The sequence below is a fragment of the Chiroxiphia lanceolata genome, chromosome 3 (genome assembly GCF_009829145.1).
Source record: "Chiroxiphia lanceolata isolate bChiLan1 chromosome 3, bChiLan1.pri, whole genome shotgun sequence".
In the NCBI taxonomy this organism is placed as follows: Eukaryota; Metazoa; Chordata; class Aves; order Passeriformes; family Pipridae; genus Chiroxiphia; species Chiroxiphia lanceolata.
In genome coordinates this window covers 31,496,404-31,635,449 of record NC_045639.1, presented here as the reverse complement: position 1 = coordinate 31,635,449, position 139,046 = coordinate 31,496,404, and the positions used below count along the sequence as shown (strand labels likewise).

Below are 139,046 nucleotides of genomic sequence, written 5' to 3'. Positions count from 1 at the left end.
GGCCCTCACAGCCATGGGGTGGTTGGGCAGCCCGGAGTCCCACAATCCAAGGAGAGGTTTTATTTCCAGCCGGCCCCTTCACAGTCAGAACAGAAGTGAGAGCACAATGGAGGTAGAGGCAAGAGGGAATTTCCAGTCTCCTCCGCCAACCTGTTGCACTTCCGGGCCCCCTGGCACCAGGCATCCTCCCACCACAGGGCAGCCCCTTTGGGCTGACCCTAGCCATGGTGGGCAGCAGCAAGGAGCAGGCAACAGCTCCCACTCTGAAGAGCACGGCAGGCATGAGCTGAGCCTCCTGCCACCTCCTCACCGCTATGCTGGGGGCCCTGGGTAGCCTGTCTCTGGCAGGAATCAGCTCCAAACTAAAGGCTGGGCTCTAAGCAGCTTTGTTTGAGGCAGGCAGGGCCAAGGGATGGAGGGTGAGAGCTGTGCCAGTCTTGGCAAGACAGTCTGCCTGCTGGACAGCCCAGCTTTGGGATGCTACCTGCGTTGTGGGGGACAGAGAGCATCCCTCTATAGACAGGAGAGCAACACCTTAACATTGCAGAAAAAAAGAAGGGTTGGGGCTGGCTTCTCTCCAGTTGCAATGAGGCAACTGATTGTGCTGAGAAGCTCAGAGGCCAGTCCCCAAAAATGTCCTTTATTCACCTCCTTCCAAGTGCTGCCCAAAGGCCAAGCCAGCACCTGGAACCCCAGGGACCTTCAGCTGAGCCCCAGTTTTGACGGCAAAACAAGTTTCTCTCCACCTTGCTGCCAGGAGAGAGGCTGTATCCAACAGGAGAGGCTTTGTCCCCGGGGAAGCCCCAGGTCATGCTGCAGCAGGGAATTCCCCACTGGAAGGAGAGGCCACCCATCCACATTTGCCTCTGCACAGCCATGGGGTGCCCCCTCACCAGCAGCACTCCCAGGGCAGGGGAGGGGGCTTCGAGCAGGGGCCATGCAGCCCCACAGACAAAGTCTGACCACCCTCGGGGGACTGTGGGGCAGAGGCACAGCCAAGGGGCCCAGGCCAGGAGCAAGGGGACCAGCTGCAAGAATACTCCTCCCCTCATCAGGCTTTCACTGACCCTAGCCTGGGTATGATCCAACAGGGAGATTCCCTGCTTGGTTTTGCATCAGGTCCTCAGTCCCTCTGGCAGCACCTGTGCTGAGTGTCCTTTGCCCACTTGCAGGGACAGCCCCTGTTTCTCCAAACCCGCTCCCAGGCACCACACGCAGAAGGAGGCCACAGGATCTGCCTTTTACAGGTATGGCAGAGATAAGACTGCTCAGGCAGGGGACTTTCCGAGGCAATTCAGCTTGAACTTTAAACCGCTGCTGCTTTCACTTTCCAGAGCTACTCTGGGCTCCCAGGGGAGAGAGCAGTGCCCAGGGTTGTGTCCCACAGCAGCCAGCCCTTGTACCCCAGGAATCCCCCCAGCCCCTCTGCCACTACCCACGCCACACCACACTGTCACGTGGGGACAAGTGGGGCAGTCACCCTGGGGAGGTGGTGGAAACCCCCAGCAGCCCTCTGTCACTGCCGGCACCTCACTCTTCCCAGCTTGGATGCCTCCGCAGCTCAACAAGGCGGTGCAGTCGTTCGGGTCTGAGCTGACACTGAGCAAGTTTGGGCATCCATGGTGCAGAGGTGATGGGGGTGACCATCCCCACCTGGCCAGAACTCAAGCTTTCACCTTGCAGCTGAGATGTGCCTGCTTTGAAGGATTGTTTTCTCCCCTCCCCCGTCCTTCTCCAGCCGGGTGCAGCCTCCTCCTGCACTCTCATTTCTGCATTCGTTCCCGCCTTTCCTCATTGCCAGCCCTCAACTTCCTGAAATGGCTGCAAGAACCTTGAGCTACCCGGATTAATCATGGCAAGGCCAGCGGGCTGGGATGAGCCCACCAAGAGCACGTGTGTACTGAGGCACCCTGTGCCATGGGCTGTGATGCCAACCAGCAATTGGGATTGTCTCCTGCTAACCCAGGAAACCTGAGGAGGCCTGAGGCACAGGCATCGTGCCAGTCTCCATTTCTTCTGGTCAAGGCAACAAGGACAACTCTCTGTGCCACAGCAGCCACTGACAGGCTGCTGCTCTGTGCTGGCCCAGAGTGTGCACAGCTGAGCCCCAGAGCCACGGCGTGGCGATGGAGATACCCGCTCGCTGCCAGACACCGCTCCTCACCTAGCCACGGCCGCATCCTTTTGCCAGAACAAGCCCTACACCCTGCCATGCTCAGACCCTCGCCCTTCCCTGGCCTGCCTGCACGCCTCTCCTCTGCCTCCCTCTGTTCCCTCCCTCCCCACGCTCCTCCCTGCAGTTCTCCTGGCTGCAGCTAGGGGGGTGGGTGCCCAGCGGGAACTTTCAGGAAGGGCAACAGGGAGTTTTAGAAACGGCAAGGGATGAAGGAGCTGTGGGCAGGGGAAACGTGGCAGCAGTACAGACTGCTGGGTTCATTCTCAGCTTTCCCACTTGCTCACCAGCTCCATCCTGGCACAAAAGGATTCAGCACTCTGAATCACAAAGGTCCCATGGGCACAGGACATTCCTGGCACAAAGTGATCTAGCTGTCATCAGAGAGATAACAACCCTGGAGCAGAGGGCTATCCCTGGGGATGTCCCTTGGTCTGAACACACCACGCCCAAACTGGTCCTAGTTTAGCCATAGGAGAGCATCCATTTCCACAGTGCTGTCCATCTCCAGCTTCTGAGTGATCTCAAGTGTCGGGCAGGAAAGTTTCCACAGGAGGACTGGAGGCAGGAGAACAGGGTAAGGGTGATACCCAGCTCTGACACAGAAGCAGAACTGATAAAGTCCCACCAGTTCTCTGACTGTCCTTTTCCATCTCTCTAGAAAAGTGTCTGACAATGCAGATCCCCCCATCTGTAGAGTAAGACACCTCATTCTCAAAGCAGCCTCTCCCTTCACCATCTCACTCCAGAACCACCTAAGACACAGGATCCAGTATTCAGTTGAATTTGCTTTGACAAATTTTTCTCCCTCTCTAGATAAGGTCCTGGTCTGCAGGAACTGTTTGCTCCCAGCTCCTTATTTTGGCTGAGTGGAGCATTAGGAAACCATGCAAACAATTCACACACGAGAAACTTGTTCAGTAGAGGAAATGGCCCCAGCAGCAATAGAGGGGAGGAAAACAGCAGGGGAATTCCATGCTTACCCTGCTCTCCTGTTCCAGGCCTGTAACCTGCACTGCTAACCGCTTCCTCAGCCATCAGCATGAACCTCTGCCAGCAGGCTCAGCAAGCACAGCTCCATCCTGCCCTGCAGCCCTGAGCCAGCCCAGCCTGGCTCCCTTCCTCTCCACATACCTAAAGTGATGCTGCCCTGCTCCATCTGCCCTCTGGCAGCTCCAAAGGACCAGTGGATCCCAGCTGGCTGTGGACTCATCGGCATATCCTGTGTTCCTGCCCTGGGTCTCTAGTTCTGCAGGTTTCTTCTCCCCTTCTCTGGGAAGGGCACACCTTGAATTTGAGGGGGGAGGGGGATGGGATGGGACTGGAAGGAGGTTGTGGCTAGTGGGATGCAAAGCCCCTTCAGCCACAGTGGGTTCAGCATTCCTGATCTTCAATCTGGGCAGCAGCTGCTTCCCAGATTGCTGCTCCTGGGGCCAGAGGGAGAGGTGAGCAGAGGAGACATCCTCACCTTCCCTGGGGTGCTCTGCAGAGGGTTTGGTCCGGGTGCTTGCAGATGAAGGGTGCTGGAGGCTGACTGGCAGGAGAGGCATTGTGAGAGGGCTGTGAGCACCTCATTTTTCAGTGAGGTGGGGAGGAAAGAGAGGAAGATGGGGAGATGAAGGTGCCCCAACAGCACTCCTGGCCTCACACCCTCTAGACTCCGTACATTTGAGAATTTTGCTCCATTTCTGAGCAAATGGTGGGTCTGGGATTGCAGAAGCACTAAACATCAGATGCATGTGGACTGTTCCCTTCAAAACAAGGGGTCTGTCCCACACTACCATCAGTGCATGGATGGGCCAAGCCAGAAAGCAGGTCAGCTCATACTAGCAGGGGCCAGTCAAGGTCCAAGAAGCAAGATCAACAATTGTAATGAAAGCAGCAAACATCCCAAAAGGTCCATTGACCATGGTAAATCCATTTCAAATGGAACAAACTCCCACTCTCACTCATTAGGAGGCAAATACGTTCTACAGTTTCTGTATACACACAGATATCTTGAGGTCAGAACAGCCTCTTACAAGAGGACAGTGCCTGGACTTTGCCAGAGCCTGTACAACACACCCTAGCAATCATTTACAGCCCTGCACGTATCCTTATTGCCTCAGGATTTTCTCTTAATGAGGCATGAGCCGGGAGTCTAGGATACCTCAGAGCTCCCCTTCAGCCCTGTATCTGCCCCAGTCAGAGGGGCTTCCCAACTCTATGACACAGAGAGCATCCCACGCAGCTCACTGAGAGACACCCTGTAACCACTCTCACAGCTCGGACCCCACAGCCTCTCCTCCTACACAGTCATATCTCACTCCTCGTTTATCCACATTTTACTAAAAAAAACCCCAAACCCAAGCCAACAAAAAAAAATGAAAATTTCTTTGTTAATTTAGCTAAGCTCAACCCTTTCCCAACAGTAGCCAAGCTGCCTCCAAAGTGTAAGGACTTGAAGTCCTTCCCACCTCGGCTGATCTGTTACAGCCAGGCATCAGGCTTCTGCATCCCAGGACATGGAAATTTCCAGCCATTCTTTCCCTTCCCCTGTGCTGTGTCTCCCCTTAGCTCCAAGGCAAACCTAGGGAGGTGGAAAGTCTGAAGAAACTTCCTCCAGGCCAGGCTGAAGTCATCCAAACAGAGAAAAAACTCTTCTTGCATGCACAGTCTCAGAAGGCTGCCAGGACTTACCCACTTTATGCCAAGGCTGTATGTGTGTGACCCCTGTGGCAGCCAGCAACTTCTGGGGCATCCTGTGGGATGCTCCAGAGCTTTATGCCCTTGCTTGGAGGGACATCAAGCCCTCCCCTGTTTACCAAACTCCTGAGCACACACAGAGGAAGAGCCAAGAATCCAGGGACAGGGAGCTTGACACAGGAAGTTCTCTTCTCCCTCCTGCCAGACCCATGTTAGGACTCACTTTCTTCTCTGCTCCACAATGGTAGCATGCTAGGAAGCAACTTGGGATGGACTTGAATCCTGACGATCAAGGAAGGAGCTTTCTTTCCAAAGCCCCTCTGGTAAAACCAAGAGCATCTCCACTTCCCATTAACTATGGCCACCTCACTGCTGGGCAGCCAGCAACAGCCCAGCCCAGACAAGCAGGGGGACTCCCAGCCTGACCAGCAACCAGGTGCGCTCTCTGCATTGGACTTCTTTAATTCTGAGTCTCTCCAGTCCTCTGCTTCTTTTTCCTTCTTTCACGGTAATTGCCCCTTGCTGTCACACACTGAGCGTTCCCCCACTTACACACACTGGGATCCAGGGCTACAGGGGTTCAGCAACAACACTGCTCAGCAGGGGAAGCACCGAGCAAGCAGCCACACTGGAGCAGACAGCCTGAGTGGGGACAACCTCTATTCCCCTGCTCAGGGAAGGTCTCTGGCACAGGGCTCCATGAGTTGGGAGGGTTAAGACTGGCACACGCTGGTGTATGGTTAGAAGTGGCCCCTCAAGATGAGCCTTCGTGCTCAATGGCTACCCAAGCAGGCAAGGGCTCAGCAGAGAAGGCCCCTTCGCTACCATCTTATGGAGAAGAGCTCAGAACATCACCTCCCACGGGGCCCCAATTTTACTCGATTAACCGTCCCCAAGCCCTTGTTAAGGCATCTGAGCCCACGAGTCACTGGCACGTGATTTCTTATCAGCAGACAGAGCAGCACTTGTCTCTGGTGGAAGAAGGAAGTCAAGCTTCCTCTGCTCCCCTCCCTCCAAGAAACATGCGCCTGATCAAAACCACTCGGTCCCATTTTCCATCTGAAGGAGGCTCTGGTCTCTCTCCTGTGACTGAGCTGGGGTCCCCCAACCTTCACCCCCACAGAGGTACTGCGCTGCTTTGCATACAGAGCCCCGTGCAGAAGATAGTCACCCTCCTGTGGGGGCGCAGCCCCCAGCCTTTCCATCACCACGGCATCAGGTACCAATGGCATAAATTGGCGTGTGGCCCAAGGACCAGCATGGGCACCAAGGAAAACACATTTTTAAGGCAGTCCTATAGAGAGGAAACTCCGTTTAATTTCACACACCGATGAATCAACTCTGCCTCTCCAGAGGTGGCAGAGGCTGACATAAGCCCAAGCAACCAGGGAGGTTTTCCCTTGTGCTGGAACACAACAGGTGATCCCATCACACCCCATTTCACCTTGAAGGTGCTGGTCCCACAGGCAGCCCTTTCCCAGGATGCTGGACTTCTGCATCTGCCTGTTCAGGCTGGGAAAGAGGGTGTTTCCTTAGTGAATCCTAAAAAAGGTTGAGGTGGTTCAGAGGTTGGAGCTGCCTGAAGCCTGCTCAGAGCTAGCCATGTCTACAGCTGGAAAGCCCCTCTCTTCACTTCCATGTAGAGCAGTCCCATTGGGACTCAATTCAGCAGAAAAAGAGCTTGTTTACATGAAAGAGTTGGATACTTGGAGGAGTATTGGGTCACAAGGAAAAGACAGATGCTTGGAGGAGACCATTTGAGCTTGAGTGTACAGGGTTTGTTCTCTATCTGGTCACGGAATAAGCAAGATACATATCACTGCCCTAAGTGCTCCCACCATCTTCTGCCTGCCATCTTCTGCCCCATTCCTCATCCTTGACCTCTGCTGCCCTGTCAGCTCAGCCACTCTCTCGAGGACTGATGGCTCTGTGACTGATCGCTGCAGCTCTGACTTCCCGGAGGTGGAGGGGCTGCCAGTGGTACTGAGGAGTCATGGGGGGGACAACATCTGGGCAAATAATTCTTGGAAGACAGCACCCACATATTTCACTGGCCATCACACCCCCCTCTTCCCTCTTGGCCACTTCCTTCTTGCCAAAGCTAGACTCCTAATTCTGAGCACAGAAAGAGCCAGTTTTAGGCTCATTGCTTCATCCCATCTAAGTTGACGCTCCTCTCCCATGAAGGCGGGCAGGGAGGCAGCCAGGGAGGATCCTGCTGACGCTCCAACCACCCAAGCACACGCTCCTCGCCTCTGCTTCCACCTCCTGTACTTCCCCCACAAGGGCCAGACAGACAAACACAGGCACACCTCGGGATGGCACAGATGGGTGAGCCTGAGTGAGCTATGGATAGTGAAGATTTTTGTCAGATGGAGAGCCAAGACTTTTGCCAGCTCCCTTTGTGCAAGCCCAGTGCTCCTCTCCCCTTGGTACCAGCCAGGGCATCTGGGGAACAGGAACTACTTAGCCAAAACCCTGAACTTTTTGTATTTCAGAATTACAATTACAGTAAAGTGTTGTTGCCTAAGTCTTCTGAAATATAATGACAGTATGATTTTAATTCTCTGCCTGGAGCTGTTTTGTGGCAGACATTAAAAAAAAGCACACAAGGAAATGTGCTGCTGACAGAGATGAAAAGAAGAAAAGAAGTCGATGGGTTTGTCTGGCCAGATGAAAGGGATGTAACCCGTGCCCATCTGATCCCTTCTCTCTGGGGACCTTCTGTCACTGGATGAGCAATTGCTCCACAGACTTTACTATCAGCCCTGACTGTTTTCACATACAAGAACAGCGGCAGTTCAATGAGTCGCTGGGTGCTCACAGTTCCCAGTTGCATCGACCTGAGTTGAGGATGTTCAGCACTTCTAAATATAAATGCCACCTACCTATACCACAGGGTCAGAAGGAGAGACAAGAATAGCAGAGCTTCACCACAGCCTCACTATTCTAACCACAAGAATAGGTTTGGTTTTTTCCCCAGTAGTGGAAGCAGATCCCAGGAAAGCAATCTCCTGTGTGGACACGGCCAGTCCAGAGCTGTATGAGCTGTACCACCAGCAGATGTTTTGCTCCCACCCTCACTTTTTACAGATTTCCTGTTCTGAACTGCGCTGTGAGTGAGAGAAAACAGAAGAGTAACGGCAACTGTTTGGGGACCTCTCCGAGAGCCTCTCCTGCCTACAGAAACCAAGACACCACTGATTAATGTTTCCCTAGTTAATAAGATGTTTGCATTAGGTCTCTCCAAGCAAGTCTGACAGGCAAAGGGCTCAGCTCCCAAACAAGATAGCCCCAAGCAGTAAAAGCATCTCCATGTGCATTGCAGCTGCATCTATGGGGCTCACTAAAAAAAAACAGTGAGTGAGGAGCCCTGGGCACACCATGATAGACAAGCCTGGGGGGCTTTCTGAAGCCTTACTTCCACAGCTCTGATGAAAAGACCCCTGACTCTCTCAGTGGGCACCTTAGCTCTAGCGTTAGAGCTGGGAAAACTAGTGCAGCTGCTCTATGCTGAGGAGCCCCAGAACGAGCCCATAGATAGGACAGGACTAGAAAGTCTGGCTGGGGAATGTGGGAGGTTGGGTTTAGTCTAACCTTGCATGTCATGAGACTTCCAGCCAATCCTCAGAACAGATCCCACAGTAAGCACTAATGAACTAATTAGCAAAAGCACAGACTCCTTCCTAACTGTGAAGTAAACACACAGGCTGTCTCCCAGCCCATCTTCAGCTTCACTCCAGATGTGCTCTGCCAGGCAAGGACAGAGCCTTCTTGCTGCCACTACTGAAGACATTTCCTTGCTCATATCAGTGCCTCTTAGTTTCTCTTCCTCTTGCACCATTACTCAGTATTAAAGTCCAGCCTGGGTTTGGGGCAAAGCTTTGCCCTCAACTGTGAGAACTTTCACTCATACTCTGTGTGTACACTCATGATGACAACCTTCCGTCGAGGGAATGTACAATGGGAAAAAACGCTGTGTTTAGGTGAAGGCAATTACCAGAAGCCAAACCAAATAACTCTGGCATGATGCCTTTGCGCTTGAGAGGGCATTACGGATATGGGAAGCCCCCCCTCATTAAGAGAAACTCTTGTCTCCGTCACAGAGGCTTACGAGGGCAGCCCCATACTGGGATGTGCATCTCAACTGTGCCAAAAGCCGAGGCTCTGGCATCAGGTTGGCAAAGCAAGGCAATTCCCACCTGAGAACAAACTGTTCTTGGGTTGCTGGGTTGAGCAGCATCTAACACAGCCATCCCAAGGTCTTGCCTTGCATAGCCAACCTTGTTTTAGATCTCGCTTACATGCCATCTCATGCAGCCAAGCCTTACCGGGGAGGAAACATTGAATTCTCTGGGTAAGAGACAGTGAGGGGCTTGATTTGTTCCCTCTGCTCTTCTAATTGCCAGCAGCCCCATAGCAAGCAGAAGCTAGCTTCCTAAGGTGGGTCTATTCTGTGCCATGTAACCTGGGGTACATCTTTCTTTGCTCACTCTGTAGGACCCGGCTCAGATGCCCCTCAGGCGGGTGAGAGGGTCACAAACGCAAACCTACAGCGGGGTGCCAAGCATCCATGCACAGGAAGGCAAGGCAGGAGGCTCTTAGGACAGGGATTTGGGGAGTCACTCACAGCCCGACTGAACGGATGCTCCTCGGGGGAGGGATGAGGACCACGGCAGACTCTGCCTGGCTTATCTCTAGGCACCGGCTCCCCGCCGCCAGCCGGCTGCGAGGGGCCAGGCCCCGGGGCTGGGGGGGGGGCCCGGCGCTCGTAGCTCCCCCGGAGGTCACTCACGTGTCTCCGTCCTCCGAAAGGTAGGTGAGCGCGTCCAGCTGCTGCCGGCTGAGCCCCTCGGCCGGCGGCGACGGCTCCTCGGGACGGCTCTCCGGAACGCCCGGCAGCCCGGGCAGAGCCTCAGGAAGGGCGCCGGAGCCGTAGCTGGAGTCCAGCCGCTCCTCGGCGACGGCGGTGGTCTCGGCGAGGGTCTCGGCGAGGGTCTCAGGGGCGGCCTCGGAGGCGGCGGGGGTCTCCTTGCCGCCCGGCAGCGAGCGCAGCGACTCGATGCCCGAGTCGCACTGCCCGTCCTCTCCCTACCAGGCCGCCGCTTCCTTGCGGCACTCGCCGCCCGCCGCCCGCGACATGCTCAGTGCCGCCGTCCGCCTGCCCGGCCCGGGTCCCGGTCCCGGCCCCGCTCCCGGCGCCGGGGGCTCATGGCCGGAAAACCATCGAGTGGCGGCCGGCACACAGGTCAAGGCGCTGTAGCTCCGCCTCCTCCTCCTCATTCTCCTCCTCCTTCCCTGCCCGCACTGACTCAGCCGCGCCCGGCCCCGCCTGCCCGGGATTCCCCTCGCCGCCGCCCCGCCGCGCTGCCCCGGCACCTCCCGGCACAACGAGGGGCTGTCTCGCCCCGCCCGCTTTGTCCAGAGAGGGCGCAGAGGCAGCAGGAGGGAGAAGCCCACCCGTGGACACGGAAGGGCGGGCCGGGGCGCGCAGGAGAGGGAGGTGGCCACGCTGCACTTCCCGAAGCCGGGCAGTACGTGCCGGTGTGTCCTGGGCCTGCCTCCTCCCCTGCCCTGTTGGCTTGGGTTCTTTAAGTAGCAGGCAGGTTTGCCAGGGGTGGAAGAGGGACCTTGTCAACTAGGCGGTGTGTGGGTGAGGATGCTCTTGCATGTGCAGGGCTGACTGAAGCCGCAGGCTCCTGTGGGAAACGATATGGTGGATGTCACTACTGGTAGCAGAGATAAGTGTGAACAAGAAGTTTGCTTTTCCCACGTGCATGGATTAAACCGTTTCACCCACCAAGACACATTCTCATCTGTCCTGCCTGTAGAGGCAAAGGGAGGTCACTGCAGTGGCTATAAAAACCTCTTGGTCCAGCCCCTTCCCACCACCTTTCTGTTTTGCAAATAGAAAGCCCAAAGCCCCAGAATGGCTGCCAGGGCTCACGCAAGAGCAGCCAAGACACAGAAATAGAAAATAGAAGTCAAATGAAGGCCCAGCTCACTGCCTGTGAATGGTTGACCAGCCTGCATTTCAGTGCTGTCCTTCCAAAGCCAAAACTATCCAGTGGTGTTCCTCATGGATCTGCACAGACATCATCTAGTTACTTTCCATGTGTCCCAAGCAGTGGGCTTTCCTCATAGGACAACCTAGATAGCTCTGAACATACCTGATACTTAAATCAATTTCACTTTTTACTTTTATTGTTTGAGGTGACTTTTCCATCTCTGCAGGGTGCCATCTTTCCAGTTCATCCCAGCAGGAGGGGAAGGATCTCCTGCAGGGAAGCTCACCTGGGAAGAACTTGGTGATGGGTATGGTTGGGCTCGCACAAAACACATGCAAAGCACCAATGATTTCCCTTTCCCACACTGCAACTGCTGCTTTGGGTTTGCGTCATTACCCCATGGCTGCTGGGCCTGTGAGCACAGCCTGCTTGCAGGAGAGCTGTCCATGAAAAGTGCCTCTGACCAGGCAGGGAGAAAGGTTTTGGGGTGTGCGGACAGCCGGAAAGAGGCAGGTATGTCTCTTTTGGCTCAATAACTTCCAGTCATAAGTTTTTCCTCCCACGCTCAGGATCTGTTTCACTGTCTCCAGTTGTGTCCCTGGCACTGCCTAGCTGCAAGACTACAATTACTAAGGGAAAGAGCTTCTCCCACATCTATCTGTCCAATGCAGGGTGGGGTTCTGGCCATATATCCATGCCACTCCCTCTCACACCCTGGTGATGGCTGCATCCCAGCTCTACTGTCGCTGTGTTCCCTGACACCCACACAGAATCTCTGTTCTCCACCCTTCCATATCCAACTGCTCTAGGTTACCCATCAACTATCTTCTAAAATGCCTTTGTCATTTTCTCTAATAACATACTAGATGTTGTTAGAGATGCAGCTCCATCATGGTTCCTTGTACACTTTGTATGGGTAAAATGAGGCCTTAGGAGAAATCCACTTTAGTCAATCAGCACAAACCTGTGTGGTGATGCACAAAGATTTCGTTCTCTGTGAATAGTTTCTGCTTACTTTGAATCAAGTGGCAGTCACACTGTTTATCTAGCGATGTCGTGTTCCAGTTGGGGCATAGGTGTGGATCCTGATTCCAGGGCTAGAACATGTCCAGAAGTGATTCAGCCAAAGCCAAAGCACAGAGCCTGAACTAATAACACTGGACCAGCTCTACAGGGAGGCAATTCAAGATACACCACTGCGGACTCTACAGTCCAGTCCACTGCCAAACTTTCTTCACCTCTGGCTACCAAGCAACCCTTGGAAGTGGCCTTCCTCTGCTGCTGATGTGAGTTCAGCTGGAGGTAGTGATCTTGCAGCTTCCTTAAGGGGAGCCTTGACCTTTCTTGAGCTGGCTAGTGCTCTCCTGGGACTATGTTGCAATTGTCTCCTGCAGCTGAGCTGTGAAGACCAGGCACTCCTCATTTACATCAGTTATGCCACCCAGGCATCTATGGCCAGCCACTCTCTACTCTTTCAACTACACCCACTAATACCCAGCTCAGGTACCATCTCCTCTGGCTGGGCATGCTTCTATTAACCCTTCAGACAATTTGACTGGAAAGCCTGAAAGAGGAATTTGGCAACTTTGCCCTATTATTTGCCTTCTGTCTCTCATTCAGCAAGGCTTGGGCTCATTTTCATGGTGTCTTCCTAACAAAGAGCTTTTCTGCCTGGCCATGTGGGTTCTGGACTTTCATTATTTTCAGAGGCTTTAAATACAGAAAGATATACATCTACAAATGCACATGCGTATTTATAATATCTATATATAATGTATTGGCAGCAAATAGTAGTGGGATAAAAATATTTAAATAAAATATGAGGCCAATCTTGATGTTCTGATTTGCTTTTGAGGGTTTTAAAGCCGAAACTCTAATTCTGGGCTGTCTCCAGTCCCCCTTAAGATGTGTCACGTAAAATGGTTAAAACTGCAGGGAAAAACTAAAGAGAAGGGGATCTATTCCCACTAGAGGTCAGTGTCAACACACACTGCTCAAGGCACCCAGTGCTACTCAAAATAACCTCTCTGGCAAGCAACTCGGCTCAGAAAGGCTTTCCCATCACACTGCACTGCCAAGAGCCTGGATATGGGAAGGAACCACCAGGCAACCTGGTACTGTCCCTAATAATGTCCTGTTCCCAAGCACAGCCCTCTGATTTATGAAGTGAAACCCAGGTCTCTGCACTTGGCTTCATGACTCCAGGCTCTGCCCACCTCAATAGCAGCCTGGCCTGGCACCAGCATCTTCTCTGTTCTTTGAGCTGTTAACTGGGTGAGGTGAAATGCAGCTGCAAGAGATGGAGAAAGGGAGGTTATGCCCAGTCTGCTCTGAGGGAAAATAATACTTAATTTTCAGCTGTGGTCCTCTGTCACGTTTAAGCAACATAGGTTACTTGAAATTGTTAGCAGTTCTTGCCACAATAATGTACACCAGGTAACATGACTGGTGCTACTGGTGCTGTCCACTGCTCAGCTTTGGCCCCATGTGAGCACTGGGCTGCCGTGTTCTCTGAGGATGCAGGCCTTTTCCCTTGTCCCCAGAATCAGAAATGCTGAGCCCATAAGAACTGTGCTAGATCCTCATCTGAGGAAGCTCCCAATGCGCTCTTCCACACCAGAGATGTCACGGGACACCCTAAGCAGCAACCTGGACCTCTGCCCTGGGCTCCGGCTCCAGCTGAGAGGGCTCAGTCCTGAAAGCTGGGCTCTTCAATGGAAGCAGAGGCTTCCTGCAGTGAAGCTGCAGGAAAGACAACAGACTCTTCTGCTCTGACTGTGGTTCCATACATCTGGCAGCAAATCAGCTCTGTAGTGCACCAAACTGGGTCACTTCACTTTCTGGCCTAACAATGGGGGAACATGACTTATATAGATTAAATGCCCAGAAGCGAGACCAAGCTTTCCAACAGAGCAGTGCAAAGCAGGTCCTCCTCAGGTACTCATTTGCTGGGGTAGTCAGTCCAGAAAGAGCTGGCTGCCCCTCTTCTGGTAAGTCTGGCTGAAGTCACAGGGTCACTTTGAATCTCTCCAGGGATGTTGCTCCAGGCACCTGGTTGCTTCAGTAAGGGATTATTTTCTCCTTGCAGTCCACGTAGGATGCCTCTTGTCCTTCTGCTGTGCACTCCTGTAAGGTATTGAAGCCATTGTGTCAATATGGTGACACAACCCAGAGCAGATCAGGTTTGTCTGCATATGGTGGGTGGTTGGCAAGTTGCCCAGCTAATGCCCTTCCAGGAAGATTCCCACTGTTGCTCAGAGTCCCACAGCAGACAGGGTAGTTTCTACCTCCTTCTGTTTTGTGTATATGTGTGTATGATGTGTAGGACGTCAAGAGGATAGACAAGGAAGATTAATTAATTCTTTGAATGGAGATCACACTGAACTCACTCTGCTCTCAGTAACAGCATTCACTTCCACAAACAGAATGTGACTGATATAAAGATGCACTAAAAATCCTTGACCTTACAAAACCCCCAGATATTTAACAAAACTTCATTCTAAAATATATCCCTCTTGTGTAACTCCTATCAGCTCGGCGGCTGCAGCAGCAATGCTCTGTGCTTGCATCTGGGCAAATGCATGGCTGATAAGGCCTTGCTATGTATTTATGTGTGTGTTTGCGCTCAGAGCTCTCCCAAAGGACATGGCAGATGTAGTTGTGAATGGGAAGGGGATGGCAGATGGTCTTGGAGAACTGTTAATAAAACCACGCTTAAATAGATGGTGAAACTGTGCCCTAGGTGAGAAATCTTGTCACCTGGGGCTCTCTTTATAGCTAGCAAAGAGACAGACTCGCTTCCAGAAGCTCTGATAACCTCTGTCTGGCCACACCACTTTAACGAAGAATGCTCCTCCCTCCCCATGGAATAGCCATGGAAGGCAGTGCTCCATTGCTGGGCTATCATTTATTCATGACTCTCTAAGCACACTTCATCTGGCAGAGACTATCCAAGACAAAACACAAACCTCAACTCACTCAACCATCCCTCAGCTCACCTTGCCAGAGAGCATAGGACAGATGCTGCCAATGCTGCATCCTGGGCTTCAGCATCGACACACTGGACCTGATGGCCACGAGAAGGGAGGATAGGTTAACTTTCATTTTTGAACTGATTCTGCTCGAGTTGCTTCCTGCTTCACCTCAGCCCCTCATGACAGCCCTGCACCCCCACTAGCCTAGTCCTTGCTTCCTAACAGTGCTCCAACTCTGCTGGTCCCTAGCAAGCTGCACGATGCTGCCAGAGGTATTACTCATGCAAGCTTGGCTCTGCTCTCGGGAGAGTTAAACCTCCTGGCTGCCAGACTGAATTAGAGCTTGTGTCTCTCCACACTTGCATCAGAGTGATTGGGAACAGGCCTGGTGAAGCCACACTACTGAAAGCAAGTGAGGAGCCAGGCAGGAGCTAGGAGAGAGGAGTGAGCAGGGTGGCTGGCTCAGGTGGCAGAGAGGGGAGGGAGGGTGAGCAAGCTGTTTGAAATATTCAGGTGCTGAGCAGAGCAGGTGGCCGCCCCATGGACAGAGAAGCTCTGACATCATGAATAAGTGATGAACAAATCTGTGTTGCCAGGTGATGAGCACACAGAAAATGGGATTGCAGCCACTCCCCAGGACCTTGGCCTCACCAACAGACCCGGCCGAAGCAAGGGCCCTTAAGCAATGCAGACAGTCATGCATTGGGCTTTTAGCCCCTTCCCTAGGACAGCCTCATCTCCCCTGTCTGCCTAGGCCATGGGAGAGCTGGATGGAGAAGGAATGCTTCTCCAGATCAGGGTATGTCAACTCCAACTGCTCAGTGTGGAGAAGTGAATTGCAAGAGAAACCTGCTTTCTGCTTTTAGGTAGGTGACTCCCAGCCTGTAACTAGGGATAGACTAAATTCTCTGAGCCACTAGTTTCTGTGGTTCACTCCTTTCTGGGGGTAATGGACCAAAAATCTAAGAACAAAACATTTACCAGGAGAGGATTTGGTTCAGTTTCCAGGAACTTGGGCTGGTTACTGCTGCTCTGGAGTTATATTGGACAAAATGTCCTGAGGACTGTCAAATAGCATCTGGGCAGCATTGAATCTGCTTTTCATTTCTAGGGGGAATGTGAAGGAGGGCCCTGGGTATCCTGCTGGGCTACTGCAGAGAGGAAAGTGATTTAACCTGACCCAGAAACCTCTGCAGAGCCTCACAAATAATTGTGATGATGACAAAATAGACTCTCATGGGGCTGGATGGAAAATAAGGAAACTGCACACAGGCAGCCTGTTGGAACAGGAAGAATCAGAGCAGAGATCAAAGAGTTTTCAATGACAGCAATTGTATGCTGTGAAATGCACCTCAGAGCAGCAGCTATAAACCCACCTACTTCATGAGGCTTAAGACTTTGAGTGTTTGTGGACCACAGTCGTGATGTGTACCCCTGTTAGTGATGTAAACAGAAACTAGTTCCCCAGTCACAAATTAGTGACCCTTGCGGGTTTCCTTCCCACAACAAAAAAGACACACCTGGATCTCCTCCCAGCAGACATGAAGTCTGAGTGTAGCAGACGAAAACATAACTAATGGTACATATTTTCTTGAGGACAAAGATTGCAGAGGTGGATGGCACCCACACAGTCAACACCACTGACCAGAAGTGGCAAAGGGATGTTAACTGGAGCAAGAAGCATGTTCATTCATCAACACTCACCTTGTTGCATTAATAAGAAGCAATTTAACTGGAGTGACACATTCTGGAAGGCTCAGGCAGCCAGTGCAAAGTATCCATGAAATTTTTAAATCAAACAGGCATTAGAAAATCCTGCATCCTAACACAAGGGGATTCTCTGCAACATATCTTCCTAAGAGACAAAAAGCAGCATGCCACTAGGAATCATTGATTGCTTTGGAACAAAAGACTGAGTTTTTGATCACTCTTGGCCTATTGGACAAAATAAAGCTAAATACAATATATATGATGCTGCAAAATCCATTTTTATATTTCAGCTACAAATACCAGCATAAGATGGTCTTGGGCCATCTGGTTTAAAATGCAGCCTCTGTCAAAATTTTTCTAGAAATTAAATGCAAATTTGCTTCATGGGTACAAACTAATAACATATTTAAGCTGGAAAAGCTGGAACTAAAAGGATATTTTCTGTAGCTACCAGAGACGGAAGAGTGAGACCTTTTCTGGTTTGATGCATTATGGAAAGTGAACAAATACTGCTAATATGACGTCATGCTTATGTCTGCTTGGAACAGATATGAATGTCTCTGCAGGGTGGTAGTTACAGGGTATCTGGAGAACAAACCTATTGATATTGTGGTAAGGGCACCACCTCTACTTCAGTTGCTGTGTCTTCTTAAAAGGCTCCACGCTTCTTTCAAAACCATTTTGTTACATCAGAAATGCCTCCCTCTCAGAATGTCCCACTCTCCAACATGATTTTCCAGTAGAGCATCTTGAACCCTACAGGAATAACTGGAGAGAAATCTCCCTTATTTTCTCTCTTGCCCCAAGAGAAGGAGGGTTGAATGGATAGGGCAGTGTGTTGCAATTAGGACTGCTGGGTTCTCCCTGTGCTGGTAACACAGAACACAAATTTGGATGTTGGCCGTCTTGTTTCAGTTTCCCAAAGGCCTAAGCATCATGTAGCCTTATTTCTCCCATTCCTGGGGGGTTTTGTGCCCTTTGTAACACATTATCAGCCATACCTTTGGGTTCCTATATGAGGGTTGAAACCTGCCTGTTTCCCATAGAAAGTGGCTGAAGTGGCTTGTACAACTTCAGATAGAGCAGGGCACACGACCTCTTCGTGACACCTCAGCTCAAAAATAGCATAGCTGGTGATGTGCTTGACAGTGTTGTCTCCAAGACATGCTGCCCGGATCAGTATCAAAGATGCCTGATACAAAAAACTCTACCTCTGAATAACCGGTAGCCACTGACTCCACCAGTGGAGGACAAATTGCAGGGCTCTGTGTGTGTGGCTCCATAAGGGTGGCAGCAGCCCACTTCCCAACGGTTAATCCTAGTGGATAACAAGCACACCAAAGGAAGCTGCTCCTTGAGTCTGGGTGTGCTGTGATATTCCTTGCCACTGAATGCATGGAGCATCTACAAGCCTAAAATCAAACAGATTCAAAAGTGAATAGATGAATTCCCTGAAGAAAAAGACACCATGGACTATTAAAAGCAAAGACATAAACTCATATTACCTTTTCTCCCCCTCAACCTCCTGCTTTGCTCTTTTGTGCATATTCACATCTTTGAGAGAAAATCTGTGCTGTTCCTGGAGGGTGATCATCCCCCAGGCGCCTTTTAGTCTAGTTGAGGTCACATGCTACAGGAGTCCCTAGCACTATAAAAAGCAGAAATGCATATAGGAATGCATATTATTTACAACTGTCTATTAGTGTGCGTGGAATAGCATTCAGTGCTGCTACAGGAACCTTGACAGCTCTGGGCTTGTGCCTGTTTGCTTTGCACTGCCACAACACAAACGCACCGGTGAGCTCTCCTTGGAGGCATGGGATCCATCACGTGAGGATGGGTCTGAAAACCTCCAGAGCCAAAGTCTGCTGGGAAGGTTGGGCAGGGGGTGTCTGAGCGGTAGGCAGTGAAATTCCAAACAAGCTGCTCCTGCTTGCTGCTGTTCCCATGGAAACAGGGGAAAGGCGAGAGGAAATGCATCCCCAGCCTCTTTTGAAGATGAGCTCCTTCAGCAGCACCCCCGGCCATCACACCTATTCCATAAGAAGCAGGGTTTGGCAATTCCCCTCAGATGCATCTCCTTGAGTGAGACTATCAAGCCTATGGACTGTTCCTTCCTCACCCCAGACAACAGTGGGCAAGAGCATGCCAATCATCTCATTGCCAGAGCTCAGAAAAAGTGAAGCAGTTTCCAGCAAATTCTGCAGCTTATGCTTCTCCCCAGTTTGGAACTAGGGAAGCACTGGCAGAGACACCTATTTCCTGACTGTCAAGGAAGCTGGACTCTACTTGCGATATCTGGACTTGAACATGTCGGAACCCTTCCCGAGCTCTGCGTGTGTGTCCCCTGTGTGTTTAGACTGAAGGTCTAAAGGGACTTTTGCAGTCATCCCTGCAACCAAGCCAGTCAGCTCTGTGTGAGAAATGCACTGCAGTTGGCTCTGCAATAGCTAGCTGAGTATCCTTGGGCCCGATGGAGATCATAGCAGTGAAGATGTTGCCCAACCTGTTTTCCCTGAGTGCTAGCATTAGCACTGATGGTCACCCCTACCCCCCCTCCGCCGACTAGCTGGGATGCCCATATATTAGAAAAACAGACGGAGTTCACGCAAAGTGCTCTTGCTTCTCCTGCTTCGTCCCGAGGGGAGGAAAACCCACGGGACCCCTCACCTCCCCATCAGCAGCCCGGCTGGGACCGAAGCCCGCCTGGACCGCCTGACGCCCCCTCGGCAGGGGTGGGAGGGGGAGCCCTCCCCGGCCGCGCCGGGCGGCGGCTCCACTCTCGGTGACGCTCGGGAGGGGAGGCTGCGCTGGGCTCCCTCCCTACCTGCCTGCTCCTTGCCTGCCTCCCTGCCTGCCTCCCTCTCTGCTGCCGGCCGGCGCCTCAAGGTCATCCGCCGCCACGCTCGGGCGGGCGCGGGTCCCGCCGCGCCCCGATCCCATCCCATCCCATCCCATCCCATCCCATCCCATCCCATCCCATCCCATCCCATCCCATCCCATCCCATCCCATCCCATCCCATCCCATCCTCATCCGGCCCCCCCGCCTCCGCCGCGGCCCTCCCACCGCGGCTCTGCCCGCCCTCCGCCGCGTGTAGCGGCGCTGCGCTGCAGCGGGGCCGGGGCCGGCGGGCGGCCAGCGCTGCCGCCGAGCCGCGGCGGGGGGGCGATGCCGCCGCGCCGCCCGCCCGCCGCGCCGCCCCGCCGCCCGCCCGGCGACCGGCGAGGCAGCGCCCGGCGGCGGGCGGGATAATGCGGCTGCCCAGCCCGCAGGCACCGCCAGCGGGGCGCCCCCGCCGCCATGTCCCCCCCGGCCTCGGCGGCCGCCGCCAGCGAGGGAGGCAGCAGCACGCCGGTCCTCCGGAGGAGGAGGCGGAGGGGGCCCGAGAGGAGGTGAGGAGAGCGGCCGCCCCCCGCCGGGGCTGACCCCAACACCCTCTCTCCCCGCCCGCTTTGCATGGCGCGTTCATTGACCGCTCCGCCGCGGGCCGGGCCGGGCTTTGCCCGCACAGGTACGGACTCCCTCTCCGGGAGCCCTCGCCCCGCTCCGGCCCCGGGCTGCGGTGCGGGCCGGCGGGGGGGGCGGTGGGTAGGCCAGGAAACCCACCCGTCGGTCCCCGCCGCCCGTGGACTGCCCTGGCGCTTCGCTTCTCCATCGCTCGCCTGTCACCTGGGGATCGCCGCGGAGCCGCCGGGGCTGGAAGGGACGCAGCAGCCAACGCCGCCCGCAGCGGGGGCCGGAGCCGGAGTGGCCAGGGTGGAGGAGGAAGGGAGAAAGTCACAGAAGAGAGGCGCGGGGCGCCGCTTGGTCTTACTGCCACGGGCAGAGGTTGTTATGCCTGGGAGGAATGGAAGCGGAGACCCCCCACCTTGCTGCGCTCTGGCTTCTGGGGCATCCAGGAGATGGCACAGCTGCCTAGGTCACTGCGAGGGAAGACGCGGTGGATAGCACGGGAGAGGGCTTGGGGACCCAGCGCCAGGGACTGTTGCTGGTCGCTGCTCCCAGCTGGAGGTTGGCTGAGGAGAGTGGAAGGTGCAGACTGGGGCAGGCCAGGTACCACCACAGCTTTACCTCCACGTGTACTGCAGTCTTCCCTTTTTGGAGAGGCTTTTCTGGAGTCCAGGCAGCAGATGCCAGAAATACTGAAGAGCAGGTGCCCTATGCCTAGGGAGCAGTACCGTAGGCAGGTGTGCCAGCCCCTTTGTCTGCCTCCACAGATCCTGCTTGCAGCTTGGGATTCCCAAGAGGAGAGAAGGCAACTGCACCGATTAGTGAGAAGCACCTTATGCCATGGGACTGGTGACCCATGGAAGTCAACTGGGCAGTGTAGGAAGGACAGCGTTCTCTTTGTGTGGTGGGTTGTCCTCTCTGGTGAGACCACAGCTCAAAGGGCAGCTTGTGGGGTGCTCAGGAGCTGTGCATCACTTGTCCTCTGCTGCTGAGGAGCTGCAGTTAGTGAGTGCTGCATAATCCTGGTATTCTCTGTCTCCTTGGCTTAGGCAGAACATGCATGCTCATGCACTGTTATTCTATATATACAGCTTATATTTAGATATAAATAATTGCAGGAGAGGAATGCTGAGTTCAAGGACTGGGAAGCTGTACAAATACTGTGTACTCTGCTCTGTGTCTGTTCCTCTCTTCCTGCTTCCATTAAACAACTCCTGATGCCCTCAGCCCAGCTCTCCAAACAGATCCGACCAAGGTAGCTAAACTTTGAGGTCCCTTTTTAGCATGAGGACATGCTTGTGCCATGCTGTGACATGGTCTCTTACTGCCAGTGCTCTTCCAGTGCTGGTGCTACTTTCAAGACAGCACAGTGGCTTTTCAGAGGTGCCAGTTCAAGAGCCACTTTGAATGAAATAAGTGTTGCAGGGGCAGCATCCAGGTGAGTTTCCCTCACCTGTGGTGTCCTCTTGTTCGCAGGGATTACAAGAAGATTGTCTTGGCTTCGATTGCTCTACTGTGGCTACCAACTAGGGTGTCAGTGTAATCTTACACCATGAGAGTAGGCAGAAGGGGTACAGTCCGTGACCTGCACTTTTTAGGCTAAGGGCATCCTTCCTGTGGCCAGAAGCTGTCACAGACTTGCATGAAGCAGCTGGTGCAGGACAGGAAAGCTGCAGTCTCTCCTGATGGTGCCGTGCTTACTGGTGTCTTGTGATGCAATGAATCACTTTAGTGGGAAGGGGAGCCTGGATTCGTGGACTGACCTAGGGCAATCCTCTTGTCTTCAGAAATATTGGGGAGGGGAAGAAGGACAGGCTGTAGTGATGTCCTCATTTCCATCAGAACCAACTGTTGGTGCCAATATCGCTGAGCATCCAGCAATGTGGCTGAATCCCACATGTCAGGGTCTGTTGGCCAGGGCAGGTGGGGAGCCAGAGGAGATTGTCTGGGGATTGGAAAATGGGAATGTGCTCTGTCCTCTTGAAGGTACCTCGTGTTAACCTATCTCAGGTTGCTGTGTCTAGAAGCCAGGCAGGGCTTCAGGTGCTTCTCTGTCCCAGAAAGGCAAGTAGCAAGAACTACTGGCCAGAGCTGACTGAGCCCATGTTTCCCTCTTGGCATTACATGCCTACACATACACATAATGGTGGTTAGCTGAATTTCATCAGCAACGCATACTTGGAGGGTAGGGAATACCAAGGGAAAAGCTCTTCAGCCTGAGAACAAGCAAAAAAATGTCCTCATCCTGCTGCTCGGTGGGATCTGATGGAAGGGACCAGTCCTCCTCCAAGTTGCTGTGTAAAATGGAGAACTTGGTATCGCTGCAGGATCTGACTGCTGGCAGAGTTCACTGGCTCCTAGATGCTCAGCCGTCCTCTTTCCTCTGCAGCTGGCAATGCTGCCAGCCTCATCTTAAGCCACCTCAGGTAGCTCCTGAATCGGGCTGTAGGCCCCATCACACACAGGGTGTTGATGTGGGTGTTGCTTGGACCATCCTGGCCAGGAGTTGCCAATGTCTGTCCAGGCCTGGGAAGACAGTGGCAATTCCTAGAAATGACTGGCTTTTCCCTGCCTCCCTTATTCCTGGGGATTTGAAGTCAAGGGATCTTATTAATTTCTTGCATGACATAAGTGAATGGTAGGGAAGAGCCATGGAAACTGATGCTCAAGAGTCACACTGCAGTCACCTGCAAGCTGCTGCCACTGCCTGGCACTCAGGAGCTACCTGGCCTTCAGGCTGCTGCTCTGGGGCTTTTTTGATTGTTTTTTTTCAGTCCTGTAGAGGGCCGTCTCTAGAACGCCTAACCCTCTGAACCCCTGGGGTCTTGTAAAGTGACAGTTTAGCTCTGGAGGTGAATCAGAGATTTAAGGCAGGTCTTGCAGGGAGGAGACAGGTAAGAGGACGGGAAGGTGATGACATGAAAACACTGTTAAACAGGGGGACAGTGGATGGGGCCAGGGCTGAACTGTTACAGAGAGGAGCTTGAAGAACTTGAAGGATTATGAAGTGTGTTTAGTGTTCAAAGTTGCAGGGTCAAGGTTGCAGGTGATTAAGGTTTTTTGGCCCATGTGCTTAGCCCTGGGGTGCTGGGCATGTTTGTCTCCTCAAGGCTTTTTTTAGAAGAGGATCCCTCCCCCCCCACTTTCTATTGCCTCTGCCCTGTACATTGTGGGAATCCTCCTTTTGTTTCATCACGGCTGAGTTGTAAGTCATTCCCCTCCATCCCTCCCCATGCATCCCAGAGCAGCAACGCAGCTGTGGGACTCCATCTCTGTTCATCTCAGGGACAATGTCAGGGAGACATGCCACTCAGAGACAAATGCCATGTACGAGGCAGGGGAGGCTGTAGCAGGCAGCCCACTCTTGGCCTTTTCAGTGTTGTTACAGTCAGCACCCAGGTGCCTGGTAAGAGTTGCCTTGTCTGTTCTGTGTGGTGAACTGAGACACTGGGATCCATCCAGAGGGGTCAGCCAAGCCTTGGCCGGACCAGTTCTGCCCTATAGCACTGCAGAGATGTTTCTGTGCACCTGCAATAGCGGATTTGCTTATCGTTCTCCAGTGCTTGAGCCTGAGCCGTGAGGGAGGCTCCTGGTGATGGAGGGAAAACCCTGTTTGCCAGTGAAGTAGGGCAAGTATTTTGCCTCATTCCATCAGACTTGCGGCGGGCAGATGACGATGGCATTTAATCAGAGACTCCTCTCCTCCCAGTGACACTGTTCTGGGACAGATTTCCCTTTCCCCAGCTTTTCATCTGCTTGTTGCCTATGCTGGACTCATCCAAGGCTGGTTAATAGCTCAACGAGACAACCTTATTCAGCTACTTCTGCGGGGGGAAGCCGTGGAGCCGGTTGTTTGCTCCTGTGAGCCTTTTGCAGCCTGGGAGAGGAGCAGGGATGCTGCAGTTCCTACTGGGATTAGACTCTGCAGCTGGCTCCTCCTCCGTCTCTGCTGTGGTTGTATCCCGTCATAGGCATTTGATCAGCTTTCGGAAACCCCACCAGTGCTGCTGAGGTGTATGTGTTTTACCTCAAAAGCCTAAGACAAAACTGGGTTGTAAACAGTTACAGCAGGGGTTACTGTGACCCTGTAAAAGCGCTGCAGTATCTAAATGCTGCGTAGTCCTAGGAGGAGACTAATGCATGGACTAGAGCCCTGCTAACACAGTTCCTGGAACCAAGCCTGGGCTGCATCGTGCTCCCTGCCCTGGATAGGTAACCGCAGGGGGCTTGCCGGCATCTCCTCAGGGTGACAGCCAGCATCTCCCTTCTCCTGCGACACAGGCAGTGCAGAATATGAAGGTCTGGGGAGTGACTGGGAGGTGAAATTTGCTTTTCTGAGGCAGACATCTCCAAAGACTTTTTGTTTACGCCCATTCCCCAGCTTGGCAAATGAGTGAGCTGGATGCTTTGCTTTTTCCCTGTGCTCTGTTTGCAGATCGGCCTCCTGAACAAGGTGCTGTTTCTCAGCCTTCTTACCCCACAGACACCCTGGGTTTAGTATGTACCTTGCATCTCCCCAAGGCTCCTGTTCAGACCCTCACCATGCTCCTCCTTTGGCTGAGCAGCTCCCTTAGATCCTCACAATCATTGCTGCTGCTGCCAGGGAGATCTGCAACATGGAAGGCAGCAGTGAGAGAGGAAACCTTCATCTGCCTGGGTAGTGGTACAGCATTCCAGCATGGAGAGTCATACTGCAGCTGAGCAAAGACAGAGGGATCTGAGCAGGCTCTTATAACTGCAGTGTGGACCTCAGGAGGGAGGGCACAGCTCAGGAGGCAATGGCTCCCCCTTCTCTCCTCACTCCCTTTCTCTTACCTGGGTTCCCTTCTTGTCCCATGACCATGAGGCTGCTGCAATGTTGGGTTGCAATGTGAAGACTTGGCTGCACATGTGTCCGTGCTGGCGCTGCCGAGCAGAGCCACCTGCACCTTCCGTGTTGCCTGAAGGCTGCACTGCCCCACCTGCCCAGCCCTGGCTCGATGTCTGTCTCCAGCTCTTGCTGTCAGCCGGTGACTCCAGAGAGGGGAGCTCGTCCTGCTGATGCTTGGGAACTGCCAGTGGGATGTACCACCATTCCCCTTGCCACCAGTGGTCCCTCTGGATGTGCAGGGCTGGCTGCTGGGTGGGCAGGCAGGGAAGCTCCCTGCTTCTGGGGAGAGAACCTCTGTTGGAGATTTGGGCTGAGAATCCAGCCTGCTGAGTGCGGTGGCAGAAGACCCACTGGCAATGGGGTGGACCAGGGTTTGACAAGGTGTAGGGGAGGGAAAGATAAGCCTCTGGGACTCTAGGGGGCCGAGCCAGCACTGAAGGACTCTTTGGGAGAGCATGACACATTTCTTAAAGGAAAGAAGAGGTTGCAAATCTGTCCCTAGACCTGCCAGTGGTCTTGTGATCTCTGGGTTTTTGCTTTAATTTTCCTTTCATACCAGAGTGGAAGTGCCCCTCCTGCTTTCTAGCTCTTTGAGATCCCTGGGTGAGAAACCTGTCCAGCCCAGTGTGCTCAGAAATGGAGAAGAATGGAGCCAGGCTTGGACTTCAGTGCCATGAATGGTGTCATTACAGCTGGCATTAGCCTCTGCCATGGCAGAGGTGAGCTCAGAGCCATGCTCCGTGCGGGGGGAGGGAGAACAAAGCTGGAAGCCTCTTAGTGAGTTTCATGGCATCTGCACAGTGATAGGTTCTTGCCTCCCTCTCTCAGGTTGCACATTGAAGACTGCTGGATGAAGTGTAAGAAAGCAAATAATCTTTCTTTGGGTAGGATAATGTTAGGTCTCACAGACCAAGGTGGATCAATACTTGAGACTGCAGAGTGTTGCAGAGTGACAGAAGTTTCCTTAACCAGGGTTTTTTTCATGGATCTGTGTGAAACCCTGCACTGTTCCTCTGCTAAAAGCACCAATGCAGTCCCTTTAAAAAGTCCTTTTTCTGAAGTTCTGCCCTTCCTCACCATGAAAGACCTGAGAGCAGTTTTTTCTGGAAGTGTGGGCCGTCACAGCTGAATCCCAGTGCAAGCAGGGACATTTGCTAGCAGCCATGAGTGGCTCTTGCCCTCCCTGCTGCTGCAGATTGGTGGGATGCTCTTCCAGCCTGAACACTTTTTAGGATGTTATTCCATATTTTGCTTTCTCTCCTGCCAGAGGTGGCTGCATTTCAGTTGTGGAAAAGTACTTTCCCGTTTGTGATTATATCTTGAAAAGCACTTCAGAGCCCCTTAGGCTGCCAAGTGTTGTGATGGGAATTGCCATGCCATTACCAGAGACATTCCCAGCTGCAGAAGGTCTGTTTCTCCACCTTACAGGCATCCTAAGCAGCTTGTGCTGCCCTGGTGGGAGAAATTGGAATATTGCTGGTACTCGTTACTTGGAAGAGGGGAGCAACTGATGTGTGAGCAGTGAGAGGTGCACTGGGATGAGCTGTGGGGAGGGGTTTCAGGTGGGGCGACCCATCAGTTAGAGCTGCCTGCACTGGTGGGGTGGGTGCAGAAGCTGAGGTATGTGGGGGGAGCCACCAGTCTCTGTCTTATTCTGCTTCATTAGCCCTCCCCAAGATGTGGCAGTGGTAGGGATTACTCTCCCCTGAAGAAGGAGGAATGCTCAGGGTGCGGCTGGCAGAGTTGTCCTCTGCCACTCTTCTTCACATCCAGCTAGGAGTCTCCTAAGGAGGGGCAGGCACCGTGAAGAGAAGTGGGGTGACAGTTGCCCGCACTGTGTGATTGTCATCCTGGGAGAGATCCCGGCCTCTGGCCTGCCTGCTGAGGCTGGGAGCCTCAGGCATCTACTGTTTTGTCTCCACAGAGCTATAGGTGCTACCATAGCACCCTTCTGCCTTCTCCCTTCCCTCTACTCCTGCAGTCTACTGACTCCTCTCTTGTTTTCTCTCCCCTTCTTCCCGGTCGCCGAGCAGCAGCGGCCAGTGAAGCAGTCTCTCAGCAAGTCTCTGTGCCGAGAGTCCCACTGGAAATGCCTGCTGCTGTCCCTCCTCATGTACGGCTGCATGGGAGCCATGACATGGTGTCATGTCACCAAGGTGACCCGGCTGACCTTTGACAGCGCTTACAAAGGCAAGTCCATGATGTACCACGACAGCCCCTGTTCCAACGGCTACGTCTACATCCCGTTGGCTTTCCTGGTGATGCTCTACGTGGTGTACCTGGTGGAGTGCTGGCACTGCTACACCCGCAACGAGCTGCAATACAAAGTAGACGTGGAGAGTGTGCACGAGCGTGTGCAGCGGATGCAGCAGGCGACTCCCTGCATCTGGTGGAAGGCCATCAGCTACCACTATGTCCGCAGGACCCGGCAGGTTACCCGCTACCGCAACGGGGATGCCTACACCACCACCCAAGTGTATCATGAGCGGGTCAACACCCACGTGGCAGAGGCTGAATTTGATTATTCCAATTGTGGAGTTAAGGATATCTCCAAGGACCTCATTGACCTGGAGAGCTACCCCGCCACGCGGCTCCGCTTCACCAAGTGTTTCAGCTTTGCCAATGTGGAGTCAGAGAACTCCTATCTGACCCAGCGGGCCCGCTTCTTCACGGAGAATGAGGGCCTAGATGACTACATGGAGGCCAGGGAGGGGATGCACCTCAAAAATGTGGACTTCAAGGAATACATGGTGGCCTTTTCCGACCCAGACAACCTGCCTTGGTATGTATCTCACTATGTCTTCTGGGTGGCAGCTCTGCTGACCCTGTCCTGGCCCCTGAGGGTGCTAAATGAGTACCGCACCTCCTATGTCCATTACCACGTGGAGAAACTCTTTGGGTTCGACTACGTGGCAGTGACACCGGCCGAGGAGCGCACCTTCTGCCGGAGGATGCCCCGCGTCAACACGGTGGACAGCACTGAGCTGGAGTGGCACATACGATCCAACCAGCAGCTGGTGCCCAGCTATTCAGAAGCGGTCCTGATGGACTTGGTGGGGCTCTCCGGCTGCAACAGCTACTCTGCTTGCCGGTATGGGGGCTACCGGCAGAACTGCGAGCGATGCCACATGACTATAAGCAGCTCCTCATCTTCTCCCGCAGTGCTCTGAGCATCTGCAATGGCAGTCCCAGGATTCCCTTCAGCAGCAGCCGCTTTTCTCTGGGCCGCCTGTATGGCTCACGACGCAGCTGCCTCTGGCAGAGCCGGAGTGGGAGCCTGAACGAGCAGAGCTGCCCCACTGAGCAGACACGCCTCTCCAGCCAGGGTGACTGTGGAGGAGGAAGACCCCCCTCCTTACCAGGATGCCCTCTACTTCCCCTTCTTTGTACACCGCAATGAAGGCTGCCTGAACCACGACCACCGTCACCTCCATCGCAACGGGTCCTGTGTGGAGACCTCACTGTGAAAGCAGAGGGCGGTGAGATCTCATTGTCTGTTGCCTGGCCCAAGCCAGCACAGGATTTGGGGAGAGGAGCACAGGGAGGACAGCCTAAGAGGACATCAGGATGGAGTGGACATGGCATCTTGCTCCATCAGCCAGCGAAAGCTCCCCACAGTGTGTCTCTGACCTCCCAGAGGGGTGGGTGCTGATGCTCCCCTGACATGGCACAGAACTCTAGACCAACCACCACATGCAAAAAAAGAATAAATAATTCAACCAAACCAACCCCAAAACCGTAATTCATGGCATCAAGATCCAAAGGGGAAAAAAAATAGCCCTGATGCAGGGAGGGGTGGTTTTTGGCTCCCGGCCCTGGCTCCAGGCTGGCTCATGCTCCAAGGAACCAGCAGCCATCAGAAAGCACCTTGCTGCACCTCTGCCCACTCTGCTTCCCATGCTGGAGCAAGACCCCTTGCAGTGTGGAGGGGAATGGGCCCCTTGGGAGCAGGTGTAACTGCCTGTAACGGAAGGTCTGGGGCGTCCAGGCACGTGGATGGAGCGGCAGGTTAAAGCAAAGGCTGAAAGCCATGAATCCAGCTCTTCCCCTTCCCCCCAACTGTTCCCCACCCTCCCCATTTTTTTTTTTTAGACCACGCTCCGACTGTTACTCTGTTCTCACTGCTGGGAATGGCATCACCTCCAGAGGATCCCAGGCTCCTCAGGAAGGTTCGGCATATCAGCTCTGAGTCAGCATCCCTTAGGTAAAGGGTTTTCTGTTTGGGCACGCAGCACCGGGGGAGGGATGAATGTGCAAACCCAGATGGAGCAGAGATCTGCAGCGCTACTGATGTGTTTGCTTGAGGAGGGCTCAGCTGGAAAGAGAAAACGGTAGGCCCCTGGTGAGCTGAGGAAGGGGAAGAGTGGCACTGGGACAGGCATCATGGTATCAGGTGGCACGTCAAGTAGCTGGGGACCCTTCCTGGCTTTGAATTGAGTCCTAATTGGTTCAGACAAGCATCAAGGAAGGCTCTGGTAGGTTCAGCTGCAGTTTACCTATTGATAATGAGCAGCAGGTTGGTGCATCGCTGCATGAGTGAATTTTGCATGAGATCCAGCTGGGCTCTGCCTGTGGACTCTGAGCTGCAGGATCCTGACAGCCTGGTTTTGGGAGAGAGCTCTGAGGGGCTAGGAGAGAGAAATGCAAAAGCATGCAGGAGCATTGAGAACCTGGGCTGGGGAAATGAGGAGCAAAAGGATTCCCTTTCTGTGGGACCCCACTATGGGTGCAGGACCCATGCAGGAGGCATCTTCCATGAGAGATGCTTTCTGGAACAGAGGCAAGGGATGTGTTAGAGGGGAACCTGCTTAAAACTGAGCAGTATGGGTGCAGGACCCATGCAGGAGGCATCTTCCATGAGAGATGCTTTCTGGAACAGAGGCAAGGGATGTTTAGAGGGAACCTGCTTAAAACTGGCATTTGCACTACAGAGGTTTTGCAGGAGGTGTCAGGCTGTGAGAAGTGAGGTGACTTCTGTGTAGCCCATTAGCCCCTGGTTCTTCTGCCTTGCTCTTGTCAGCGCAGGTTGCTCTGAGCTTTGTGCTGCCCCTTCCATCCTGTCGGAAGGGATCTTGGTGACGTTGGGCAAGGAGCCTTCATGTTACTGAAGCTTCATCAGTGGCTGCAGCATGCAGACGCCCAGCTTTTCCTCAGAAAAGCTGTCTCCTTTTCAGTCAGTTCTTTGGGGGAAGGCATGCCAAATCAGCCAGCGATTTCTCCAAACAGCACTGCTTTTCAGCCTCACCACACTTCCTTCATCAGCTGGGCAAACAGCTAAAAGCAGCAGGTCTTGGGTGACAAAGGTAAGTCCTTTAGCACCTGGGCATGTGAGCTTGATGTCTGCCTCCACATCCATTGCAGAAAGGCGAGATGTAACAGCAAACAGTGAAGCATCATATTTAGTCCAGCCTATCTTCCTTCTGCCAGCTATTAATGAGGGCTCTGCTTCTCTCATCACGCTGCTGTATTACTTCGCCTCCCAGGTCTTGAGGAGGCTGCAAATGCACCCATGCATCACATCAGTCCTCTTGAAAATCATCTCTTGCTGGCAAGCCTGGAACAGTCAGCACTGCGGGTGTTGTAGGGCTCTGCTTGTCTTTTCCCCCAGAGCAGTCTGTTCTGCTCTTTGTGTGCCCTGTGTATCCTGGTCAGTGTCTCTTGCCCTTCAAGTCAGCTCATCCTCCTTGATCCCAAGTGCTAGACTCCAGACAGGAGTTTGGAGAACAGTGGTTTGAACAGAAAGTCCTATAAAATCTCACTCTGTTATGATTCTGTCTTGTCATCCGCCCTTTCTTGCCCTAGACTTAGATGTTGGCTAAAAGAGGGTCCCTGGGAGGCCAGAGAAGCATAAGATCTCTGTGTGGGCACATCCCTCTCTGCGTTTTGTTCTCATCATTTTTGGCACAGTTTCAGACCAGGTGAAAGCAACCCTGGGATTTCCTTGCTCAGTAATGACATTTGGCTTGCTGTGCATTTGTACTTCTCTCTCCAAGGGCTTAATGTAAGCCAAGGCCAGCGTTGAGTGTCCACGTGACTCTGGGGAGATAATTGTGTGTTCTTGTATGTCCCAGTGAATTGAGACAGTGGAGCTGCAATGGGTCATTAGTGAGGAATGTGGTCACCTTGTCCTTGCTGACATATTCTCTTTGAAATCTCCTACACATTGCTTTAATTAGGCTGTGATGGCTCCTCTTTCTATCTCCAGCATCCAAGGTGCCTTGGACAGATGGATTTATCTAAGATTTGGCAGGCCTTTTAGCTCCCTGGGGCAAAGACAGTCTTCAGAATAGGGACAGATTAGCAGGGTCTCTGGGCTCCCCTTCCTCTAGCACCTGCAGCAGAGTTGCAGGCACCGTATCCTTGGCTCTTTCTGGGGCTTTCCATGAGAATGCCTCATCTTGTTCTTCTGCCCCATTTTCTCCTGTGAAATCTTATTCTGGAGGTGATCTGTCCAGGTGAACATGGATCTTCGAGGCATGGCTGCTGCTCTGACCAGCAGGATCCATACAGTCTTCCTGTTGCTGAACACCTTCCCCATTGTACCTGGTGCCAGCTGCAGCCAGGTCCCAGGCATAGTCCCAGTGCCACTGTCTGTGGCTGTCCCAGACCCTCAGTACCCTGAGAAGTGGGACCTCTCTAGGTGGTGCTTCCTGCTGGACACCAGGATTTCTTGGAGATCCCCTTGCTCATATTCTTGGCCCTGCTACCCCACTACTCCTGGTGGAACTGCCCCTCTGGTCCAACTACTCCATTCTTGCAAGGGTAGAGATATTCGTGCCCTGCCTCAGGCTCAGGAAAGGGGGATGACACACATGGACATGGTAAGGGAGCAGGACTGGGCAGGAACAGGAGCCGCCTGCTGGCTTGGCAGAGAGGTGGTGGAGCTGAAGAGGACAGACTGAAACTGGGGTTCTTCCTGGCATGTCTAGCTAGGCAGGGAAGTTCAGAGCAGAAAACTGGGCTCTCCCTTCCCTCTCCTGGCATTGGGACACCACCAGCAAAGTTTGTGTGTAAGTTTCCTCCTGAGTGTTGGTGAGGAACTGTAGTGCCCTCGGCAAAAGCAATTCTTACAACACAGGTTACTAGCACAGATACCCAGAGATGGTCTGTCCCTGCTCTGGCAGCACACCCTCTCCATAGTGGAGTCGTCCTATCTCCCCGGCACACAGACACCCACCTACCACGGCTCCGGGCTGAGCAGCAGTCAGGCATCTGCTCCTCCTGCAGACTTGTGTCTGCTCTCTGCCGTGTCTCTGTTGGTGATGACGATTCCTTTGGCAGCTCATTCGATGGCCCAGTCTGCTCCTCTCGTGATAGCCTTCTCCCTTCTAACCTGAATTCTTCCTGCTGTATCTTAATCCCATTACTTCTCCTTCATTGACTGGTGAGTCTAATTGGCTCTGCTCCTTTTCCCCATGGCCCTCCCGACACAAGCAGGCGTTATCTAGTCTCTATAGCTTTCCCTTCACCAATCCTAGGGTCTTGATCTCACTTGCCAAACTCTGGTTTGAGTGGTGGTGCAGAAGTTTTCTCTGTGTAGTGAGTATGTCACTCCTGCTCTGAGCCCAGCCTGGGCAAGAGGAGAGGGCCAAAGGTGCAAGCAATGCCTTGGTCTGTCAGGGAGGCTTTGTCCTCACTTGCAGAGCAGATCTCTTCAAAGTGAGTGGAGTACACAGAGCTGCTGGCCCCTTACTCAAGGAAAGCCAGATAGTGCACATCACCCTCTGGGAAGGTGAAAGCTGTGTGCTTGTCAGTATGGTGAGGGCAATAACTAAAGGATCTCCACAGTCAGATGGCTTAGGTTTTCTCCATACATCGTTCACCCATTGCAGCTTTCCATGGGCTGAGAGTCAGGCTCAACATTGCACTTATCAGCAAGCTTTCCTCACATACTAGAAGGAGTGAGACAGGAATGCTACCAGCTCCTCTTCCTGGCCCTTCATGGTGCTAATGCATCCCAGAAGGGGGCTAGTCCTTACTGCTGCAAAGCTGGACAATAAGTTTGGGCTATTTGATGTTTGCTGTTGCTGTCAGTATACTTGTCAGATACTTAAGAAGCTCTGAATTAGCTGATCTTCCAGACACATGGCCACCCATTTATCTATCTTTCAGCACACTGGAAGCTTCCCAGATAGCACCTGGCACTTTGCTTGGGCAGAACTGGTTGGCAACACCAGCCAGCCTGGTAGTACTTCCTGAGCCCACTGCATGTTGTGTCTCACTCTACACCAAGGAAGGAGGTTTCAGAGAGGGCTGTCAGAGTGAGCAGCTGTAGGGGCATTTGTTAGGATGGGGAGAGGGAATATCAACTTATGGCGAAACCCAGGCCTTCCAGAATCACACACCAGGCAAATGTGCAGTATTAGGGCTGGGGAAGTTGCTATACATCCCCCTCCCTTTCTGCTCCCCATAAAATGCACCTTAGAGATCCAGCCAGTCCCTGCTCTCTTTGTTGTCTTTTCACTCAAAAGGCTGGAGAGATGTTTAATAACTGATGGATGCCCGTGGGGAGAGGACTGCAGGAAAAGGTTTATTTAGTGGAAGTTGGAGAGAGTTAGGTAGCATCCGATGTCAGTGGAACAGTGCCTGCTGATTAGCCAGTGGGACAAATAGCACCTTTTAAGCTCTTCTTCCAGCCTTTCCAACCACAGCTTAAGTACAGCTGTCTAATATCACCAGGATGCTGCCTTACATGAGCAGGGTACAACCTTGCTGCAATGTGCTCCTACTCTGCCACCGTAGCTCTAGGGTCTGAGTCTGAAATACTGTACCACCACCAAGATGTTGTGTTACCAAAGAGCTGTAAGTCTCAAGTTGGGATATGTGCTTCTGATCATGTTTCATTCATGTTCATATTAGAATAAGGTCTGTGTGAATATGATCTGTATCCAGGTGATCTCAGAAGTGAGACATGGTTTAAGTGTAGCTCTGTTTGGTGCTGCTGCCTCCAGTGATGCACTTGGGCCTAGAGTCTCCACCGAGCCAGGTATACGTGGGGGCCAAAGGCTGGTTCATAGGACCTGGGAGCCCAGTGAGGAATTGGGGCTGAGCCCACCTAGGGCTGTTTCCCCTGTGGGCATTCTGGAAAAAGTGGAAACGAGCATAGTCACTTTTCAGGTAGAAATTAATGGGCTATGCTCATTCCTAGTGTAATTTTATTGAAGCCAGTGGTACCGTACTAATGTGAGCTTGGCTTAGCAACTCCTCAGAGGGGGTCTGTCTTTGAGTCCAGACAAATTGATCTGTCACAGTGTTGCTTTGATGTATAGAATTTGTGTTGGGACTTGACCAACATAAATGAATGTTGAATATCTACTGTTTCTGCAAGCAGTGGGTTGAATTGTTTTGCTCTACTGCCTCCATCACAGCTGTTCCACCAAGGGGAACGTTATGCCCATGGATGTGATCTGTCAACTCTCTCAAAAGCAAGCTAACAAGCAAACTGACCTCCACAGCACTGGGAGAGGAGCCTTCTCCCACAGGACCATAGCCTTTCTGCACCTGAGGGAAAAGAGGTCCCAAGGACAGAAATGAACTGGCAAGACCCATGGCCTCGTGGCCTGCCCTCCCTCCTTCCCTCCTTACCTCATATATCTGTCTTGGGGGAGGGACAGTTTCCCTGTGGAGTTCAGCAAGCTCCTCTTCCTCATACACAGGCTCATACACAGGCTCTACCACAAGTATATCATCCACCTATGCAACTCTTCCAGAAGCTGCCAAGTTTTCAGGAGCTCATTACAATGTGCAGCATGGCCATCTGAGAATAAGCACAGAGGCTGCTGGAAAGCTAAGTGGGTTTTATTCCTCCCCCCATTCCCAAGGACGACTGTTTTTGTTGTGCCATTTTGTTCGTTCCGTTTTTGTAAACTTCATTTGGGGGAAATGAAGCTTGTGAGAAATTGGTGCCCATCCTGAACCCTCCCCAGTCTTTTGAACTTCGTGAATGGATGGATCACCTACTGTGATTATAATTTAACGGATTTTGTAGAACAAAATAACTTCACACACAGACACATGAGGTTCTTTCACTCTCCATCAGCACAAGCTGCTTCTGCGATCTTAGCTACTCACATTAGTGGAAGAAAAAGCCTAGCTAGAATGTGGTGAGATGACGTAGTACTTTGTATCAGTCCCATGGTCCCAATGTCCATTAGCAGCGCTGTCGGCTGCTGTGCCATGAATTCGGACTTTGGATGGCAGCCCATGAACCAGTCAGGGTAAAAGTTTGGAAAAACACAAGCCTGAGTCTAGTGCGTCTCCAGAAGCAGATGCAGTGGGAGGAGCAGCTGAAAGCAGGCATCACCTCCGTCGGCTGTGCCAGGAGCTGGTGGGCTCTGTGCTGCACCTGTCCCCCAGGAAGAGCCTGCCCCCAGGGGCCAAGCAGAGGAGAATGAAGTAGTGACATGTCTGATGGAGCAAAATGCACAGCACAGCTCAGCCAATGGGAAACAGCAGTGACAACTAGACCCCAAAATAACAGGATTTCGCTTTGGAAATGCCAACTTTTTTGAACTGAAATGAGACTAGGAGGCCTTAACAGTTGTGAGAAGTGTTTCATGTTGCTGTTCCTTGCTTAAAAAAAAATAATTTTTGGTGATGAAGTGTGTTTAAACTCTCCACTCGTTCCAGCCCTTGTTGTGGTGTGGAGAAGAAATGCAAGGCAGATTGGGATGGTGGTCCTGTGGCTTCGCAGTGGGGTAGGCTGGAACAGAGGCTGGAGTTTAAAGTCTTCCTTTGAGGTGTGACCTGGCCATCCACCTACACATGCACACATGGTAGGCTGGGCTTCTGCATGCTTGTGTGCACAGCTGGGACCCGTGGCCCTGCAGAGGGTTGGTGTGTTTGTGGCTCTGGGCTGGTGACATCCATCTACCTTTGCGGCAAGGGCTTTTCAGGGTGACAGCCTTGCTTGTTCCTTGTGAGAGGAAAATCCTGACCTGGTTTCTGTGAGAAGATGGTGTGAAGTGTCACATTTGCTGCAGTGAGTGCCAAGGAGGGATAAAAGCATGGAGCAAGCTGTGTTAAGAACAAGCTAATCCATTGCTGGCTGCCTGAAACAGGAGAGCTGCTGGATCTGCTCCTTGGACAATGTTTTCCGTCTCTTCCCACCCTCTCCAAACCTGATAGGAAAACTGTCATTCCTATGAGGTAGCCAAAGGACCCCTCTCCCCTGAACTCCTCTGAGGCTGTGTGTTCACATCATTTGGGTCCTGTCTCTGCTGGGTGTTGTGGGCCAGCCATGAAATGCCAGCAGACACATGATGACCGCAGGCGTGCTTGTGGGCAGAACTCACAATACCCTGCTGGTGCACAGTATTCCAGCAGTGCTCCCTGGCATGCCTCCTCCTTGCTTGGTGGAGAGAACCGCGCTCATCCTGGCATCACCTTGTGCTTTTCCAGAGAATTTCACAGCACTTGTCTGAGCCTCGTAATCAGGTAAGTTAAACGACCAAAGTTAGAAACAGAAGGCCTTGATATGTTTGTGTGGTCGGTCCCCAAATCTTGGTGCTGCGCTGGGGAGGAGGCAAGTCGGCTGTTGTGGCAGTGTGGGGGCAGGGAACAGCATCGTAGTGAAAGCAGCATGTCTGCTGGAGTCTCCAAACGTGTGCTCTGTGCTTCTCTTCTGGGGCTGAGCAGCTTTGCTGTGGGCTGCACAAAGTGCCTGATGGAGGGCAGAATAGCATGTGAATGCTCAGCAAGATGTGGAGAGGAAGGTTGGTAGGAGAACCTGTAAAAGGTTTGCAGGTGCGGTGGTTTTTATAGGAGACAGAAGACAGACGAGGCAGGAGCTGTGGTGCTGGAGCAGTGGTGCTGCAAGGCGAGGGGGGGAACAGAGGAAGCAGGGCGTTTGATGGAGAAGCTTGGGAACAGAGTGGGCTTTCAAAGCAGTCCGTGCATGCTCCGCTGAGAAACAGGCAGGAGGTATTCCCAAGCTGAAGTGCCCAGGCCATGTCTCGCTGCACTTGTGGAACAGTGGTGTTGCCTCTAAGCCCAGCGCTGACAGCTTGAGCACGTGTCACCAACCGTGATGGCTAATGCAGCCACAAGGTGTAAGTGTCACTAATGAATAAATTGCCCTGTGCCTTGGAGGGCTAATCTATCATGGCCAGAGACAGGGATCTGACAGGCTTGGCTATTTCAGGCATACCCTGTGGGGAGGAGGAATGCTTCTTTTCTGAGCCATCCCCTCCACCTAGGGAAACCAGTGCAGGGTTTGGCTCTGTGCCACCCCTCAGCTTCCCAGTCGCATAAGCTCAGGCTTCATCCCTTTTCACTGCAACTGAAGGAAGAAGCAGTAAGGGATCTAGGTTAGCCAAAAGTTCCCTGTCAGCAGGGTGGTGCATAGGGGCTAGCTGGTAAAGGAGTTTGGAGGGAGACTGCTGCACAGAGGACAGGGTGATGTAGGGGCTGGTGGCATAAATTGGTGGGCCCCCAGCAATCAGAAGAGCTTCTGTGAGTTGTCTGGGTTGTAGAGTTGCATGGGCTGGACTGTGCATTTCAAGCCAGTAGTGCTTGGTGCCATGTTTTATAAGCATGCTGTTTCCTCCCCAGTTCAGTTTCATAGTTTGCCTCTGTAAGAGGCAACCTGGAAATTCTCTGAGCCTGCCCCAGCCCAAGTTCTCCCCCCATCCAGAGATGGCTTCACTGTGCTGTCCCAGAGGCAATGCACAGGACACCCATTTTCCTCCCTGCTGCTGAACCTCAGCCACCAGCACTTCGTCTTAACTGTGCAGAGGGCCGGCAGGTACCCAAGCAGGCAGGGACAGAAGCTCAGTGTGGACAAATCCAGCTCCATGGGAGCAAAGGGAGGCTGAACAGCAACCATTTCAATGCACAGCCTCTGCCCATCGCCCTGGCAGTCTGCTTCTCCTCCCCCAGTCGGTGCTCAAAATCAGCCTGCCATCCTGTTGCGACATATGCCAGTGTGACACCTTGCAAATCAACGCCTGGGTCGCTGTGAGCAAAAGCCGCCAGGCTTGGGAAGCTGGCCACCGTCTCCTGCTGCCACGTGCACTCTGCTCAGAGCAGTGGAAGCCGGGCTCACCATCTGCTCCATGAGGGAGTGAGCTGGGCACCCCTGCTCCGCCCTGATGGGGCACCCGCTAGCATAGCCCAAGTGTAAGCCCTTGTGTCATTCCCCCTCTTTTACTTTCCGGCCACCCTCATCTCTCCCCATCTCCTGGCACAGATCCATGGGCGGGGGGATGTTCCCAGCTTGGCTGGGGTTCCTCTGCTGCTGAGTGCCACTCATGCAGCATTGGTGGGTGGTGGTGGTGCTGGAGGTCATTCCCTCCTTCAGACAGAGGCCCACAGATGACCCTCCTCCTCAAAGCCTGACAGTACTCCTTGGGGACAGATCTCAAAGGAGAGCTAAGGGTCTGTCCTGGCCCTGTGCTGGCACATTCCTTTCCCAGCACAGAGTGATCAGCTAGTTACCACTCTGGAAGGCAGTCCCACCGTATTGTAAGTGGACCTGGAGCTGACAAGTGGAAATGTTTACATTCATACAATCTGCTGTTGCTGGCAGACCTTTAATTTTTAGCCAACATACGTGGTGTTTGACATGGTTACAGCCCTTGCAGACTGGCAGATAGTTGATTGTTAGTCTTGCATGTGGGCAAGTGGTGCAGGCAGCTTGGTGGACTTTGCTCTTTGGCCAAGATTGATGGGAGGGTGGGCAAAGGGTTCTCCAGGCAACACCTAACTGTCTAGGCATTCCTGCCTGTGGTAGCCCAGGAGTGGGTTTGAGGGGTACTTAGGTGGTGTTAACAGTCTCAGGACTGTTTGCAGGAAAAGGAGCAGTGAATATCCTGGAAACCAAGTCAACAGTTTTTCTGGTGATGACATGTTTTCCCAAGCTTTTTCTTTCCTTCCTTCGTCCTCACTGGCTCTGGCAGTCAATTCCTCCTCGTGTGTCTGCTAGCATGTCTGCAGGATCTCATCGCTGCCCTCCCAGCATGAGCTTTCATTGCACAACTGGCTGACCAGCTGCAGCCCTGTCCTTGGAGCTAGAGGCAAGCTTGCCCAGGACCAGGCCACTCCCATTAAGCCAACCCCTCGCTGCTGGAGCTGTTGCTTCATCCCTGATGCTGATCTGGGTCTTTTCTGCTGTTTCTGAACATGAGTTCTCATCTCATTGAGGTTTGGTCATCCAGTGGAATATTTTGTAAATGCAAATAATAAATAAGTATATTCAATACCTCGGTCTCGAGGATGGGAAACAAGTAGTGGGAGATGCCCAGATAGGGAGGTTTCACAGCTGCTGGTTCTGGTTAGGAATTCTTGTAGATGTAGCCCCTGAAGCTTCCATCAATAGTTGGGAAGGGAGCTACGCAAATTTGTGAGGGTTTGGGGCTGAGCCTTGTCAGCGCCCCTTGTGTGTCCAGCACCACCGGGGACAACCTCACACTCCATCCTTCTGATCTGTACGGGTGTGACACGGTGCAGGTAAAGGTCCCGTCGGCCGGGGGCTGGCGGCACCACAGCTGTCTGTATCCATCAGGCAGGGCAAGGCAGAAGCGGGTACGTGGTGGATTAATTCTTTTGTGAACACTGGGAAACAGTTTTTACTTTTCAACTCTGTCAATATGATCTAGCTCTGTCTGTCTCTCTATATATGTACAAACAGTATATCACAATGTTGCCTTTTTTGTTGGAAATATCAAAGTACAAAGATTGTAAACCAAATCGGTGTAATAAAAGTTTCAGATGATTCACTGAGGTGGTTGCCAGCGGTGGGTCTGTGAGTACTGGTGCTGGGCAGGTTTAGAGGAATGTGAAGCCCCCTCACCATTGCTCAGAGGGCAAGAGGGGATGGAAGTCAGCCCACTTGCTGAATTCCCTGATGACATCTCCTGAGCAGGGTGGTCAAAGGACCAAGGCAGTCAAGTATGTGCCCTGTCCTTTCCTCAGGTGGCCACAGCTTGTTGAGCAAAAGGAAGCTGCTCCATTTTGCTTCAACCCCAAAGAAACTCCTCCATTTTCAACATTATGGACTGTGTGGGCTAGCAGTCCTGCAGGGACCCCTCTAGCTTGAAGTTTTGCAAAATACAGAATTTTTTTTTTGTACAGATTTGCACACTACTAGGCAAGGTGAGCATCTGGTTATAAAGAATTCACCTGTTTGCAAAGCAGGCTAGCACTGATCAAAGGCATAGCAACCTAAAGCAGGAAACCACAGTGGCGAGACCTATGATTTATTAAATTTATTTCTTAGTGCTTTTCACCATCCATATCAGACTCCAGACAGATTTTGCTATAAATACAGATAAATTCTTGAGTAGAGCAGTATCCAGAAAAAGCTGCCAAGGAACTAGAAACAACATTCCCTCAATCCCCTATGCATCTCACATCCTCCTCAGCAAAATGCTTAAAAAAGCTGCCTGCCCTGAAAGTTAGCTCTGGACTAAACTATTTAGATGGCAGAGGCTTCACCTTAGCTGCTTTACAGGTGGAACAATTACCTGAACTCAGCTTACTGCTGGGGCACTTTAGAAGCACCACAGGAGGTGGAATATAGTCTGGTGTGCAATGACAGAGAGGGGGCTCAAGAGGCAGATTGCTCTGTGGTGCCACTACAGTCCCTTCAGGTCTAACGACTGTCTCCTATTAAGCCACAGGTTGGATGATGGGGGTCTGGGAAAGGCTGCAATGACAGCCACAAGATAAGTGTTTCTCAGAAATACAAATAAAACCAAGACTCTGAAGAAAAGTATCTCCAACGCTGTACCTCCCAAGCTCGTTGTGCTGGAGCATTTTATTCAGGGGGGCTTGGCGATGGGGTGCTGCAGCCTCACTGCTTCCCTATTGGCCCACACAATTTGGTGAATGAAGTACTCAGCCTCCTGGTCCACCTCTGCCCGGCGGAGGTCAAGCTCAGTCAAAGTCTTGTTGTCTGCCAGCCCTGCAAGCAGCTGCTTCCCACCATCCTGCAAAAGGATGAAAAGGAATGGTTAAGGGAGGAGATCCAAAAGGGAGGTATATTGCTCCTTTTCTCTCCTCCCCAGGGCAACTTCTGCTGCTGGCAATGGAAAGTCCGTGAGATGGTGCCACAAGGGATGAAGGCCTTCACCCAAGCCTGAAATGTTGCTCACAGGAGAAGTGCAGGGAAGGAGTGTAACCTTATGCAGCTCTCAGTGATATGACACATGCTAATGACTCCCTCTGGGTACCATGTCAGGAGTTCTCAAGCTCAGACTGGTTAATAACACGTCTGTCTGGCAGTGATAACCTGAGAGGAGTCTGCTCCCCCCTGTCCCCCAGTCCCCAGCTCACTGCTGGCTGGGGACAAATGGCAGTGTAATTAGTGTACTGCTCCTCATTCTGCTCCTCCTCTCATCAGTGGTGTGAGCCCCAGTACTGGCAGTTTCCTGCCTGGATGCCATTTCCCAGACTGGGTTGGCTTTCCTGAGGGGAACATCTCACACAGCTGAAGTCCAGCCTGCTTTCGACAGAAAATGTGATGTAGATAGCCTTAGGGAGGCAACTCACTCTGGGGCATTTCCCTTTGTTACCCAAAGCACTGTATTTAGGCATGTGACAAATTGAACTTTTTACCATCTTAGCTATTCTCTTTCAGGTACCAAATACACCTCCTGCCCCATCTCCTCCATCCAGATGGCCCTCTCATCCCACTACCCTCTCTCTTAGCCCTTTTGCCAAAAAGGGCAGAGCAAAAAGAACTGGGAAGAAGTCTCTTTTTTAATGAGGCACAGAGGTCAGAATTTAGTGCATCTGTAGCAAAACCCCCAATTTCCCCAAAGGTAATATCACCAGCTGAGTTTTGGGCTGCTCTGAGGCTTCACAAATGGGTAACAGGAGAGCTCAACAGAAGGAAGATGCTAAGCATAGAGATTATTATTTACTAAACAAAAATCCTTCTTTCCAATCTTTGCCCACTTGTATCATTAAACTCAAATGGTTTTCCACATCCGGGACCATAAAACTCAGAACTCACAAAAGGTTTTCTGCCATCAAATCCTTTTAAAACCGTTGTCAAACACATTGATGCCAATATTCCTGCCAGCAGGGACAGCTGGTCTTGCTGTCTCTTTATTTGACAGAGAGAATAATTGAGGCAGTGCAGAAAGTTTAAAAGCCAGCATGATTGCTTTTGGCTGCCTAGTTTCGGATTTCTAAAGCTCTTTTTAATCAGCAGTGGAGAAGCGGTCTGGTTTGTGGGCATGTTGCATACTGCAGCTCTTTGGGATGTCGTAAGATCTGTGGATGCTCTTCTGTCTAGAAAATGTAAGCCTGTGTTTTAGGAGCCACTTATAAGCACCCAGATGTGACACTTCTGACCCAGAGCACTGCTCCAGGGCTGCAGAGTGAGTTAAAGAAGCTCAGCAACTGAGCCAATTTTCTAACAGTCTCCTCTGAGCATGTGATGGATGGGAGAAATTCTGGGAAGGGTGAGACTATCTGTGTGCTGTTGAGTGACAGATGGCACAGCAGATCCAAAGCACAGAAGATATGCATGAGGCCCTCATCTCACGTCACCTATCATTATTAACTATTCTCACATGTGCAAAGTGACTGTGATTTTTCCCAGACATGTTCCCTGGTGTTCAGTTTCCTGGGAGTGGGAATCCCTCCCTGCCCAAAAGCCCAAAGCCTCAAAGCCAGATTCAGCCCTGTGAATGGAGCTAGATGTAACAAGTGAGATAAATATGTGCATGCACAGAAGGCGTCCTTCTTCTTCCTGCCCTCTGCTAGAGTATCTTTCCTGCTCACAACTGATTGTTATCACAGAGAGATTCCAAAATGAGGGATTCATTTGCCTTTGTGGCTTTGAGGGAGGGCGGGCTCAGCATCTGCTTTTCAAATCAACCACACAGGCTCACAGACTGCAGGGAGAAGTGGGTTTTCTTACCAGCCCCAGGTGGTTGCATGAAAGTTGATGCTCCTCAGGGTGGTGTTCTGAGCCAGGACCTGGGAGAACAGTGTAGCAGTTGGCTCTGACAGGTTATTACTTCCCAGATGGATGGACTTCAGGGTGGTGTTGGTCAACAGGGCATGGCCAATTGCCTCCCCGCCCTTGTCCTCCACGCAGTTGAGGCGCAGATTCAGTGAGGTCAGGGTGGACTTCTCAGCCAGGGCTTGAGCAAGAGCCTGAGCCCCTAGGTGATGGATCTGGTTGTTACACAGATCAAGGATTTCTAATCTGCTGCGACTGATCAGCTTGCCAAGAGCTTGTGCCCCCTTGTCCCTGATGAGATTATGGGACAAATTCAGCTCCACCAAGCAGGGGTGATCCAGCAAGTTACGGGCCAGCAGCTTGGTTTTTTCATCATCCACATTGCTTCGTGTCAGCTTGAAAACCTGTGGGGATAAAAACCAAGGTCACTAAAACAGCCAGTGCTTTGGACTGAGCTTTGTACAAGATCTCAGGGGAGTTAAGCCTATGGTCCTCCAGACAGGTTTCATCTCCCTTCACTTCTAATACCTTTAGCCAGTAGGTTTGAGTAGTTGCTTTCATAGTGGGCAGATACTTCCAGCAGGCAGGGCATGCCACTGGTGTCCCATGCCTATTCTAGGGAAACATGGTTTGTCTTCTGGAAATTCCTGTTCCTCTCCTCTGACTGCACAAGGTTTTTAACTGGAGGCTAAATTTAAGCAAGATAAAGCTGTCCAAACGTCTGCAGCAAGTGACAGCAGAGCCCACCTCAGATCACAGTCCAACATTGTCTGAATGAACATGCACACCATTGGTAACCACAATGCAATGTCCTGTGCTGCTAAGGCACCTTAACAGCCACAAGAGAGGTCATTTCTCTTTTGGAAGCCAAGTAGACAAATATTTCCCAAAGCATGCTGATCTATGGGGAGAGTGTTCAGCCAGCTTGCCCTGTCTCTGCTATAGATAGCAATGCTTACTGATGTTTTGGAGGGGCTATCTCCACTGCAGTTACCAAAACTGAAGATGCTCCTAATGCCCAGGAGGAAAACCCTTCATCATTCTAAGAGAAGTGCGAGTATTTCTCCATGCTCTTCTTGAGTGTCTTTGCTCCTCTGGGGCAGGTTGACATGTATTTACTCAGCATAACTACTAAAACTCCTTACGAAAAACTCTCTCTGGACTTCTCCTTCCCTCCCAGAACTGTGTGAGGAGTTGAAACAGGAGTGCTGTCCTGTCCCTTATGCTACAGGCAACATGTTTTGTGGGAGCAAGTATTTTTCTCACTGATCCTCTGACAACCCGTTCTAACAAGGACATTGCAGAATGAGATACTCAGCACTAGGCCAGCAAGTTACATCACTGCACTCTGCCAGACTCTGTAACCTGCAAAAGGAAGGGTGCTGCCAGCAAGCAAAAACTGGTCCCTGCACTTCTATCCCCAGGTGATTTGAAGATCTATCTGAGGAAGGGGAAGGTTCAGTTTGGGGTACATTACTTTCAGGTTGTGGCACATCTTGATGGCAGCAGCCAAATTGCAGCAGTCCTGGTTGGTGAAGTTAAAGAGGTTCCACTCAAAGTTCATGCCACAGTCCTTCACGCCATAAGTGAGATGAAGCTCTTCAAGGTGAGGGAGAGCAGTAATGAGATCTTTCAGGTCGTAATGTTGCACGGAGACCTCACCAGATTCAACGTCACTCCCTGTATCAGAGAGGTCATCCCTCTCCTCTTTTTGATCCACCTTCACTGGTGGCAGGAACTGATCGATCTCCAGTTTCCGCACATAGCCTTTGCAGAGCGGGATGAGCTCTAGGACCTGGTTGGGGTCTGTGCTGTTAGGGATGAAACATTTCAGGATGTTCTCCAGGTGACGTTCAAAGAACATCCGTTTCCAGCTGTCTCCATAGTTGGAGACATCACACAGTTGCCACCGCTCAGTACAGCACCTCTTCCAGTACTCCTCATCGCTTACTAGGTTGGCAGTCACAGCGAGTGGAAGGCCAGTGGGGAGCCTGTCCAGTACCTTCCTTTGGTGTTCAGGCAGAAGATAGTTCAAAATAGGGTTCTCTGGAAGGAATAAAAAGAAAGAGAGGTTGGTCTGGGCTGTAAGAACCAGGGCTAGCTCTACAGTTCTGCCCAGCCCCGCAGCTGTGTGCCCAGGCCCTCCCTTCTACTGATACTGCCTCTCTTCTCGGTTGCCAGAGGCTGGTGCACATAGCTAAGCTGGCAGAAAATATGAAGGATTCACTTCCTACATTTCTGTGTAGGATTTCTAACTTTTACAATAAATATCAGTGTAATTGGATTTACTCTCATAATATTTGAGAACTGCATCAGAAACTTAGCTCCCCATTTAAATTTAGTTTGAATGGAGTTTATATTCAGAGCAGGAATTCTGCTCCCAAGAGAGCTAATTCAGCCTTACAGCGATGGGAGAGCTTGGCTTGCCATTTGCTGAACTTTCTCCCTTTTGGTTTCTAAGCATATTGAAGAACAGTATTTGAGAACGACTGTCTTGTGTGTGCTCTACATGCAGGTCCTTGTGCCTATTCATCTTAAGTCAAGTGTCTGTCTTGCCCCAAACTGATTTCCTCTTTTGCACTGAGACACACTCCTAGCTTTTAGGTCCACATTGTTTAAATAAAAGTTTGGTTTTTTCCAGGAACTCTCTCCCTTCAGTCTCTTTCCCAGTTCTCACCCTAGGCCTGAGCTGGCTTTTGTCTGGTGAAAGTTCTTTGTGGCAGGAAATGCCAGAGAAAAGTCATGTGTACTCACATCATGACTGTTTGGTGACATGTAGAGTCGTGTTGAGTAACAGAAATCATCAGTGGAGAGACCTATCTGCACATGGGAAGCCAGATTTTGAGTGGGGTTAGCTTTATATTTCCTCTGTTGCTGTGGCATTTCCTTCGTAAGGACACCCAGAGTTTTACCACAGTCTCTTCCGGAGTCTGTTTTCCAGTGTCCTACAGCTGACACTGCAGTGACCTTCTCTGCTAAGTCCCACAGCACAAGCAGAGGTGGGACACAATGTGAGCAGGACTGGGATAGTTTCACTTGGGTTCACTCAGGACACAGCAGTGGGCAAGGTGCAGTTGCACAGCTCAAGTAATGGCATGAGGGTCCCCATGACACCAAGCACACTGTTTTTATGCCCACACAGTGTAGGCCCAATTCATTTGGCATCAAATCCTACTGGCTGGTAGGACTGCAAGGATGTCCCAGCTCAGACCCTCAAGTACCATCAGCTCCTGGCATAAGGGCACTGAGCTCCTCTGTACTGTCTTACAGTCCCAATGTCGAGATAGCCTTAGAGCTATCTTTAGTCTTTGCTGCCACTTCACTGAGTCAGCCAAAAGGACAGGTAGGCCCTTCTTTTCCCCCTCCCAGTCAGTTCTAAGATGAAGCATACTTTTTCTGTTTTGCTGTTTCCTCAGTCCACCTGCTTCAAAAGCACATTCTCTGCCCAAGGATATACCTTGTCACATCACCACCAAAAGCCATGGAGGACGGCTGAGTCTGTGAGTACAGCACGTTCTGAGATGGCAGCTCCTCAGGCAGGGAGCAATTCTCCATCTCCTTGTACAGCACTCAGTATAACATATATGAATCAAGAGGAGGAAACAGCAACTCTACAGCCCCAGCTATGGTTGAGGTGAGTCCAGAAGAGCGTGGATGAAGGAGATATGATTGAACAAGGTCAGGGCAGAGTCACATCCTGGACAGCAGCCCAGAGGACTACAGCCATCCCTGGAGTGTACAGGTACATACTTAGCAACTAAACAGTTTGTTTAACTGGCTACACAAAGGGATATTTCTCTCCATCTGTCCCTTTGGCAGGGTTGGGTACCACACTCTGCCTTTCAGCATGCATCTGCCTGCCTTGTTGACCCTCTGCTCCCTGGGACTGAGCTCTCTCTCCCTGTGCCCCAGGGTAAATGCACTCCCACTTACTTTCAAAATTGCGAACAATGTGCTGGAGGCAGAGCTCAGTGAGGTGCGGGACAGTGACAAGGGACCAGTTGGGGTCCTCAGTGATGCAGCGGCGTGCATAGTATGAGCCAGCATCAAAGCTGGTCTGAGATGGACCTGGTGAGGGAATGGCTGTGCTTCTATCACCAGTCGCTGGCTGCTGCATCCTGCTCAGGACCCACTTCGCCCTCAGGAGAAGTGCTTAAGAGTCAGCACCACATTTTCCAGCTGGACTGCCTGCAAAAGAAAGAGGCAACTTCAGAAAGAGGCCAGTGTATAGAATGGTCTGCTCACACTGCTCTCCCGTATGCATGTGGCCCCTGCCCTTTGCCTGCCTCCTCTGCTTTGGACTGGAAGCACTGCAGCCAAACAACTATTACTCAGCCTTATCTTTATATCCTGCCCTGTGCAAAGAGGTCTCTAGGCGCTACATGTAATAAGCAGATAATAATGTGGTGTTAATTCAGAGTGCTGTTGAAGAGGATGGACGGGAATTGATTGTTTACTGTCTTTTCCAATAAAAGGAACAGGCAAAGCTGACAAGAGCTGGGTTTAAAGCAAAGGGAAATGATGGTTCTTTACATGGTCTGCAGTTGAACTGGGGAATTCCTTGCCATGGGATGTTGTGGATGCTAAGAGACTGTGCAGGTTCCAGGACAAGTCCATGGAAGAGAAACTCCTTGAGAATGATTAAATGCACAGAAATCATGTGGCTCAGTGTGAGCGGAACACAGCTGGAGGTGGGGAGGCTGCTGGAGGAAAGAAGAACATATACTTGCATTGTTTTTCTACTGTTCTTCAAGTGTCTGCTTCTAGTCACTGTCAGAGATGGGTTGTTGGGCCAGCTATCCCCCGATTTGATCCAGTATGCCTGTTCTTATGACTCTTTAAAGAGAGATGCTTTACAGATGAATACATTATAAGTGGGGGTTTTTTCCTGCGTTTCTCAATTACTGTCCAGCTGAACTCCTTCCAAACATCCATTAACAGATGAGATGAGTGAGACCTGTTCAGATTGCACTGAGCCTAAGCAAATATGAACTAAAAACCCAGCCTGGAACAGGAGGAAGTATGCCCAATCCTATTAGCTCTGCAGAGCTCTCCCAGAGCAAAGTTTTCCATTTGCTGTTTCCTACCCCAACCTCAGGGCCAGTGCTTTATGCCATCAGAATCCCACATGTATGGTTATTGCCTGGAAGTCCTAATGGCTCTCTTACCAGCACTACCAGTCTGAAAGAGGCAGAGAAGACACCAGGAAAGAATCTTCCACTTGAGTTCTGGGTTCAACGAGAAAGCAGGAGGATGAAGCTATATTTCCTGGGAGGCATTGGTGTACAGATGGCAAAGACAAAGGCTGTAGAAAAAGGGAGCCTGGTCTGAAGAAGGGTGGATGTGGAAGAAGGAATGAGCGATAGGCAGCTATGAGGATGGACTGGGAGTTGTTTTCTTGCAAAGCTTCTCAACCCAAAAAGAAGGTGCTATGATGGTGGGCCACCTTTCAGGGGGAAGAGAAGAGGCCTGGTTCTCCACAGCATACTTACCCTGCTGAAATCCAGCTCTTGGTGCTTGATGGGCTTCAGCAGAAGGGCAAAGCACAGCTGGAAGGCAGTGAGGTGGCATTAATAGAAGAGAAGTGACTGGGAAAAATGTTTTCTCCCTGCTAAATCCTTTGTCCTATTCAAAAACCATCTGTATCACTCTGTCCCCCAGGCCAGTCACAGCTCATTGGAGCTTCTGATGGCTTTCCTGACCTTTTGGAAGGAATCATTAAAGGCCAGCTGTTGGGGAGAGCCAGTGCAGCATTGGTGGCCTAGGATTATTTCCTGTCTGTGTTCCAGCAAATGATCCAACTGCCAGTTTACCAACGGCAGATTGCTTTTTGAAGGGTAGGTAAACCATGGCACATGCAGGACTGCTGGAGAGGAAGCAGGAGACACAGGCAGAGCTGAAACCCATCTCTAGAAACAGTGCAGCTGCCTCCACGCACTGGATGAAGCTCTCTGAGCGACGCACGCCTGCAGTGAGAGGTCGGTCATTGTGCAGTGCTCAGCTGTGGGCCAGCCCCAATGTCAGGTGGGCACAAAGGAGAGGCAGACAGCTTGAGGTGTCTGTGTCTGGGCTGCTAAGAAGCAGCTTGAGTAAGTAGCTCAGTTGACTCCGCCATCCCCACTTGTCACTCACTATGAAGCCAACAAGAGCAAGGCCGCAAGGCCTCCAAATCAACCCCAGTGCCAGGTCTCATGCTGAGTCACCACTCGCAATTCCATTCCCACCATGCCAACACATTGAGCATACCCTGCCAGGTGTGCTTACCACCAGAGGAAGGACCTCGTTCAGCCCACATCCCCTCTGACTTGGCTGCAGAAGTCTCACCCATCCAGAGCTGACATGCCAAGCCAGTTTCCATACCTGGTTTTGTTAAGCGTGTATTTAAAAATGGAGAAGCATTGTAATTCACTATCAATAAACCAAGTCAACAGCATTAATGCACGCTCCTTAGGACACACTCTACATGCACAGCAGTCACCTATGCTAAAAAGGCTTTATTAAATGATATGTAATGAATGGGGTCATGTAGTAAACTCCCACTGTGTCATTTAACACCCAGGTTAGACTGAAAGGTAAATAATGCTGAAATTCTTAAAAAAAAAATAAAAAAAAAAATCACACTTCCCTTCCCAGGAGGAAGCTGACAGAAGTCTACTACACAGCCAACTTATGCTGTTACTAACGTGCCTATCAAAGCTTCTCCAGTTGAGCCTGTTTTTATCTGGAAATAAAAATTTTTGCTCTTCTGATTCACACCAAAGCCCATAGAGAACAAAAAAGAAAAGCTGTTTGGAAACTGGTGACCTTTGGCTGATGCTTCTTACCAGCATTATGGAGATCCAAGATATGGAACAATTGCAAACACTGCATTTACTGGAAAGTTTGCAAGTGCAGGAGAAATTCTTTCTGGTTATGCCCCAGCCAAGATCACATTCACATTGAATCTCTGTCTATCCACGAATCAAGGAAGCTCTTACACCACTGCAGCGGTACGCCAGTTATTCTGCACATGTCCTGACCTTTGTGCTGTTGCCTGTAGTCCAGGCAGGCAATCCCAAGTGCTGGCTAACACTGCTGATCCTGCTGCCACATGCGAGGACTTGCCACACTCCCTTGCGCTTCCAAAGGCTGATGCTAAGTGTGCATTAAGACAGGCTAATCAAGACGCTCAGTGTCTGCAATAGGCTTTAAGAGAGTTTAAAAAAAAAAAAAAAAAAAGGCGTGTCAAATGAGGAATCTATTTAGCTTCAGATATAATGAAATTTGTCTGTAATGGAAGACTGGGCAGAACGAGGCCAGCCGGCCTTTTGGGAATATGGTTAATGTCACCACTGTAATCTAGGCGGTGTGAAGGGCCAACACTATGGTCCTGGACCTCTGCCGGCATGACCCGGAAAGGGCCTCTGCCCCAAAGGGATGTCAGAAACACGAAAGCCCTTTCGGACCTGAGCATCGCACACCGCAGCCCGGGCGCTGCGCGCAGCTGGCTCTGCCGTGCCAGCCCCCAGACACTCGGAGAGGGGTCCCTTCCCCAGGGGCAAGGAGAACGCCTGGCTGCTGCTGAACTCCGCGGCCCCCGCCAGCCCAGCTCCATGAGGTGCGGGCGGCACGGCCTTGCGCTAACCCCCTCCCGGCCAAGCTCCTCTCCAGAGACCCCGAGAGGGAAGAAAAGTCATTAGCCCGGCCGCTTCGTTAAGAATCAGACCTGCAAACTGCAGGAGGGTGGAAGTGTCCGGTCACGCCCGGTGGACGCTCCCGGCCCCCGCAGCGCCGCGGGCGCGCCCGGGCGTGAAACGCGCGGGGTCCCTCAAGGCCCCTCGGCCCGGGGGGCTCCGGCTGCCGCTGCGTCCCTTGCTGCGGGGCGGGGGGGCAGGAACCACCCGGCCGCCGCCCCGGCCCCGCCGCCCTCGCCCGCCGCCGCTGTCGCTGCGGACGCGGCCGTTGCCGGGCGGGGCCCTCGCGGGGCGGGAGGGACACCCGGGAGGGACACCCGGCCGGGCACGCGTGCGGCTCCAGGGGCAGCTGGTCCCGCATCACGCCGAGGAGTTCGCGGTGAATGGGAGCCCCCTCTTCGAGCACGGAGGAAATGTGTGAGCTCACCACCATGTCCCTCACGGGGATGCTCCAGGGGTGCTGGAGTGGGGCGGGAGGGGCCGAGGTCCCGGACACTCCTACAGCGACAGCTGCTGTGGCATCACGGCATCGTGGAAAGAATAGAGCAAGGCTTGTGAATGGTTCAGTACCAGTATTCAAAGGGCGAATGCTTTGCAGTCCTCAAGATACCTCTTTCTTATTGCGTGTTTGTAATGCTAAAAGTACGCTGTCAGTGCGTGAAACAGGCTTGCTTCAAGGTCATATTTTGGGGCCGTTACCCCTGAACGGCAGATCACAGGCAGGTCCGAGGGGGGGGGTGGAAAGCAAACTTGAGAACTCCACTGAAGGCAAGATCTTGTTCCGTCTGCTGTGTGCCCATCTCTCATCCTTGATTTGCTCTGTTTTCATTCTGCTGTTAAGCATCCTCTGTAGAGGAGGGGAAAGACCAGAATTCTCATCAAGGCAGTGACTACACACACATAATGCTGTGGAATATAAAGAGTAAACAAAGGGATAAAAACATTCACTTCCTCTTTTCATTCCTCAGATCTAAGCATTTCAGTATTTCCCAGGGGATTTTCAGACTGAAATGTGTCTTTCTTTCTCTTCATCAGAATGCTGATACACTCAGTAGTGGGCACATGAGGAACACAGCCAGCCTGTGCCCTGTGGGAGCATACATAACACTGGTGCCAGCTCTCATGATTGTCCTGCAAGTCCCATAATAGCTGGCATTTTTAGGAAGCTGTGCTGACTTTCGTATAAAATATACCTCCTGGTCGTGAAAAAGATGTTACAAGCATGATCTGAGAATACCCAAAAGGCCCAGCAACATAACAATAAATGCAAAGAGGCATAGATTAAAAAAGGGATCAAGATTTTGAGGCCTCCTTTGTGAGTTTCAAAGATGGGAAGTTAGGCTTTGGCAGCAATGTACTTCTTTTTCGAGGTGTGGCCTGATTCTGTCACTCAACTCTGCAGAAGACAGTGACACTGCCTGTGAGTCAAGCTGGTGTTTAACACAGTGGGGGTGTCATAAGCCTTGCAAAGCCCTTCAAAAACACTGACCCCACACTGACCATGTTATTCCCGGGAACACATCTTTAGGGCTTTTGAGACCTTGAAAAGGAGAAATGAGAGCAATATAAGACCAGAAATATTTTCTCTTGCACTGATTCCCATGCATGCATTCAGTCAGACTCCTGAATAGCAAAGGAGATAGCCAAACGGGAACCAAAGAGATAGCCTTCCTTAGTTGCCTCCACAACAGTGATCAATTTCTGAGCTGAGCCTTCAACAAGCCATCAACTGACATTTTTAGCCCACCTCATGGCTAGCATAATGCAAATGTCATATTTTGGACTTCACGGTCCCATGGAGTCCAGCTGTGTCTGTCCAGTCATTGATTCCCAGAGAAACGGTGCCCAAGTATTGCAGTCAGTTGTTGAACTGGATGCAATCAGGTGTTGAATCATATGCTGAAAACAAGGAGTGGTAGTCAAAGAAATGTCTGTGTTAACTCTTTATCTGCCTTAGCATTTATTTCCATCTGTGTAGGCGTCAGCACCTGTTCCCAGTGGGGTGTGCAGTGGCAGTTCTTCCTCAAGTGCTGTGGAGTAGCTGACTGTGCAGGGTAAAATACCCATATCCATTCCCATTCTCTCTGTTCACATCTGAGGGTGAGGATGACAGAAGGTGCTGCTTCCTGGCCTTAGTGACTAGAGCATTGTCCTACCAGCAGACCACAGATGCCTTCTGTATCCCTGCAGCTGCCAGGTCTCAGATTTCTCCCAGACAGCACCTGTGTCGGCGTTGTGCATTATCAGCTCTGCCAGCTTTGCCTGGAGTTGGAGGACAGCGTAACAGTAGTCAAAACTCATATCACAACAAATAAATAGGACAGGAGCCAGGTCCTGCAATGCCTTGTGTGGGAGGAACATATCCCACAAGGCATCTTCTGCTGCTAATATGAAGATTCAGGTGCTGTTCTGGAAACAGAGATATGGCTGTGGGTGACAACATTTTTTAGTGTCCTAGGCATGATGGAAAAGTAACATGTTATCCTCCCTGGCTTTGCTCAGCCACCAAGACACCTTGCAGCCAAGCAGCTTCCCTCCTTTCCCCTCCCATCCCCTCCCCTCCTCTCTCCTCTTTCCTCTCCTCTACTCTGGTGCCAGGACCAGCTGTCTCCTCGGGGACTGCAGGAACACATCTGGTGAGGCTTCTGCCCATGGCAAGTGGAAAGCTGTTTGTTTGCTCTGGCAGCTGAAGGTAGCAGGAGAGGAAAAGAAAACCCCTCTGTGCAGGTGTCCTCCTATTCAACTCTGCTGGTGCATATTCTGCAGCCCCCTGCGTCCTCATACCCCACCATGACAGACAGAAGTCCTCTTGTGATGCCAGAAGTCACCATACCAGTCCATGATATCATTTATTTGAGTCCTTTACTCCATGTGGGGCAGCTTCTCTAGCTGCTGCCCAGAGCAAGGCTACACCCATCTGTCAGATGTTGTTCATCTCTCCATGGGGAAGAACCACAGGAACAGCTGAAGGTCAGGTTTGAGAGGAGGCTGTTGGTGTTTGATTTCTGCCTGACACTAAAGGGATTTGTTAGGGCAGGAGCCAGCAAGGTTTGTCCTTGGCACTGGTGGAGTCCTCTTTCATGAATGGCTTCTACCCTTTCAATGAAGAGCACAGAAAATTGCCAAAACTGGGAGGGACTCAGCAAATTGAGGATACTGAGGAGCAGGGACTGGCTCCAAAGCCCTGTCTCCAGGCCCTTCTCTGCTGGCTCCCTGCAGCTCTTGCTGGAAAACACTGCTTACAAGCAGCCAGCAGCTCCTGGAGTCCTGGGGGAAGCAGCAAAACAAATGACATCCTGGAAGGAGGAAAAGGGCCCCTGCACAGCCAGTGCTCAAGGAATGGGGAGCAGAATGCTCTCTGTGCTGTCACTCTCCCAAAGCTTTCTGGTCTCCCTAGGTCCCAGCAGGAACCATGCAGCTGCTGACAGCTATTAATAGATGGGGAGAATGTGGGCTCTTTTTCCTACTGCTTCCTGGGATGAATGGTAATTACCCTTAATGAGACTGGTTCTGCCTCCTACCTTCCAGCCCCCTTGCCTGCTCTGGCAGGGAGAGACCAGCTCATCTGCTGCCTGTGCTGGCTCTGTGGGGAGCAGGGCTTGGCAGCAGGAGTGGAGGCTTATCTCCCCAGGACATCCTGCAGGCCTTGCCCATGGATGATGGGCACAGGGGCAGAGGCAGAGCCTGCCAGATGACAGGCTGCAGCAGCTCATCTCAGCCTGGTCTTTCCAATGGCACACAGGAGCCCTGTGGGGAGGCAGATAAATGATTCCATCTAACCCTGAGGGTGTGGGTGTGCTCTCTCTTTGAGATTAATTAAAAAAACAAAACAGGGGAAGAAATAATCAGGGAATCTGACCTGTCGTTATGGTTGGCATCCCCATCATAATGAATTGCACCAAGGTCTGTGAAATGGGGCATCCTTCCTCCACTGCTGGTGCAAAACAGCAAAATACACCTGGACTTGGCCCCAATCTCCCCCAGGGCACAGCCTAGATGCCATGGGGTTAGTCAGGATATGACCTGCCCAAGGGAGGGATGCTTTTGATCTTATGCCACTGCACCTCTGGCCTGAACTCTGAAGTAGGAAGATTTCGTTCATTCGGTTTACTTCAAAAATACTGCAAAAATAGTGCATGAGGTTTTCTTCATCCGCTGAGACTATGCCTCCCAGGAATCACATCCCAAGAAGATGGAGGAAAATGTGGATGGCTTTTAAATCTTTCGTGAACATCCCAGACTCTGGCTCTGGGGCAGGACACCCTCTCCACCAGTGTTTGCCCAAGATGCTTAGTAAGGTTGCACTTCACTAACCCCACTCAGTCCACCTGAACAGCCACAATGTCTTAATGAATCCTCACTGTTCCCCAAAACTTGGCCTTTTCCCTGCTTGGTTCAGCTTAATAGCTAGTAACACCTTCCACCACAGGAACCCCTTGCTGTCACTGATCCTTGCTGCTTGCAGCAGGATGAGAGCAAAAGGGTGGACATACTATCCCATCCTACCAAGCTGAACCTTCCTAGGCAAGGCAGTTTATTTGCCTCCTCTTAGTTTTTAATTTCTTTTTTCCCCAGATCATATGTTTTCTTAACTGATTCTAGAAAACCTTCTTCTGGGCAGGATCTGTGCCCAGGGACCTCCTGGCTCCTGTTTGAAAAACCCCTGTCTCCTTGCTGCTGGAGTCTTCTCTCTTTCCCTCTCGCCAGGATCTCTCCAACGTCAGACCAGAAGATTCAGGTCCCTCTACTGACTCCCACTCAGCCCCTTGTGTTGCATCCAAGTGCCAGATGGCACTCTAGGCTCGGGAAGGAGCTGTGCCAGGCTCCCCTCCCTTTCTCTCCACCCTTCAATCTACAGAAAACAGACAGAGAACCAGCACTGCCAGATTTCAGGCTACCATGTTTGTGCCAGCTTCCCCAGTCTTCAGCTCCAGTTGCAGTGGGATTGAATGGGAGGTACTGAAAGTACCCCAGACCAAGGGGTGCCAAGGAAGAGAGGAGCAACTCTGAAGCTCTCCCCTGTGCCCAGCTCTCTGCTATAATTAACAAGCAATGCTGAGGACACAACCGCAGCCACTGCTTCCTCCATGCTTCCCCGGCCCTGCTTCCTTCCTTACTTGTTGGAAAATTTCTTGTTCATCCAGGGTTGCTCACCAACACTGGGTAGCTACCTGCAAAGGTAGTTACAGGTCAGAAGATCTGAAGGCTTAGAAAGCTTCTCTTGTGTAGGACAAGTGCCAAGGTCCCCTATATTGAAAAAAGGAGGAGGGGATAAGCAGAGCTACTGTCATACCAGACAGTGGGTTGCAGAGGCTGTGGGCAGCAGAAACATCCTATTTGTGAGCCCTGCTGGGAGCATGGGGCTGTGTTTGGACAGCAAAAGGAACCCGGGGAGGATGTGGTCAGATACTTCCAGCCTTTGTGTTTCAGACAGCTGCGTTAGCACAATGCCTGCTGCTTTTGGCTCAGAACTGGCCCCTTGAGCAATCCCTCCTTTCCTGTAGGGATTCTGGCACTTTTTGCCAGCTCTTCTTGATACTCAGGGAGGGGCATCTCCATTAGCACTGCTTGAGCTCTAGGGTCTCAGCTGTCACTACTATGTTACAGCAATCCCCACAGATCCCATCCCCAGAGCATGTGTCCCCTCACTGCCAGGTTGCTGTCACTCAGCTCCTCGGAGGGGATCAAGAAGGCATCTCCTTTAGTAGAGTCCAGGAAGAGACATGCACAGAAACAGGGCTAGCTGCAGCAGTCTGGGTCATGAAGGAGGTATTTGATACAGAAACCCTGGTCACTAAGGTTTTGCTAGCCCTCCTCCTCTCCACCTCAGCTCCTGGGGAATGGGGTGCTGCTGTGTCCTTGCTGAGGATGCCAGCTGTGGCCAGCTCTCTCAGCTGTGCTGGTCACACTCCGCCTTCCCGGTACACCTGGCTGCTGGCTGCAGGGCTCTGCAAGTGGACGGCATCATCTCACTCGACAAACCTGGCAGTGGATGTGTGAGCCAAGCTGGGGTGCCATGTGGGAGAGGAGAGCTGGCTGCATATTTGGTTGGAGGAGGGAAAGCATCTAGTTAGTGACTTCTATTCCTGTCTGGGCTTGTTGCAGACTTCACGACATTCAGAGCAGGTGTGAAGCTTTTCCCTTCCCAGGCTGGGGATGAGCGTTAGTGGGAGGCTGTTTTCCAGCACTCTCATGGCGATGATCCACTGGTTTTGCATAGTCTCTTTTTTCTGTAGGGTGGTCCATGCTTTGCATTTTAACTTGTGACTCTTGTGTCATTCCCTTCACTGCCCCCATTTCCACCTATCCCTGTCGTACCGTGTTTTGATAAACCGAAGTGCGTGCAACAGGATAAGTGCTCTAGAGAGATGTGAAACGGGATCAGATCCTACAGCACAGGCAGCGCACAGGGAGATTTTGAAAATCCTGGGGCAGGCAGTGCAGCATCTTTCCTTCATGCAGGCACCCGAAAGCAGCTCAGAGGTCCATGTCCTTGTTATATTTGAAATGAGGGCATCATCCGTGCTTGCCTTATTTACCTTCAAGGTCAGCTTGGCTATGATAACCCTCGCAGAGGGACACCTGATACCCCTTGCACGGGGACACCCCTTCCCTTGAAGGCTGGGGATGCTCCTTGGAGACTGACTGATAAAAGAAGGAGAGGAGTGGGAAGGGGTGAGCTCTTCCAGCATCCCTGGGTCAGCTGGCCTGCATGGGCTGGGGACATGGGGGTACCTGAGGAAGGAGGCACCTTTTCTGTCTCTCAGACCCTTGGTGTCCCACAGCAGCAGCTCCATATATCTTGTATCAGTAGTTGCAGGGTCTGGTGTAGGGCAACTTGTGGAGGCTGAAGGCGGGCCCTGTCCACCCTGTCACAGCAAGGACAATGTTGGGGCGGTCGCTGTGGTGGGAGTCGGACGCTGATGGGATAGGACAGCCTGGGAGATTGCGCGCCAAGGGCTGCTGAGTTGACACTGTCCTTTGGTGCCCTCTCCCCAAACCAGCGGAGCCCAGCACCGGTAGAGCTCAGGAGCTGCCAGCTGCCATCACTGTCCCTCCAGAGCCATGTTCTGTGACAGATCTGCTTCTCACTGCTGCAACACCCAGCTCCCAGGCACTCTCTGGCCTCACAGCAGGGTGTGGGGGCCATGGCAGAGGAACGGGGGCCACAGTAGAGCCACAGTCCCCTTTGTGTTCACTTTCAGGGCTCAGCTGGTGGAGCAGGGGATCCCAAAGCATCACGCCGTGTGCTGGAGGGAGTTGGGTGCACACTGCCGAATGCCTCTGGCTGCAGCTATTTGCCACTGCTTCCTGAATGTCTGCCATGTCCGGCAGCATCGCAGGCCAGCTCAGGGAGAACCACTGGGCTTCCCTCTTTTGCCCCATCACCACATTGGGATTGCACTGGTAAAGGGAGCTGGGCTCAGCCCTGGCATGCTGCAGGCTCTGCTTGCAGCTGCTGAGCCAGGCTGTCTGGAAAACCCACACTTTTTTTGTCTAAGGGTCAGAAATTGCCTGATGCCTGCAGGGTGCTTTTGAACCCACAAGGAGCAACCTGGAGGATTCCCAAGGACTTCTGTACTGCCAGCAATGTGCCAAGGCCAGCTGCTGCCTCTGTGCCTGGTCTACCCCTGGCTTATGCCCTGTGGTGCATCCTCTGGACCAGTGTAAAGCTTTCCATTTCTGATTTCTAAATCCAGCTGTACCCCTCTACAGTAAGGCCTCCAGTTCTGCCTGATAGGGCCAACTTATCCTGCTCAACTGTGCTTTTTGGTTGCACTGCTTGCTGGGTCTCTCCTTCCATGTCCCTGGCTAGATGCCCAGGACTGGGTGCCCAGGGTGATGCTGCTCCCCCAGGGCTGGGAAGCCCTACTGCAGAGCCCACACTTGCTGTTTTTTCCACAAAAAGAAAGCTACTGTGGGAGCTGACTGGCCCTCAGATGTGGACAAAGGGGTCTCTTCTCCCAGAGCCTGACTCTGGTAGGGAGCAGTGGTGCCCATAGCAGGGACACCCTACACATCCTAGCTCATGCTGCTGCTGCAGGGCCGTGAGAACCGGCAACTCCTGGGTCACTCTCGGGGCGACAAGCTCCAGCAGGAACTCTCCTGGCTCTCCAAACCTCTGGTCTGTTCCAGGTGGGTGATTCCTGTGTTTCTAATAAGGCAGGGGAAGAAAATTAAAAGCCCACGTGAACAAAGCAGCCAGGCTGAGCCACGAAACATCAGAAATGCCTCTGTCAACACTGCAGCCGAGGCAAGCAGGCAGGCAGGCAGCTTTTTAATTATTGATGGTGCTTATAAATAAATGCTGGGGCAGGGAGGAGGTTACAGCAGAGCAGAGGAGCCACTTCTGGGTGGGGGAGGGAGCCTGAGAACTCTCTTGTTTTAAAGGTCATTTAGTTTTGTTTCTCTTTCCCCCTTTTTCTGTAAAACTCGGTGATATTTGAGTTGATGGATTGTCTTCCTTGTGCATCTTCTTCTTGCAGCTGCCTAACCTGGCCAGCCAGGAGGACGGAGAAAAGACACCCACAAGTGAGGGCAGTGAGAGAAGGAAGGGGGAGGGAGGGAGGAAACACTGTGTGGAATGTGGGACAAACAGGCAAACGAGGAGACAACAAAATTAGTAGAGCAGCAAATCCCAACCCGAGTGTAAATAATTCTTCACCATGTGAAAAGAAGGTCTATGTAGGCTCAGATTTATCTCCCTGTTCCTGGAGCTCAAGCCCAGGCAACCTCTGATGCAAAGCAAGAGGAAAGTGCGTGACACAAGGCTGGGCAAGGACTAGGAGATGCAGGGATCTTGGTTGGGGACTGGAATAGTAACCCAGTGTCTGCATAGCCTCAGGAACTTCTGCAGCAGGCTCAGGGTGGAGTGTCTCAGAAAAACCAGACTATCTGATGGCAATAGCTTTGGCATAGGGATCCCACAGCCAGCTGAAAACATAGGAAGAGTTTTGAACTGGAGTTGCAGCAGTACTTTGAGGCTGACAGCCCCCATGGGAGTCTTAAGTGATTGTGGATGGTAGGACTTCACAACTTAGTCTGAAGCCCTCCAGCTTGCAAAAGTGACAGACAGGCACTGTGTGCAATATGGACTCAGATGAGATGAGTCTATGCCAGTCTACACCACAGCAGACCCTACAGGGCAGGGTCACCTTCCATTCCTCCTTCAGCCTCAAGGGAGCCATTATAGGTGGTGGGCAGCAGCACCCCAATGCCTGGGGCTGGTCATGAGCATAGCTTTGCTCATCTTCCCACGAGGGCCTGCCATGTTTGCACAATTGCAGGATGAGCAGCTCTGCAGTGCACGGCCGATGCAGCAGCATGCAGCTCTCTGGATGATGGATCTGGATGCATCCCCGGTAACACCAAAACGGCCTCACTGCATACCCTCTGTGTTGACATCCTGGGACCCCACAGCCATCCTCCAATAGACTGAGACCCAGAATGACATCAATAAATCAAAATTCATCCCTCCATGGAAATGAAGTGTGCCCTTTCAGAAGGGTGGGCTCAGCAGGAGGGTGCTCCTGACAGCAGTTGGGATGGCGGTGGGGAAGACGTAGGGGGAAGCGGAACCCTTTTCCTAGCCCTGTGGGTTTTCCTGGTGCTTTCTAGAGGAGAGAGGATCTTTGGGTTGTAGCTGAGCAAATCATGCCTCTGGGCAAGCAGCACAGAAATGCCAGCTGCAATCCAATCTGAGGAGCTGACTGCAAGGCGCCAGCGCTCTCGCGCAGGGAACTGGCTGGCCATGAAGGGCATGCAGCAAAGGCGAGCTGTTGGGATTCCCCACAAAATGCCTCTCCTGCCTCCTCAGGCTCTCAGCGTGCTGCTGTGGGCAGTGTTCTGCTGCAGTGGAAACTTCTCTTTTCCAGGAATGCTCCCCAGAAGCTGAGGGCCCAAGACCGGAGGGGTGATTTGGCCATGGGGCTTTCCTGCCCTGCCCACATGCCCTAACATGCTGCCTGTCCCTCAGCTGAATGCCTCTAGCACAGAGCCATCTGCTCCTTTCTCAGGCATCTAGGACAGAGAAGGTGAGCAGCAGCACCAGCTCGTGGTGGCTCTGAGCCGCTCCTGAGGGATGGGAAGTCCCACCTTGTCGCCAGTGCTCTGGGTCCATGGTTCACCACTGCAGCCTCGTCCATGCTGTGCAGCAGCTGCTCATGTGTTGGCTGCTGCAGGAGCAGGGAGCCCACAACACAGGGCACTGTGATGAAGAAAGCCTGCAAGGGTAACTCAGAAACCCACAGATAGGTGGATGTGTGGGTTCCTGGATGACATGTGTGTACATGTGTGATATGACTACCTCGGTGCACACTATCACTATGCACGTAGAATCACAGAATAGTTTGGGTTGGGAAGGACCTTTAAAGGTCACCTCCGATTCCCCACCACTGAGCTGCTTTTCCTCCCTGCAGGGCTTAGCTTGGACATGCTGCATTATGTTCAGTGTCTCTGGGAGATGTTCAGTTCCAGCTGTAAGGGACCAAGCCTCACAGCTTTTGAGCCTGTGGCTCAGCATGCATATGGTATCCTCTGCATGGCTCAGCTCTGCTACCACTACAATCCCAGTACATTCCTGAAATGAGTCCCTCAGGACCCAAGGTGCAGCACCTCAAGTCCCTACAGAAGCCTGCCCCAGGGACCAGGTGGCAGGGGTGCCTAGGGAAAGTGAGCTTCTTGCAGGCACTGCCTCTCATGCTGCAGCCCAGGATACAGAGAGTGAAGCTCCTGGAGCAAAGTGGGTCAGAAGAGACACCCAAGTACTTTCTGCTCCCCTTTTGCTGATGTCAGGTAGTTGCTTGGGGATGAGGCCAGCAAGCCCTTGCATTGCAGGTGCCCTTAAGGGACCTCAGGGTCCATCTGGCCTTACTGAGGTGTTGCCAACCTGACAGCACCTGATCACAGCAAAAACGCTTTTGTCTTTCAATTAGTTTCCCACTTCCTGCTGTCCCTTCTGTGCATGTGTTCAGAGTTGCAAATGTTTGCCCAGGATACTGCTTGCACTTTAGATCCCTGATGGCTGTAAGGGAACGCAGGCTGCTATTTGGGCCAAAGAACTGTATTTCAAACTTGTGTTTCATTCCCTGAAGCCCTCCCACCTGATCATTGCTTGCCCTGCTGCTGACATGCAGGGCATGCCAGGCAAAAATGTGGTAACTACTGCAGCTGCAGCATGGGATGTGAATGCCTTGTCCCTGTGCGGCAGGGAAAAAAGGAGGGCAGGAAGTAAGTATGGGCGCTGGGGGCTCAACAGAACAGGAAATGCTCTCTCATGAATCAGTGGTGGCCTGGCATGGTTGCAGCACAAATCCCAGCATTTCTACTGCAGCAACCCACTTTACCAGCTTGAGGTGATAGGGGCACCACAGGTGCCTCCACAGAACCACTATTTGGTAGGGTAAGATCCTTTTTCTTCTTTGATTACAGAGCAGTTTTAGTGCAACTGAGCTTATAAGATCTAGTAAGATCATGACTTGGTTATGCTGTGACTTCATTGATCCTTGCAGGCTCAAAAAGGGGAAGGTAAATACAAATTTCATGTTCATAAAAGCCAAGAGCAGCAAAGGAGGAGAAAGAAAATGGGCTCCCCAAGACTGCCCCAGCTGAGGCAGAAGAGCCAGTGCCTTTGCAGCAGGCTGCAGCCCTGCTTGCTGACTAGGTGGTTTTTAAGGTTTATAGGAAGGTGGTGCAGGAGATGCAGCAGCCCTCGGTGCAGTGGGTACTGGAGCTGCTGCAAATACCATAAGAACAGGAAGCCACTTTTCTCATGGGACACAGGAGGGGACAAACAGAGCTGGAGTGCCAAGGCATCAGGCCTTGGCTGCTCACTCTTCACACAGTGCTGAGAGTCAAACAGTTCCTACAGGCGACATGGACCTCCTTCCAACAGCCCCAAGAGCCACTGCTCCACGGTCCCTCTGTAGCAGCAGCCCTTGGCCCTCCAGGGGAATGACAACAACGGATCAACTTCCCCATCAGTAAAGGCATTACCTTGAAGGTCAGCACCCAGACCTCTGCCCCTTAAGGGGCTGGACAAAAATCTACGAGGGGTCAGTGGTTTTTAAGCTAACAGCCAAGCCAAAGAGGGTTAATTACATAAGGCTGCTGCTGCTGGCAGCTCTGCTTTTGGAGCATCACGCAGGAGCAGCTCAACCCAGCATTCCTTTCCTCCTCCTCACACCTACTCTCCAATACGGAAAGGAGACATCATCTCCTGTAGCAGTTATTAATACAGTAACACAAAATCACCCTGGGAAAGTGCTTTCCCTGTAAGACAGAGCACCCCTTCCACTTCCCACACCTGGTACTGCTGTGGCCCAAGTGAAACACAGGGGCTGTGCGACACTGAGCACTGATGCTGCTTTCAACTGATGGTACAAACCATTCCCTAGGATTCCACACACACTCTCCAGCACCTTACCAGCCTTGTCACAAGGTCCCCAAAGCCCCGGGCTAGATGTTCCAGCTCTTTCCAGGGCGCAGGTTCCTTGGAGAGATGTTATGAGCATCAAAAGTACCTCTGCATTCAGAAGCGGAAAGAAATTTGAGAAAGCACCAAGCTGCTCTGCTACAGCACAGAGGAAAGCAGACAGGGTCTGGGGTGAACAGCAACCTGCCCAACTGGCAGGGTGATGAGAGAAAGGGGCCTATGCACCCCTCTGATGGCTGAAATCGTGGCAGCAAGGGCAGATGTCCAGAGACCTTGGCTCACAGACCCCTTTGCCACAAGCTCTGCTTTAAGCTCCCTGGCTGGAAGCAGCATTTACTGAACCAAAGGCTTAAGGTCTGCACTCTTGCTGCAGTTGTCAGTGCTTTGGGGGAGCAGGGGAGGACAGTGGGAGCACCACTAGCCCCTAAAGGGCTTCCTTCTTCTTCCGAGTCCTCACATTTATATCTGGCACTTATCCAATGCAAACAACAGCTGCTGGCACTTTGAGAAGATGAGTAGGAGCCACATTAAGCCCCATATGAGATTTTGGGCTGGAGAGCCCAAACCTCTGAGAAAGGGAAGAAAACCCCTTGTCTGCTAGTGAGGCCCCTTAAGTCCACATTCCCTCCCCCTCCTGAGATGAGCTGTTCATTGAAGAGAGAAGGGAAATGAGGCTCTGCTCACAGCAGCTATTCACCCTCCCTCCCTGAGGCAGATAGCTAAGTGGGAAGTCTCTCATTAGGACACTGGGCCATTCCCCTCTACATCCTCTTCACCAACCCTTATCTGTGTGACAGCCATTGCCTGCTACCCATCCATCAGCATCACATGCTTCTAACCCTACCTCCTCTCCCCAAAAGTAGGCAGCTACTGCCTCCTCCACCTCCCTTCACAGTGCCAGGCAACCCTACCTGCTGGTGAAATTCATCCCTGTTAGGCTGCTCTTACAGTGAAACCTGCTTGTATCACTATCCCATTGCACCTTTGCCTCAGCTACCATTTGTGATCTCTATTTAGGTCAAAACTGTATCTCAAATAATGTGCTTTGGCCAGGAGCTCTAGACATCACTCTAACAATGAAGTCTGAAATGTCTTTATGAATTGAATTTGCTGGGTTTGCTACTGCTTGTGAAAAATGATCAGTTTATGAGAGAGACCTGCTCACCTCAAGACTAGGTGTCCTGCTGCAGGGACTTACATGCTGTGACACAGGACAGTTCTCATTCACACAATTCACCAGATCAGTGGTGATTTTTAGGTAGGAGCTGGTAAGAAACCAGAAGGAAGGAGTTACAAGGAAGAAACAGGGATAGGAACATTCATCCAAAACAAAGAGGTGGAGACTGGGATGATTCTGTTCCCTCCGTGCTGAGGACTGGCTTCAGCACTACGCACTGCATAGCCTAACAAGCCTGAGCCCACAAGCAAGGTGGGATTTCTCTTCCCATTTCTAAATTACAGTAGCATTTTTAATCAGAGGGGTGTCCTGAGTTCTGCAGTAGGATTGGACTTCTTAGACACAAGTGTGTGCTGATTTCCAGAGCTACAGAGGACCCCTCTGCCAGAAGAGAAAAAAACAGTGCGCTAACAAGAAACATCAGGGGATCAGACACTCTCTACCCTTTAATAGCTTTAGGATAACACTGTGCCATCTCCCCATGTTCTCACAGAGTCTCCGTGCTGGTCTTGTGGCAAGAACTGCACTGTTCCAAGAGAAGGACCTGCTGTTGCAACTAGAGCTTTCCAAGGCTCTATCCCCATATGCTCATGCTGAAGAACAAGCAGCATCATTCTGTCAGTGGGATCAGGAGTAGGGTCTCTGCTGACCCTGGATGGTCAGAAGTCAAGTGCTCCAATACAGTGGTAGCAGCAATGTTCAGTGTGGGAGCTGTTAAACTTTTCAGACCAGCAGAAGTACATGCTCAATATCGAGTGTACACATAGCTTGCAGCTGGGTGCATACAGCTGTCCTGGCACTAAAGCATCACAGTTTACTGTGAGCGAACTCCAGTGCAGTAGTCAGGGCTCCCTGCATGCCTTTGGCATTTCCACTGCCCTTAGCAACGATGGGAGAGCCTCCCGCCTTGCCTTCCATCTGTGTACACACAGCCATGGCCCAGTCAGCAGCGGAGAACGCAGGGAGGCAGTTCTGGGGAAGAGACACAGAAAAGTCATTTGGACTGTGGAGCACTCTGAAGTGTGAATAAAGAAAGTTAAAAACATCTTCTCCTCACCCAGCCTGGGCACTCACTGTCCTGAGGCAGTCATGACTGTGAGGATGACAAAGGCTGAGCTTACATGTTAATGCTGTGTCTTGCCCTTGGGCAAACATGACCCGGAGGATCCAGGGATATCTGTGCCCAGCAGAGACTTAAAGCACATCTGGTCCCAGTAGGGTCATCTCAGGTCCTTCCTCTGTGTGATTAACCACTTACTCTGGGAAGAATCCCAGGAAAAGCCTCAAGCAGGACCTGCAGACCAATAGGTCCAATGCCCCTTTGCAGGCAGGTTCCCCGTGTCTCTACCAGGGTTCTGCTTACCTTGGACACCTGACAGGCACAGAGCACCTCACCAGAAGCCTGAGGGCTGAGCAGCAGGACCGATGTGCCAGGAGACTTGTCACACAGCTGATTCACTACCTTCATTAGGATCTAGGAGAGACAGGGAGAAGGGGGGTCAGGCTACAGCAAAGGAGACTGGCATCCAGCAGAAAATGTGCCCAGCAATTCCTTCTTACTGTTTGCGGCATCTGAGGTACTGCTGGGCCAACAAGGAATGTGGATTACTCACAGAGAGGGAATCAGCTGGGACAGTATCAATGATGACAGGTTGATTGCAATGTTTTGCTAGCAGGCTTTGTGCCTTCTTTTCAGCCTGGAGGGAGAAATACACAGCATTTTGAAAGGCTACAGGTGGCACAGGGTGGGCTGGATAGGGATATATGAATGCAACAGATATAAAAAGGGAATGCAGGTGCTGCTCTGTGGGACAGAAGGGAGCTGTATGATAGCAGAAATCAGACTGGCAGACTGAAATCTTCATGTGGAGACCTGTACAGCCCTCCTTCCTTGAAAGCAAGCAGAGATGAACCCCCAGCAAAAGTGGAATAGACAGTGACCCATTCAGTCCCCAGTCTCTCCTGGACCTATACACCACCACAGATCTCAGGAAGGCTTCTTTGGCAAGATGCTTCTACTTGTAAGAAAGGGACAGTTCTTGCTGAAATCTCTTAAGTCACCAACAAGCATTTCCAAAGGGCCTTCAATGTAAATTGACAGAATACAAACACATGTGGGAAGCCACAGCAATATTCACATAGCTGGGAGAAAGGTTCTGTCCTGCCACTGTCTTAGTGTACGACCTTGTTAAGCCCACTGTGACAACCATCTCATCTTCTCCACGTATAAACAAGGAGATGATGCCTAACTGCCTGTTGGTGTTGGCCAAAAGTGCTGGTATGGGGCTCTCCATCCTCACAGGTAGAGATGTGGGAATTCTGCAGCTGCTAAAAGCCCAGCCAGTCATTCACTGCATTTTAAGCAACAGCACCAGACAACGCCAGTGAAATCAACCCAACACAGGGCTTGTGTGGCACTGTGTGTGACTGTACCTGCCGCCTTCTGCTTTCTAGTGGGACCTACTGACTGAGTGGTTGTGAAGTGTGACAGAGACACCAGGTCCACTGGTGTGTGCCACACAGTGCTATCAGCTGGCTGCAAGTCAGTGTGCTGTTGCCACAGTACCTGCTGCAGCTCCAGTTTCTTGATAGCTGTGTTGGCTGTTCGCTGTAGGGCTTTGAGGATGGTCTGCAATTCTTTTCTTTGCCACTGGGGCATTGCAGTGCTGGACACTACCTGCAAGACAATTTCCTGTGTAAGAACATTAAACTGTACCTCTAGATGTAAACTGCCAGTTCTCTGGGAGGTCAGGCTGGAGCCTGGCCTCTTTTCAGACTCTCCTACAGCTCATGTGATCAGGCCAGCCAGTCACTGTGGTAAGTAGCTTTCTTTTTCAGCTGGCTACCTAAAACAGAGGCATCTGGGCACTGGTAAAAATCCTGCAATAGCAGGTAGCAATTTGCCCTTGCTATTGATCATGGTAACACGTTAACCTGGTAGGGAAAAAGTCATATGCCTCAAGCGTATAAAGCCCGTGCCAGGATCTTTCTGTATGGGAGTGTAGTCCTTACTTTGGTCAACTGGCCCACTTCTTTGGAGAGTTTCTGCATCTCAGGAATAGAGGTGCTCCTCTGCTTCATTCGTAGGGAGACAGAGTCCACTTCCATGGCCAAGCACTGGCCTACTTCCCGGGCCTGGAGAGGTAGAAAGAATGCAAGCTTGAAATGTAGCAGTAGAAAAAATGAGCAGGGATGGAGAAAGTAGGGAGGCAGCAGGGTCATAAACACTGAAGTGTTGCTGAGGATCCAGTGGAAGACACCTACAGATGTTTTAAGAATGACTGTTCCCACGAGACTCTGAAACAGAACGTTCTGCTCCAGATCTGCAACCAACACTAGATGGTTACACCCCAGAGACCGAGCTGTCAAGCATTTATGTTTCCTCACTATCTTGCACCAAATCATCAGGATTTCATTGAGGAAAAACTGGGGAGCAAATGGCATATTAGAGCTATTAGAAAATGTGATCTTGAAACTACTGACTGAAGAAACAAAAGAAACACTAAAAGAAACCTTATCACCTGTTCAAGGATCTTTCCTCGGTTCATCTATCTTGGTGTATTTCTTATTGCTTTCCCCAACAACAATGCTACCATTAATTAAAAAAAAAAAAAAAAAAAGCTATTACACGTTTTTCTCATCAGTGACAATCCTTATGGTTTGGAGCATTTCCTCCTGCCAGATCTCTGTGCCCATGATGGTCCTGTGAGACTTCAGACGAGGACAGCAGAGAGTACATAAGAAAAACTGTGGAAACTGTGGACTGCTCTGCCTAGCTAGGGTACACAACCCTTGTTTCAAGTCATTCCCTCATGCCTGAAGTCTCCCTTGTTTCATTAACACATGCACAGAGCTCCTCTTGGAGGCTTCTCCAGGTCAGCATTTCCAGCAAAGCATGCAGATGTGCCCTGCAGCTTTTTGTTCTTCTGCACAAACAAAAGCCTCACCGGGACACAGATGCACAGGGGACAGCCAGCCAAAAAGTAACAGATTTGCAGGGGTGGGCTTTGCCTTTAGTCTTTCCAATTCCACTGACTATGAGTCACTCTCCTCTTACTGCAGCCTTAAAGGAAATGAACAAGCTTGTGGGGCACCCGACACTTCCAGATATTAAAGGACAGAGCGATCTCACGAACACAATAGTAGGTTGCTTACTTTTTATACAGATCCAACCAGACTAGAATCACAGCTTAGCAAGAAAAAGACTAAAGAAAAGAAGCAAAAGGGCTGTAAGAATGAGGCCAAAGCCCTGTAATCATAAAGTGCAAATCCAACTGTGATAGGCAGGAGGTGAAACTAATGCACAAAGGATCACAGCTTTAAGTGTCAACCCAGGGACTGAAATTTATAGACCAGAGACTTTCTGACATTTTGTGCCAAATTTTTCTCTTGGAAATGTAGGTCTGGGGGAAGAATGAAGGTCAAGGAGACAGAAGACTAGGATGCAGGTAAAAGAGGTGAATGGTGAGGTACAGCAGCAGAGCTGAGTCCAGGGGTGAAGCAGGAAGCCAGATCAAGCACAGCAGGGAGGCTCCAACCAAAGCAGTGGGGAGCTAATTGTCTATGAGGAATCTACAAAGTTTGGTCCTTCTGGCATTGCCTTGACATGGCAGAAATCTCAGTTCCCCCCTTCTTACCTGTTTGGCTTGGTTCCCTGTCACTGCAATGACACGGCTAATCCCTTTAACGAGCTGACGCTCACTGATGATGGCCAGATCTTCCACAGATCCTGTTTGTAGAAGGTGCCTAAAAAGTCAGCAGAGAACAGGAAATAAAACAAATTGCTCTCTTGAAACAGAAATCAGTAAGCCTGCTTTCTTTTTAAAAAAGTCTGAAGTCCAGTAGCCCCTTCCCAATCCCAATAGCTCGAATCCTTTCCCATCCCCAAAATCCTGATGGCACCCTGTCAGACAAGAGACAGTGGCATTGAGGCTACTTCATAGGAACCTCTGTGCTACCTGCCCAGCAGGGTTCTGTCAATGATGCATAATAGCCAAGTTCTGTCTTCCTTTCCTCACCTTTCCCTCAGCAGTGGGATAAATTGGGATTTTTCTCTTCTACTCAGCTACTACTAAATCTTGTAGAAAGTAATCTTATGCTCCAACTCCACCACTCTCTTGTCAGGCCAGCTCACAGCCTGGCCAATAGACTCCAGTCACAGGATAGTTGTGCAGTCTCAGGGCTCTGACAACTTCCCCTTTCTTTCTTGGTTGTTTAACATTGGATATGAAAACTATGGTGTCTCAGGTTCTGTTACCACAAATAATCATTTCAGACAGCTTCACAAGAATTGATCATCAAACTCCCATGCAGTTTCTTGTCCCACTACTCCCACAAGAATGATCCCATGGCTAGAAAATTGCTCATTTTCAGCTCAAGGCCAATTTGTTCCTGATTTTTCTTTTTTTTTTGTCCGCACTGTCCTAAGATTGATTAACTTTTCTTCTACTCCCATTACTGCTAAAAGCAGAAGAGAGTGAAGATAATTAATTAAAATAATCTGAGCAGTCTCAAGTTTGCACAGTGATCTTGGAGTCTCCAGCTGGGTCCCCAGCCCTCCTGCATCCCCAAAGGCAAAGCACTGGTGTGACAGGCCACACACACCTTTCCCATACCCTGTTGGTGACCTGTGACTTCTAGGTTGGTTTCAGACTTTCAAGTAAGGAAAACGCTTTGCATTTCATTAAAGTTTGCTCAACCTGGGACTTCCAAAGCTTCACAACTAGCCAATCTTGTCCTCACAATATCTTCCCAGTGAGGAAACCTAATTTCACGAGGATGGGAGTTAAGCTCGCAATGACATCTCTAACTTCAGCCACCAGTGCCCAAAAACATGCCTTCTCACTGCAAATAAAAGTCACTTACGTCCCACAGCAGAGCTCCACAGAGGTCTGCATTGCAGCCTCGGAGTCACAGGTCAGCACACTCTCCACAGGGACCCCCAGAGACACTATCCTCACTGGATCTGGATACCCCTGACAGAGGAGACAGGGATCAGCAGCTAACAACATGGTCCTTCAGGGGCACTTACAGACCAACTACATGGCTTCAGGTGTCAGCCTCATTTTTCCCCTATTCTAGAATAGCCCCAGAATCAGGGGCAGCAACTACTTCTCCCCCACAACCAGCCACCATGGGGAGAAAGAAACAGTTGGGTGACACTACAGGCTTTTGGTCCAAAGGGATGAGCAGAAAGCCTATGCATCACCAGCCTCCATGTTTTACAACACAGTGTCCTGAGATCTCATCTCTGTCCTATTTTCCTTTCTCGGTTTTGGGAGTCAATTCCCTTGCAGAAACACGTTGCGTCAACATCTCTTGTATCCCAGATGATTCCTGCTGAAGGAGAAGGTTCATGAAGAGTTGTGCTGCTATCCAGTCATACCTCATCCACTGCACGGAGTCCCTGAACTCTTTTTGCCAGTGTGAGGGGGACCTCAGCCATGTGCACAAGCTCATTTCTTTTGATCATATCCTGGACCACTTGCTCCACTTGCTGCAGCTGCTCCACAGTCACAGGGCCCTGAGGAAGCAAATCACCCACCTTCAGGAGAAGCCTCCTGAGAGGAACAGAATGAAGGAGGAGAAGTGGGACAGGGCCACTGAGCAACTCAGCTTGGGCACACCACTCTTCCCGTGTCTCATCTTCTCTACTTGTAAGAGGGAACTGTGAGCATCATGGCCCTCCCATCCCCTCCTCCCATGAGAGATTAAGGATTTTTGATGAAGAGCATCAGCCAAAGCCTTCAGGAAAGATATGCAACGAGTGACAGGTTACCAGGGCCAGCACTCAGCCTGACCAGACAGCTTTCAGTTCCCAAATACTCTTACCTGGATGTCCACACCAGGTATGTGTCACAGCCAAGCACCATCTCTCAAAGACCCCTTTACACTATTTCATGTCAGTCCCATGACCACTGGCCTTGCTAAGTGTTTTCCTTCTGTGGCCATTCATCCCCTCAGCAAGCCCTGCTCAGGGTCAGGTCAATGCAAAGCAGATCCCATCACATCCAGAGGGCCAAGCTTCATCGCTCAGATAAAATGTGACCCGTCTCCAAGGAGTGATTATGGTGAGAGGAGAAAAATCCCTGGAGAGAAGGCCAGTACTGGAATGTTGGTACTGCTGAGAGCAAGGAAACTGAAGTTCAGAGTCACCTTGGTATCAAAGTCGAAGCGCAGCCGCTCTGCTGTCACATGGGACCCACGCTGCTCTGTGCTGTCACCCAGGACGTGACGGAGTGCGAAATTCAGCAGGTGGGTAGCGGTGTGGTTGGTCATGCAGGCCAGACGCTGTGCCTGAAAGCACAGACAGGAGGTTGGCAGGGAATGCTGGTTCTCCACAGCTCAGGGGAGTAGGGGATGGCATGAAGAGATAAGGGAAAGGCTGCATGTGAAGGGATGGGAGAAGATGGGGGAAAAACAATGGATAGTACAGCTGTCAGATTAACTATGTCACAGGGAAGATCAAAATTCTTTTCCTATCGATCACCTCTGCAAAAAAGCTGGATACTTTTGGACAGACCAGTGGCTCACAGAAAATTACAGAGTCACTTGTAATGTTTCCTTCCCACTGCACATTACAATGAGGAACAGTCTCAAGAATACAAGGGTCAAAGATCTGCTGTGCCCAGGCTACTCAGGACATCACAAGGAAAAGGTTAAGGGCAGTGAGTTATCACCTCATCCACAAAGAGCTGCACTTGGTCACCAACACGCAGGGTTTCCACAGCAGTGACCTCATGGATTGCGTAGCCACCACAGAGATGAACTGACTCTACAGGGAAGAGTACATCCTGAGCAAAGAGACAGAAAGATGAATTAGGACACAGGGAATATCCAAATACCTGTGCTAGGTACCTGCTTGCTCTGACCAGGAAACACAATATCCATTGATCCCTAAAAGACAGGGATTGGGTGGAAAAAGCAGAGAGAAGCTTGCTGCAAATGTAACCAGAGTGCCTCAGACCTTCCCTGCACCCAGCCACTCTTTGCACAACATGCTGAGGCTGCCAGCTTGCAGTGGAGGGGCAGTAACACCACCCATGCTGATGAATTTTCCTAACAAGGATGCTTGTTCATGAGAAAACGGACAGCGTTTGCCAAGGCACTTGTCTCAGGCATCCAAGGTGCCAATTCTGCCTCTCTGGGCTGGCAACAGAAACTGGATCCCCACTTCAGCTTGGGGAGAAGTGCTGAGCAAGGCACTATCACATTCTGCAAGGCTAAAAAGGCAGAATCAATGCCCAGGGGTGATTATCAAGAGCTGGAATGTGGGAAGGAGAAAAAGCTGCACCTGTGTAACTTTCCATGAGAGGGTCAAAGCTCTCACTCTGACAAGGCTGAAGGAACATGCTGCACGAGTGCAGGTCCTTCTTGATGTTCTCAGGAGGGATAAGAGATTTTCCACTGGATCTCAGACTGGGCACTGCTTGCAGTCGTCCAGGACTGGCCAGAGACAAGTTACGCAGCTCATGGACTCTCTGATCATTGATTGCCCTCTCTCAGCATTACACTCCCAGCAGGCAAGAATACAGCACATTGAAGGGAGACTTAAGAAGACTTTACAGTCTTTCCTAGCAAGATGAAATTGCACAGAAGAGACAACCAGAGCAGCAAGTACACCTCTGTAAAGTTACTGCTGCTTTTGCCTCACCACACCAACCCTGATGCAAAGCCAAGGGAACTGTCAAGAATCAGCATCTTGCAAATTTACACAGTAAAACAGCTCATCACTTGGGGAACTCTGCCGGGCCTGAGTACCCATGGTGGCCTTGGGTTAGGCAGCAAAGGGCCTTACCTGCTGTCCTAAATGTACCATGTAGCCTTGGTCAGAGTCTTGCCCGCCCTGCTCTGCATAGAAGTTAGTCCTGTCCAAGATGACACCGCAGCGTTGCCCTGCCCCAACCTCGTTCTGGAGACACTGATCTCTGTACAGCATCAGGACAGTGGCCCGGCATGGGCTGAACTCTGTCAGGGGGAAGAAGATAGCAGCAATTAGTGCATACACCCTGTTAGATTGCAACAGGAAAGGAAGGACCACTTCCCCATGCCAACCCTGCCAACACCCAGGCTATACTGAAAGATGGCACTTTGTCTTGGTAGGAGAGGAACAGCTACTGGCAGAAAGGATGAAGGATCTGTTAACTGGAACTAAGTCACCCCTCACTTAACTAATGACAGAACTGCTGAGGAGCAGCTACATAGGCAGGGACACCCAATCTGGCTCCACATGAGCCTGATAGAAGAAAATGTGGCACAGACATCCGCATCTTGCTATATGGTAAGCTTGGCAAACCTGCCTGATTTTTATGAAGAGATGAGAGACACGGTGGACAAGGGACAGCACAGACGTTACTTTCCTTGATGCAGCAAGCTTCTAATATACTCTCCTGTAGGTTCCTTCAAGCCAAATTTGGGCAATATGGACTGGAGAGGTGAACCATAAGGTGGATGTGTAACTGGCTGGGCAGCTGGCCCCACAGAGAATTGCTCAGTAGTTCACTGTTCAACTGATATTCAGTTACTAGTAGAGCTACCTCGTGGCTTATATTAGGGCCAACACCATTTAACATCTTCCTTAATAACTATGCATGACAAGGTGAGATGTACCCATATCCCACTTGTGTATGGCAATGACTTGGCAGGCACTGGTGGATACGTTGAAAAACTGGGCTGCTCTTCTAAGGCATCTCAGCAGGCTACAGAAATGGACTGACAGAAATCTTGGGGTCCTTGGGAGCAAGCTGGGCACAAACCAGCAGGGTGCCCTTTCAGCAAGGAAGACTGCCTGCCTGCTGGGCTGTCTGAACACAAACATAAACAGCAGGTCAAAGAAAGAGATTATTCATCCCTATTTAGCATTTTTGAGACTACATTTAGAGTACAGGAAATTCTGGCTGTACGTAAAGAAAAAAACTTTTCACACTAAGAGTGATAAAGAACAGGGAACAGAGAGGCTGTGGGATCTCTGTCCTTAAAGATACTGAAAACTTAAATGGACAAGGTTCTGAGCAACCTGATCTGACTGTGAAGCTGATGTTCCTTTTATCAAGAAATTGGACCTCTAGAGATCCCCTTCAACCTGAATTATTACATGATTTAGAGGCTGAGGAGGTGGGACAGTTCTAGCTTGGAGATTTCAGCCAATGTCACTGCTGGGTTTTTTCCTCCATTGTGCTCTTGCTGTATTATATATAGCTTGAATTGCCTCACTTTCTGCTTAGTATGGGCTGCCACCAGCACATTAGGTAAGAGGGAGCTGGTTGTGTACAGCTATCTCTAATCGTCTGTGACAGCCACACCACCTCTTGCTCTCTGTGGTTTATCTTCATGCTTTCCCTAGAGCATCAGCAATCTTAGTTAACCTAAATAATAAAGAGCCTGTGCTGGCATCTAGTGGTCTGCCACGGAAATAGCAAGGGCACGGTTTCAGACAACTACCTAACCCCTTTGCGTAACTATCCTTTATTCTCCTGAGCACACACACCCACAAGCCTAATTGTTGGAGATAGATTCATCTCTAGAAGAAATCAACAGTCCCTTCTTCACCACTGCACGCAGTGGTGCCAACCCAGAGCTCACAGCCTTGACACCAGCCCAAAGGCTTCCTAGAGACTCAGCACCAAGAAAAGCACCTACTTTGGGATGAGGTACAGGGGCAGGGAAAAGATGCGCCAGCAAGGTGAACAGGTTTGGACCACAATGGACACGTTCTGCATGCATGAGGGTCAAGCAGTAAAAGAAGGCTTGTGAGGGACTCCAGTGCCCTCAGGCAGAACCTGCCTTACTGGTCACTTACCATACTGCCCGTGCTGCCCAAGCGTGTAGGCGTACTTCAGGGAGTCATCGGTGGCAGGCACGTTGCTGCTCCGCAGCTGAGCCAGTGAGTGCACATCAAGGTGTGTGTTTGTGTTCTCTGGCTGTGCTGCCTGTGGGCCACCAGCCTTCCGCTGCAGCAGAGCACAGGCACAGTTAGATGGGAGACATTGGGGGGCACACACACCAGTAACTGGTGCTATAGTCTAGGAACAACTTCTTCCCCCTTTGTGAAAAAGGCTTGTTTAGATCCAGGCTGATGGAGCCTACTGCTAAACCAACTCCATTCCTTCCAACCTCACAAGCACTCAATACCACTCTCTGCTGGCCTTGAGCCAGGCCATAAGCAACAGCTAACACAACCTCCCTGGCACAGCTTGCTGTGTAGCTGTGAAACTTCCAGGCCATTAAAGCTCAGGAGAGCAAGGCCTTGAACCAATTACTGCACAGGTGGGGTGGGGTGGGCAGCGCAAGTTTTCCAGCACTACAGAGACCAAGGAGATTTTGTAAACTCTTCATAAATAATTTGCTGCTTGGGCTCTCTAGGCTGGCTCTGCTTCGTGAGAGAAGTTGGACTACACGTAGACTCACATGGCACTCTCCTAATCTACGTAATTCTCTTATAACCTTCACTCCAGCATAATAAAACACTTCTACCAACCTGAAGAAAATCACCAGCCAACACTTCTCAGTCCCACACTCACAAGCAAAGGCATTGTGATAACACTGCTATTTCAGACCCCTTCAGGGAGAAGCCATGTGGCCCTATGGTGCATTCAAAGAGACTCAGCAGTGAAAAGGATTCTACTTCCATGTTCACAGGAGAGAGAGAAAGCTTTGAATTCTTCTGATACAGTGAGTCTCCCTCTTACCTTTGCATCTTCCAGAGCAAGTTTGTTAAAGGCAGCTGAATCCAAACTGATTCCCTTTTCTTCAAGCATCAAGTCAATCAGATCCAGAGGGAATCCTAGATTCCCATAGAGAGACCAGGCTACTTCAACTGTAAGACAAAAAGGACAGGAACTCTGTGTGAATACAGAAAGCAAAGGCATCCCAAGATTTGGATGGGACCAATCTAGGGTGTGCCTTGGTAACTGGATTCACCTGTGTTGTGTGCAGCTGCACCGGTAATGGGAAAGAGACGCCATGCCGTTCTTGTATGGGATTGAATATTAATGATGCTCCACAGCCCCATTCCTGCTAAAATTCAGTGCAGCACATCTAGACAGGCAACCACACTGGTTGGGTTCTGTGCTGCTCCTTTCAGCTGCATCTTGTAAGGACCTAGTTATCAGTCAATAAAGCAGCAAGGGAATGTTTCTAACTTTCCTGGTGCCCAGCTTGTTGTGAGAACAAAGTACTAGAAAACAACTGCAATCTGGAGAAAGGAGCAACATCTGCTCCTCTGCCTGGGGCTATAAAGTCACAAAAGATGTGGGGGAGGCAGACATCCACCACTTTTGACTGCAGTGCTTGTGAGGATCAGGATCTGGAGCAAACTGTCTCTAAATGCAGCTTGTCAGAGGGAGACTGACCTGGGAAATTCGTGGAGGGTTCCATCTGCTGCACTGTCCGCTCGATGATGTGCCTCCCACGCTCGAGGGAGGACAGAAACGCGGCCTCATTCTCATTGATGATATCCATGATCTGCCCAAGGATCAGAAGAAGGGTTAGCCACAACACTTCAGGGAGTTCTCCCGCTCAGCTCAGCCCTGTTCAGTCAGCTCAAGGCAAATCAACCAGACTTTTTGTTCTGCAAGTATCCATCACAACATGTCTGCAATGCACTATTAAACACTGCCAAACTCATTGTGCGTCCTGTCACCACACCTGTCAAGGAAATATTGGCCATACACCTGGGTAAAGCTTTAAGTTGACAAATGGTCTCTGTCAGACATTCATGTCTGTGACCCAATTACAACTGTGTGTCTGGAACAGCCAGAGAAGTTGCTTGTCATAGCTGCTGTCAGCAGAAGCAACTTAGTTCTAGCCTTAAATCACCAATCCACTTTAAACAAAGGGCACCCAGGCTAGGACAGGCTGTCCTTGCACTCAATAAAAGAACTCCTGTAGCTTTTTTAGAGCAACAGCTGCCTTACACCAGGACACAAAGTCCCTGGTAAGGATCTAGTTGAGCTCCCACACGAAAATCTGCCACAGATACTTCTTGTGCCCAACACATTTCAGCCCACCCACAAGAACATGGTTATGGAGGAGGCTATGCAAACTCCTCCAGCTAAGTCCCAAGGAAGGGCTGACTGCTGCTGCTGAGAGCACTGCCTCACAAAGACAGTGAGATGGAGGTTTCTCTCCAGGGGATTCCACATTGCTCACCTGATCTGTATTCTTCATCAGCTCTGGATAAGCATCTCCCTGTGGAGTGAACCTCAGTTAGTGATAACATTCGCAGCATCATCCTCAGGGAATCTCAGAGTATGCCACAAACATTATAGAGGTTTCTCAGGCAGGTGCGTGTGAAGGGAGCGCCAGGGAACAGCTCCAGGGGCAGCAGTGCAGAGCAAGAATCACACTTGGAGCATCTCCTGCCTGTCTCCCTGTGACTGGCCTCTGCTAGACTCTGCACAGCATCCCTTGGCCAACACATCTGTTCACAACAGGAAGAAAGGATTGTCTTTGAAGATGCTGTTAGTACCAACAGAGACCAATTTCAGATGGCTTTCTCCAGATACAACACCTTGGAAGTCACTGCCCTTGGAAACAGCAACGTGCACTTGCATACACTTACATGTGCTTGGGCTGACTGTACCAAAGGTCACACTAGGCCCCTCCCTCCCATCACAAATGATCGGTGGACAAAAGATTTTTACTGGTGCAATGCATAGCATCAAGTACACATCCTCCTGGAGCTCCTTCACATCCAATATTGTCTCCTAACAGTGTGCAGGAAAGGGACATGGGGCTGAATGGGACACGTGTGATAATCTTTTTTCCCCAAGGCAGCAGTTTTACTCACCAGCACTTCCACTACAGTAGGTACCAGGGAGGCCAGGAGCCCAGGTGGAGCCTGAAGGACTTCGGAGCAAAAGCGGACAGCCCTGCGCAGGATACGGCGCAGCACCAGTCTGAAAACAGGGCAGGATTCGTCAGGCAGGCATGTGAGCGTCCCTGCCGAGCTCCCACAACCAGCATCCCCCAGATCCTCTGGTCTGATTCATCAGCACAGGACAGCTGCTCCCCACACTCTACACCCATTCAAGGATGAGTCTGCAGATTGGAACCCTTTACATTTTCTCACCTTCCTGCCCTCCCAAAGCTCATGCACTCCCTATCTTGGGCCCACACCAGAACCTTTCCTTTCTAAACCTCACTCCTTCCACCCTATGCCATTTCCTTATGTCCTTACTCTGCTCCAGAGAAGCCTGGGTAGATGCCATCAGTGATGCACACACACAAGGTGCGCACGTGATCTGCCACCACACGGTAGGCCATGTTCACACGCCCAACATCAGCATCCCCGACCAGACCCTGGTATCTGGGCGCCCCGCAGCTCTAAAAGAGAAAGTAGGAATATAAATTAGCAGAAACTAATGGCTGCAGAAGAATTGAAGAATTGAAGAATTTCAATACAAGAGGCAGCCACTCACACTTGACGTCATGTTTCTCAACCACCTCTGAACCTCGTGCATCTAGATGTACTCATTAAATCCTTCTATAGCATTATAAACCAACAGGTCCGTACCTAACACAGGTCAGCCAATGCCCTAGCACTGAGAAATTTAAGAAATTTTGGAGGAAAAATGGATCAGCAATGCCAATAATCCAGCAGATTTCCAACCTGAAATTCTCCCCAGTTTTTCTAAAATGTTGCTCTGGACCAGACATAATCTCCTCTCAAGACATAACCATCTCAAAATGTGCATGTAGAGAAGGCTGTACTAGGCAAGCAGTCTGCATTCAAGGATCTTCTGCTGAGCTGTGACTCTGAGCAGAAGCACCATCACCTTGTGAATGGCATCCAAGATGGGAGTGAAGAGATCTGTGTCATAGTTGGAGCGTTTGTTCTGCAGAACTGTCACCAGCCTTTCCAGACCCATTCCTGTATCCACATGGTGCTGCGGCAAGGGAAGCAGATTTCCCTCCACCTCTCTGTCAGCCAGGCAGGAAAAATAAATGGCAAAAGAGAAGAAAGGGTCAGTTCATGCACAAAAAACAAAAGGAGCATGTAAATCAAATGGGAAAGTGACACGGGATGAAAACAGTGGGAGACCAAGCAAAAGGAAGCTCAGGGACAAGACTAACAGTAGCCTGCCTTGGCACTGTCATACAGCCAGGATGTGACCATCAGACAGTCAGGATAGGCTGTAATATAAGGAAAAAGGCCTTCCCTGACAGGGCCAAAGGCCTTCTCCTCCTTCTGCAAGTTTCTCTGGGCTGCTGCAAACTTCAAGAGACCTCTGAAATGCAGCAATAAGGGAGAACAGACAGCAAAGGTTGAAGGAAGACAGGGCAAATAAAGTGAAGCAGACCAATAACTACACTGGAACATCGTCCCAGCTTCCCTCTTGCTTCTGGAAAGCAGTGGGATGTCAGAGTATACACATATGATTTTGGAGTCAGACAAGAGGGAAAGGCTTTGGAGTTCAGACAAGACACCTGGTACCTGCTGTACTGCATGAAGACCAAGTTCCAGATCTCCACTACATCAGGGCTGCCCTGGTTCACCAGTGCTGCAGCATTTCTGCCACCACCCACATGGTCATAGTGGATTTCTGTGCATGGACCACAGGGACCTGTGTCCCCCATCTCCCAGAAGTTGTCCTTCAAGGGGAAAGGAAGCACGTGACTGGCAGGTACCCTGGAAAGGCAAACAACAGAGGTGGCAGCACTCAGGCATACGCACAAAGCACACAGTAGCCTAGATCACACAGAAAGGTGGAAGGGAGGAATACATTCTTCCCGCTGCAGACTCAGTAAGCAAACATATTGGAATTCCTCTGCTTCTGTTCACACAAAATTACTCTTCTTAGCAAGAACAAGCTGGGCTAAACCAGACAGGATCCCACTCTGCCTAGAACAACTGGCAAACACAGCCTGGCCCCTGCTGAGGGAGACATGCTCTCCACTGGGTCTGTGGAGCACCTTCCTCCTTGGAGCAGAGGCAAGACCTGATCACAACAGACAAGACTGTACACCAACAGTAGCACAGAGCTGGCTGCCTTGGGTTCAAAGCCCACACAGAGTCTGCAACAAGCTTCCAAAGCACAGCACTGTTCTGCAATAGCTTCACCCTCTCACTAGCAATCGCTAGCTTTAGGAGAACATGCTCTCCACAGCTCATGATGGAGAGAAAGCAGAGAATTGAAGACAGTTCACATACTTCATCCAGGCCAGCCAGTGTCAGGCACATAGTTCCCCTAGTGATACCACCTAAGAATGAGTTTAAAGGTCAAGTGCCCTAGTCAGAGCCCAGCTGACTTTTACCAGCCCAAACAAACCAGAAACAAAATAAATTTAAACCATAACTTTTGGTCCCCATATCAACTAAGAATTAAATGGGAAACTGTGGAGATTGAAATGTCAGCACCTGCTAATCAGAACCTTTCTCTAACACACTTACCCCAGGCGGAGCCACACATCCCTGCACTCCTCATCTGCACTCAGCCCCAAGGTAGAGTCTCCACCAAAATAGGTGACGTAGAGACGATCTTTGGGGATCTCGTAGACCTCTGTCAAGAGCTCCCAGGCCATGCTACATGCCTCCTCCTGAGCAGGTAGGGAACAAAAATGAAGCACTGTAAGCCAGGATGCATAGTGATGCAGGAAGGCTCTTTAGAATGGGAGTGAAACACCAAAGAAGTTAATTTCAGCTGCTCTCTCCCTTTCCAATCTTAAGGCTCATTTCAAAGAGCAGGATGAGAGTCAGGAGAGTGAGACAGCTCTCTACTGCCTGTGAAAAGCTGGCATTCCTAAATTGTTGTAAATCACAGCATGATTTACTTCTGTGTGTTTACCATCAGAGTTCCATAGATTATTTTCTTTCCAAGGGAAAAATATACTCACTAACAAAAAGTAGCATCCTTTATCCTTCTTCCCTTTTCAAACTTCCTAGTAATAAGCATCAAATGAACTGGTAACCTCTTTTCACCATATTAAATGGTCTACACTGGCATTCTCACAAAGAACTTTGATTTGTGTGTGTTGTTCACAGCTTTGACAGGCTGAGTGCTTCGAGGGCACATTTAATGACAGAGCCCACCAGCTGACCACTTCTGCTCCAGGTCACAGAGCTCCCAAGGAGTAATAAGGAGCTTACCAAAATGTCTTCTGCTGACAGTCCTATGGCACTACAGCACAGCTCTGAAAGAAAGGCCACATTTTTCCCTGGAGAGGGTTTGCTCCTGTCACCTCACCTTAAAGTAATCTCCAAAGGACCAGTTCCCCAACATCTCGAAGAACGTGTGATGGTAGGTATCTCGGCCCACATCCTCCAGATCGTTGTGCTTCCCTCCTGCGCGCACGCACTTCTGGCTGTTCACTACCCGTTGGTACTGCGCCAGCTCGCTCCGGGGGTGCACCGTGCCCAGGAAAATGGGCTTGAACTGGAAATGAGAGACACCTGCTATTGCTAGATGCCACCCAGAGCAGGGGGATAATGCCTGGGGCTCTTGAAACACAGACACAGAATGGGTCAGGTTGGAAGGGACCACCGTGGGTCATCTGATACAACCTCCCTGTTTAAACAGGGTCGCCCTAGAGCACATAGCACAGGACTGTGTCCTGACAGTTCTTGAATATCCCCAGCAAGGGAGACTCCAACGGCACTTTGACACTGCGAGAGGCGACCAGGAGGGCAGCGGCGCGGTCAGGCCAGAGCACTGCCGGACACCTCCGTGACAGGACGCTCCCGGAGGCGGGCCGCGCTCCTCTGGAGACCCTCAAGGAGCCAGAGACGGGGACGTGCGGGAGCGGGACGCGGCGGAAGCACCTGGTTCATGCCCGCATTGACGAAGAGGAGCCGCGGGTCGCCGCGGGGCCGCACGGGGGCCGAGGGCACGCAGCGGTGGCCATGGCGCTCCTGGAAGAAGCGCAGGAAGGCGGCGCGGACCTGCCCCGCCGGCGGGCAGCCGGCAATGCCGCGACGGGGGCTGCGGGGCCAGCGCCACGGCACCATCAGCAACAGCAGCCGCCACCGCAGCCGACCGGCCGCAGCCATAGCGCCTGGGGCCGGATAGCGGCGCCGGGGCGCCCGGAAGGGGCGGTGCGGGGGCGGTGCCGGTGCCGAAGGGGCGGGACACGGAAAAGCCCGGCGGGACTGCGGGGAAGCACCGCGGGATAATGGGATAGCGCCAGCGGCCCGGAGGGCTCCCGCGGCGCAGGCGCGGGGCCGGGCAGCGGGGCGGTGCCTCCGGTTCCGCCCCGCGCGAGGTTTGTCGGTGCCCCGTCACTGCCGCCGCCACCGCAGCAGCGATTCCTCTGGGGGGAGCCATGGCCGTGCGCGGGGTGCCGCGCCTGGCCTGGTGCCTCCGCAGAGTCGGGGCCAGCTGCGACTGGCTCTTGCTGGAGGCCGGCACGCAGGTGAGCAGCGCCGGGCTGGGCTGGGCTCCCCGCGGGCCTCTCGGAGGGGGCGGGCGGGTGGCCGAGGCACGGCCCTCGGAGCCGGCCCCCAGTGCCGGCCCCGCTTAGGCTGAGCTCTGCCGCGGCCGGCTCCGCCCTGGGCAGCGGGCGAGCGGCCCTCGGAGCGCTTTGTTTCGGGAGCTTCGTTGTTCCTTATGGCGCTTCCCAGGAGGAGAAAGTCCCGTTTAAGGAGCAGCCGCCGCTCGTGGCCGTTCGGAGGGGCCCCCCGTGCGCCCCAGCGCTGCCCCGGCCTCCCCGCGGGGCGGCCCGGGCGGGCGCGTTGCAGCCCCGGTGACGCGGAGGGAGCGCAGGGCGGGTCCGGGCGCTGCAGTCGAGTCTTAGGTTGTTATTATCTTTAGAAGTCTTATGTCGTATTTAGATAGGAGTTGTTTGTGTGACAGTAACCTGAGTGCGGATGGAGGAGGGAGCCCATAGCCTAATTAACAAGGCGATGCTTTGGCGAGGTTAAATAAGGCACTGCACTTGTGTGGTTTAAGGTGTTCAGGTGTAAACGAGGTCACGTTTTAAATATGTTTTGGTGCGGTGCAGGAATAACCTTTTTTCAGCAATGGTGATTTTAATTGAGAAGGCCAAATGGGCCCTTGTATTCTTTCCCTTAAACTCAGCAGGCAAAAGATGTGTGGTGAGGTTGAGGCAGTGTAGGAGGAGTTGCTGTTCTGGTGGTCAAAACCAGGTGAGTAGTTAGGTGGTGTGGATGATGCTGTGGCCAACTCCTTTGTGTTTACGCACTGCAGAAGGTGCCCCTTCAAACTCACTTTTCAGTACTAGTCAAGTCTTTAAGCAAATGTATAGTTTTCTTACTCTCCCATCGTGGATTTGAAGCCCTGAGGTGTGCAAGTATGCTTAGTGAAGGACCGGAGCTCATATATCTACAGAACTTGCAGCCAGAGCTCCACTAATTGTGCAGAGAATGCCATTCGGGATGTTATTGCTCCAGTTGTCTGCATGGCACTTCTCACAGGCAGCAAGAGGGCTGACAGCATCCTGGTGCTACAGGTGTGCCAGGCCACAGAGCACAAACCAGTTTTACTGGGATTTAAGTCACAATATTAGAATATTGTGAGTTGCAAGGGACCCATGAGAATCATTGAGTCCAGCTCCTGACCCTGCACAGGACAACCCCAAAAATCACACCATATGCCTGAGAGCATTGTCCAGATGCTTCTTGAACTCTGTCAGGCTTGGTTCTGTGACCGCTTCAGTGCCAAAGGGCATGCCCAAGGCATGGGGATGTGCTGTGGTGTGCTGGTACTGCTGTGGGCGGCACTGAACTCCAGCAGGCAAGTGGTAACATGTCTTGGACCCCTGTTTGCTAAATAAACTTGATCAAGGGGAAGTTTTGTGACTGGCCCTACTTGGTCTCGCTCATATTTGTGTGTGAGGCCTTGCAGATGGGTGTGACTGGGCCATAAGAATCATTCAGGTGGCTTAGGTGCTTCTCTTGCTGCTGCAGGGACAAGTGCAAAGCTGATTTTTATGTTTGAGTCCACATGAAGTGGGGACTCTTTATCCACCTGAGTTTCTATATCTCTTAAAGATGCAATCCATATTGACAGAACCTTAATGTATATGAAATATTTAAGAAGACGGGAACAATGTGGTTAAGTTTGCTTTTGTCATCTTGGTTTGCTTCCTTGCATTTAGTTATGACATTGGAGCGTGAGTTCTGGCTTTAAACTCAAGGTGAGACCTGCTCAGGTAATGTGCAATGCACAGATGAATAAGAAAAGTGTGCAGAAGAGGCAGTGGAGGGAGGTAGAGCAGAGACGTGCTTTAAATGGCAATCTGCAATTAGATGGGATTTAATAAGATACTGTGAAATGGTACAATTAAATTGTGTCCCTTCTTCCAGAAGATACTATTAGAGTGTAATTAGATAATTTAGATCACTTTCACTACTGGTTATGAGCTGCATGTAGCTTAGATTCTGAGCCATAAGATTGATGGTGTAATTTACAAAAGTATCGTGCATTTAGGGCAATGTTGTGTGTGCATTTTTCCGTGGCAGTTTTCTGGGCTGTTTTTCCTGCAGCTTTCTTGTTCACAGACAGTTGAACAGATGCAGCCACCAAAAGAAGAGGGTAAAAAATAATATTCAGACCCACAAACAATAGTGCTGGTTTGGAGAAATGGTGTTTAGTTAGGTAATGACTAAAGTGGAACACGGATGGATTGAGAGTGTCTTTGAGCAGCTTTGCTGCTGAAGGAAGATGTCCATGAAACCATGAGGTCCATGAGGCTGTAATGTGCCTCAGAGAAATCAAATTTTTCTCAGTGGGAGAGAAAGATAATACTTCAAAATTTGTGGGTTTCCATTTTCTATGTACTCTTGAATTTAAATGCAAAAAAACCCCCCATCATATTATGCCAGGCTCTTTCGAAATACCTATAAGATGCTAGAGTTTTGCTGTACTTAAATTTAAATGACATAAACTGAATTTACCATGTTAATGATTGCAGTTACTAAACTACTTTATTTTTAGGTAACTATAGGCCGGGGATTAGATATCACGTACCAGCTGGTGTCAAAAACCTGTCCCTTGATGATCTCTCGTAAGCACTGTATTTTCCAGCAGAATGCAGAAGGGCAGTGGACTGTCAAGGATAACAAGGTACGGAGACTTATTGAAGACCTTGTACTCTTGAGATTGATTGAAAAGAATGCCTTGTTGGGATCAAGGAATGTATGGGCCATGATATATAGTGTAATGTAAGTGTTATAGAAGGTTCATGGGAATGTGTCTTGCCTGTTGTGCACTCCCTTCAGGAAGATTCAGTCTGCTGCAATTTGGATGCAAATTGTATTACTTTCTGGATGTAGATTCACCTTTTGGTTTAGCATTTTTCAGACCATTGTGGCCTTGCCAAGGGCACTTTGCAGTCTGTGAACCTGTTTTGTGTTGCTTTCTATAAAAAAAATCCTATTAATTTTGGCATAGGATTGTATCCTTTCAAAAGGATAGTGGTCTTGTAGTGCAAATGAAAGAATAAGCTGGAACTCCTTATTGTAGTGACACAGGTGCTTTAATTATAATCAACTGCAATAAGAATCTGTTGTTAGAAAAGACATGCTTCATGTTCAAACAAGTTTCTCCTGAAAGTCCTTCTCAGCTAATTAGAAGAAAATGTTGAGAGTCATCACTCAGGGCTCTCTTTGACTTCAGTGATCTATTTTTTGAATTGTGATCTTGCCACATTCTCATTCGGACTGAAAACTGTAAAATCAGTAATTTGCTTTAAAACAGCACTGGTAGAAGAAAAATGTTCAACAAGCTTTTGTGCTGTTTTTTCTCCTCAGACTTCATTCTTTTTCTTCTTCACTAGCGTGCATGTTAAAATGTTGTTCTTAGTGCTTGTACACAAAATCTGTATTGCAAGAATAATGCACAATAAATTATACAATGTAGCAAATAATAAACAGAACACCCAGCCAATAACTTGGATATTGCAAGGTTTATTTAAAGAGGTGCCTTATTCTTATTGCAGCACTGAAGAGGTTGGATATGTTTACAGTTGCCAGAAATAACCTGGAGAGGAGTTTGTAACTACATATTAAATTTTGCTGATTCTGTGTTGGCAGAGTCTAAATGGAGTCTGGCTTAACAAACAGCGCCTGGATCCATCAAAAGTCTATCCTATTGCTGAAGGAGACCGTATCCAGTTGGGAGTGCCTTTGGAAAACAGAGAGACTGCTGAATATGAGTATGAAGTAATTAAAGAGGAATGGGAGAAAATTAGGCCCTTTTTAGCCCAAAGAAGTGACCTGGGGAAAGCTAAGAGTTCAAGAACTAAACGTAAATTTAGTTCGGAGGAATTAGAGACATCTGGATCAGAAGGCCCTTCGAACTCCAGATGCAAAAGAGACAGAGTGTCCTGTGACAGTGAACCTTTGGATAAATCATGGGAACGGGTAGAAGAGGCCAAACGATTAACAGAGAAGATGGATATCAAGCTGCCTGCTCCTGGACCAAGTGAGGGGGATAGCGGTCCAGTGCATACTAGCCCTGTTCACTCCAAGAAAGCTGTGTCTGTCCCCCATAAGGACCAGAAAGGCTCTGGTCTTACAGAGTCATGGACTGGCTTGAAAATGCTGAGGAAAACTCTAGTAGATGTAATGAAATTAAAGGTCAAAGTGCAGGAGAAGCAGACAGCAGTTCTGAATGTGAAGCAGAGGCGTAGAAAGTGTGCTCAGAAGGAGATCCTGGTAATGGAGCAGGAGCTGCAGGAGTTGCAGGACCAACTGTGCATGGAACAAGAACATCAGCAGCAGCAGGTGGAAGAGCTGGAGAGGACATTTTGTAAAGAGCAGCAGAAGCTAGAGGTATAATGGTGGTAATCATTTTTGCATGTTTTCATTTTTATGGAATCCAAAAGAGCTCTGAAACTATAGAGTAACACAAATAGTGTCTGTGTGAATTACCCCTGTTAAATTTTCATGGACGTACTTAAGTTGTACCAAAAGAAAGTGCAGAGATGGAAGAGATTTGGCTGTATGGGGAATTAGGAAAAAGGTGCGAAGTAAAGCATTTCAGTTGGTAAAGAAACTTGCTTTTTAATAAAAACTGAAAAGTCTCTGCCTGATCTCCTGTGGTTATAGAGAGGACAAATTGAAAAGTATTTACTTTGAGTGTGAATTTCTCTTGGTATATGGCTGAAATAATGTCCAGTTTGCATGGCAAATCCACTCTCTTTCCAAGTAATGAATTATTGCATACCTTAATCCTTGGAGGGATGGAGATTTTTTATTTTCCTGCTTTCAAAGAAACCTTTCTTGCAACCCGTATCTTCAAGCAGTACATGTATGTTGATAAATAGCTTTTTAGATAACAAACTGAAACTGCTCAAACTTGAAACTTCTCGAAAATAGTTTAAAAAAAAGTAAAGCTTCATCTCGGGGTGAGTTTAATAATTTATCAGTTACTTCCTCTGAAGTCTACTGCTAAAGGCAAGATACCAGTATCAGAAGTACAGAAAGTCTGGAGTTGTGTCCTTAGGCACAGTGTGAAGTTCAGCTGGAACTTTAGGTATGTGTGACCTCCTTGGATGTGCTCAAAGATAGAGTTGCAGCTTTTAAGCTGTTGCTGACCTCTTTGCTTCTACGAACATGCTGGTGCCTTTAGAGCTAGAATACTGTGGAGGTGTTCCAAAAATGTAACTGCAAATGATATATCCATTTTAAGTCTTCAGAGTAAATGATAGCTCTAATTTCTGTGGTACACTAGAGTGGGACACCTCAGGGTTTTTTGAAAACTAGTGTTCTTTCTTTAAGCACACCCTCTAAAGCAAGGGTGCAGAACAGTAATTTTCTGTTTCTTGCTTTCTTCAAGTCTTTTTTTTTTTGTCCCACTTCTTACCCCACCCAGGGAGAAAAGTGGCAACATGGGGAAGAGAATCTGAAGGAGCAGCTGGCCCAGGTCCTGCAAGAGGCAAGTGGTTATGAGTCTAGGTTTGGTCTAACTTTTTGACTCGAATGTTTAAATCTTTCTTGCTGCTGTGGCCTCTTAGTAGAAGATGAGAACTTTGCCTTAGCTGACTGTGTAAGACTCCAGCCCCAGGAGCTGCCAGCTCCTGGGCGTAGCTGGGAGTTTAATATATAGATACAGTGTTCTTTAATACTTTGAGGTAGCATGAAGAGAATAAGTCTCGGTCTTGTTCCCAAGGGATTTCTTTATTAATGTAGGGGAGCAAATAAGGGAACTTGGCCGAAGTTCAAAAGCACACCACACAAGCTACACAAAAATGTTCTACCACAATACCGACTCAACATATACTATTAATCCACAACACTTAAGATCCAATCCCTCCAGCTCCAAGCCACCCAAAACATCAAGAAAGGAGCAAAGAAAGAGAAGTAGAGAGAGCAAAAAGGAGAAAAGGAGGAAGAAGGAGAGACATTATATAGCTACCACTGGAACCTTGTGGAAGACCAGCTCTCACACGTCCAAGTGGCAGGGCCATGACATGAGGCAAACACATGGTTTATCTACTGTGGTCCCTATGGCCAACCCCTCCAGGCAGCGTCTCTGACTCACCAGCCACTCTGGGGTTCCAGCCTCGAGTGAGGGGCAGTGTTCTCACTGTCCCTGCCAGTCTGAGCCTGGTTTAGGGGCTCCAAGAGGTGTGGTGTGTTATAGTTTTCCCAGGCTGTTTGTGGCTGACAGCTACTCAGGGGCTTTCCCATGTGGGGTCCAGGGGCCTGCCATGAGGGATACAGATCCACCTCACCTCTGTGAAGTTTGACCCATCCCTTCCCCCTCCACACACACACACACTCTCCACAAGATGGTTTGGACCCAATAATTGCTGATCTGGTGTCTAACAGACTGTAAAACCTAACTGAAATGAAAGAGTACCTGGGAGAGGGAATGCAAAGTGCAGTGACACCGAGAAGGTCATAAATAACTGGCAGTACATTCCAGTTTTAAGCTAAGGATAAACTGCTCAAGTCATATATACATATGAGTTTGGCAATGGCAATATTGCTCTTTTAGGAGGAGATTAGGAGAAATGAGTATGCTGAAACTTATGACTATGACCATGTATATTTAATAGGATAGTTTATAAGGCCACTCAGAACTTCTGGGATGGTATTGTTACAGCATCATGCTTTGATGGAAGAGCTGAGCCGTAGCAAAAAAGACTTTGAGGAGATAATTCGAGCCAAGAATAAAGAACTGGAAGAAACAAAGGTAAGGAATAACTGAATTCTCAGTTTTATTCATAAGTGAAAAATGATATGCTGCAGCAGAGAAAATAGTTTATTTTACATTTGTCTTAGTTCTGCCTGGTCTCCCATAGTGCAAAAATTTCTGTGTTTTGAGGTGGCAGCTGACTCTGGTTCCCAGGACTGGGAGAGGATGCACCTTGCCCTGTTCATAAACTAGTGTTTAACAGTTGTTACTAGATCTTTCTCAGTCATAAAGAAAGCCAAGAGCACCTGAACTGTGCATTGTGCAGGAGAAATTGGCCTATTCTACTCTTTCTTTAAAAACAAAAAACCAGACCAACACCAACAGAAAAAAACCAGAAATGTTTGAAAAGTGAGGTGCTTCATTTTCAGTTAAAGTTCATATAAGTAAAACTGTAGTGTGACAGCAATTTTATAAAGGAATGTAAGACTAAAGCAACATGGAATTTGAATAATGAATGAGATAAACCATATTTCTTCCTGCTCATGACACAAAATGTTGAGTGGGAAATAATTAAGGAGATTCTTTCTGTGTCTTACTCTTGGAAATTATCATAATATCTACCTCTGGCAGTCTGCTTTTTTTTTTTTTTTTTAATGTTATCTTTGGAACTCTGCTGATGTTTCAACTATAGCTTCAACTGGAAGAATTTCTCTGTTATTTTTAGAAGATAAAGCAGGTACCTAGCCTAATCAGCCTAATTTAACACCAAACAACCAAAAAAAGATTATTGGGCTGTTAAATGCAAGTAAATGTTTTAAACTTTTATGCTTCATTTTTTTAACATTTGAGGTGTTTTGTCTGTTGGGTGTTATGCTTTTTATATCAGACGTCAAAAGAACTGTTGACTTAAGCTAAACTCATGCCAGGAATGAGTTGGAAAAGATTCTGAAAAAGTGATCCAGGTGGTAGTTTCTTAGGGCTGAAGGGAATTTTGGTAGTGGCTCCTGTTCTTCTGTCTAAGTTCTCTGCAGTGCATGGGAATATTCTCAATACTGCTGTGACTGCAAAGAGGAGGGAGGTTATTATAATAGACACAGACTTGACATGTGGAGACTTGCAGTATGATTTTCTATTTGTACTACCTTCTCCTGCACACGTGCTTCCTGCCAATATTATATTGAGTAAAATCTTGTTCTTTGTTGACACATGACCATATGTACTATTCCACTAGGAGGAGAAGGAAAAGGTGAGAGCCCAAAAAGAAGAGGTGCTGAATCAGATGAATGATGTGTTGGAGAATGAGTTGCAATGCACAATCTGTTCTGAGCACTTTATTGAGGTATGTTTAAACCCATATGGGTTTGCCAGTAGAGGCTTGAGTAGCTTTTCCTAGTTCTGTTAAAGCAATAGTTAAGCCTGTTTCTTTACACTAGTTTAACAGTCCCAACAGACCTGCAGTGCGTTGTTATGGGAAAGGGTTGATCCAGAAATCCATTCTGTTTGCCCTGACTCTTCTGGACAGAAAATTCAACTTTAATGTCTCCACCTGCATAGACATGCTTAATCCTAAAATGCATATAAGCTTGGAGCACTTGTGCAGGTTTTTGAACTGGTGCTCTGAATCGCTGCTGATGGCCTTTTTGGGGAGGAATCATTTTGTAGTAGACCTTGCTTTAAGTTGGCTGGATTTGGACTGTTTCAGGTTTAGATAAATGGAGAGGTTAGATCAATCAAATCCTGAACCGTTTAAATTGTTCAGATAAACACTTTCTTTGAGAAACTGGCCTGTTTTCATTTGATTCTAGATTTGATAGGATATGTCTGACATGGAGACTGTTAGTTTTGTTCATGTTTTGCTGGAACTTCAGTTGCATTACATTAATTTCTACTATGGGGAAACCTGATGTTTTAGTCTTGCTATAATGGCTTAAGAGCTAGCTCAAATTTTAATTTCTGGTTTTGCAGTAATTTAAAATACTATTCTGCAGTATCTGAGCTTTTTCATAATTTATCCTTTTCAAATTAGGGAAACTTAGAATTAATTCATTTTGTCTGTTTCTGCCTTGCTGTGACTTACAGTGACTCCATTAACTTACTTGTAAAACTGGCCTGCCCTCTGGCATGGGAGAGTTTGTGTGTGTAACCCCTTTAAAGCTAAAGAAAAGGGGCTTTAGGCTCTCCCCTCTCTTTCCTTATAGGAAGTGTTCATCTAGTATTTCTCTGTCTTTAGTATGTTTTTTTCTTTACAATGCTTGTATGGGCACGCTGTGACCAGTGTCATTCGGTTGAATTCCACAGGCTGTCACTCTGAACTGTGCGCACAGCTTCTGCTCCTACTGTATCGATGAGTGGACGAAACGTAAAGTGGAGTGCCCCATCTGCAGGCAGGAGATCAAATCAAAGACACGCTCTCTTGTGCTGGATAACTGCATTGACAGGATGGTAGAAAAACTGGATGTGGAAATGAAAGAGCATCGCCTGACCCTTATCAGAAAGCGGAAAGGTGAGAGGTGGGTGGATGTGGCATGACGAGTACAATCTTTTATTCCATCTATTTTGTACGACTTTCTTTGGCACCTATATACCAAGAAGATGCTCGGGGAATGCAGTAGAAACACTAGAAAAGTAATCCTGAGATCTCTTGAGTAACTAGCTTTACTGCACAGTAAAATAAAATTAATAAAAAGTTTGGAAAAAGACTTAAGTATGAATTCCACAGTCTAGCAGGGTATCTTAATTTAATCATGCTAAAGGTTACACTGTTTCAAAGAGATCACTAAATGAAAACAAAACTGTATAGAATGGTCCTTGAATAATTTGCCAGGCACTTTTGATTAAACTGTTGAGTACACAATTTCAGAAACTCAGCAGGGCAGTGCCAGATAAGAAGCTCTGAATTCTCTTCCATGTGCTAGATTTATATAGGAAATCTCTGAAGGGGACATGGGTATATCATGTAAGTGTATGGCTGAACTGGCAGTTGCTCTGCCATGTTTATTTTTGTGGAATTAAAGTCACTGTGGCCTAAAGACATAACATCTTGCCTAGTTGTAGCTAAAAGACAGTGCATGGTATAGATAGCTTTAAGAAAAACTCTGGTATGGGCTATTCCTACTCTGCTTCCTTCTTCCAGATTTGTTTCGAGAGCACTTGACACTGGTATCTAGGTGCTAAAATGTAGACATCTTTTCCTGCTGCTGTTTAACAAATTTGTATTGCTCTGTTCCCTTAAGTAATTGTCTTCTTTTCCCTTCGTAGAGGTCAGTGCATGATCCTTCATTTCGCAGTGTGTCAAGCCTTTTACCTAATGAAAGAAAGATGCTTCTGAAATGTTTCAGATGCTCCATGGTGACATAGAATGGCATCACTAAGCAGTGCTAGTTCAAGCCTGAAATTAGAACCTATGTAACCATCTCAGCCCGATTCCCTCAGGAAATGCTGCACTGCTCAGAGAGTGCCTGGCTCAGCTTCATGAATTGCTTTCACCTCTGCAGAACTGACATAGCTCTTGTGCAATGTGCATGTAGGCAGAGTGTACCATAGCTCCTGAAGTGTCTCATCAGGTAGCTAATGGGGACTGGCTGCAGTGGTGCCTTCATTGGAGCCCTCTGCATGCTAAACCAATGGTCTTCATCCTTGGTTGAAAAAAAAGGAAATAAGCTCATAGTCTACCTTCATAAATAACTGTCTGTAAGGAAATCATTTAACTGAACCGTGACACACTTCAGGAGGAAGGTTAAATGGTTTCTGTGCCATCTTTTTATTCAATGATGGAAACATTATGATTGAGATGAGGATAACCATGTGTCTATTTGAAATTAATTCCTAAGAAGTAAACCCACTGAAAGAAGAATAATGATGAAAGTGGCACTTGAGAAGCTGTCAGAGCTTCCCAAGGAAGTTTTCCAAGAGCCTTAGTAGAATGGGCACCAGAAGGACAGCTTGCAGTCTTAAATGTATGAAGGTTTTGATGGGCCTGTAAGTGTCCTGAGCAACTATTATTTGTGTGGGAGCTTCTTACCATGTTTTGTTCCTTTTTCTTTCTTACCTGTAATAGTTAGCCAAGGCACTGTAATAGTTGGCCATTTCCATTGCCAGTTGTGTGCCTGTGAAGGGATGGAGAATATCTCCTCCTCATCTCTGTTATCTTAACAGGAAAAGACAGAGAGAACACTTAAGAAAACAAACAAAAAACTCCCAACCCTTTGTTCTTTTAATGCTGAAAACTGAAAAGAAAAAGGCCTATGCCCTGCAGCTTGAAAGACATATATCAGTCTTCAGTGAGAGGCTATAATATAGTTTCACACAACTGGTAATTAACACTTGTGGGTACTGCAGTCACAGCTAACTTTTGTATCTGTGTGTTTTGAATGCAGAGAAACAGAATGTGATGGTGAAACCAGCCACAGACAATGACAACAATGTCACGTCCTCCACCTACTCCATCTTGTCGATAAGTAGTTGTGACAGTGAGGAGTCTGAGGAGGATTCTTACTACAATGAAAGCTATTACATTATCTGAACACTGTTACTGCGGACTTGTTTGCCTGTGTGCTGCCCAGAACCAACCTAATGGTGTTTGGTTGAGTGCTGCTGGAGGAGCGGACTGGACACCTGGAAGCAGAGACTCTATGAAGAGGCTGGAGCTCAGAACTAGCAGCATTTCGAAGAAGTACCTTGTTTTTTCAATGAATATACAGAATCTTGATCTCTGAAACAAAATTGGGGTTGGGAGAGAGCAAACTGCTGTTATGCTAGCTAGTTGACCTACAAACCCTAAGCTTCCATGATAGCTTGTGACCCGCTTGGTGTAATGTAATAGTTTGTATTGCATCATTGCCCTTTTCCTCAGTGAATGACATGTTTAAATGTGTACATCAGCTTCCCTTATTTCAGGCAGCAGAGGGAATGGCCTAAGGTATTTGAGAACTTGGCCATCCCCACCAGCAGGCAGGAAATTCATATGTCAGGAAAAAGTGCCAGGGTGGGTTTTCCCCTTGAATTTCATACGGCAGCTAGAGTCATCCCAGGCCTCGGGCAGTAAAGGTAATAAAGGGTGGGTTATGGACCCTGTCAGCCGTAAGTGCATTGTGAGCTGAGCTACTGGTCATCAGCTCTCTTTTTATGTAATTCATTTTCCATTAGATAGGGATGAAGGAGATTATATCTTCCAGAATTCCTTAGCTAGTGCTCTTTTCATGTAGTGTCTTTGGATTGCTCCCTCTTCAGGCTTTTGCATAAAGGGTTTTAGAATTGGGAAGCAGCAAATCCAGAAATTATTAGCAGTGACTTCAGAAACATTTAGTCAGCAGCGGAGAGGAACCTCTGCCTCTTCAGAAGTGCTGCTCTCCAAATTATTGAAATGTCCTGTTGGCAGGGTAGGAAAGCAGGATCTGTAGGCAACCACAAGGCACAGAATGAAGCACTTCATTTTACTGTTTACAAAACATCACTGTTGAGCTGTGGGTTATACTAATCTCACAGAAAATCACTCGTCCCTAAGAGACTGAGCAAGTCTTGCCTCATCCTATCATGTATTTGTCTATCAAGCTCCATTTTCCAGTGGCTTATGCTTTTGACTTAGCTGTTACGTGGAAAGGACTCATAGAAGATGGGGAAGCCCTTCTCATCTGTAGTATGTCTTCGGCTATTTGTATGTGCTCTTTTGTTTCTGTGTTTATTTTGTTTAAGAACGAAAATATAAATCCATTTCTTCATTAGTCTTCCTTTGTGCAGCCACTGAGATGAATGTCTTTCTCCTAGTCATCTTTAGATTTTTTTTTTTTTTTTTGAGAAAAGAGAGGCCATCTCATTTAATGACTTTGCTTCATGTTTTTATTGCTGTAAGCAGTGTGGGTACTGTAAAGTTACTTGAAAGACTCTTGTATTGAGGAACTGATAAAAGACTGTGACTACCCTAATACTAATTTAGTAGGTACAAATCATACCTCTTACCTTCTTCCACAGGAAGAAAGATCCCATTAAAAAGGTGATGCTGTCCTTAGGAAGTTAGTGCATTCTGACATTTGACTGGTAGGACTTAAACGGGGGGGAGGGGGGCTGATCTGAGGGCCAGGCAACTTGCTTAAAATTTTAGTGTAAGATTTCTTTTGTGAAGGAGACATTATGTCTTGCACATTCTTCTTTCTCTTTTAATATTCACTTGCTGTATGTGCTTTTGAAAGTTTCTTTTGTGAATATGTGCTTTTTAGGATGTGCAAAAGAATGTTCCTCAAAATGCTCATGAAACAGGCATTCTCAATGAAGAGGAGTAGAAGGAAAATACTCTGGTTACCTAGGACTGCAAATTCTTCTACTGTGTATCTCTTCCATGTTTTTTTTGCTCATTTCATTTTGTGAAATATATATATATTTTATTATATTGGTGTTGCAGAGAAGGAGAACGCTTGCCCGGGTAACAGAATGGTAATCTTTGGTGCAATTTCTGAGTGTGTCCTCTTTTCACTAGAACATGAAGAATGTAAGTGGTATACCAAACCATTTCCACTCTTATTGGTAGGTGCATAATGTGTAAAGGTCCACAGAGAGAGGTGAAGTAATAATACTGTTCACTTGAAAAAGCTTTTCACAGACAAAAACAGACCTGTGTTTCTACCAGTGTGCTCTCCTTTGGTCTAAGTTCTGGATCCTTTCTTCTACTTGGTTGTACATCTAAATGTCCCCTTGGAGATGTTATATCCTGAACATAACATTCCTGTCTTGGGATGACATCAGGAACTTCCAGAATTCAGGTTACAGCTGAGCTAGTCACAGCTGGTGCACAGCAGTCTTGATGCAGGTTCAAGACTTGCTGCTTTCCACTGGAAGACAGCTGTCAAGCAGTGTGTTAATCAAACACTTTCAGAGGAATACATTGTCTAGCAGCATCAGAGGAATAGTTGGGAAGGAGTGCTAATGGATTATGGAAGGGGATCATCACATCACAGGGGAATGTTTAACTCATGAAGACTTACAGAGCCCAAGATGAATCTGACAATCACATGTGTAAGAAAAATCTACCATCTTAGTATTTGGTGAGCCTGTCACAGGCAGAATGGGAGCTTCAGACAAAAGTTTATTAAGAAGGCCTCCCGTTGAGTCATGAGGTGCAGAAAGGGCACCCTTGCTCTATAAACTCCTCCGAGAGCAGCCTGGCTGGATCCAGCCTTAGCCCCAGGCTTTGTCAATGGTTTAATTGTAAAGGATTATATAGGTGTAATTGAACCTTTTTATACAACTGTGTCCCATGGGATGGCAAACCAGATCTATTTATATAAATATATATGATTTATTATGACAATAATCAGACAAAAATATCTTAATCAGAATTATTTACTACACACTATAGGAGCTATAACAACTATTGTAGTGCACTATGAAGCGGTATTGAAGCAATTATATTAAAGCAATTGTATTAAAGCTAGCAAAACCAATTATTAAGTAGAGATTGATGTTAACCCATACCAATGACCAAGCCTCGAGGAGTAACCTTGAAGGGTGTCTCCCCCGAAGGCAGGAATCTCCACACATACACTCCAAGAAGGGGTATGTCAGAAGACCCTGCCCATTAAATTTGGGACTGGGCTTTTATAGTATAAAGTGAATGACTGTCAGTCATGTCTCCAGGCCAGCTGTGTCAGCTCAGCAGCTTTAGGTATGTTATCAGTAGTATCACTTGTTTATTCCTTTATCTGAATACTTCACCAGGTTTATCACATCTTCATCTCTCCGTCAGGATATTTAACTTTAGGGTTAAGAAGTCAGACTGGATTCAGCGTTAGTCAACACCAAAAGCAGCATGATGACCCCTTCTTCATTTACCACTGATAGCTTTGCAAATAGGGCATTGTTGTTTTCCCCATTCCAGGCAGAGCATCCTGCTACAGATTGTTGCAGAGCCTTAGCAAAAACTGTCATTTAACTTTGCAGGACATGTAACAGGCAATTTAATACTCCAGCTGTGCCGTCTCCCCCCAGGTGAAGTCTGGGTTTTCTTTTCCAAAAGTGTATTCTGACTAGTCAATGTTTTATTTTCCTCCTCCTTGTCCTTCCCTCCTCCTGGTCCCTTTTGCCATAACTTGACCTAATCAAACACATATCTTATAGCAACTAGATAATCTTGAACTACACTGCTCAAGTAGGATTGTCCTATCCCTTGGTGTTACCATGTTTGCTTTGGTTTTTGAGACTAAGGATTCAGGCCTGTGTGCTGAGCTGTATGTCCCCAGGTTTACAGCTTAATGCAAAGTACAAGGCAGCTCATGGAATCACATAATCAGTTTGGTTGGAAAAGACCTCTGAGATCATCGAGTCCAACCTTTGACCTAACACCACCCTGCCAACCAGACCATAGCACTGAGTGCCATGAACAGCCTTTCCTTAAACACCTCCAGGGGCGGTGACTCCACCACCTCCCTGGGCAGTCCGTTTCAATGTCTAATCACCCTTTCTGTGAAGAAATTCCTCCTGATGCCCAACCTAAACCTCCCCTGGCGCAGGTCGAGGCCATGTCCTCTTGTCCTGTCTCTAGCTGCCGGGGAGAAGAGGCTGACCTCACCTGGCTACAACCTCCTTTCGGGTAGTTATAGAGAGTGACGAGGTCACCCCTGAACCTCCTCCAGGATGAACAACCCCAGCTCCGGATACGACACACGATAGACACACGTTTACCCATCCAACATATTCTAAAAAAAAAAATAAAAATAGTATCTGGCACTTTACATCTAATCCCGGTACACTCACACCACCTCCGGGGCTGCCCCCGGCCCGCCTGCGGGATCGGGGGGTGCGTCACTGCCGCGCGCCGGCGGGCCGGGCAGGCCCCGCGCGAGGGGCGGGGCGGAGGCGGGGCCAGCGCCGCGTCCGAGCGGGGAAACGAAAGCGACAGCGGCGCAGGAGCGGCGGCCTCGCGTCCTCCCCCCGCCGCGTTCTACAAGCCGGAGCCCTCCGGAGCCCGCCCCCGCCGGTGCTGCCGCCACTGTCCCCCGCTCCAGCGCAGCGCTGCCCGCGGGCCCCGGCCGTGTGCGAGTCAGCGCGGGGCGCGGCCGCCAGCGGTTCCCGCGGGCTCCCTCCCCCCGGGGGACCCCGCGGCTCGGCCCCGGCACCGGGGGCTGCGGTGCGGGCGGTGCGGTGAGGGTCCGGAGAAGAGCAGCAGAACTGGTGAAGGGTCTGGAGGGTAAGTGCTGTGAGGAGTGGCTGGGGGTGTTCAATCTGGAGAAAAGGAGGCTCGGGGGGACTTTATTGCTGTCTACAAGTACCTGAGAGAAGGTTGTAGCCAGGTGGGGTCGGCCTCTTCTCCCAACGAGCAGGCGACAGGAGGAGAAGACATGACCTCAGGTTGCACCAGGGGAGGTTTAGGTTGGACATCAGGAGGAGTCTCTTAACAGAAAGGGTGATATGACATTGGAATAGGCTGCCCGGGGAGGTGCTGGAGTCGCATTCCCTGGAGGTGTTTAAGGAAAGACTGGATGTGGCACTTGTTGCCGTGGTCTGGTTCACACGGTGCTGTTCGGCCGTAGGTTGGACTCGATGATCTTAGAGGTCTTTTCCAACCTAATTGATTCTGTGGTTCTGTGCGAGGCCGGCTGGGAGCGCCCCGCGGGCACATCGGTGGTGCAGCGGAGGGCCTCCCGACGGACGGGGTGTCTCTGACTTTGCCCTTAATTTTGCATGGTTTGAAATCTGTCGGGAAGGCAGATGCGGTGAGCGACCCTTAGTGGGGTTCTCTAGAGGGAGCTGTCGGGGGTAAACTAAGAGCATGTTAGCCTAATTAGAGACTATCTCAGAAAAAATAGAAAATGGCCAGTTTGTTAGAAGCAGGGGAAAAAGCAAAACCCTAAATTGAGGCAAGAGCAGATAAAGGTGAGTTGTCTGTAACAGAATTTCTTGTAGAATGGAAAAGATTTTCTAGCCATAGTGCAGTGAGGTTATGGGATCATTTTGCAGTCAGGATTGTGGGGATGAATAAAGCTTTTGGCCTTAAACTGCCCTGTATGTGCTTGTGGAAATAAGTTAGATAACAGAGGGTTTGAATTGGTGACCTGGGGCACCGTTTCTAGCCCAATGTTCCTATGTAGAATAATAAACACCAATAGGGGTTTAATTGTTTGGTTTTTTTTTTTTTTGTTCAATAACAGGGAGGTTTTAGCTAGTGTGCTAAATGTTTCTGCCTTTTAATTTTCACCTGCTTTCCTGTTTCTTGGTTCTTGTACTCTGCAGGCCTTCCCAGCTGGCTTCTATTAACTCCGTCTTAAGCATTTGTTTTTTCTCTGGGTTTCTGTGAAATTTATCAGCCACACTTAGAAGGTTCTTATCTCGCCAGTGATTTCTGGTGAAAAACACACCCCCATCCCCAACTGGAGCACACGTGTTTAATAATGTTCTGTTACAAAAGTCATGTAGGAAAGCTCCTTTATTAATTAACATTTCCAGAGGTGAAGTCAGAGTTGTTCAGAGTCTCTTGTGAGAAACTGGTTCCCCCTTGCACATTCTCCATTAGATTGATCTTTCATTTTACTCAGCCACACCAAAGAATGTATCTTTGATTCAGTAGTAGTAATAATCAACTGCCATGTATTTAAGTTATCTAAATAAATTTGAGAAGCATAACACCGAGCAGTCCATAAAATGGTCTATGTCACTATGCTGCTGTACCTTACAGAAAGTTAATTTGCTTAATGTTTGCCAAGTGTGATTATCTTCTTTCAGCATTTCAGCAAAAAAATGAAGAGAAGGACAGAACCCGAGTTTAGCAGCCCCCAAAATAAGCAGAAGAAGAGGCTGGAAGACTTGGGATTAACCCTCAGTTCTACTTCAGATGATGAAAATCAATTTAGTAATCATACTACTCAAGGTAAGATTGGAGATTTGGTATATGTTGCTGCAGGAAATCTAAGTAATAACTAGGAGTTAAACCTACATCTCTTAAAATCCTAATTGATAGCCTGCACTTCAAGAGGATGCTCTCTCTTTAGAAAAAAAATACATTATTTCTTGTCACAGCCTTGAATTGGTGTGATTTTTTTTTAAGCTTTTTTAAAATCTCATGTAAACATTTTGATCTGGGAATTGTATGAATTCAGATGTAGAAAATCGAGTTTGAGGTAGATGATGTGTGCACCATCCAAAGCTTAAAGATTCTTGTAATATATGAGCAGCATTGATCTTTTAAGTCCCAGCAGCTATTTCTGGTTTGGAGACTCTCAGTAGTGAGGAGTTATGAATATTGTACCATAAAGAACCATTGCAGTCTTAATTTTGTTTAAAAAATAGAAAGAAATTGTTAATCTTACCATATTTTTGCAGATGGGAGAAATTGAGGTGAATACAAAGGGGCAGGTGGATTTAGGCTCCTATGTTGTAGCACCATTTCTTTTGCTGGCTCAGTGTGATTTTTTGGGGGAAAGAGAGGAGTTGTGAGAGCTCACAGGTGTTTCATTTCAGAAAGAAAATCTGTTTCAGAGTTAACTAATTGCCTGCTTTTTGTTGGAGTGTGCTTTCTCACCTGGAGCTTGGGGTATACCAAAGATGAGGCGAGTGCTCCACACAATTGGTATCGCTGTTGCAGGATGCTTTAAACTCTCTCAGGATGGTACTTCAGGTTGCCTCCCAGTCATGCCTGCTGCTTCTGAGTCTTGGGATTTCCTGTGGTATTGAAGTGTTAGTGAGGAAGGGCCTGAACACATGAAGAAGCCTTCCTCTGGTGAAAATGGAAAGGGATGTGTATGGGAGATAAGTGGGTCGGTCTGCAAGTAGCTGCAGTTGCAAGGTATTGTGTGTGTACCTGGTTGGCAAGGCCCCAGGTGAGTGAGGAGGTCAGAGGTGCAGGTTGTGAGAGCTGGGGTAGGGAATGCTCTGTGCACTCAGGGCTCAGCTAAACAACTCAAACCAAAGTTTTTTTCATTTTTTTCCCCCCTTTTGATTAATGAGTTCATAAATGGGTCAAAACAGGCTGTGACCCTTAGTGTTTAAGAAACAAGTTGATACAGTTCTAGAACAAGGTCTTAGATAGCATAAATTGTTTAATAGCTCATTACACCCATTGTGGTTTCCAGGTAAAGAAGGGAGTTCAGGGGAAAGAACTGATTTGAGGTCTGATCTCAGCTGAGCACGGCCTAGCAAATATTAAAAACAAGAAGAGTTGTGAACAGACTTCCTTAAGACTTAGTAGTGGCTATTGTGTTTAAGGCACATTATGGATCTCTGGAAAATAAGACACAGCTCAAAAGCAGGTAGCAAAGTTAATTGAAGCTGTATGTTGAAGAAGCAGAATGCTGTAACTGACCCTAGAGCAAAAGTCCTTTGTGAGCCTGTTCTTAGCTATGAACTTTGTGAAGGAAAGAGAAATGTAGCATGTGTGACAGATGTTTGAAAATGAAGATGGGTGTAGAATGTTGCAAACGCAAGTTGAATTGTAGCCTTCCTTCTCTGAGCTGAAAGCCTCTAAGGTTGATACTGTAAAACTCTAGTGTAGTAGTTATGTGGGGACACAAGTCCTGACTCTTAAAAACTGCTAGTTCAGCAACAAGTTCTGAGGACGCATTGAAAGGATTTTTTTAACTACAGTCATATATTTCACGGTGGTATCATTCATTTTCACTTCATTTTTTTTGTAATGGCCTTTTTTTGCTAATTTTTCAGCTATTTCCTGTTGCTTCACTGATGCTCAGTTTTCCAGAACAGGAAAATAGAGAGATCTGTAAGTTGAGAGAGAAATAGTCTGATTTTTCTTACATTAGACAAACGTAAGAGAAGTTCAGTCCTTTTTAGGTGATTATAATGTCTCTTTTTTTTAACACATCTGTGGAGCTAAATAATTCCCTTTTAAGTGATACACGGAAAAAGATCAACTCTTCTAACAATTTTCTGCTTTATCTCTGGGCAGCTTTTGTAGATCAACTTCTCCTAGTTGTACAAACACAGAATGATTTCTAGTGCTTGGCTAACAAGGGATGCTCAAGAGGCACAGATCCAGTGCAGAGTGTGGCTGTACTTGCTGTGGATTGCTGCTCCTGTGGTCTGTATGGTCAGTCCCACAGCATTAGCTGTAGTATGACTGATGAGGTGCTAGGCAAATTTCAGAAGGAAACTTGTGCCATTGCTTTATCCTCATAGTGAAGGATTATTACCACAAGAGAAATGGAAGGACTTGCTGAGTTTTAGGGCCTCCCTCGTCACCCACCTGGTGCAGAGCAGGCTGAGAGAAATTATGACACTACCATGATTTCTGCCCAGATCCCAGTTATGTCCAGCCCAAAGCAAATAGGTTTGGGCATCTCACAACTATAGAGCTCAGCGAGGACTGTACAGGTCATGCAGACCGAGGTTCCTCCTGACTAGATCCAAAGGTGAAAATGGGCATAGACAGAGCTTCATTGCCTAGTGCCCATGAAGGCTCTGACACATCAGTTTCAGGTGACTTTCAGGTGACAAAAGTTTATTTTGAGTGAATGGTGGTACTTATTACCTTGATTGAACCACTGACTTGGTTGTGTTCCCACCCATGGCAGTGGGGGTGGAACTAGATGTTCTTTAAGGTCCCTTCCAACCCCTTAATGTGATTTTAAGTTCGTCCTCAAACCTTTGTTTCTGTCAGAATATTTTAAAAAAGATTGATGTCTTCTGATCTTTTCTTTTCCTTGAGTTTGTATGTATTGGTAAACTCTAGAGGTAAAAAGCTGTCTCAGTTGCTGTAGTGAACTTGTGGATCCTTGCTACTGAAGTGGGTAGTGGGGCTCAAAGTTTAAATTTCTCTTCTTTCTGCAGTGTTAGGGATGCATTTATACTTGTAATTAGATAGGATACAGAGGAAAATTCAGCATGTTTCATCAAGGTGTAACTGTCATTATTCTCAGGAGAGAATCCCTGAGGACCTTCTCAATTTCTCAGGATCATTGCAAAGGTCAGGCACACCACAGTACTATCATGGTTATGCTGTGGCTGCTCTACTGCTGTGATGGGATTTGCCCAGCCCTTTGTGGGGCCTGGAATCCTTTGGCTCAGAGAGGCTATGTGGGTCCTTGAGACAAAGGGGCAGATAACCAGGTGTTGGTTCCACAGGGTATTTTATATTACACCTGTGTGCTTCCCATAGCACGTTTGAGGTACTGAAATGTCCTCCAAGTGTGTGTTGAGAGGATTTAATGAGTCACACTGCATTCTAATGTAGTTACTGAGGTGTCTGTCTGCCATTTTATTTTTATTTTCATTCTCACTTTTCTCACTTTTTCATTTTTTTTCAGAGTCTTCCAGTAGCAGCAGTGGATCTGACAGTGAGAGCGATGAAAAAAGACCAGTCTTCAGCAATGAGTTCAAACAAGACTCTCTTGTGGAGGGTACTTCATCTCGCTACTCGATGTATAACAGTGTATCCCAAAAGCTCATGGTAGGTCCACATAGTTTTGGACTGAACTATAAGAAACTGATGAGTGCAAAGTGAAAGGATTGCTTTGTTGTAAGATATTTTGATTCTGATCCTCTTCAGAGCACGGTTCTCTGCATCTTTGAGCCATCTACTAGCAGCAGGTGGGGGAGGCTGAGAAAGCTTGGCTTAAGAGGGTCTGTTAAAAAAGAAAGTTGATTCGTGTTTGAGTCCTTAGAGCAGGGAGGTGAATGAGAAGGGAAGGATCACTGGGTCAGGCAGTTTGCTGAACTTCAAAAAGAAGTCCTACCATGTGTTATTTTGCAATGCTTCAGCTAAAAAATGCCTTGTAAGAAAGGCCCTAGCAAATTCTGTGGTTGACATTAATTTGTTTGGTCTTGAAGGCTGGCTGGTATACTCTTGTATTATTACCTCATTAATTAAGTTATTTCTTTTTCTTTCAAGTCATACCACTCTGCTTTATGTAGGGCTGGAAATTTCTCAGAAAGGCAGGGAATTGTGAAGGGTAACAACTGTGACAACTAAACTTCGACAGTGGTCAGCCACCCCTTGATTACACAGTGTTAGCATGGAAGAAGAAAATGCTTTTAGAAAGTTCTAAGAAATGGTAGCCTATCTCTGTCTCATGGTAGTCCTAAATCTGATAACTTGTTCCTGAGTTTGAGGCAACAGTGGGCTGTAGAGGAGTGGAGTCTCCTGATGCATCCTTATTTCCTGATGCAAACTTAGTCACCATGGTGTCGTGAGTATCTCATAATCATGAAAGAACAGAGAAAGAAAAATGTTGATTTCCAAGGGCAGCGGAGAAGATGAGATGTATAGTTGTGTGTTACTTCAAACATGACAGAAAGTTTGGGACTCACTGGGGGCCTAAATGTGGGTCTCCCTTTGTTCTGTGCTGGTGCTGTACTCGGTCTTTCTGTGGTGGTAGACCAGCTTGTACCTGCCTTTGCCAAGTTACAAGTTCAGTGTTCTGCTAGAAGCTGGGAAGAGCTAGTTGCTACTAGGGGTGGGAACAGGGAGGTACTGCTTCTCAAGGATGTGGAATGCTGCTGATGAGCAGGATCATAGCTCTACATGAAAAAAGAACTTTCTTGCTGAATTCAAAACTCAGTGGGATCCAGAGACTGAGTTGCTGATTGTGCCTCTCTGTAGTTAAATCGTGTTGCTGGTCATTCGGACTCTGTCCATGTGCATTTTTGGCACTGGGCAGCAGTTTGCTGATTCTAGAGCAAGACTGTCTTTGGAGAGTTCTCTCCTGAGCCAATTAAGAAGTGTGCTTTCAGTTGCCACAATACAGAAGCTTTTACTACTAAATCTGGGAGGCTTTTATTTGTAAGACCTCATAAATTTGAATATAAAGATTGATATCAAATGAAACCAAGTGTGGTTGAATGATTTGGCAGCATTAGGTAAGTAAAAGTAAAATGGTCCTTAGCTGCTAGATTTTCAAAATTCTGTCCTCAGAAAACTGGTATAACAGATTTGGTGACTGTGACATTTGGTGTACATAATTCAAGGCCTGATTCAGAGACAGGTAGCAAAGGCAATGGGAAAACACCATGGCAGATATTCTTGTGTTGTTTCTTATACAGATTGGTAATAAACAATGTTTTTGTTGCTTCTCACAGGAAGGAGTATATGGATAGCATTCAAAGTGAAACAGTCATTAAGTCTTCTATTTACTTACTGTCTTGTAGATGCATACTGGAAGATGTGAAATTGAATGCATCCCTGATTTTTGTTCTTATTCTCTTTTTGCTATAATTTACTAAGAGAAAAACCAGAAACACTGGCAGTTAATGAACATAGTTCTTTTAACCTGAGAGATGGGGATGTGTTTCGGGAGCAGTGTGTCTTGCATTCCTCCTCTGACCATTAGGTGAAGTTTTAGCTGATGCTTGAAATGCGTATGAGTGTATGTTCACAAAAAAGAATATCATCACAACATGAATTTTTTCCTGCACCAACATCTTTTTTTTTTACGAACCTTCCATGCTTACTGAACACTGTGGTGAATGGCTCCAGACTCCTCACTGCTTCTCCCTCTGAGCAGGCTGTTGCCGCATTACTGAACCTTTTGTAATTTGTTGTCATCTCAAACAGCATTCTTCAGATCTAGTTTTTTTGTGTCTTGCCTCAGTGAAGTGAACTCACTATTAAGTCCTGAAAGCCACAACTGAGATTAAAAATGCTCAATGCCTTCAAGTCACTTCGGGGTAATGTGCCATTTCCTGTCTGACTTCAGTCGTAGTACATAAATTTGAATCCACTTGCTTCACTGTGTTGTTCCCTTTGGTTTCTTTATAGGCCAAGATGGGCTTCCGGGAAGGAGAAGGTCTGGGAAAATATGGCCAAGGCAGGAAGGATATTGTTGAGGCCTCCAATCAGAAGGGAAGGAGAGGCTTTGGGCTGACCCTCAAAGGATTTGATGGGGAGCTCAATATTGATTGGCAGGATGAGCCAGAGGTATGTACTTTCTGTTTTGTTCTGTTTCCCATTTATGTTACTGTGTTCAGCAAGAACTGGGAGAAAGGATGCGTGGGGTTTTTTTGGCAACTGTCTCTTTTCCAGTGTCTCTCAACTGTACTTTGAGAGTATTAGACTCTTGCTTTGTCTTGATTGTCAGACTCGGGGGTTTTTTTATGGTGGAGGTGTTTGGTTTTAGGTTGGTTTTTTTTAATTTTAAAAATAAACAAGTAAGACACATTTTAGTCTAGGAGGAGAAAACTATGGTTGACCCTAAAATCATGGCATAACCCTTTATGCTAAGATTGGGAGGCAAACATTTGGGGGGCAATTTGTTTTTATATTTTACTTGTGAAAACATCTTTGGCTCTTCCCACAACTTGTGGTTGCAGCCTAGTGCTTACGAGAAGGTGGACTGGTGTCCCGAGTGTACCACGGAGATCCCAGATGCCCAGGAGCTGAAGGAGTGGATGACTGTGGGGAAGGTAATTTTTTTATATCTTGGTAGTTACCAGCCTAAGACAAAGCAGGGCTACCCAGCCTGAAACAATTGCCATGTCAAATAGTTCCAGAATAGCCTAGGTTGGGAGCAATCGCATGAGACTGCTAGTGCAGCTTCCTGCTTAAAGCAGAGCCAACTAGGTCAGGTTGCTGAAGGCCTTGTTTGGTTGAGTTCTGAGTATCTCCAAGGATGAAAACTTTCACAACCTGTTTGAGTATCTGCTTCAGTGTGTGATAACCCAGTCGACAAAAGAAAATTTCTGTATGGCTAACTGATATTTTTTATGTGGCTCCTGCCCATTGTTTCTTGTCCTATTGCTGTACATCTCTAGGAGTCTGTGTTAGTCTTTTCTGTTTCCTGCCATTAAGTACAGCAGTAGGATCTCCCTTTCTCTGTTCTGAACAAACTGTTCTGTCAGTCTCTTCTTGTACAGCAGGTGCTTCTGCACCCTTTTCATCTTTGGTGGTCCTTTTCCTGGTTTTGCCCCAATATGTCTGTCTTGTACTAGGGAACGCTGAACTGAATGCAGTATTCCACATGTGGCCTTAAGATGTGTAAGAGAGGAGAATAATTCCTCAGCCTGATTGCCAAACTTTTGCTAATACAGCCTAGTATGTGGTTGGCAGCCTTCATGCGTTACTGATACATGCTGCATTCTGAGCTGACTGATACCATGTTTGCTAATTGCTATCTGTGTTCTTGTCCTGTTCCAGAGGAAGATGGTGATTGAAGATGAAACAGAGTTCTGTAATGAAGAGCTTTTACGTAGTGTCCTGCAGTGCAAGGTGAGTCCCCTTTTTAGAGAGGAACTGAAGTTTTGGGGAAGTAAGTACAGTAAATATTTGGAGAGGATTGAGTAGTTAACTTAGGTGATTGGCTAGTGCTCAGAATGTCCTCTTTCACCTTCATGTCACTGGTTTGACTTAGCATCCTGGTTTTTACTGTGTCTTTAGCAATCTGTTTTGAACGTCAGCATTCTAAGAGACTGTCTTGGTTTAACTCCAGTTGGCAGCTAAACCTCATGCAGCTGCTCACTCGCTCCCCCACCAACAGGATCAGGGAGAAAATCAGAAGGGTAAAAGTGAGAACTTTTGGGTTGAGATAAAGACAGTTTAACAAGTAAAGCAAAAGCTACTCAGTGCAAGGAAAGCAAAACAAGGAATTAATTTACTACTTCCCATGGGCAGGCAGTTGTTCAGCCATCTCCAGGAGAGCAGGACCCCAATAGATGTAATGGTTACTTGGGAAGACAAAAGTCATAACTCTGAATGTCCCTCCTTTCTCCTTCTCCCCCCTGCCTTATATACTGAGCATGATGCCATATGGTATAAAATATCTATTTGGACAGTTGGGGTCAACTGTCCTGGCTGTGTCCCCTCCAAACTCCACAAAAGTGCACCCCCAACTCACTCGTTGATAGGGCAGTAGGAGAAGCAGGAAAGGCCTTGATGCTGTTCGAGTACTGCTCAGCAACAGCAAAACCACCTCTATTATCAACACTGTTTCCATCACAAATCTAAAATATATCTCCATACTAACTACTGTGAAGGAAATTATCCCAGCCAAAACTAGCACAGGAATGATTGAAAATAGTTCAACTGAAAGACTGAAGGCTTGAATAAGCTGAGGAAATAAGCTCCTTTTCTTGTGTGTTCCATCTGCCATCCTAGATTTTATCATGCTCTTGTAAATTGTGGTAGAGTGTGAGTGTGTGTATATGTGTGAAAGAATACTTTAGACTGGGACTGCTTTTGAGGTGGCTAACCACATTATCAGGCTCTGGAGCTGTCAATACAGAATTCTTCAGTGTTGCTAAATTTGCATAAGAGCTGAGGTGGCTTAGAAGAAGAGCAAATATTATTATGTGATGGAAAAATGTTTTGTATTAGTGAACCAAAGCCTGCATGGAGTTTACTGTCTAAGGAGAGGATATGAGGATAGGAAATACTCATGCCTACCTATCCCTCCAGCCTGTGCCAGGTCCAGCTGAACTTTGTTTCTGTTTGTGTAGAGTGTATTTGATGAGCTGGATGGAGAAGAAATGCGTCGAGCTCGAACAAGGTCTAACCCCTATGAGATGATCCGTGGAGCTTTCTTTCTGAACAGGTTTGTAGAACATTTGGTATTGTAGTCCCTTTCCCATTTATGTCCACTTTCAGCTGTGGGAGCCAAGGATGCAACTTACAAGGGCCCTGTTTATGTGTTCGCAGGGCTGCAATGAAGATGGCAAATATGGACCATGTCTTTGACTACATGTTTACAAACCCTAAGGACTACAATGGGGTGAGTGCCTCTGGCTTTCAAACAGCAGTGCTTTCTCAGAGAATTTAGAAGGTGGGAACAAAGGAGAATCTGTAGGATACTAGCTGGCAAAACAGGTGCTCGAAAGACTTCTCTGAGTAGTGCAGTTTATGGTGTATATGCTATGGGTTGGTAGAATTTCCTCAATTTCCTCTTTCAGGTGCCTTTGATAAAGGAGTATGATGCAGAGCTGCTCTACTTTGCTGATGTGTGTGCTGGTCCTGGAGGCTTCTCTGAATATGTCTTATGGAGGCGGAAGTGGCATGCAAAAGGATTTGGCATGACCTTGAAAGGACCTAATGATTTTAAACTGGAGGATTTTTATTCTGCTTCCAGTGAGCTCTTTGAACCTTATTATGGTATGTAGTGCGTGCATGAGTGTTATCTGATGTTTTTGCTTATACTGCAGCCTCTGCATTAGTAACAGGGCTGGTATTGATACCAGCATGGGGATCTAGGAGAAGTCTAGGGAACAAGTTTGAAAAGTAGAAGGGGGCGGCCATCAGGGAAAGGGGGTTGAAATTGGAGAGCTTGCATAGCAAGTCATATTTTTGCACTTATTTCCCTTTCTCTATTCGCTTTATAAACTTGTTCACAGGGTTTTTTTGTGGTTGCTTTTTTAAAGTCCAGATTATATTGTGTTTGGAAATTAGTATTGTGTTTGTTTGGAATGATTGGACTTTTTATTAGAAGGTTGCAAATGCACAAGGTAAATAATTTTATATCTGTAATAACATGTTTTTAATGGGTGAGCAGTGCAGTGACATTGAATCTTACGTTTTTAGTAGGTTCAGCTATGTGTCGTTCCTACTTGGATGAGAATATTATGTTGCCTTGAGGCTAATGTACTACTCATCATTTGAGCATGGTTATTATATGGCTTCGTTTTGGCCTGACCACACAATCTGAATAATTTTCGTAAATTAAAAAGCATCTTTGGTTGAAAACAAGAGAATGTGTTAATGCTCATTGGCCTATCAGGGTTTTGTAATTTCTGACTAAATGTTGCCTGAGTACAGTAGATCATCTGCGCATACCGATCTTCAGTTTGTGCTTGCAAACATGTTAGTGATCATCTCCTTTTTCCCCTTAGGAGAAGGAGGGATTGATGGAGATGGAGACATCACTCGATCAGAGAACATTACTGCTTTCCAGAATTTTGTTTTGGACAACACTGATCACAAGGGAGTGCATTTCTTAATGGCTGATGGGGTTGGTCAATTTCTTTTTCTTCCTGCACTAAGGACCAAAACTGATACCTCAGTCTGCATATTGTAGGGTATTTGACATGTATCTGTAGCTATGATGTGAAATACTTCAAGGTTTGCCATTAAAATTCCTGGTAGCAGTTCTTTTACCTTGAAGAAACAGAAGTTATCATTATTCCATGATTTATCTCTGCAGAATCCTTTGTTTGACTAGCAGATTTGTGGAGATACTGATTGCATGCTATGTGCTTTGCAGGGTTTCTCGGTGGAGGGTCAGGAGAATCTGCAAGAAATCCTAAGCAAACAGCTCATGCTTTGCCAGTTCCTTACAGCGCTGTCCATTGTCCGGACAGGTATGTTTTATCCATTAATCTTTTCCTCCTTCTCTGAGGTGTGGGTGGCACTAGGTGTGGAAGGTTGCTGTACAATTTTTATTAATGTGCCTTGAAGTCTGCTCTGCAGTGAGGCTAAGTTGCACAGAATTGAATGTGTATGCATACATCCTGAGATGGTTGTCACAAAGCTAAGAGAACTGATCAGAAAAATAAGATTTTCTGTGTTTATTTTGCTTTTAATTAAAAGCATGAGGTAAAATGCATTAGTTTAAACCTCTTAATTTGTTAGGTTATGTACCTGTCTTGGGCTCAGGTCACTAGTGTGATAACTGGACAGTATATCTGAGTTTTATGGCACTAGCTGGACTAGGTGCTTCCTGAATATGCTAGCTGATTAGAACAGAGTCTTTATCCAGTTCATCCTTTTCTCTACCATGTGGCTTTTCTCCTTTAAATTTGCCATCTGTGTGATCAGAACAAGATAATGTCTCACCTTGTCTTAGCTGTACCTCATTGTTGCTAAATGACAGACATTACAACTGTATCTGTTTTGGATGGCTCCTCTCTTCCAGTGAGTTTAGTTAGCCTTTGGCACTGATGCAGGAGACAAATGGTAACATAATGATCATTTTTATCTTGTACCTGGTGTGTAGAAGTACCTGAGGCAACGATCTGCTTAGCAGTAGTCTCAAATGTGATATGGTAAAAGGGGCAGCCTTTCAGTCTTTCCTACCTGGGTAGATAATAGTTCTGTAAAACTGCCTGCGTTTTGCTTGGGGAAATTGGGAATCTTGTTTGAAGGTGAGGGGCAACATAGACTCTTTTTGTCTCTAGTTGGCAAGTTATTCTGTTTAGGTAACATCTTAGTCTTTTCCTCCAGCCTGAGGTTCCTTGTTGCACATACCAGAGCCCCTTTTCAATTAAGGGCCCTGGCATAGCATGCTGCCATGCCACAGGGCACAACTTGTGCCTGGAAGGGAAGTACAGGGGTAGATAGAAGGTTTGCTTGTGAGACAGCCTACATATCGATTTGATTCTGGTCAAGGGAATGCTCTTCTCTCTTTGCTTCAGAGACATGGGGAAGATGTTTCATTAAGCCTTGCTGGTGCACTTCATAAATGTGTTCTAGATGCTGTTTAGTTCTACAGAAACACTATTAGTAGTTCTGCAGAAGAGAAAGTTTTTGAGGTGTCTGGTATCTTCTTGTTTTCTTATAATCTGCTGGTTTTGATGTACTTCCTCTTTGTTTTCCAGGAGGACATTTTGTCTGCAAAACCTTTGACCTGTTTACTCCATTCAGTGTGGGACTTGTTTATCTGCTGTATTGTTGCTTTGAGAAACTCTGCATCTTTAAACCTGTGACAAGCCGCCCTGCTAACTCGGAGAGGTAAGATTCTTGAGCATGAGGGACTACTAAAGAAACTAAATACGGTGATAAATGGATTTGGGTAAGCCTAGTGGAAGCTTTGTGGTGTGCCTCAATTGGCAACTGCCTTGGAGAAGGAAGCATTTCAGATGTTCAGCAAATTATGACAAGGTAAAAATGATATTTGTGAAATTGCCCTTATGGAAAGAAAGCTGTGGTAGTGGATATGTAACAAATTCTGTTTTGTGTGAAACAACTACGGTTTCAATGAAGCCAGAGTGTATATGAGAGGCTGGACGTGAGGTGACAACGTGTGCTCACAGCCCAGAAAGCCAGTGGTATCCTGGGCTGCATCAAAAGCAGTGTGGCCAACAGGTCCAGGGAGGTGATTCTGCCCCTCTACTCTGCTCTTGTGAGACCCCACCTGGAGCAGTACATCCAACTCTGGGGTCCTCAGCACAGGAGGGACATTAACCTTGGATGCTGGAGCGAGTCCAGAGGGCCACCAAGATGATTAGAGGGATGGAGTACCACCTCTCCTACAAGGAAAGGCTGAGAGAATTGGGATTGTTCAGCCTGGAAAAGAGACAGCTTAGGGACCTAACTGGGGCCTCTCAGTACCTCAAGGGAGCCTAGAAGAAAGGTGGAGAGAGATGTTTTACATGTAGTGATATGACAAAACGTAATGCATTCAAAGTAAAAGAGGGTAGGTTTAAGCTAGATACTAGAAGGAAGCTCTTTGCTATGAGGGTGGTGAGGCACTGGAACAGGTTGCCCAGAGAAGCTGTCGATTCCCCATCCCTGGAGGTGTTCAAGACCAGGCTGGATGGGGCTTTAAGCAGCCTGATCTAGTGAAAGGTGTCCCCTACCCATGGCAGTGGAGTTGGAACTAGGTGATCTTTAAGGTCCCTTCCAATGCGAACCATTCTATGATATATGTGTTTTTCTTTGTACCTGTCAAGTTTAGCAGAATTGATTTATTACTTGAGGGAGATCTGTGGGTGTTGTCCATAAGGTTGCATTTCCCAGTCTATCCAGTGCATAGAAAACATCATGATTTTGTGATAGGTGAGATTGCACCTTCCTGGGGATATCCAGGAGGAAGGAATTCCTGGAATTTGGGAAACTGTCCTTATAACGGGAGTGTGGCAGAAAAGTTGGCTCTGTGGAAGAACTGAACCCACATGATGTTGCTGCCTTGCTCTGCAGGTATGTGATTTGCAAAGGATTGAAGTCAGGGATTGATGACGTGCGGGACTACCTCTTCACAGTGAACATCAGGCTCAACCAGCTGCGCAACTCTGACGTGGATGTGAATCTTATTGTCCCACTGAATGTGATCAAAGACAACCAGGATTTCTACAATTACATCGTCCAGTCCAATGAAAAGTGAGTGCCTGTGGGTGATGAGAGCTGCTGGCTCTAGGCAGGTTAACCAGCATGGCTTTCAGCTGTAACTTCTTGTGCTCATGGAGATACTTGTTGATGCTGCCGCACTGCTCTGCTTTTGCTCCCTGAGGGGCTGAGCAGAGCAGAGGGACTCTGTGCAGACAGAAATGCTGTATTAATGTTAGTGACTGTTTGGCCTCTGAGTACTCTGTAGAAAAGAAAGGAGGGTAGTGCCTAATTCATTCCAGTGATCTTCCTGTCAGTTTGAAACACGTTGGTAAAGATCCCTCACTGCTCTGAGGATCAGACTGGCTTCCCCCTATTGTCCCAGCGCTCTTTCTTGTTTTGAACAGTAGAACAATCTTGGTGGTGATAATTTGCTCTCTGAATGAAACTTTTCTTCTCTTTTAGCCACTGCAAAGTTCAGATAAAGGCACTAGCCAAAATTCGTGCTTTTGTTCAAGACACGTGAGTATATTCCTCTGGCTTTTTGCGAGGATGGAATTAACCCACTATAAATTAATTGCTTGGCCCTTCTTTAATATGCTCTTGATTTGAGCTGGTGCTTGTCTTGGTCTTTGGAGCCAGGAAAGTGAATAGTGCTTTTAGGAAGCTCAGTTTGTGTCTCTGCCTGAGTTATTTGCAGAAACGTGTGGGTGGCTGGAGGAGTCCTGAAAATTGATGGTCTGTTATCACCCTTGTTGAGAAGGCTTCTTCTATGCATTGCATGATTTCCAGTTACCATAAGTGAGCTTGCTTCTTAGCAGGAGTGTAAAAGCAGAAAAGTAACTCCCAGCTGGTATGTTCAATTCAGCAGTAGCCATCTAAGTTGAGCGTGGTTCATAGCTGTTCATTTTCCAGGGGCAATTGAAAGCATTTAACTTACATACCTAGAATTACTTAAAGTTTATGAAGTTAATTTCTTGCATAAAACTAAAGCCATTGCAGTGTTTTCCTGCCATGACTTTTCTGTTCCAGTGTTACTTAGAGATAATATATGGTAGAAAGTTGAGTGAGTGTGGTAATTAGGAGTTATCCAAGAGTTAATCCTAACATTGATGCTGGTTTTTGTGTGGCCTTTAGCAGGTTTTCACTGCTATTCTTAAGTAGGGCTGTATACCCAGCTCTTAGAGACTCACATAAGTTCATATTAATACGTAACTTCTTGAAAATATTTATACCCAGTGGTACTTCCATGGAACGGAGTGGTAGCTGCTAATCAGCAGTGCAGGCCATGAAATAAAGCTAAACACAGGGACTGGAAGTGGGTGGAGGGTGGGGAAGGAAGGCATCATTCCTCTTTTGTATGATCTGTTGTGGAGCAGTGCATGTTTGTCATTCCCAAGTCAGAGGCTGAAAGATCCAAGTGCTATAGGGCTGGGATATATAAGGCTTGCAAGATGAAGGAGGTTTCACCATCTCAACAGTCTGCTGTCTTTCTTTAGGACACTGATTGAGCCACGGCAGGCTGAAATACGGAAGGAGTGTCTCCAGCTATGGGGGGTAAGTGAGCTGTCAAGCAGGGCACTTGTGCAAGTGTCCTTGCTGTGGTGAAACAGGAGTGGAACTGCAGTACAGACAGGACTTTTAGCCAGAGGTTTAATATATTGTCTTGTAGGAAAGTCGGAGGCCATTCCAAGCTGTTTATGTAATGAAACAGGATGTCCCTGATTTATTGCGTATGGCTTAACCAGGCAGGCTCCTTTGCTGCAGTTCAGAATATTTCATTGTATGTGGAGTGAACTCAGCATCTGGATCTCAAGCAGCAGAGCTCTCCAGAAGGTCTTGTTTTATGAGTCTGCAGTTTCTGTTTCCCGAGCTGTTGACTGTGGTGGAGCCATCGATCTGGCAGTCAGTTTCACAGGCTAATTGTATGTCTTCAGTGAAAGCGTATTTCATCAAAACATGCATGAAATCAAAGGTTTAGGCTATATCTTTCTGAAGTTGCCTGTTGGTTTCTGGGAGATGTGGTATGCCTACATTAAATTTACAGACATGAGACCTTTTAGATGCTGTATGATGTCTCTTCAACTGGAATCCCAAGAGCAGGAGTTTTGGGGGCTGGATGTTCTGTCATGTATTGAAACAAGTGTTCCTATAAATGTGCCAAAGAATAACGCTTACCATCAGTTGTTTGGATTTGCTTTCAGATTCCTGATCAGGCTCGTGTTGCTCCTTCATCTTCAGATCCCAAGTCCAAGTTCTTTGAGCTGATCCAGGTGAGACCTTGCCCATAAGCTAGTTTTGAGTCCTTTCATACTAATCTAACTTCTTTCCCATTGGAATGAAGAGATGAAGAAGCTAGTTCTGGATTATCGTTTCATGTAGAAGTTGTGTTTACCTACCTGTTGATGTAATATATCTAATTTGCCTTTTCCATACTTTGTTCTTTAGGGCACAGACATTGATACCTTCAGTTACAAACCCACTCCTCTGAATTCCAGCACACTGGAGAAAATGCGCCAAGTGTTAGATTACCGGTGTATGGTATCTGGAAGCGAGCAGAAGTTCCTCTTGGGTTTAGGGGTAAGTGCTAAGGACAGTCTGGAAGTTTTGCTGGTTCATTTAAATGGTATTATTTTGCCTTGCAGTTTCAGCCTATCCTTTCCTGTGCTCAGATGCTTAAAAGAATCCCCATCAACAGCATCTGAGACTGCCAGTTATATTTCTTTCTCCTGACGTCACTGCTTTTCACACTTATTGACTCTGTTTTTGTAATCTCAGCCTACATAGAGACCTGCACTCCTGCTAGTGTCTCTAATTATCTTCACTGTTCTTTTAAAGGTTCTATTTCTGTTCTTTATACAGGTTCTTTATACAGGTATGAAAAGTCACTGGCAGATTAGAATCAGTGTTTTTGTTCCTTTGCTGTAGAGATTAAAGTTCTTCCTTAAAACTTCTGACAAAGAAACTGCCTGTGACAGCTTAGGACAAAAAGATTCTCTGAGGGTGCTCTGCAGTTAGCCAGAGGTCTCTCCTCCACCCCTGTCCTCATGAAGCTTTGGCTGAATTTGACTCTGACTTCTACACACAGAAATCACAGATCTACACCTGGGGTGGTCGCCAGTCAGATCGCTGGACAAAGCTGGATTTGAAAACTGAGCTGCCACGAGATACTCTTCTGTCTGTGGAGATTGTTCATGAGCTGAAAGGAGAGGTAGGAGCCTATTCTCTTGCTTACCAAGTGGCTGCAAATACAAAGAGGAGTTTTGCCTATTCTCTGTAAGATACTGCAGAGTAATTGTTCCATCTGTGCCGGGTCTAAAGGTTTTTTTTGGTATATGATCTTTAGAGTAACTATATTGGATGAAGTTTCTTCTTTCTGTCCAGTGCTAGAGATATGAACTTTTCACATTGTTTTGCAAACACTTTGGACCTGACGTTGCTGTTCCATGTAGAGCAGCATATGGCATTGACAACATGACTTCATGTGTCTGTGGCTCTTCGGGTACATAACTGCTCAGTAGTGATTGCAGGCTGTGGGGAAAAGATTCTCATGGTATGTTCACAGTGTAAGGCAGAAACTCTCAGCTGCCTGGGACTTTGCCTGTCCTCTGGTACCTCAGATGAGGATGCTATAGTGCACTGGGCTTTGTGCTGTGGTACCTGATAAGCACAGAGAGCTGGTGACGGCAGCTGTGGTACCGCCCTCTATTCCTCCCCTTAGACTGAACTGGGTATTTGAGTTATACCAGTTCTTGGAGGATGGCATGTTACTGTATAATGGGCAGCAGGAAATTTGTGTGCTTCTAATATCTGGGAAAGGTGCTTTCTTGATAGAAAAGAGTGATTTCATATCAAAAAATGAGCTATATATCAAAGTTGAAATATCACCAGTCTGAGTAGTAAATCTCTGTATTGCCCTCCTTAGGGGAAAGCCCAGCGAAAAATCAGTGCCATCCACATCCTTGATGTCTTGGTGCTGAATGGCAATGATGTTCGAACACAACATTTCAACCAGAGGTATGTGGGATCTGGAGAAGCTTTCTTTTTTTCTACTTGAGGAGTGACTGGGAAACAGTGTTCACCCAAAAAACAAAATGCTGAGCACAGGGAGACAAGTGCATTCAGCTGAAACGGTGCTATAAAGATGAACTGTGAATGAAGCTGCTCTGAAGTGAAGTGCTTATAGCCTTTTCCAGCTGTATCTTCTCTGTGTATGAGGGCAGGTCTAGCTCCTTCCTTAGTCTGGGTTGAACCAGCCACAGCTGGGGTAAACTGAGCATTCTGGGAATATGAATGAGCATAGCTGATAACTGGCTGAGGGAGAAGGAACAAGCCCCTCTGTTTCCTTAGGGACATGATGTCTCTGCTAGTCCTACTATCCTGCTGATGTATCAATGCATTCAACAGTGTGTGAGCCTGTGGAGTAAACTATGGTGACTCGTTCCTAATGGGTAATAGCCAGTATCACTGGGCACTGAACTGGGAGGGTGGGGTGAAAAAAGTCTTGCTCAGACTCATTTGGCTGGCAGTGGAGGCAATCTCTATGTGTTTAGTCAGTTATTCTGCTGAAACTGTTACCTATCCACTGTGCCAAAGCTCTCATTAAATTGCTGGGTTCTCCTTCCATTTTCATTCAGGATTCGGCTGGCAGAGAAGTTTGTTAAAGCTGTTTCTAAACCAAGTCGACCAGATATGAACCCCATCCGGTGAGTGACGACTCCTTACCTCAGCCTGGCATGCTTTGGTGTCAGTGTGTTGAAGGATGAAGATAAGGAGCTGAAGGGGAGTTAAATTTCAAACTGACATTGATAGTTCTGTTTATATTCTTTGGAAAGAGGCTAAAAGCTCTTTAAATATCTAAGGTAATTATTGTTAGAGGAGAAGTTGTGCCCTCATTTCAAATGTCAAACAGCGATATTTTCCTTGTAGGTGAATTGGCTGGTGCTGATTTCAGGTATGTGCAATAGCAGGTCTAGCACCCAGTTAGCTTAGTTGTTGCAAAGGATTCTATGCTGACTGCTAGTAGATGAAGTACTGACCAGCATTTAGCAGGGCAAGACTTTAGTTACAACGCCAAGAAAGTTCCTGACAATGGGCTTCAGCTTTGATTGTCTCCTGACCTTCCATTTCATTGATTCTGCTGCGGTAGAGCATAAGAGCATTGCTGTGCTGGGCATCAGATAGGTATTATGGACAAAACAGCTTCTCTTTCAGAAGCTAGAAGTGCAGCAATGTTAGGAAAGAATCTGGAGGCAGGGAAAGAGAATGTTCTTTTTGGTAGCTTAATGAAAGATAATGAGTGGGATCTCAGACTCAAGACAGTTGTAGTATTTGGAGGAGCTTAAAGTGTTGGGGAGGGCTGAAAGTGAAGTGAGAAGGAGAGCTGTGGAAATGGATTGTAGAGGGGTCCTTTGCTGTTCTTGTGGAAAGGTGTTAAAGGTGTTCCAGCTATGCTCTTCGAAGCCTGATGCTTGTAGCAGTATATGGGAAATGGGTGGTTGGGGTGTCAGATTAGAGGCAGTGCTTTTGAAACTTAATGATTGTTTTTCTCTATCTCAGAATGACAAAACCAGTTTGTAATGATGGAATGATCTTTACTGATTTAAAAAAAAAAGGCAAACCAAAACTGTTTTTACCTCATGGTAATTAAGGAGTCTGTGGCATCCTTGAGGATAATAACAGTGAAGATCAGGTTGTTTAATACTGTGAGGCCAGAAGCCGCCTGAGACTGATCTTGGTGAATTTGTCTGATGGGAAAACAAAAGCACCTGACTTTCACTGTTCTAACTCTTCTTTATACTCAACCTGAAGTAAAAACGCACAGCTTCCTTACCAGCAAGGATGCTCATATGCTGCTTATAGCAACCCAACCATGAGCATGCAGGTGTCAGGTTTTCTCAAGCCAGGAAGAATTAGCCACTGAAGCGTAAGAATGAGGAGAAGGGTGAACCTCAGTCGTGCCTGACTACCTCATGCTGTACAAAATCAACCATTTGTCTGCTCCCTGTAGCTGGAACAGGAAAAAAAAAGTTAATTTTTTTTTTTTTTTAAATCATGCTTTTGTCTTTTCCTCCCAGGGTGAAGGAAGTATACAGATTGGAGGAAATGGAGAAGATTTTTGTGAGGTAAGCAACTGGTGCAAATGAAACTCAGGTTATCAGCCAGTGGTGCACAGGAATTGAAGGGACGTGCTCATCTGCGCTAGAGGAGTCCTGGACCAAGAGCTGTTAGAGCTCATTCAGCTGGTAGCTGCTGTTCCTGAGATGCTGCTGCCTCAGAGCATCATTCTGCTGCGTTCTAATGCTGTAGATGTGACCAGGGCACTTTAAAACAGCTGGAGTAGCAACAGTGCTGGAGTTTGTGTGCAGCAGTATCAGTGGATTCTCACTGACTTGAAAGATCAAGAGTTCATACTTGAATTGGGAACTGTATTTGGATTAATTATGGTAGTTCATCACAAATTCTTCATCCCAATACTCATATTTGCAACCTGACCTAGGCAGGTCTGGCTGATTTCTCTAGCCCTGTGTGGGAAGGCAAGAGACTGAATTCTCCAGGGTGTGATGATTTGGTCCTGTCCTGTGCAGTGCTGTCAGTTCACACTGTGACTCTCTAGAGAGGGTGTGCAAGTGGTGCATTGTGTGCAAGGGAGTGGTAAAGGAAGAAACAGGCAACCTCTATCACTGCCTTCTCTCAACATTTAGGTTAGAGATGAAAGTCATCAAGAGTTCAGGGGGAATGCCCCGGCTGTCCTACACTGGCCGAGATGACCGGCACTTTGTGCCCACAGGACTCTGCATCGTACGGACTATGAATGGTAGGAAGAGACAGTCCTCACTCTTACTCAGCTTTTCTTTGCCTCTCCAAGTAAAAAGTATTCACCAGGCTTGTTCCTGTTGTAACTTGGTAGAAAATTAATGGGAATATTCCAATGGCTAGAGATTACTGTTTGCATGTAATGAGGGTAGCTTGGATTTGGATAAGGGTTAGGGTATATTTATATGATAGGTTTTTCTGTTGTGGGTTGATTGGCTATTGTGTGGGTAATTCCATTTATTTACATGACTGATTATTTTTTTTAGTGAGAGAATTTTTCATCAAGATGTTTTCTAGAGTCATGGTACATGGAAATATCCAATTTGGAATGTCAACTTTTAAATGCAGGGAGAAGGGATTTTTCTCAGTGAGTAGAGAACAGCTTGGGAAGCAGGACACCTTGGGGGGAGGAAAGGAAAAAGGAGTAACAGAAAGATCACAATTATTCTTATAGATTCTTCCTTCTTGCTGGTTCTGTATGTGTATTTATACTGTGCTTTTTTCCTCCCTTTCATTTTCTGTCTGATCCCTGTGACTTTTACTAGATCCCTGGACAATGGCATATAGCAAAAACTTCAAGAGGAAATTCTTCTTCAACAAAATGACCAATGTAGCGACATATAGCCTCCCTTCTGAAGCCATTGCACCCTTTCAGTGAGTATGAGCCAGAGCTGAGGCTGTGGAAGGAAAGCTGCGTGTCTGCGTGTCTGCGTGCGCCTTGGTATTTGGAAGGGAATTCAGGAGTGCTGTGTTCTTGCAGTGCAAGTGCAGCTTGGTCACCAGCAGGGTGTGCTGCAGGAGCTGGCATCTTCTCAGACTTTCAGGAAACTGCCGATCTGGAATCCTCGATTTTGTGATTAATGGCTATGAATAACAAACGTCTCACAACTTTGTTTTCCTGTCTGCAGCAGAGTACAGGTTACTGAGCCTCCTGCACACAGGGAAGTAGAAATTGAGCCCAGCAACTGTAGTTTGCTGTATCTCTGTATTTTAACGTGCTTGGTTGGAAGTTGCTAATTTAAAAGCAAATCCCAGTTCGTTTAACCCAGGCTCTGGAATAAGCTGTGGGAAACTGGGAGCTTTCTTAAGGTGGGGAGAGAGAGAGAGAAGGGGAGAAAAGCAGTAGCTCCTTGGGAAAGGATGGCGTGGCTTGCCATGGGACATTAACACTGGCTCTTGAACCCCATCTGACTACTAGGCTAAGGCCATTACTTAAATACAGCAAATCTGTCTGTGACACCTCAGGGCACCTCAGACACTCCCCACATGAGTGGAGATGTTCTGCCCTCAGGTAGTCTCAAGAGATGCCCTCTACCACAGTTACCCAAGACTGTGCCTCTGAGCAAGAGCTTGGTGTGAAACAGGGCTCCTGATTTTCTCCCTATGAATCTCCTTACCTACCTTACAGCAGTGGTCTCAAGAATCCTGAAGCTTTCCTTAGTGGGGTGAATGGAAAACGGGCTTAAAAAGCAGAGGCACATGATGCCTTTTCCCTCTGTGTGTCAGGATGGGTTTAGTTCTGCCTTTGTACTGGAAATAGACCAGCAAGAACCTGCAGGAATGGCTGAGGAGGTAGAGGGAGTGCTTGTGTGGGACTCTAGAAGGGATGTGTTTTGTTTGTGTTGTGGTTAGTGAGTACTAATGTCTATAATTAGCCATTGACATGTGCTCTTGTCGCTGTGCTAGTACTGCTTTGTTAGAACAGAAGCACTAAATAAGCTATGAATATTAAGTGTCAGTAATTGTACAAATCTAAAGGCTGCTGTGTTGGCAGTAATTAGCAGCTCTGATTTCATTATGGCTGGGACTATGTTGATGCAGTGAGGGAGGGCTGTGCTTGATGGGTGGAGTGGGAGATGGCTGTAGGACTAGAACTGTCAGCAGCCAAGCTGAACTCTGTTATTTCACACGAGGGGGAAGAGGGGATGATCCTAGCTGCTTTGGCATAAGTGGGAAGTGCTGTTTGTTTGCAAAGCTCCATAGGACAGATATTACTGATTATAGTAGGTTCGTGGTGAGTGATTAGGTTGCTGCTCCTGGCAGGCTTTCTAAATTCTTCATTAAGGCCTTTCCATTGCCTGCTATGACAGTTTCATTCTCTGAAAAACATGGGGGGAGGTAAGTTTTTTTCCCTAATGTCCTGACTCCTTCCAGCAAATACTGAACTGAATTCAAGTGAAGCTAAAATTAAGAAGTTTGTTTTTGTGGAAATCTTTCAGGCTTGGCACTTGCTGTACTTTGGGAGCTGTAGAGTTTGTAAGGTGAATGAATGCACCAGTCTTTTCTAAGGCACTTGTTTAGAGTATTTATCTGTGGCTCCCATTGTAAGGGCAGCTGTTTCTGGATAGGATGAAACTCTTTTCCTTTCTCTCCCCTGCCAAACTAATCTTTCTCTCCTCTCTGCCCACAGCATCTGCCATTACAGCCGCCTCTTCTGGGAGTGGGGGGAAGGTGTCAAAGTGCACGACTCTCAGAAAAGACAAGATCCAGAGAAGCTGTCAAAAGAGGCTGTCCTGTCTTTCATCCAAGCGCACTACCCCTAACCCTGCTCCCTTGAGGGTGCAGGGGGAGTCTGAGCCCAGCTTGGATTCCTCAGGGACTGATGAGACTGGGGAGGCTCCACAACTTCTATCCTGGTCTTCTCCAGAGCTGATTTCCTGGAGGTGATCGAACTAGGGAGTGGTATGCAGAAGGCACAGGATGAGGCCCTACCTTGGCAGTGTATATAGAGTACAGCCCAGGTAGTACCTGCTGCTGGAGTACCCATGGTGACTCCTGGAGCCAAGGCCTAATGCCCTTTTGTCCTGCCCTACTGCATGCATGAGGCCAAGGGGCTGGCAGCTTTCTTTGCTCCTGCTCAAACATTCAGCAAGGTTTGTGGAGCTCTGTGTGTGCCAGAACTTTCCAAGCTTGTGCTTCTCTGGCAGTATGGGAAGGAGCAGAGATGTTTTGATGGCAGAGCTTGGCAACTGCACGTTGAAGCAGCCCTGCGTTGTTCCTGGCAGCTATGTCTCCTTGGCCTTGTCAAAGGCCTACACTGCCCACTGGAGGGTGTTAACTCCTTGGGGAATGCTAGCTGTGGGACACAAGTTATGTATCCTTGTTGTCTCCAACATTTCTGTTTATCAAGGCACTCAGTTGGCCTGGCAATTCTTACATGATGGTATCCTGTTGGACAAATGCCAGTGCAGATGATGAGTAGAGCTCCTGGCACACGTCTGAAGTGGTCAGTGCCAGGGCTTTCTCAGACCTCTAGAAACTGCTGTGACAAGGATTTCCCCTCTCTAGGTTAGTGACTGATCCCAAACCAGCAGCCTAGGGTTAATTTGTGAACATGTACCGTGGTTGGTGTACGTGCGTCATGGTACTTCTGAGACCAAGGTGCTTTGGTTCTGGGTACTCAACACCATTACCCAGTTCTTCAGGGAGAAAAGCTGATGTGGGAGGGAAGACACTGGAAGGCTGGGATGCTGGAGTCTTTGGAAGAACTTATGGGGATGCCTGACTTAATTAAAAAGACCCAGGGCTTCAGTAAAAAGGGATCTTGACTTTGACCATGTTGGTTAATTGGAAGAAATCTTGTCCCCTGACTGTACCCCCTGGCAAGGTAACCAGACTTTCTTTTTTAAATGTCAAAGTGGCTTTGAAACCCTTTGAATCTCATTTGGCTGTGGAACTGCATCTGGGGTGAAGGCATAGAGCTGTGAAACTCTCAGCATGGTATTTGTGTCCAGACTTCTCCATGCACTTCTGTGCCAGGCTCAAAGTTGGCTTCTGTTGCATGTTTTACCTTCACTTCTGGCTTCCATGGCACTTTGCCAGGTCTTCCACGTAAATCAGAAGATAACACATAGTTGAATGCTTTTGACCAAGCAGCAAAATTGCCCTTTTTTTTTTGTTTGGTGTTTTGTTTTGTTTCTTTTTTTTTGTTTTGTTTGTTCTTGTTTTTAAACACAGATTGGCAGTAGGGAGAAAACTGATTTAGGTCTGAAGTGTGCCTTAAGGAAAGCTATAGTTTTAGAATCTATAGCATTTATTAGGGTTTTTTTCTCCACAAGCATACATATGATTTGAACAAGCTTGTGTAGCAAAACAGAAATTTTCACTTAGATACAGGTCTATCAAAGCAGTTGAAGGACTGCAGGCTGTTAATGCTTCCTCTTGCTGACCTGGAGACCCCCCTCTGCTCTCAAACATCAGTAAAACACTATCAAGCAAGTGGTGGCCCTTCCTCCAAAAGAACAAAAGTGTTTCACTGGTACCTTTTGTCTTGGCACAAGCACTTCCACAAGGAACAAGGAGGAATCTCTCCCACTGGGCAGTGAAGCACCTCCAACTGTGTGGTGTCCGGGCCTGTGTACAGTTGGCTTTTTAACCCAACCAGTAATTGAGTTCTGGCACTTGTGTACACTGCCTTGAGGCTGCTCCAGTGCCAGCAGAGCATGCTGCTCCCTCTGCCAGGTTCCTTCCCTGAGTGTTGTACCCTCCACTCAGGGCTTTGACTTCCGTGGGCTGGCAGACAGAGGGGTAACTAAGAGGGACACTAGGGTGAGTGTAGGCCTCTGAGGGTACAAGAATGCCTGGTCAGCCTGCAGGCTAGCTTTTATGAACAGATACTTTGTTTACTCAGTTGTCTCCAGCTCCTCATTTAAATTTGCTTTTATTTTTGATGCACTGAACCTTGATTCCAAATCTCCCTTCAAGAAGGCAAGCTTGAGCCACCGTGCTACTTGCTTCCCTGCTGAGGGATTATGTTGGGAAGGGGTGGGTGAGTAAGGTCTTGCTGAAGGGAATGTTATGTATGTTAATTGCACAGTGTATTATTAGGCTTTGTATCATTTTGTGTTGATTTCTCTGCTTTCATTGTCTCTATTACCAATACAGCCCCTTTAGTTCACAGGAGTGCTTGTTTACTTTGCTTCCCCACAAAATTCTGGCTAGCAGTGTGTGTCAATGTGGTGACAGAGATATGCCTTGCAGAGTTAAATTTTCAAGGCAGTCCCTTCTAAAGGCTTTCTGCCAAGTTAGAGCATGCTGAGGGCTACTTACTGTATGTCCCTGCATAAGAATGAGGGGACTACAGGGGACAGTCTCCAGTGCTCCTCTGCAGCATGCTAGGCTGCTTTTCCTCTCAAAGGAAGTAGATTCCAGGCTGCAACAGACCAGTAACCACTGTTGAAACCTCACTAACCAGGGATGCTAAGTGCCTAACCCAGTCTAGGCTTATTGTGTGCAATGTGTGCCAGCAGGGAGATGGTAGGATGGGAATAAAGCACTGCCTGAGAAACAGGACAAAACAAGAAATTTAAAAAAAATAATCACAGAACAGGAAATTACAAGGTCGGATTATTTTATTTAAAACCCTACATAAGCACTTCCATTTCTGGCAGTTGCTAGTAAATTCTCTTCTGCAAGTGCTGATTCTCAAAGGCACAAAATGGCTACCAAGCTCTGATGCATTGGAGAGGCAGGCAGATCTTCTCAAAGCCCAAGCACCCAGATCTGAAGTTGTATGCTACTTGCTTGCAGAAAAAAGAGATACCTATGTACCTATGGTTTTGTGGAGGTAGGATTCCTTTGGTCCTGTAAGTCAGGGTGGAGGAGGAAACATCTTTAGTGCAGCTCTGCAGCAGAAACACATAAAATCTTAAGGTCGCAATTCCTCAAGATTAATTGAGGAATTGAGGTTGGTGTCCCTTCATCTTATGGCTGAGTCACAGGAGCCAAGAAAGTGGCATGTCTGCAACCACAGGGGTCCTCTTCAAAAGGGAGAACAAACTGTCTTCCTGCATCAGGCTGGGTGATCTTGACTGTGTTTTGGGTAAGATGGCACCACCTTGAGCTCTGTTTGACCTGATTTTCACGTGCAAGTGTGCTGTGATTTCTGGTTTGTCTCCTGTCCCCCTCAATTTGCAGAGAAAAATCTTCCCTACAATGAGGCTTGGAGACAGTAAACAAGAACAACATTTTGAAATGCTGATCCTCACTCTTGGAGGCACAGTGGTGAGAGGAGGAAGCACTCCTTGCAGGAGAGTCATTTGGTCAGCAGGGAGAATTCTTGACTGCAATCACATCGTCCAGCAGGCGTAAATAAGAGCAATCAGCAACGCCATGGCCACAGCAAGGGCAGCATTCTTGCGATTTTCCTTGCGAAGCGCACTCAGTTCTTTCTCTGGGAAACAAACAAAAGCCTTGCCTGTGAAGGTTCGTCATGTTGCAGCCGCATCCACTTTCAAAACTCTCTTAAAAGCACAAAGCTACCTTGGCCATGGGCAACATTTTGGGAGCGGTATGCAAAGCTGCCAATTATAGGATGTGCCAAACAGGAAGTAAACTAGCGGGAACCCTTTCATTTGCTAACTCTCATCCTGACACTTGTGCTTGGGAATACTTCAGTGCCAGACTAGTTGCTGTTTGCAAAGGACATTGCTGTAGGCCTCTACTAAGGACAGAGTTTGTCAGAATAATTGTTTGTTCCCTAAAAGAATGAAGGAGATAGAGGGCTAAGAGCTATATCTTCTAGAGGTAACAGCCTGGTAGCTTTTTCTAGCGTTAAAATTTACTTACATACAATTGTGGCCGCCTTTGAATGTTGCAGAATGTGGGTTTCCTTGTGCTTCAGAAGGATGAGTGTGGAACAGGTCTGAGCGTAGACACTCATTCTGTTGGGGTCTGAAGCTTTTTAGAGACAGGTTGCTATTCCTTGCCCTGGTTTACAGAACCACCACAGATACACAGAGATGAAGGAAGTGGCTACTGTAAGTATGGAGCCTTCTGATCTCCATTTCATTTCTGTATCCTTTACAAAAGATGAGCACTCCAGTCTGGCTAGTTTGGTTCCACAAAACTTTGCTGGGTGGCACGGGCAAGTTGTGAGGCCTACAGCACTAAACACTGCATGGTCGAACAGCAGTAATTGTTTGGCAAGGCAAGGTTGGGTGGGGCCTGTCTCCAGAGTCAGACTGCTTTTGCTGCTGAGTTCATCTGCAGTAACTGCACAAGTTACTGCCTCTAAAGTTTGCACAAGCAGCCTCCAGCAGTTCCTAAACTGGTGTTGTTATCAAGAAAGACTCTTAGCTGTTCTTTCTGCCCCCATTGTTCATGTAATGCAAGCGTTCTCATGCAACTGCAGAGCAACCTGCTTAAATCTGCAAGGCCACAGAGGAGGTGACACGGGCAGGAGGTCACATAACCTCACACACAGCAGTGCCAGCCTGAAGTGATGGAGCAATGCCATCGTCAGCAGCTGCAGTTTATGACCTCAAGTGTGTCAGTTGGAATAAGTAAAGATTTAATCAGAGGCCATAGCAGTGATCTAAAAAGACTCTGTGCACATGCACTGTGTCTTCTGTTCCAGAAGGACCAGCCATCACCATTAGGTGAGGCTGTTGCTGCTGTCTGAGCTGCTGTCGGACTACTTTGCTGCCAGTGCTGGCTGACTGCTGGCTGGTGAAAGAGTGGCAGTGATGTGTAGAGTCTTCTGCTGTCTCTAGTGGTAGTTCCTCAGGGAACAGCTTTCAATCTATTTAAAGTAATGGCTACTCTTCTGGAAACAGTCCTTTAACAGGAGTTATAATTAAAAAGTTGCTGGCTTTCCACTCTCCAGACCTTAAAGTACTGTCAAGCAGGTAACAACTAATCAACTCTAGGACACTGAAGATGTGCAAAGCAGCATTCCTGGTGGAATGGACATGCTGTCAAGTTGTGGTAGCTCGGAGGGACTCTCATTTTGTCTACAGCAGGACATGCAGCAAGGAAAGACCCTGGCTCTCTAGAACTGCAGGGAGCACATCAGTGTGAATCCCTATGGTCTTGTGCTGAGTGGCCCCAGAAACTGATGCAGTAAGAACCTTCCCCAAGGAAGGTATACTTTGCAACATTCCTGATAACACTTGCCAGCTTGCTTAGCAAGCTTCTATTAAAAAAAAAAAAAGGAAAAAAAAATAAAAAAGGGGGGGAAGAAATGTTAAAAGCTACTCAAGCTGATCTGTTAGCTATGATTATCTAAAGACTAGTAATTTGGGGTATGTGAAAGGGACATTTTCCCCCCTTCATTAGCTGATGCTTATTTTTTTTCCCCTATGGTAGCACAGCTCAAGCAGGAGGATACAGACTCCTATTATAATATGCTGACTATATTTCCCTCAGTCTAGCTCCCTTTGGCTGAACTTAAATTCAAAGGCAGAAGTCAGAGGTGGCAGGAGCTTGAAGACAAAGCTAAGCTGCAGCACTGATCCCATCCAGCCCAGAGGGACCATTTTTAATGAAGCTCTTACCATAGTTGTCAGCTTTGGTCATTAGTAAGTTTCTCTCTCTCTCCAGTGACTTTCTGTAATGAGAAGAGGAGTTCATTACCTGCGAGGCACAACACAGCCTATTTCTTTGCTTACATGATGGAAGAGAGACTGTCCCACTGCTGGGGATATCTGCTCACAGAATGAGCCCCTCACCCTTCACTGTGGAGTGATGACAGTTTAGAAACACCCAATAGGGCAAGAGAAGCGATGCAGCATTTTAGATTATTTTTGCCTTCCCTGAAACTGCTTCCTGTCTCTTCTTTCAGGACAGTGTCAGTGTTCCTGAAGCAGCTACAAAGGGGTCTGTGTGTCAGAAAACCCCTACTCTAGTTCCCCCAGGTGGGGTAGGAAGTCCTGACATAGGGCAGGGTCCCCAAGTGCTCTCTGCAGAATCCTGCACCTCCAGCACACTGGCACAGTGCTGCAACAGTAATTCTTCTCACTGATAGAAGCTGGGATCCCTGTGTTGGGAGGTAACCAATTTACACAAATTGGTAAACTCAAGGAAACAGGCTGAATCCAAGCTCAGTAGCAACCAGTTAAACAACCTGTTATTATGCTGAAAACTCATGATAATGACAGGCCAACCCAGCCCTTGTCTTAAACTGCACAAGATGATTAATTAATACACAGTTTAAAATATAAATGCAAAACAAAATTCCTGAAAGCAGCAGCATTTCCATTCTGGCAGTGCAGACACAGTCACTCCTTTCAGACTATGAACATCAATACACATGCACTAACAAATTATCTCCTGGTTCAGAGAAGGCAGTAAGTGTAACAGAGTTTGTTGTTCCCCTTGGGGCAGAGCAAGAACTTGTAGGAGGAAAGAAATCCAAATCTATTTGTACAGGTAGTTAAGTAAGAGATGGCAAGAAAGCAAACTACAGCAGAGCAGCAGGAGAGGAAAGGGCTCTTAAATAAAACTGGGGAAAGGTAATGGGGAGAGCAGCCAGGAGGAAGTGAGAAGACATTTACCAACATGACTGAGCTGCTATTTAGAAACTTGCCTTGTGAAGAGAGTCAAGGGAAGAAGCTTTGAGAATGAGACATGAAGAAACCATGACAACTGAACTTCAAAGTGGGAAAGCAGAGCTCTCCTTTGTGTACTGTGCACCGAATCAATAATTTTCGTCACGGTAGGTACCTTCCTTCAGGGTTTTTCAAATGGTCTGGAATAGGGCAACTGAAGTTCTGTTTCTATCTCCATACAAGCTGTAAAATTCAGAAAAGGCCCCAGGAATCCCTATTTCTAATTCTTTGCTCTAGGCCCTATATTTCAGAAAGAAACCATCATCTATTCCATCCTGTCAAGTTATCAGAACTGTAGGTTTGGTTGTTGGCCATCTAAGTACCAGATAAAGAATACACACAGTTAACAAGAAGAATTTAGGCCTAGAAAAGGACTGATGAGATGAAGAGCTAAAGAGATGAGGGACAGGACCCTGTCTAAATATGGATGGGGATACAAAACCCCAGTAAAGGAGCAGGGGAGGGGGCAAATGAGAGTTTAACAAAGAAGTTAAACTGAGGCTAATAAACATCAGGGTATGGAGACATCACCACTGCTAGGATCATTTCTAATGGGTTCTGTTGGACAGCATTGTAGAGCAAACACCAGGATCAACAGAACCACTCCCTGGGTCTGTAACTGAGCTTCCTGGCCTTTTTTGCTAGGAGCAGAGCAGTAGGATGCTGGGCACAGAGTCACAAAATATTCTGAATTAGAAGGAACCAACAAGGTTAAAGGAATGGCCCCTACGGGGATCAAACCCATGACCCTCATGTTAACAGCACCAAGCTCCGACCAACTGAACTAATCTCAGGTGACTGAAAGAATATCCTCAAACTGAGAGATTTGAGAATCAGCTGGAAGACTTAGGATCTCTTGCTTCACACTCAAGAGAAAGCAGGTTCTGCCTCTGTCTGCTACAAAATCCAGGCCAAAGTCCTTGCTCGAATCCCAGCTCTAGAAGCCAACAGTTGCCACCTCTACGGCAGTGACAGATTTCAGGGGGATTGTCCCTCTTAGCTTTCCCAAGAAAAGCCAGTGTGTCAATGCATCCCTACATCCAGACACATGTGCAACATAGGCACAGGAAATCTCCCTCAGCCCCTTCTGCAGTTGCATCCCAGCCTGGTTTGGTCCTCAGTAGTAGCCGCTGCACATCTCCCCTGACTGAATTCATGCAGCTTTGGCAAGGCTTGAGCAACAGCATGCAGCAAATCTTTGCCAGACTCACAGAGCTGTCTCTTAGCAGGCCAGGAGTCAGATCTGCAAATTAAGTGGCAAGTTTGGGGCACTGCTTGTCTGGTTGTGGTGCAGGTTGGAGTCAGGCTGTTAACAAGATAAAGCTCTCTCCATATATCACTGAACTTGTCACACAGCAAGTTCCCCAAGTAAGCTCCAAGCTGGGGGAAGAGAGTCTTGTCATGGGGAACCACAGACTCCCATCCTTTCAAGAGCCCTTGCTCAGTACTACAGCAGGGTGACAGGTAGCTGAAGTGCACAGCCACAGCTGCGGAAGGAGGTGGTCATCACTACCTTCCTTCAGGGCTGAGCTTCTCCCTGCGCAGCTTAAGATCCACCTCTTCCATGCTCTGTCTGCAGCGTGCCAGCTTCTCCTCCAGCCCATCGATCTGAAAAACATCACACCAGTCACCATCATTTCCTGCCTCAGCTAACACTGATCCATTCCCACGCAGATGAGAAGGGTGGCAGCTCAGCCACTCCACCTTCTTCCTGCCTTAATCAAGGGAGGAGCCCCAGCTCTGTGTAGAGATCACAGCACAGAAAGCCCTTCACCTCCCAAATCAGCCTGTATTATACCCCAGGCAACTATGACATTGTAATGCCAGACACAGCCAAGCCAGCCCTGATGCTGCCAGTTGTGTGGCTGGCCAGCACCTTTCTGCTAGGATCTGGTCCTGTTCCAGCCTGTTCTAGTTTCTTTGCGTGTGGGTCCACAAGCAAAGATGTGATCTAAGGCATCTTTAGGCAATTAGGAAGAAAAAAAAGAGACTGGCCTAGGCCAAAGCCTGAGGGACAAGGTCTTGATTTAGCATTGTGAATGGATGCAGAAGTTCATGGGATGTGCCTACGAAGCACCCTCAGCTGTCTGGTTGGGTGAAAAGGGGGAAAAAGGGGAAAGAAACACTGATACCTACCATCTTTTACCCAGCTAAATCTACAACAGCAACAGTGATCTGCAGAGCATGCTCAAGAGAGCATTCAACCCTGCCTCCATACCTTCCACTTGCACCAAATTTTGGCAGCAACATGTTCCCAAGCAGAAAAACACTGGTCATCTCCTTGTGTCTCCTCATCAAGCATCCTAACAGCTACCCTCCTCCTGTGTCTTCCTGTGCAGGGGAGTAACTGTGGCTAAGCACAGGAGGGGTTGATCTACTTGTGTGCAAAGGGATTGCCCAGGAAGGAATCCTACCGTGGGCAACGGTTCTGGGAATCAGTCCTCTCTTCTCCCTGGCAACCAGAGCATAGACATCTTTAGGAAAACTTTCTTTCAAGCTTGCTGCCAGCAGGGAAACTGTGGGACTAATCAGATAATATGAACACAACAACCTGGCCTGAAAGCAAACAGCCTTGGTGCCCTGAGGTGGCAATGACCTCTCTTTTTAGCTACTTAGCGTAACACTCCTGCTGTGCCTGGTTCTCCAGGGAATGCCAGGGCTGGCTAGATGGAAGGCAGCACAGCCTCTCTGTGGTGGGAGCCTTAACACACTAGAGGCTGAGAGGCAGCACAGTCCCAGGTAAAGTACTGAGGTGCAATAAGCTGCCTGGACATAAGCTGCTCTGAGGTGGCTCAGAGCACAAACACTCCCATAAACAGTGATAAGGGAAACAAAATCAAAGGTAGTGATCCCTAATTATTGTTGCTTTGGGGATCAGCTCTGTCCAGAGCTCATTAGCAATTCACACCTTCTGCTCAGGAAAGGCAGGCAAGCATCATAAATAAGCAGGACGTGAGAAGAGGCTTGACGCAAAAGGGGGAACGAAACAGACCATAAAAAGAAGTTTAGCCAGTCAGCTGAATAGTCTCACTGCAAGGAGCACAGCAGAGCTGGGCAGGAGGACACATATAACAAGGCTCAAGTAAGTCTTTTATTTACCAGATAGCAATTTCAAAGTCCTGTGTTATTAGGCAACTCTGCTAGGGCCGTTGAGATGCCAAGCTCCCCAGAGGCACCTGCACAGCTTTCCCTGAACCCAAGGGGAGCACCAAAGCACATCACCTGATCCAGAGCACATTCTGTGTTTGGCAATGCTTGGGGTTTGCCTGGATGGGGAAATGGATATTTTAGAATCATGTTAGCTGAAAATGCATTTGGTCAGGGCAAAGATAATTGTTCTCCTCCATTTCTAGCTGTGCCAGTTAGGAATGTTAATTCCAGCTGCTCATCAGTATGTCATCCACTACAGGTCAGTCAGCATGATACTTCAGGGCCAAGTAAGGGCTTTGCCCAGGTCAACTCTGACCACAGTTATCAGCAAGTTAATTTAATGGCAGAGTGCAGCAGAGTACAGGTGGGGGGTCCATCCAGTCCAGTTTAAGAACTACCATTGCCTTCACCAGTTCCTACCATTTAAAAATGACTGTCTCTGCTCCCTTAGATATTGGAAACCCTCACGTGCACACACAGCAAGGGATGCTCCAGTATGTGTTATTTGGCTACTCCTTAGCCAGTAAACTTATTACAATGCACCATGCCTTCCTGGGAAATCCATTTAAAAATAATGTCAAATAATAACAATTTAATGAGAGCTTTAGTCAGCTGCCAACCCCACCACTAAATTAATCCATGCCACTGCACTCCTCTCCTCCAGAACTGCTCCTCCTGGGCAGTCTGCAGTTGCTCTCACTAGGACATTCTCTACCCATACTTCCCTCATTTCATGAGACTCAACAAGAGGATATTCCACCCAACTCTGTCAACGCTTTTACTTTCTGCTGACTAAAAATCTCCAGATTCCACATAATACTTTAAAAGTTTCAACTGGTGTTACTGCTCTTAAATCAAAACCAAAGTTTGGGTCCCCTGCTGGAGAGCAATAATTTGCTAATAAACCACATGCCCTAGAACTGCATCATCAGCTTTGCTGAGCTGAGGGCACAAGGGACAGAAAATAATCAGAAAAAAAAAAAAAAAGGAAGGAAGGAGAAACAGACTGCTGAATGAACAAAATACTTTTCCTTCAGAATCTCTCTATTTCTGCTCTTCCAGCTAGTCTAGGGAATTAGGGGTTGTAAGAAAGGACAGAGTGAGGATTCACAGATGTTATCCATTCACCATGCCTCAGTTTCCCCACTTATAAACTGGGACAATACCATCTGCCTCCTGAAGGTAGCTCATTTGCACTAGAAGCCTCTGACAATGCCTCTACCTCACTTGGGATTTGGGATCAGTTTCTGCAAGCCAGGAGTCTTTCAGCAGCTCAGTCATCCAAATAATTCTTCACTGCAGGACAAAGGAAAGGCAGAAATAGAAAATAAGCACAGGGAAAAATCAGACTAATGCCTGGGATTTACTGATTACTCTCTGGCCTGCTCAGGAAACTCCCAGGGGAGCATAGTCTGTAAAACTGTAGCACAAGAAAATCAGTTGAGCTTTGGCATAATTCCCTATGCAGCTCTCCAGGAGAGCAATCCTAAAAGCAGGGGCTCACCTGAGCTAGCTGTGGATGGAAAGCTTTCCCTCCTACTTCCTAATACAGGAGAAGGTTAGTTGGGGTATGTACCTAGGCATACTGGAAGCCCACAGGAAAAGAAAGAGCCAAGCTCACTTAGCTGACCCATCCCTGCACTTCACACTGCCTTATCATTTTAGTGGCAAGCTCAGCGCAGTGTCTCATAAGTTGCAACGACGAAGCCTTCCTCCCTGTAGCTCTCCTTTCCATGAAGGGAATCCTCTGGGACAGAGCTGAAATGCAGCACTCAGAAAGCTCACATGACAACTCATCATGGTTCACAGCCGGTAGCAGGGACACGGGACTTCACTCACAGCAACATCTATAAGTAGTGCCAGTTAAAAGAGGTGAGTGAGTGAAATGGGTGCTTCACATCCAGGCAGCAGCTCAGAGCATGCAGAGCTGCCCTTCTGAAGCTCATCATTAGACACTCCACAAAGTCAGGTCCCAGCAGCTTTGGATGCACACAGAGATCTAAGACCAGATGCCTCCTTTGCTCCACAGGTATGACAAGGCATTGGGCTATTTTTGTTGAATTCTGGCAATACTCGCTCACAATCTGGAAACCTTTTTAAGCCAGAGGGACCTGGGATGGATTTCAATCCAAACTGACTTATGTGCTGATTACAAATATCATTTGCGGGGACCATCTTGGGCAGGGAGCCCGAAATGGCTCACATACAGGCAGAGACAAAGAGAGAAGAGAAAAAGAAGCAGCTTTGCTTACAGAGTTGAGCTGGATCCCATTTAATACATTTTGTAATGAATTAATAAAATCTTCCTTTCCAGCAGAAAGGCTAAAAGCGCTTTTCAAGAACTGGCATCCACCCTCTGCTTTTATGAATTCCCTAATTAAGATATTGGCAAAGAGCCATATCACACATACGTTGACATCCAACAGCATTAGGTAATGAAGTTTTCATCTTGTGACCCTCATAAAACAGATCAAAGCCAACTGAAGAGGTAGGGGCAAATGCAAAAACCCTTGTCTGAGCAGTCTTTACATGCCTTATCACCTGCCAGCGCACTTGAGCCATTCTTTTCACAGAAGAATTAACGGTTCCTTCATCCACAAATTTGGCTGGATTATTATCAGTCCAGCAGAAACAAGTTTTGTTTAAATTCAAGTGCTAACTTGCAGTTCATGTACACACTTCCATTTTCTCCACGCTCCTGGAATCATTTTGCATACTGGCAAATAATTTCACACGTGCTCTACCCACAGTATGCTTGGAAATATTTATCAGACAAGCTACTAGACAGCAGAGGATGATCCTCCAGCAAACTCTAAGATACAACCCTCTGCATTGCTAAAGGAGAAAAGGCTGGATCCTACCTGCATCTCTTCCTTCAGCCTTGCAGAGACTATCCCATAAGCACATCCTGCCTCGTCTCAGACCAGTGCTTTTTTAAAAATTCTGTAAGAACAGCTTTACTGAGTAAAAACTATGTTGGTCTTTTCCCTATTCTTTATGCTCTTCCATAGATAGTCATTAGGAACCGCCCTGTCAGAAGCAGCAATACACAAAGTAACAATACTTTCTCTAAACACACACCTGACATTTTACAGCTCTGGCACTGAGTGCAGGGTGTTCTCTTTGCATTTAATGCACTGTACTGCTTCCGTTATTTTTTTTTTCAGTTGTTGTCTGATCCACAAGTATATTTTTAAGGGTTACAACATCCTCTGGCAGGGAGTTTCACAGCACAGCCACAGGTTAGGGGAAGAACCCCCTCTGTTTGTTCTGAGCTAGTCAGCTGCTTGTTTCATTTGACAGCCCTAATTTTTTATTGAAAGTGAAGGTTCATTCTTTGTTTAAAGTTACAAATAGCATGCAGAGGATACAGACCTATACTGGGTCCCCTTGCAGTTGTGTTTTCAAGCTTAAAAGAACCTGGAATGCTTGGCAGAATCTTGCATAAAAGTTTTCCACACCTTTGATTATCCTTGTCACTCTCTTAAGTTCTTTCCATTTTCATTATTTTGCTACAAAATGTACCAGTCTCCTCAGTTTCATTTGCCTGACGAGTTTCCTCAAGAGAGTTCTGTGCAGCTCAGCACTGTCAGTAGGGCTGCCTGTCCAAAGACTAGAGAGCTATAGGAAAGAAGTGAGGTGAGTTTAAACCACTACAACATTATGGAGATGCATTTATATCGGTTTAAACCAGATCATATTAATTACACCTGCAATTTGTAAGTGCAAGCCAATCTGATAGGAAAATTGCATTTATTTGGCATCATGACTTCAGTTAAACAAGCATGACTCTGCCTAGATGAGGCCTTTCAAAACTATCATGTAAAATGTCATATTAAGACTCATTTGGAAAGTTTTCTTTACAATCGTAACAGCTCAGAAGGTAATACTGAACAGAATAAAAGTTTATATTATGAAATCAATATCTTGGTTGTCATGCATTCTGATACCTGAAACACAGCTCTTTTCCTCTGGCTTAAAGGGATTTTGTTTTCTTCCTCCCTAACTGCTATTCAGTACCTTTGTCATCACTGCAAGTGGAAAGAATTTTATCTTTTAGCAGTATCTTTGCACTGAGAAGTTTTCACCTGTAACACACCAAAAAAGAGTAGTTCTACAGTCCTTTCAAAACTAGTGTGTTCCATCATGACAACTTCTAAAAAAACCCCCCAAAACCTAAAGCAACTACAAGTCCCCAGACACTCTGCAAGAATTTTCTCTGGCAGCTAAAATCAGTCTCTTTTCATTCTGTGACCAAGAGATCCCTGACAGGCTCAACCTTTTTACCATCTCTCTTTTACCATATCTCAAAAAACAAACACCAAAAAAGCATTTCAACTCCCTGCTAGGCTCACCGAAGGAAAGCTTGGACAGTCAGCACACTCTCCTCTGGACTCCCTTTGGTGGTTATATTTGGGTTAGAGTGTCTAGAAATGTCAGTGTCTCTAATGAAAGCCTAACCAACGAAACAGACAAGAAAACTACTATAAACTGAACTCCCAATCATATGACATAGTAGGACGAGAGGGAATCTCAACAACAGTCTCAAAGGTGAGAGGATGGTGCCAGACTCCTTTCAGTGGTGCCTAGCGACAGGAGGATGAGCAACGGCCATAAACTGAAGCCCAAGAAGTTCCCCCTCAACATCAAGAAGAACTTCTTTACACTGAGGGTGGCAGAACACTGGACCAGGCTGCCCAGGGAAGTTTGGTTCTCTCTCTCTGGAGACATTCAAAACCCACCTGGACATGTTCCTGTGTAACCTGCTGTAAGTAACCCTGCCTTGGCAGGGGGATTGGACTAGACGATCTCCAGAGGTCCCTTCCAACCCTAACGATTCTGTGACATTCACCTTTAGGTTAATGGCTGATGACACAAACACTACAAGCCCCAAATCCTTTACCTGGCCTTTCTACTCTGGTTATTTTGGTCTGCTATGCATAATCTCACCCGAAAGGCTTCAGGACAGAAAGGTGACCAGTGAAGTTCACTGGTTCATCGATTCTGCGCCATCTCAGCCATTTGCGATGAGCTTTCAGGCCTTTGCTGCCCCCAAAGTATCCACAACCCTCAGATTTGAACTACAGGCTCTCCACTGCCTCCTCAGAGTCACTGTTCAGCGCAGGAGCCAGAACGATGCATGCTTCAGAGAGACCTTAACTAACATGACTCAGACTGTTAACACAAATGTAAACCTTCAACAAAGCTTACCAGCAGCCCTCCTGCCACTCAGCAGATTACAGAATCATGGAATCACAGAATGGGTCAGAGTGGAAGGGACCACTGGTCCTACCTAAGGTCATCCTAGAGCAGATGGCACAGGACTGCATCCAGACAGTTCTTGAGTATCTCCGGTGAGGGAGACGAAACACCCAAGTGCAACAATAAAAAGGCATTTTTACAACGGAGGAGTGTTATTAAAAAACAGCCTTTCCCCTTCCTCCTCGCTATGATTTACAGGCCCCTCACATGCTGGTTCACCACCGGGCTCCTCACAAGAAGCAGAAGGAGCTGCCCGTGTCCCGCACACGGCTGACTCCCACCGCAGCAAGGCCCACACCGCGCTGGGGCCGCAGCAGCGGGCACAGCCCCACCGCCCCTCACGGCACTGGCTCCAGGGCTCGGCGGGAGCAGGGACACCGAGCGCCATCGCTCACGGCCCGGCGGTGAGGACGGTGCTCGGTGCTCCGCGCTCCCTCTCGCGGCCCGGCCGGTCCCGGGCCCCCGCCCCCCCCTCACCTCCCGGGCCACGCTCGGCCCCGCGCGCCGCCTGCCCATGGTCCGGCCCGGCCCGGCCGCGCATGCGCACGCCTCGGTGAGGGGCCGCGCTGGGCGGGGAGGGGAGCGAGCGCCATCTTGGTGAGGGCGCTGCTGCCCGGGCCTTCTATCGGAGCCGCTGGGCTTGGCCCTGGGATCCCTCTTGGCGTGGTCTGGACACAACCGGGAGCGAGTGGCAGCCGGAGCGGTGCCTCCTGCTTTGTGTCGGTGCTGCCCGCAGGCTGCTGTGCCAGTTCCAGTGGTGATAGATGAGGGGTGGTTGGAGGAGGACGAGCAGGCCGGAAAGCTGAGGTGGGACCTATTGGTCCCGCCTCGTCCTGCCTCTCCACCCCTCAGAAACCCCTGCTCCCTCAGGCGGGGGGTCTGTAGCGTGCTGTCTGTCCCAGAGGGCAGATCCGAACTGATCAGCTGGTTTTCCCCCAAAGGGAGTCAGTGCAATCCTGCTCCTGGCCTGCACTGGGCAGGACACTCCAGCCCAGCTCTTCTATTGCTGGGGGTCAGGGCTCACCCAAAGAAGGCAATCTTGGAAACACAAGGCAAACCCAGCACAGCTGCTTTGCTGCTTGTTAGGACCACTGAGAATTTTTTTCTGGACATCAGGAGGAATTTTTTCACGGAAGGGGTTGCTAAACATTGGAACGGGCTGCCCAGGGAGATGATGGAGTCACCCTCTCTGGAGGTATTTAAGGAAAGACTGAATGTGGCATTTAGTGCCAAGTTCTAGTTGACATGGTGGTGATCAGTCACAGGTTGGACTCAATAATCTCAGAGGTCTTTTCCAACTAAATAATTCTCTGATTAAGGCTGTCCTTGGGACTTCCTGCTCAAACATCAGCTTTATGCTAAAGCAGCTGAGGAAAAGCAGGCTTTGTGATCTACCAGCAGACAGCACTTTGTGCATGCTAGCCAGTTCATTGCAAGATGCTTATCACAATGTTACATATGCATGGAAGCTCTTGTTCT

The 139,046-nt window shown here is 48.4% G+C and overlaps 7 protein-coding genes across 11 annotated transcripts in view; 3 read left to right on the top strand and 4 right to left on the bottom strand.

Moving 5' to 3' along the window:
• The window catches only part of NFKBIE (NFKB inhibitor epsilon), a 13,189-nt gene extending 3,174 nt beyond the window's left edge, over nt 1–10,015 (bottom strand). The window contains 1 exon segment of the mRNA XM_032682122.1: nt 9,654–10,015. Within this exon segment, the coding sequence (XP_032538013.1) occupies nt 9,654–10,000 (347 nt within the window). The 5' untranslated portion in view covers nt 10,001–10,015.
• A 9,635-nt stretch (nt 10,016–19,650) lies between these two features.
• Nucleotides 19,651–39,592, top strand: TMEM151B (transmembrane protein 151B). Its single transcript, XM_032681985.1, is given in 5 exon segments — nt 19,651–19,943; nt 26,905–28,015; nt 28,018–28,207; nt 28,209–29,346; nt 34,240–39,592. Coding segments are annotated over 4 exon segments (1,572 nt in total). The 5' UTR covers nt 19,651–19,802; the 3' UTR covers nt 28,339–29,346; nt 34,240–39,592.
• Nucleotides 39,593–40,052: 460 nt separating this feature from the next.
• TCTE1 (t-complex-associated-testis-expressed 1) lies at nt 40,053–49,148 on the bottom strand. The gene is given in 7 exon segments (XM_032681986.1): nt 40,053–40,800; nt 42,744–42,766; nt 42,769–43,192; nt 44,266–44,834; nt 46,722–46,976; nt 48,281–48,337; nt 49,053–49,148. Coding segments are annotated over 5 exon segments (1,368 nt in total). The 5' UTR covers nt 46,906–46,976; nt 48,281–48,337; nt 49,053–49,148; the 3' UTR covers nt 40,053–40,632.
• Nucleotides 49,149–64,491: 15,343 nt separating this feature from the next.
• On the bottom strand, nt 64,492–82,075 carry AARS2 (alanyl-tRNA synthetase 2, mitochondrial). Its single transcript, XM_032682333.1, has 22 exons — nt 81,833–82,075; nt 81,258–81,446; nt 80,465–80,610; nt 79,508–79,702; nt 78,849–78,993; nt 78,251–78,396; nt 77,861–77,969; nt 77,221–77,259; nt 76,422–76,533; nt 75,759–75,886; nt 74,870–75,020; nt 72,869–73,038; nt 71,751–71,864; nt 71,227–71,367; nt 70,457–70,594; nt 69,937–70,046; nt 68,709–68,817; nt 67,084–67,206; nt 66,638–66,748; nt 65,685–65,768; nt 65,435–65,545; nt 64,492–65,043 (listed from the first exon to the last, which is right to left on the bottom strand). Exons 1-22 carry the CDS (start codon nt 82,058–82,060, stop codon nt 64,879–64,881), a joined length of 2,964 nt encoding a protein of 987 aa, XP_032538224.1. The 5' UTR covers nt 82,061–82,075; the 3' UTR covers nt 64,492–64,878.
• Nucleotides 82,076–82,292: 217 nt separating this feature from the next.
• On the top strand, nt 82,293–95,556 carry RNF8 (ring finger protein 8). Of its 3 annotated transcripts, none has more exons than XM_032682334.1 (8): nt 82,293–82,422; nt 84,966–85,094; nt 86,063–86,803; nt 87,846–87,908; nt 89,082–89,171; nt 90,346–90,453; nt 91,413–91,617; nt 93,491–95,556. In XM_032682334.1, the coding sequence occupies exons 1-8, from the start codon at nt 82,333–82,335 to the stop codon at nt 93,634–93,636; spliced, it is 1,572 nt and encodes a 523-aa protein (XP_032538225.1). In that variant the 5' UTR covers nt 82,293–82,332; the 3' UTR covers nt 93,637–95,556. The 3 variants fall into 3 exon arrangements, with proteins under 3 accessions (XP_032538225.1, XP_032538226.1, XP_032538227.1); XM_032682335.1 differs by having other exon boundaries at nt 91,413–91,624; XM_032682336.1 differs by lacking the exon at nt 82,293–82,422 and adding an exon at nt 82,783–82,803.
• A 2,478-nt stretch (nt 95,557–98,034) lies between these two features.
• Nucleotides 98,035–124,725, top strand: CMTR1 (cap methyltransferase 1). Its single transcript, XM_032684443.1, has 24 exons — nt 98,035–98,289; nt 99,822–99,966; nt 103,355–103,497; nt 105,805–105,963; nt 106,356–106,448; nt 107,179–107,250; nt 108,477–108,571; nt 108,676–108,748; nt 108,927–109,125; nt 109,860–109,978; nt 110,231–110,327; nt 111,564–111,696; nt 112,885–113,064; nt 113,476–113,532; nt 114,510–114,567; nt 115,215–115,283; nt 115,459–115,590; nt 116,099–116,221; nt 116,936–117,027; nt 117,648–117,716; nt 119,088–119,135; nt 119,715–119,827; nt 120,372–120,480; nt 122,237–124,725. Exons 2-24 carry the CDS (start codon nt 99,837–99,839, stop codon nt 122,367–122,369), a joined length of 2,496 nt encoding a protein of 831 aa, XP_032540334.1. The 5' UTR covers nt 98,035–98,289; nt 99,822–99,836; the 3' UTR covers nt 122,370–124,725.
• A 439-nt stretch (nt 124,726–125,164) lies between these two features.
• Nucleotides 125,165–138,111, bottom strand: CCDC167 (coiled-coil domain containing 167). 3 transcript variants are annotated; one of them, XM_032684453.1, is made up of 4 exons: nt 138,045–138,107; nt 130,669–130,763; nt 128,103–128,155; nt 125,165–125,998 (listed from the first exon to the last, which is right to left on the bottom strand). In XM_032684453.1, exons 1-4 carry the CDS (start codon nt 138,081–138,083, stop codon nt 125,895–125,897), a joined length of 291 nt encoding a protein of 96 aa, XP_032540344.1. In that variant the 5' UTR covers nt 138,084–138,107; the 3' UTR covers nt 125,165–125,894. The 3 variants fall into 3 exon arrangements, with proteins under 3 accessions (XP_032540344.1, XP_032540346.1, XP_032540345.1); XM_032684455.1 differs by lacking the exon at nt 138,045–138,107 and adding an exon at nt 133,472–133,574; XM_032684454.1 differs by lacking the exon at nt 128,103–128,155 and having other exon boundaries at nt 138,045–138,111.
• Between the last annotated feature and the right edge of the window lie 935 nt (nt 138,112–139,046).

What these genes read in the sequence shown, in the direction of transcription:
- AARS2 (XM_032682333.1), bottom strand. Translation starts at nt 82,060, where the DNA reads ATGGCTGCGGCCGGTCGGCTGCGGTGGCGGCTGCTGTTGCTGATGGTG. An exon ending in GCTTCGACTTTGATACCAAG is followed by an intron (nt 70,595 to 71,226) that starts GTGACTCTGAAC and finishes TTGCTTCCTCAG; the next exon opens with GGCCCTGTGACTGTGGAGCA. An exon ending in GTGGAGCTCTGCTGTGGGAC is followed by an intron (nt 68,818 to 69,936) that starts GTAAGTGACTTT and finishes CTGACTTTTTAG; the next exon opens with GCACCTTCTACAAACAGGAT.
- RNF8 (XM_032682334.1), top strand. Translation starts at nt 82,333, where the DNA reads ATGGCCGTGCGCGGGGTGCCGCGCCTGGCCTGGTGCCTCCGCAGAGTC. An exon ending in GGACTGTCAAGGATAACAAG is followed by an intron (nt 85,095 to 86,062) that starts GTACGGAGACTT and finishes CTGTGTTGGCAG; the next exon opens with AGTCTAAATGGAGTCTGGCT. An exon ending in AAGAACTGGAAGAAACAAAG is followed by an intron (nt 89,172 to 90,345) that starts GTAAGGAATAAC and finishes CTATTCCACTAG; the next exon opens with GAGGAGAAGGAAAAGGTGAG.
- CMTR1 (XM_032684443.1), top strand. Translation starts at nt 99,837, where the DNA reads ATGAAGAGAAGGACAGAACCCGAGTTTAGCAGCCCCCAAAATAAGCAG. An exon ending in TAGTAATCATACTACTCAAG is followed by an intron (nt 99,967 to 103,354) that starts GTAAGATTGGAG and finishes ATTTTTTTTCAG; the next exon opens with AGTCTTCCAGTAGCAGCAGT. An exon ending in GGAGCTTTCTTTCTGAACAG is followed by an intron (nt 108,572 to 108,675) that starts GTTTGTAGAACA and finishes ATGTGTTCGCAG; the next exon opens with GGCTGCAATGAAGATGGCAA.
- CCDC167 (XM_032684453.1), bottom strand. Translation starts at nt 138,083, where the DNA reads ATGGGCAGGCGGCGCGCGGGGCCGAGCGTGGCCCGGGAG. An exon ending in GGCCGAGCGTGGCCCGGGAG is followed by an intron (nt 130,764 to 138,044) that starts GTGAGGGGGGGG and finishes GATGTTTTTCAG; the next exon opens with ATCGATGGGCTGGAGGAGAA. An exon ending in AAGCTCAGCCCTGAAGGAAG is followed by an intron (nt 128,156 to 130,668) that starts GTAGTGATGACC and finishes TTCTCATTACAG; the next exon opens with AAAGTCACTGGAGAGAGAGA.